Consider the following 144179-nt stretch of genomic DNA (forward strand, 5'->3'; position numbering starts at 1 on the left):
GTTCTACATGACCTACCGGTCTTTTTTAGAATACTCACACCAAAAAGGTTCTCAGTCAGGAGTGACATCATGTGGAGGATCAAAATCAGGAAGAGCAGAAATATACTGGGCTGCAGAAACAGAGAATATCCAGAATTCCTGTGCACAGAGTAGTAGAGTCCCGTCCTGTTCTCCTCAGTAGATTTCAGTCTTCTGACAAGATCACTCCCACAGAAAGTCACTTCTCTGATGAAGCCCCATGTTGGGCGCCATTTGAAGAACTGAAATCTTCATTCTCAGAGAATACTTACTAATAAAAAAGAACTTGGCACAGAAGCTGAAAATATGAAAAGACATCTTTATTAAAATTAATAAGTGAGGCCACGTCACACAGAAGCCGTAGCAACTGAATGAGGTAGTCTGAAGAATACAGAAAACAGAGGCCTTTTATATGCAAACTTCAGCATACAAGTAAGGGGCAGTCCTAGCTTTTGCAAGCATGCAAAATACCTAACATTCCTTCTTACACAAGCCAGGACAAACCCATAATAAAAGGACCACAACCCATATCATAAACAGACCATAAAAGAAGGAACAGAAAACAGATAAGAAGCAGTATAAGGGTGTGTGTGTGCATACCAAACTCTACAATGTCCTGTGCTTTGATCCTCAATCTTGATCAGCTAAAGGGCAGGAACTGGTTTAACAAGATCAGCGTCAGGCAACAGGGTCAGTTCACTCAGGTCAAACAGGAGTCAGCACAAACTCAAGCTAAGGTCTACATGTCCTTAAAAGACTAGTTTCAGCCACAATCATGGCCTATGTGAGGGCAACCACAAAATGGCTGCCATACAAAAAATGGAACCCATGGGTTCAGAATTCACAGAACCTCAACGCAAACAAGCAGAGCGATAAGAAAAGTAGCGCTAACCACAGTTAGCTCTACTTTCCTTACGCCTGCTTGTAATCTGATTTAGCCATATAATCCAATGGGAGGTGGATTACATGGCTAACACAACCCTGCCCTATCAGCAAGGTATCGCTGGTCGCAGTGCGGTTATCGCCGGATTTCCAGCGATAATCACACTGTTTTCCAGCCAACGCATGGATTCCTATAGCTTGGGATATAAGTGTTGCTGATAGAACGCTATCTCCGCTATAGAATCCAGCGTTAGCCTGCGATAATTATCCTCGCGCTACGAGTGTTTGCCTTTTTTCAGGATGTTGTTACATTTTCTTCAGGCAGCATATTACTCTTGCCTAGTGCATACTTCCAATTGAGTCGCAACCAGGTGTTTATAGTGGGGCACAATTGGGTTGTAGCTGAGCTGAGGGCAGTGTGAGTTTCTCTCAGTGGGGCAGTAACGTGTTCAGTGTGGGAGAGGATGTAGCACCATGGGCATAGCTGCCAAATTTGGAACTGGGGAACCAGGTTCAGCCTTCATGGCCAGTCCCCCAGACCACTCTCCTGATAGAGCCCATTCCCATGCTAGGCCTGAGAAGGGCTTCCTAGACCTTCGAAGCCCAGGTGTCTTGGCACCAGCAGGTGGATCCTAGCCCCTAGCGGTGGCAAGAGTGGGTTAACCTTGAAGGCCTGTCCACCACAATCCATACTGAATTTCACCTCCAGTCTTGCAGGCAGGCCTATGAAGCAGCACACCCTAGAGCAGCAATGACTCTGTCACTGAGGTCACATGACTATTGAGACCGGTCTGCCTGATCCTTTGGTACCTCCATTGGACTTGTTTCAGCAGTAATAGTGGAACTTACCAGGGATCGGCAATGCAGGATTTATACGCACACCAAACTAAGTTTGCAAACTTCACGGTCTCCCTGCTTCATGCACAAGCACTTTTACCTCCTTCACTGTAATTATGTAGCAATGGAGTTCAAAATTATGCTGCAGTGTTGACTAAATTATGCAGAAAAAAGGCTGCAGGATACTGCGGTATATTTTGATACTTTATTATTTTGACATTTCTACACATACTAACAGTTTATGCAAATATGTTGCCTTATTAGTACCAGTTTAATATACAAATGCAGCAGTGAGAAAGATGTCCAGTCAACCTTTGCCAAGGGCCGTCCTCTTCGCAGCTACATGTCACTTTTTTTGGAACTTTTGATCTGTTTGAGCTGCAAACAATGTATTGGTTAAAATCATCAGATTATGCAGTAAATGATGTATTATGTGGCAAATATGGCAGAGCAATAATTATGTGGAAAACATTTGCAAACTAGGATATTGTGCTATTCATGTTTGAACTGCTCTTGTGGTGAAAGGGAGAAGTGCTGATGACAGAAACTCCATGGCTCGGAGACAAATGGCTTGTGATTCCACTTTTAACCGTATTTGGGGCATTCTGTGATTGGAAACTTATCCCACTTTGTGAATGTATTTTATTGTCAATAACTCATATTAAACCATAAATAAACATGTGTATCCAATGGTTGAATTAAATAACGTAATAAGCTGTAACTGGTCAGTGAAGTGCCAAACAAATACTAAAAATTGGGATATTTTGCTCTTTCTGGTCACACCCCTGACTACACCTACTGACCCAGTCCTCGGGTTATTCCAGCCCTCTGATTCTCCGCCCACAGTTCCCCTACTTTCTTTACTCAACTTCGTCCACTGGTTTTGGGTGTCATTAATTGATGGTTTTATTTGAACTGTGGCGGAATGCTATGGCCTGGTGGATTTTGTTGATTTATGGAAAGTGTTAAATATTGCTGTGTAGATGGTGCTAATATCTGTGTTCTATCAATGGTTGAAAGTTGTTTTTTGGTTGATAGTTATAAATGGATTTTGATGACTGGTAGATGTTAACGGAGGCTGAATATTGCAGAATGTTGGCTGGGCCTTGCGAATTAGTGGACAGGTGTTAAATAATTGATGAATGTTGTTTAGTCAAAGGAACTTCTTAATAAACACGAGGTAATCATGAATTAATTGATCCAAGGTTGCCCGTCTGGATGACATCGGCGCCCTTTCTGTTCTGAAGGCAGCTGCACTACCTACGCTTTTGGTTGTGCCCACTTTGGCCTCAGCACTAAGTGCTTTCTTCTCTATGGGATTGGAGCCAAAGTGTTTGGAGTTTGACCAGGTGTCTGAAGCCTGTCTAGGCGCGGTGCGTCCATTGGGGCGTGGGGGCGTAGCCCCCCGCCCACAGCTCCCTCGGCGTCTTTGAACTGACGCTGAGGGAGAGAACTGACAATCATGCAGGGGCAGGCAAAAGCAACACAAGTGCGCATGAGTGGGGACGGAGGGCGAATTTTCGCACCGTGCCCACTCATGCGCACTTGTGTTTTCCCTTGTTTGCGCATGCCCATTAGGAGCCCCTCGGCCTCCTAATGGGCGTGCTGCGGGCGAAGATTAGCCAGTGCCCCTAAGCCACACCTGGCGCTGCTGGCAGTACCAGGATTGGCTGAGAGGGGCTGCCAGGGCCGTTCGTGAACAAGGTGCCAAGCAGAGCAGCAGAGGTGGAGTGGACCGGCTGAGGTAAGTTTTCCGTTTATTCCGTTTCATTCCCTGCCAAGCTGCCAACCCCCCCCCACGCGAACAACCCCCCCATATGCGGCTGGCGCCGAGGGTACTAGGGCGCTATACACGAGCGATGAATTAAATCCGATATATATATGTCATCCGTGAGAACATGGACTTCGGTTCAGAGTGACACTATTAGTTTAGCTTGAGAGCACTGGCAGTTTTCATGGGCAATCTTCTGTGATATTAATCAACTGGCAGGACAAGTGGTTCAGCGTGTGAGAGGATGCTTAAGTAATGGCTTAGCTATGTTTGTTCAACACACTCGCAAACACCTGTGTAACCCATAGGCACATCGGTCAAATATTCCAAGAGTTATATATACTGCTTTCCTATGCAAGATCCGACAAACACACAAGACATAGGCAAAAGGACTGCACGCGTACCCACCAAAAGTGACTGGTGGCACAGGTCTCGGGCACAGCATCTATGCATGCCTGGCTGATTTACAGGACAGGACATCCACGGGTGAGGGGGGTACCCAGCCTGAAGCACTCCACCGCCAGAGGTCACACTAATGCATCAACTGCAGGCTGCGTGGTGATTTATTGAGAGGCCTCACACTGACAGGGGAACAAACATGGCTCCTGTTGTTGTGGCACCATGTTTGTAAACTGCAGTGCAATGGTTTGTTAGTTATATAATGTTAAGTTACATAGTTTGTGCTGTTCTAGGGTATGCCGTGCTATGTTATTTAATGCAGTTTTAAGGTTTGGGATATGATATGCAGCTACATTATTTTATCACATCATGACGTGGTATGTTTTTACATGTTTATGTACTTTTGTAATGTTCTGTTTTACTGTGATTCTTACGTGACATGTGCAGCACCCTGCTTCGAATCGCTCAGCTTTGTAGTATAATGCATGGTTGGAAGTGTGGCCTGTGATGGGAGAGCTTGGTGCCAAGAGTGAGGTTCCAATATGTTGTTGGAGGGGGTGCTGAATTAAGTAAAAATCCCACCGGTGGACCCTCTTACACATACTATCATCCTGGCGGAGGAAGGTGTTTAACTTTTTTTGTTAAGCCAGTCTGGCATGCACTCCCATATTTGTTCAAATTTATTATGGGCCGGGCGGGTAGCTGCGTTCTTTCCATGTAGGTATATTTTATCTGTAAATGTGCTGAATACTAAATATGGATGTGGTAACTTAGGGCACATGGGCCTTTTTAAATAATATGTATTTGTGCTAGGGGGAAGGCATGAACAAAGGCATACAGCATTAATCTTTTTTTTTGCAACGGGTTTCAATTTTTTTTAATGTAATCTTCCTGGCCACTTTGTAAAATGTTAACACTAGATAATTGCAGTTTCTTAAATGATAAATAATTCAATCGTATTGCTTTTTTAACCTTCCTGCTTCCTCAAATTTCCTTGAAAATGCACCATTTGCCACTCTTTTGTCAAAAATTCCCCCTGTAGTTTGTTCGGGGTTGCTCGCTCGCCGCAGTGCAGTACGCCAATAATTTTACGCCTCACCACTTTCAAATGTCACCAGCCACCACTGAGCCTGTCACTCTCTCCAGTGGGCTCCCCATTTCACTGCAAATTGTATTTAAAGCTTTTTATCTCAATCATGCCTCTCCTACTCCACAGGCATTCTTACCTTCGAGATCGGTCTGTTTATGTCCTTGCTCCAGATCTAGGACTGGGTGGCCCAAACCCTTTCACAAGTGGCTGGTGTAGCTCCTTCAATGGGGTTTAGATATCTCCTATTTTCTGTTGACAATTCTTTCTTTGGTAATGATCTCTTGCTATTTTGTGTTGTTTAGGATCTGAGAAACCTTTGTTTGCATGTTGTACTTATACATATCTTCACTCACTCACTCTCTCTAAGGGTGTTCATTGGGGTATTGGGGTATTGGGGTAGTTAAAGATTATTCAGCAGTATCATGTGTCAGTACAGTGGTCACTAATGAATTAGCATTGTTGATTGGTTGATATATATGATTGAAATGTAAATCTTCATTAGTGAATATACCTTAATTATGAAAGGATCTTAATTGATTGATGAATGTTGTTCATAAATGGATGTGTTTGATGAGTGAATATTTTGGCAAATGAATATTGTTTATGAGTTGGGTTGATTTTGAATTCTTATTATGGTGCTATTACAGACTTTTTTCTGTCTATTCGTCGGTGGAAATATTTTATTGATTTATTGGATTGATGTTTTTGATGGATGAATGCATTTGAATATTAAAGAAATGTTATTTATTCAAAATATGTAATTAGTTGTCTAGACGTCTTTGATTGATGTATGTTATTGATTTGTGAATTTATTTTGCTGATTAATTGGGGTCTTAAGTGCTAGGATACATATTAATATTATACTGGTAAATTCAGGGCATGACCATTTTATTGACAAATAAATGTTATTAATGGATGTATGTTGTTGATTGGATGATAAGTATTATCTGTGGATATATTTTATTGATTAGTGCTGAGATAGAAATTATTGATGGATGAAAATTGTTGATTGGTGAATTGGTTTTATTAGTGTAAAGATGGAGTGTTGATTATTGGTGATGTCTGTCATTGGTGAGGTGATGTTACATAAGGATGGTTGTTGCTGACTGGGGAATCAGTATTGTCTATGGATGAATGATACTGATTGATATAGGAATGCTGTTGATGAATGATGTTTACTGGTGAATGGATTTTGCAGGAGGGATGTTAATTGGCTGGATGTTAACGTTCAATGTATGTTGTTGACATGTTGGATTGATTTGTTTATTGATGTCTGTAAGGGGCGGTGGATGGATGGTGGTTTTTTATGAATGAAGGTTGTTTTCTAGATCATGGTGTTATTGTTGAGGTTTTTGTTGGAGGGACGCTATTGTTTGGAGGATACCATTGATTGGTGGATAGATATTATCCATGGGTAGATTGTGTGGAATGGTGGAAAATGTTAAACATGGATGGATGTTTTTCGACAAATTATATTGATTCATGCATGACATTGACTTGGTTCAATGGTATTAGTCGGTGGATGTTAAGGTGGGTGTTTGTTGTTGGCTGGTTCCCTTAATTAAAGGATGTGATTGATTGGGTGATGGAATTCATTCAAGAATGAATTATTACTCTTGATGGTGTTTTTGATGAATGATTCTTTTTCATGATACATGTTATTTATGAGTGGCTATTGCTGACAGGACAAAGGATATCAGTCATAGATAGAACGATATTATTGATGGGTGATATTGATTGATGAATAATATTGGTTTGTGGATGGATATTATCAGTGGGCTGTTCTTACTGATTGGTCAATGGATGTTATGGATAAATTATGTTAACAATTGTGTATATATGACATTGATGGCTGATTGTTGTTGATTGGTAGAATGGTGTTGCTAGTGGATCAATATTATTCATGATTGGATTGTGTAAATTGAGGGATTTCATTGAGGGGTATACACTTTACATAGTTTTTAAAGATTTGTAGGTTGAATATTGTTTGGATTGTGATTTGTGACAAGACATGTCAATGGGAGTTTCATAGTTAAAATATTTTGTGTCTAGCTCTAGTTCCCCAAGTGCAACCTGTGGCAAAACAATGGAAGTCACAAAACACGGATCACTGAATCTTTGCTATCTTGACCAAAATGCAGTCTCTGATGTTATCCATTTAGATGCTGTTTTCCCTCAGTCATTAAATAAAACCAGGAAAGGATTAGCACTCAGTATTTTTCCATTTTGATGCTGTTTACCTCTCAAGCATCTATTTCTAACAGGAAGGGATTCATTTTTAGTCTTTTCTTCCTTTTGATGATGTTTTTCCCTCGCAGTCCTCAAATCGTCTGAGGAAGAGTCCTCCCAGGAATCGTGGGCTCTAGGATTGCCTTCCTGTTTCAGATCTACACTCACCCTTTTGGATTGCCAATTGAGGGGAGATAGGTGAATGTCCTGGAAGCCTGTGTACTCTGCCCTCATACCCGCCTGCCTTTATCACTCCCTCAGGTTCCTCATACCCCACTTGCGTGGCAGGAGAGTGGAGACCTTTGACTGTCCTGTAAGCCTTGCACTCCCTAAGTGATTTTCCTCTCTGTTCTCTAAAAGGGAATGAAGTGCCTTCTTAGTCACTCCCACTCTGACCCTCCCTCGATTAAGGGAGTAAGACCTTTGTCCACCCCTCTCTAACCCACCTTTGTCTGCCCATTGGATGTTCTGGTTCAATGGGCTCCCTCAATTTTAAATAGTCAATACCACTCTTCTTTCTGAAATATAATTGCCTTTGAATGATAGCATCCCAAGACCAGGGAATCTGTTGCTTTACCAGTCCAGCCACAAATCCCCAACTCAGCTACCATTTGTGGAACCTGGAGGATGGTGATTGTGTTTTTTGGCTTTTCTAGCTTGCTGGTAAGCCAATTATGTACCCCACCTAGAGTAATGTCTCATTTTAAAGCAAAACCGCCTAGCAAATACCTGAAATTGGCGCTTTTGGACGATCTATGGTTGTGGGGTGAGCAAAAAAGTCTAATCCTGATCAATGAACATTCCGAAGGAGTCACCATCCTACAATGCAGTGGTATTAATCATCGTTCTTCCTTCTGTTCTTCTACAAGTTGGTAGATGGACTAAATGATTATCATCATTAATTATAGTAGAGCCATAATAAGGAAGCCAATGCACTTTTGAGTTCTTCCAGCTTTCAGCTGGGTACTTCCAGCTTTCCCCTATGACCATTTAACCCAGGACTGAATCATAGGTCCAGCTTCACAATTAAAAGGTACACACGTTTGAGGGCTTGCAACTCCTACTTTGCCTTAATTTATTTCACAACTGAAGGTCTGTGGTTGGTGTGTATGGGCCTCCCTTCTGGATAAGGCCCTCATTTCAAGTGAGTTTAAAGCATACACAAATAGGATGTAACAACCAGAGGGTTTATGACAACCATAATAGTTGTAGGTATTTTCACATGTATTTGAGACTTAAATTTACAAGGAGTAAGATTGGAGATTCACATGTAAAAAATTGAATACCGTTATTCCTTGTGAATAAATAGCATTTTAATCCAAGAAAGGAGCATACGATCATCTTGTATTACAACTCCATCCCCTCACAGACCCCACCTTTTCAAAGGACCGTGATCGGAAATAAAGTGACAATCAAACCTGATACAATCCACAAATCAGCTCAGGTTAACTTAGTTGTAAACTCCCTGTCTGGAATACACATTGCATGAAGTCCATAGTAAAAGCCTGTCCTAAATGAGCTAAACACAAACCCTTATGAGGCAAGCTAGGACTACCTAAAATGAAACCAAAATAGAGATTCCATACTTAGGTTGACATTTATTGCCTGTGCCCCAATCAGCTATAACAAGTGTTTGCTCACTTGTACTTTGCGATTACGTATTTTACATTTTGATTCTCATCAATCATGTGTGTCTCACAATGACCTAACTTTCACCATTTGTCATGTGTGCTGCGATCTAGAAACTCACCGTCTAGCATGATTCATTCTTCGATGGCTGGGATCCTGGTATATAGACCCCCTGATACCCCATCCTGCCATCTGTTAGAGCTGTGCAACACCATCGAGGATCTGTCACTGAAGTACGCCAATTTTTACAGTCCTTGGCGACTTCAATGTCCACATGGAAATGGTAAATGTACTAAGGCCTCGCAGTTGGCAGATACCCTGGAGAGTTTAAACCTGACGTGAAGGGTGTTTGCCCCTACCCATATAGTGGGCCATATGCTGGATCTTATCTTTTCCAATGATTTCAACTTGAGAGTAGAGGCCCGCTACTACTGACCTGTTCTGAACATCTGTTAGTTCCTTTCAGCTTCATAGGCGAATCCGCAGGCTGTAGTTCCAGGGAAATCGACGATTAAAGGAGAAACTGGAGAAAGGTCTTCCCTGAAACTATGGGGCGCTTGCTACAAAATGCACCCCCTCAGCTGACAGGTGACCCAAGCAGTGATGGATCCAGTTTCAACTGCTGGGTCACCTCTGCCTTAGATAGAGTGGCACCTCTTATCCTGCTGCCTGGAAACAAGCCTACTTACTTCCAATTCTTAAGAAACCAGACGCTGACCCAGCAGAACACAAGACTTTTAGGCCTATTTCCCTTCTGCCAGCGCCAGCCAAAATTCTTGAGAAGGAAGTTCAGAAGCAAGTGTCTGATTTCCTTGAATCCAACAATAGTCTCCACGATTTTCAATCTGGTTTTAGATCAGGTTTCAGCACGGGACCACACTTTTGGAAGTTGCTGAAACAGTACGTGAAGCGGTAGACCAAGGCAGTTCTGCTGTTCGTGCTGTTGGATCTCTCCGCAGCATTCGACACAGTGTCTCATCAGATTCTTTTGGAGAGACTTAAACACTTGGGAGTGAGGGTAACCACGTTGTCTCAGTTCCAGTCGTTCTCAGGGAACTGCTCTCAACAGGTATTTCTCCGCCCCCACGTGTCTTCCCAGAAACCCCTTGTTTGTGGTGTTCCCCAGGGTTCGGCTCTGAGCCCTCTACTGTTCAGTGTTTATTTGACCCACCTCACGACTCTGATCAAGAAATGGGGAGTGAGAGTAGTCTCCTACGCTGATGACATTCATCTTGTGTTCTCTTTCAAAGAACACTCAGAGGATGCTTTCGCCAACTTTAAGCAATGCCTGAATAACATCTTGGCCTGGATGACTGAAAATTGCTTAAAATTAAACACCGAGAATACAGAGGTCCTATTCTTCAATCAATCATCACCCCCTTTGCCTGAGCTCTGGTGGCCCTCAGAGCTAAACCCCCGCCGATCCTGGTAGATTCAGACAGAAATCTGGTGTTTAAATTTGATATTGACCTCTCCTGTAAGGCCCAGATTCACCAGGTCTCCTCGTCATGCTTCTGGAAGCCTGAGAGCCCTATAGAGATTCCTTCATTTCATTACAATAGATTGCAGGAAGACAGTGGTCCATGCATTGGTCACGTCCAAGTTAGATTATTCCAATAGCCTTTATACTGGATTACCAGCCTACCTGGTCCACAGGCTGCAGCCAGACTTATTAGGAAAGTGCTGTTCTGCCACCACATTTCCCCTCATTTGCGGAGCCTCCTTTGGCTGCCCGTTAATAGGAGGATAGAGAATAAAACACCCACCCTCTCCTACAGAGCCACTCGAGATTGAGGCCTGGGTTACTTGAGAAATAGACTCCATTACTACCTTCAAGACCGAGTTCTGAGTTCTAATCACCTGAAACTGCTCAGGATTCCTCGATTTTCTATGCTAGGATAGGCGGCCGAGCATTCTCGGTGAGAGCGGCATCGCTTTGTAACTGCATACCTCTCCATCTTCATATGATTTAGTTAGAACCCGCATTTAGGAAAGCGATAAAAACCTGGCTCTTTTGCCTCCCGTAGTTCTCCCCTTTCTCCTACATCTTAGCACCGGGACACATCCGTTGGAGGTAGCCGTGCACTTTATAAATTTCATGTATTATTATTATTTGTAAGAAATTAACCCATTTCATAGTAGTTATCAGTACCTGCAATCTAATCTGTGTTCTGAATGATCATTTCTAGCCTTCAAAAGTCCCAGGCCTGAGGTTCTTTAATTTTGACTCCATCTTACATTTGTCATCAATTTGTGTTGCCTTTACACAGGCTGCTCTATTCATGAAGTGTCTCTGCCCTTTGGACTGCAACGTGTTGAAAACCCCCTCTGTCCTTGCTTTGAAATCAATCTCAGACACCAGCTGGCCTAACTGCATACAGACATGTCCTGCCATTACTGATTGACCTATAGGTGCTGTAATTAATTTACTTGTGGGTTGGGCAGAAACACGACGTAACGGGGACGTTCTGGTTATATGATGCTTTTTTTTTAATGTTCTCCTATTGGCTAATATTTTGCAGATCTTGTATGTCCATATTAGGTATTTTGCATGCTTGCAGAAGCTAGGACTGCCCCTTTCTTTTATGCTGAGTTTGTAACCCTAAGCATATAAAAGGCCTCTGTGTTTTGTACTCTTTAGACTGCCTCATTCAGTTGCGAAGGCTTCTGTGTGACGTAGTCTCACTGAATTAAGTTTAATAAAGATGTCTTTTCATATTTCAGTGTGCCAAGTTCTTTGTATTAGGGAGACCCCTGAGAATGAAGATTACAGTTCTTTAGGCCTACACGCCGTGTTTGAGGCGAAACATGTTGGCTGCAAAACTACAGGACTGTAACTTTAGGTTTAAAAAAAAAGACTTTCACAATACCAGATTGCATGACCGTATCATGTATGAAAAAAGCAGTTTATTCACAAGGTGTATCGGCATTCGATTTTCGTCACGTGAATCTCGAACCTTACACCTTGTAAATTTGAATCTCAAAACCATGTGACCATGCCTAACTCTTTTATAGTTGTTACTAACCCTCTGATAGCTGCATTCCATTGATACATTTCACAACAATATAGACCCCACCCAACCAAATGCAGGTGCTCCTTTTCATTTTCAGTCACAGGACCTCTCACAGTCCCTACTTGCATATGCTTTTCTTCCAGCAACGGGTTCACTGAAACCTTTGATCGACCACATGAAGAACATCTATAAATATTAGAACAACTTCTGCAGAATTCCTTCCTACCTTTTGTCTCTCTTATAATCTGTGTCCAATCAACAGCACTAAATATGTTCAGAAAAAGAAGTAGGACGCTACAGATGAACTGATCCTTAAAATCTTCTTTCAAACCATATCGAAAGAGAGTCATCATAGTTTTTTAAAACTAGGTAGTTTTAATTGCCATCTGATGAAAATGTGTCCCATAATATATCCATCCCTATCTATTGAATATTGCACAGAAGAATACTCCAAGTCAGGGCGTTTAAACATTTTTTTAAATGCTAATAAGAAACTTTCATAGGATTGAAAAAGAATCACCCAAGCCAATGCTGATCTACTAAGGCAATTATTCAGGCTACTCACTCAGATTTGATCTTGACTAAAATGTGTAGGGCAAAAAGTAAAATACAACATAAGAAAAAACAAAAATGCTCTCGAATTTACAGGATCTACAGAAAAAAAGAAGTTGTTTATAAATATGTTAAATTAATATGGCACTAAGATTTAGGTTAGCCTAAGACCAGAACGGTGGTATATTTTGGCCGATTTCACATAAGATTTTTTTTTGCTTGTTTAATATGGCACATACTTGACCCAAAGATAATGGAGCACTTTACATGAGCACCAATTACATTACACAAAGTCACATTATTTTTTCCCTTTTTGAAGGCATGTGGAGATTAATTGATTTGCCCAAAATCACAAGATGTTGAGCAGAGACTTGAACCTGGTTACCCAGTTCCAATGTCGTCAGCTCTGGAAGTAACACCACATCCTTTCCCCTTGAATGTTAACAATTTCATAATTTTCTACAAATGATCATGCAAGTGAGCTAGTTTATATACTAAATTGCTTGGTGTGCCCGTGTAGACTCATTTTAACTATGATTTGGACCCTGGCGAAATCTTTGGAGACCCAACACAGTGGGTCTGCCCACGAACAAGAGTTCAACTTGCTATTGGAGTTGACACTATTGCATTATGCATTGTGCAGCAGCCTTCATTAAAGCCTGTTTAATAGGAAGAAACAACATTCTTCTTCTTACAAAATTCGAGTTCCTTAAAGAGCCTCCATCCAAAGATATTACCTGGTGGATGAGTAGTAGAAAGCAATATATTGTATTTAGGATTTTTTCTCGAATACCTTTCATATATAGTCATACCTCTTGCGTCATTCCACTGACTGGGTATCTGTCTGATTCATAACAGTTTTAAATAGTATTATGAGTACCTGGGCCCACCAGAACTGGATTGCCTTTAGATGATTATAAGACTACTCCCCTCCACTCGATCGAGAACTTTAGAAAATATTAGCTTAAGATGATTTTAATGTTTTTCTGTCAAAGCCTCCATTTCCAGTTTTTCTTCATACTTCAAATTACATTTCTCATTATTTCCCATATGGTTATGTATGTAGATCGGCTATGGATGATGACCATGCTATATCTGTGATTGATTGAAGTTGATGGATGGATGTACTTGGCGAATGGATGTTGTTGATTTCTGGATGCTGTTGAATGATGAGTGGTATTGTCGTATGGAGGCCATGAATAGTGTATTTGATGGCCTGATATTATTGATGGATTTATTCTATTGTTCGGTATCTTTGGTAGATTAGGTTGGTAGATGGATGGATGCATTACATAGTGGTGGCGGTGGGGGGGGTTCAGCAGTAGTGAAATCGCAGGATGATTGTATTCAGTGGCAACTAAGTTTACATATTGAGGGAAATTATTGCTTCAGGAGGGCTTCCCCATGTTGTGCACATGGAAGGCAGAGGATAATAATTACCCCTCAATTAATTTTCCTTGGAAGAATAAGACTGGTAGCCTGGTGTTATTGTAATCACTAGTAATGAACGAATGCATACCATCTGGCCTTCTTTTGGTCACATAGAGAAGAATTAAAGGCCTAATGAGACTCTTTATTTCATCTTCCACTGAAAAGTGGAAGCTTTTATTACAAGCATCTTTCTCTAGAAAGGTAGCACCTGACTTGTTGTCAAGGGTTGCTTTAACTTTTGACCTTCGATTTGAATGGAAGTTCAGACACATTTGTTGTACTTAACAAACCAGAGCTCACCCCCAAAAGATAAGCTAATGCAGAAGCAAATGAACCCACAACATATTCAAGTGGTTACAAAATAATGACACAGCAATTTTGAAATCTTTTTCTAATTCTAAGTGAATTGCTGCAGAGGAGGAGATATGTGGGAGTAAAGAGCGTGAAATCGAGGATCCCAGGTGAAGACATAAGTAAAGGCAAGATGCAGCTGGGATCAACATTGGCATCCCTGCCCTTCCCAGGCTTCTTTCTGGTTGGTTAGGTGAAGGCTGTGTTTTGCAGTTGCTGCCTCAGTAGTGTGGGAAGCTCACACCACTGTAGTTTCATGCTACTGCATTCCAGTACAATGCTATATCATGGCTCTTTGCTGTGTAGCCATCCCACATGCAAAATAAAAAATGTAAAATGTAAATGTCGGAATTTGTAAAGCGCACAGCTACCTCCACCAGAGGTGTCCCGGCGCTGTCTGTATACCGCTTAGGAACCCTTCCTGGCTTTCCTGGGAAATGTCCACTCCTGGGCACCCCCCAGGTGCAGCCAGGCATCCCAGCGCTTTTGGGGCCGTTGTGGAGACTAAGCAAGCTATTGCCCAGAGTTGCAGCGTGGGACCCATGAAGAACAGGCACTGAGGCGAGAATATCCAGTCAGGGGAATTAATGAGCCGGAGACCCGCCGAGGCGGGAATCGAACCCTGGTCCCTGGCCAGAGCTCTGCATCAAGGTCTGCCTGCTCTAACCATTGAGTCACACTTCTCATTTTCACATTTGAAAATCAACTAATGTCCTTCAGTCGATTCCTTTTGTTGTGTTATATATCCATGAGCAGATTCCCAACCATCGGCTTGTAAATCTTGCTGGAGAAGAATGGTGTGCGGAAAAGAAGGACTTTTTCACACTTCACAGGTTCCCAACAGTGAAAACTGGTGCCGCACAAATACTTTACACATGTACAGCACCGAGCTCACTCATGTACTGAATTCTGAGTCTGCACCACGTAGGTGATTGCACACTGTGCCACTGCAGCCTGTTACACACAAGAGAAACGATTGTATGACTGATGCACACATGGCTAAATCATGCGTGCCTCAACAACGCGGTCCCAACAACGAATGCATCTTAACCACACATGCCTTTACCAAGCATGCCTTTACCAGGTATTTGTGTGGTAAAGGCATGATTGGTAAAGAGATGTGTGTGGTAAAGATCACCCTAAAAGTGAACCCAACTCCCCCGCCCTGAGCCTTAAAACTGCCCCAAGCTTGAAAACTGTTTCATCCCCCTCTGCCCTGAGCCCTAAATCTCGGCCCCCATGTCCTAAAAACTACCCCGACCCTAGCTCCCAGACCTATAAACTATCCTGATCCCAGCTACCCTGCCCTGAGCCCTATAAACTCCCCGCCATGAACCCTTACACCCAGCTCTTAAAGGTACCCCGACCCCCCACTGAGCCCTAAAACCGGCCCCAGCCCTAAAAGTTACTCCCATCCCCCAAAACCCAGCCTCAAAAACTAACCCCCACCCCCGAAAACCCAGCCCCAGCCCATTTACTAGAGCACATCCAGAGCTTCCTCTCCCGGTCCATCCTGTTCCTCTTTCTTTGCCCATCTGCACATATAGACCGTGCACTGCCTTAACCACGAATATGACTGGTTGAGGCATATACGTGGTTAGTGCAAGCGTGGTTCTACGTGCGGGAAAACGGAACGCATGGCTCAGCCCAATTAGTGACGCCGGTTTTTCAGGAGAAGCACATCCTGAATCCAAGACAATAGGCCATCCGCCTATAGTCTGAATGCTGAGTAGCTCTCCAGTGCTACAAAGCCTCAGGGTGAGTCAAGTAGGCAACTTGGGGGCAATTGCAGAACAGCTATTTGTGGCCAGAGATGGGACTGGGGAAGGAAGCAGACAGTCAGTGTAGCTCAAGTTGATGCCACACTCGCACCTTAACCTCAGATGAAATCCCAGAGTTAACCATTTATACCACTCCTAACGCCTTTGTGGTCTCCTATTTGCTCCTGATTTGCAGAGGACACAGGCTCTTTGGCAACTGTTTACTTTCTGATCCTGTCACTAGCTTAATGGCCCCTACAATAAGGTGGGTAGCAAGGGGCTAACAAGAGGTAGCAGCTCCTACCCCGAGCAACCCCCAATCGAGAAATAATCACAAGGGAAGTCCAAACCCATCTGAACCACACAAACCAAGACTATAATTCCCTCAGTAGATTCAGTCAGGCACTCGAATCATTCAAAGCTGGAATGCCGGGCCCCGGGGGAAGCAGAGTCGCAGACTAGTCTACCCCTTGGGTCATTCGCACAAGGGGTAGGACCAGGCTGGGGAAGGGGTGGAGTTAGGGGGTGGGTATAAGAGCGCAGGGGAGGAAGGGAACTTCCTTTGCTGCGCTCGGCACCATCGGGAGGGAAGTTTTGAAAGGCCACCCGCCCACCCTGCAGTTACTAGGGTTTGAGGGTAGGGTTGGCTTACCGTGCCAGTTTAGGCCGGGCTGTGTTTAGGCGATTCTTTGGAGGGGTAGGGGCGTCAAGAGCCGGTGCACCCATCCCTCGGGGGGGGAGATTGAATGAGGTGGGGAGCTGGAGGCATGACTGGAATGCCAGAGGATATCAGGGTAGGATGCTAGGTGACTTGTGGATATGGATGAGGTACGGAAGGGGCATGAAGTGGTTGGAGACATGAGTCAGAGTGGATGACGAGAGTGAAGCAAGGAAGAGTTGATATGGGGGTTTGCTGTTATTAATGTTGATGTTATTGGTTTATTGTTTAGTTGTGCAGCCTGGTCCTAATAAATGGCCCTTTACACTTTAACAGCTGCGTGGTCTGTTTATTGCACGAACATACTCTGTGAAACGGTTTCAAGCTCTCTCCTCGTGCTTCCTGTGACTTTGTAACATTATCCCGTGCTGGTGTGAGGTACGTCTATGACTCATGACACAAGCTGGCATTCTGTGAGAGGAGAGCTCTGTAATTGGTGACTTCCTTCAGGTCTGTTGTGAATGACATCTCTGGTACTGGGAGAAGGAGTCTCACAGCAAAAGCTCAGGCTGGCTCAGCCCAGGGACCAGCGGTGACACCAAGACGATTATTTCACAGGTTAGTGGCCGGCGATCAGCCTCCCGGATTGAAATACTTCTGAACAGCATTGACCCTAAAAGAATCCGGAAAGAGTGCTTCCAGGTCACACACCACCTGCAGCTAGGGAAGCGTCCTCAGCATGGCCAGCTCAAGCCTTCTCCCTGGTGTTTCGTAGGTATCTGCAAGGGTCTGTAAGAAGGCTTGGATTCTCCACGCGCCCTACACATCTCACCACGAACCTCGGCTCAGGAGCCCTTTAATCACGTGCGTCATCTCTGAACCTGAGGGTTTCCCTATGGAGAAAGACAACATAAGACGTGTTTAATGTCTTAATGCCTGTAAAGTGAGAAGCAGACACGACTGGGCGTCGACAGGGCACTGTAACTGAGATAGGCATGTATTCATTCATTCATCTGTTGTCTTATTAAGCAATAGTATCACCCGCTCAGATTTCAGCGAGATCTACAGAGAAGACGCGAAAGTAGAAAGTCAGCCATGCACTCGCTGTGGTAATGTAGTTGACATATTTTGGCAAAAAATGCAGCATTCACCATTGATATTTACAAAAATAAGGAACATTCTGATACGTAGACTGTCTGCATAAGTGAGGAAGAATAACAGGTCACTATCAACACATAGATTATACATTGAGGATCAGTACAAGTGGTTTTCAAAAGCAGCAACAAGGAAATACGATGTAAAAGAAGCAAATTGAACTGACAAAATATATAACATAACACTCAATTTTATCATGAGCACCATCGGGCCAACAAAGGTCTGGCTAAAACGGAGATTATTAAAACGGAAAATCCCATATTATTATGTTATTTAAAAAAATCCAACCAGCACTGTCATAGGGGTGATGACAGGAGTGACGAAGTTAGTGAGCAGAATAAGGAAATCAGGAATCATGACATTGGACTGCCAAGTGCTGGTGTTTTTCATGGATTGGCAAGTCCACTGTCCAACCACTATAACCAATGCCTTTGAGCCTTATTTAGAATTTGGCAGATGAGATACTCCGTCACAAACGTGGTATTGTGGTGCTGCATATCAGGACAAAGATGATTTGGCAGAACTGTGTTGGAGACCAGGGGCCTTATTTATGGGTTTTTGCCGTAGGGCCTTGCTGCAGGCCTTGCTGCGGTGCTGCCCGTCAGCAAAAGAAAAGGGCAGGAATGCACCGTATCTATTAGAGATGGCACATTCCTGCCCTTTTCCCTTGCACACAATAGACTGCCATGCGCCAACGCAGACACCTCTGCACCATGGTGCAAGGGTGCCTGCGTTGCTGGGATGATTATTTTTGTGCCAGAAGGGAAACCTTACTGCACAAAAACAATCACAAAAGCATTAATGCAGCACACATAGAAAGAGGAAAAGCGAGGAGATATAAAGATATTTCTCCTCGATTGTGCCTCCCTTACGCCTCCACTGGGGCGGCGTAAGTTTTTGCAGCTGCATCAGACTTACAATTTCCCATAAATCTGGGGCAGTGTCAAAAAGCCATGGATGTTGTGTTGCTGGGAACGCCCCCAGCAACGTCCATTGAACGCCCCTTTCACACAGTTTTCTGCGTGAAAGGGGCACATATTTATAAGACCATGAAAAGTCACATAAGGTGACTTTATGTGGCCTTATAAATATGCCAGTGGCACATTGTGCCACCGGAACGCCAAAAAAGTGACGTTCTGGCAGTGCAATAGTGCCAGTAGGGCCTCAAAAAGGAGGCCCCAGAAGAGTAAATGCTGTCAGTAAGGATTTGAGTTATTAGCCAAACAATATTTTACTTCTGCTGTGCCACTCAATGATAGTTCAAGTTGGACCGACGCTTAAATGTCAGAGAATCTATTTTAAAACTTTGAATGACTGAGAGCTATGATTGGGCTCTACTGACTGATCTGTGTGTGCGCTCTGTAGAGTGGGCACTGCCAGAAAAAGCATTGGTGCACTGGCTAAAGAGTGAGGGCCTCATTTAGAAGTGACACATCGCTGCGTGAAAGCAGCGATGCGTCACTTCTCAGTGCGCCCTCCTTGCGACATGATCGATGCTTCATATTTACTGTATGAGGCATCATGTTGCAAGGAGTTACAGATACCTCAGTATTTCTGACGTATATGTAGGCGCAAAAGTGACGCATTGCTGGAGTATGTCACAAAAGTGACGCAACTCCAGCAATGTGTCCTTTCACATGCCCATGTGAAAGGGCCTGTGTCAGTCTTACCCCTGCTGTGAGGCAGGCGTAAGATATTGACGCATTTGCACCCTAGAAGTGGCACAGTGAAATCTCGTAGATTTCACTGCATCACTTCTACGGGGCTTACTTAGGTGGGAACGGCCCCCCGCATACATTATACCTGATGCAGGTATAATGTAGCGCAGGGGTTTACAAAGTGACGCATCTGTTAGATGCGTCACTTTGTAAATAGGGCGCAACAGGAGGCATGTTTTACGCCTCCGATGCGTTGCAAAAAGTGATGCAACGGAAGCGCAAGACTGTTGCAAGGTCTCTTAAATAGGGCCCTGAGTGAAGGGGGCGGGGGTGCATATGGTAACAGCAGAGGGTGTTACTGCTCAGGACTGAGGTAACTTTTCAGGTGCAGATGGCCTTAGGTTGCTCTTTATTTTCTCTAACTGCAGAGGCCACCCCCGCTCATCTAGTGTACAACCCAGCAAAGAAAGACATTTCCCACTCTACAGCATACCTGGTAGACTACATCTCTCTGGGATACTTTGTCAAAATATCTAGTGACAAAAAATCTGCCATAATATTGTCTGCTAAATGTTGTCTACCTGACATCATGAACGTAATTATACATAGGCTGGTATAGATGTACTATTCTTAATTCCACATGCACCTACCAGGAAGATACATATACCATCAGGGTAGATTGATGTGGAATTAAGTATAGCAAATCTATACTTGCCTTCATGATATTTAAACATTAATACTGTAGTTTAATACTCTCTGGGATACCTACAGAAGATGTCAGCCTAGAAATCACAGTCTCTCTTATTTCTATGGCTTGGTGAACATTTCAGTTATATGTCTGTTGGTACAGGCAAAAGCACCTTTAATATACCACTGCATTAGATTATGGAATTGACCTGAATTGTATTTTGTTTTAAAGGATTTGCACACCCTCTGCTTCCTTCGAACTTGCCTTTACGTATTGTTCTACCAATTCATTCAGGTCTGACAAGTAGAACCTTGAATATTGACCACTACCATCTTGTACCACACAGCCACGTCTTTAAACCCCACACAAACTTGAAAACACGCAGAAGGATCCACAATAGACAAGGCAGGAGTATAGCAAATCGTGGCTTACCTCAACGAGTGACCCCTACAATTCTCAGACTCTGCAGAGAGAAGTTTGGAAACAGGATTATTTCAGGACCTTTCACAGATTCTCAATAAAATGGGATAGCACACTGCACTGACATTTGGTCAAATGCACTTATTGCTGGAGACACTAAGCACCGCACTGCTACAAACAACACATTCAGGTATGCATGCATCACCCATCAAACCATCAGGAAATACACCAACACTGTTATCTATTCATCAGTCAAAGTGATCATCTGTAGAAGATTGTTTATGCACATATATTTCTGTGCATCATTAGCAACATCCAGAATGCATTTTCACACTTGATGTCATATGCATATACTGATATAGTACAGTTCCTATTGAAATTAATTTTCTAAGATGTTCAGAGTGCATTTTTCTGATAGATGTTAACTAGGCCTCAGTTTAGAACACCATCTTTTCTAAGATGGTAGTTATCTCTTTGAATCATATTCTTTCTTCTCCAGTGCCCATTTCTCTCCTCAAACCCTCATAACTCTGTAGCACACAGTCCAGCTGAGATGTACTTGTTTATTTCCAATGTTATTGTTAGTCTGCTCTCATTGAACTTTCCCCAACTCAGTCACAGACCGCAACATTTGCAAGGTCCTTCCGTTGGTTCACTGCATCCTATTCATTAATGTAAAACATTATTTTCCATGTTTCCAGTTTTGTTCTAGCATCTCTTTAGCATAGAGTCTGCTGAATAATTTTTCATGTAGTGGGTTAGTGTTTAGGTATTAAGACAGTGTGATGTTTATTTTGTATATGCCTGGTTTGCTGAAGAAAGGCTACATTTGCTCACACCACAGTAAGTCTGACGGTCTTTTGATTTCATATGCAAAAATAATGTATAAAAACCCTTGATTATGGGGGTGAGACAGATGCCTTTCTTGTTCTACTAGAGATGCTGTTCGTTACTCTCCTGAATTTGCTGCACACTTGGGACTTGGAAGTATTTCAGATTTTGCATTATCTGTATAATTGTTATAGCAATACCATTTATGGCATTGCCATCTTTCTCCTATTTGTGAATTTGTAATAAAACCTTTTACATTTTATTTAATATAGAATCAGTTATTGAGTGGGCCCTTTCACTTAATAAATTGTATTTCTGACTTTAATACATTGGGAAGTATTTCTACTTGGGGACACATTGTCTTTTTAAATTGAGGTTAACACCGTCTGGATCCACTGAAAGTGGGCATTCTGATTAAGGTAGATTTTGGGGTTACTAGAATTTTGGGGTACCCCGCTCCCAACATCTACTCATCCATTGATCTAGCAAAGCACCCGCTGACTCACTGTTTAATACAACTTCTACACCCCCACTACTTACGAAGAAGGCCATAGCCACATTACCAGTACATTCGGCCATCTACCTGCCATGCTATAGAACTATCTCATTGGCAGGTAAATTACTCATCCAACTATGATCCGTACATTTGCCAACTGATATAGCCTCTCACCATCCTTCTAAAAAACACCTACCCATTCATCTTTCTGACAAACCTACCACTTTTTACATGTACTTGCTAGGCCACCCATCAATGCATGCATACATCTATTTACTTACATGTTTATCAGTACAACATCCCTCCATCTATCCATCTGCCAACTCACTCACCCATTTTCAGAATAGACATCCATCCCTTCTCTCAAATATTTCCTTCCAGTCCTTCGATTTAACCATGCATATACCATCTACCTGTCAACCATCAGTCTATTGAGTCACGTGTCATTCTTCTACGCACCCGCCCACTCACCTTCCAGCCATTCCTGCTATTCCTGCAGTTACCAAAATATCAACCAATTCATCATCATTGCACCATCTGTCAATGCATCAATATAATCCCATCTGCCCATTCCATGCCAATCCATTAATCTGGAGATCTATTAAGATACTAAATCAACCAACTGCACGCCCAGAGTCGCCTGTATTTTCTTCCAGCTGCTTTCTCCTTCAAATTCCTAATCATGCTGGTTTTGATGCTGATGCATGTAGTGACGTGCACATGTCAAGTTGTGCTGATAAACCTGCAGTTATATTTAAGATGTGGTTTGTGTCGCCACAAGGTTCTATGCCGAGTGTTTTCTGAATTCGATTGTAGATGGGCACTTATAGTTTTGCCTTGCGTCAAGAATGATATGTACAAAGGTGGATTTTGGTGCCAAGGTGTCCTAAGCACCCTTCATTTCCATTTCTTTTGTATTCATACGTCTAAGGATCCTTAGCTGGGTGCCTTGAAAATAACATCAAATAAAAAACTCTGAACCTATCTCCTCGTCTGGACTGACTCCCATTGAGTCTGACTACTCCTCACTTAAGTCTCTCCTCTATCAAAATGAATATGCCCATACCTTTCTGATGCATTATTTAATTCTTTTATAGGGTTTTTCGCCACCTGCATGTACATTCTTCTCATTTACACCCCTTTTCAAGATGGTTTCTGCCTCGTGTTACTCAATATCACTCAATGATGTCTAATGCCATTAACCCGGATCAATCACCCACAAATTCCTCTGCCAACCTAATAGCTGCCGGAAACGCAGAGCTGATCTCAGATGTTAAGATCATGACATCGTCCGCATACAGCGCGACCTTCTTCTCCCAATCTCTATATATAAAAGGCTTGATGTTGTTATCCTCTCGTAGTTTTTGAGCAAAAGGCTCAATATAGATGTCGAAAAGCAGGGGAGATAGAGGGCAACCCTGTCGAGTTCCTTTAGTAACAGCGAAAGGTTCGGACAAACCCCTATTAACAAGTTCACATGCAGTTGGACTGTGATATAGCAATTTCACAGCTCTACGAAAACCCTCACCCACACCGAACTTAGCCAAGGCCCTCGACAGATACAACCAGTTGACCCTGTCGAAAGCCTTGGTGGCGTCCAATGTTAGAATGGCCAACGGGGCAGCATCTGAGGTCGCCATATCAATGGCGCCTATTAAATCCTAGGTTAACTCAAAAAGTTGGCGACCCTTGACAAAACCCTTCTGGTTAGGATGTAAGATTTCAGGAACAACCAGGCCCAACCTCTTTGCCAATAGAGATGCGAAGATTTTATAATCGGCATTTAATATTGATATGGGGCGGTAGGAACCACAGTTGGAAGCAAGTTTATTCGGTTTTAATATAAGTGTAATGGATGCACTATTCCAAGAAGATGGTGGAAAGGCCCCCTCCCGTAATATCTGATTAAATAAGATTGTGAGGAAGGGAGATAATTCCTCTAACAAACTGTTATATATTTCTGCTGGCAGGCCATCTGGCCCTGCAGCTTTGCCCCCTTTACTGTCCCGTATGGCCATCTCTACCTCCTCCTTGGTAACCTCCCTTTCCAGAAGAACACTTTGTTCTTGAGATAGTCTTGGAAGGGAGATACCATCTAGCCATCTCTCTATGTCTTCAGGGTTGATGTTCTTATCTTCCTGATAGATGTTTTGAAAAAATTCTTTGAAGGAGGTTCTGATATCTATGTCTGAGGAGGGGATTCCTTGACTAGTTGTTACGGAGTCGATAATATTACTTGCCCGATCGGATTTTGACTTCCAGGCCAGTAACTTCCCGGCCCCTTCTCCATAATCGAAGTGAGCCAATTTGCTCGCTTCCCATTTTGTAAGATACGTTGATTTAACACGGAAGCCAGATTTTCTTTAAGGGCAAGCAGTTTAGATTGTAGTGTTAAAAGGTTGGTGTTAGAAACTAGGCAGCTGGCGTCGATTTCGGTTTGAGTTGCATGAAGTTCAGCTTCAATAGAAGCTACTTCCTGTGCATACTGTCTCCTCCTATGTACAACCTTACTCTTAATTATGCCTCGAAGACAGCACTTAAACGCATCCCATACTATGCTAGGTTCTGCAGAACCAATGTTTATTTGCATAAACTCAAGTGCTTCAGTTCTAATAGAAAGCACATCTTCCGTTGAAGAAAGAAGAGAGCGGTCAAAAGACCAAAATCTAGGGGATGGTCTAATTACTCCTGTGAGTTCCAGAAAAACAGAGGAGTGGTCTGACAGGTGGGAAGGTAGATAGTGAATGTCTTTAACTGAATCAACCAAGTCGCGACTTATTAAGATATAGTCGATTCTGGATTGGTGGTGATATTTGTGATTACGAAAAGAAAAACCAGATTGTTTGCCTGCTCTTGCCCGCCAGATATCGACATAGCCATATTGATTCATACAACTGAGCAGAAACGCTCTGTATTTAGACGGTATCCGCTGTCTGCTGCTCAGAGACTTGTCTAAAACGGGGTCTAGTACAATATTAAAGTCCCCAGCTATAATAATAGGCTCAGTAAAATGTATTGTGTCTTCCAACTTTTCTTTAGTAGCGAAAGAATGTCGAAAATTAATGGGAGCTTGGATGCATCTTCCCCTTTCCTTACTGGGCAGAGTAAATCTGGTGAAAATGTCCAACCTACCGAAGGTTTCTTTTTTATTTAATACAATCCCCCTTTGTTTTGACTCCTCCTTGTTAGCCAAGTTACAGGGTGAGATAACCTCATTTATCTGGAAAAACAAAAATCCAAGGATAGCTTGGAAAAAGATTAGACGCCGTAGGGAGAAGGGGGGTTTGGCCGGTCCAGACTTGCAGATCTACACGTGGGCACTCCAGCTATCCCATGCGCGTATGCTCCTAAAAACAGCTACAGGAGAGGACATTGGGAGTATGTTTGAAGCACTATTGAAGGGCGAAGGAATCGGCCAGTCAGGATTCTTGTTTAAGTTTGGCGACCCCAAATTCTTTAAAAAGGTGAAATTGAAGGTGCTACAGGGCTTGGCAGAAACTTGGGCTAAGATAAGATCTTCAACACAACTAGGGTATTACTCTAGTAGAGCACCAATTTGGGATTTTCCGGGGGCCCCAGATTGGGTGGGGGAAACCTTGGAAGTCCCACTTAGAGAAGCTGGGATAGTAGTTTGGGGAGATCTCTTTGTGGAAGGGAATCTGCTCCCTTGGGAAGATTTAGCTTGTAAAACTGGGCCCAACCTTTCAAGATTTAAATATCTACAAATATCTAGTTGGGCTCAAGCACCAACAACACAAGCTACACACTTTAATAAGTTTCCAATAGGGAGAGGTAGTTGTCTTGAATCTCTTCTAGTAGATCAACCACCTGTAAAAAAAGAGGTCTCTCTCTGGTATACACTAATAATGGATGAAATAGATGGGGAACTTTATCTCCCAAATCAATTGTGGGGCTCCTTGACCTCAGATCTTAATGCAAACGATCTCTGGTCTATGTCCTTCAAGATATTGTGGGACTTAGTTAAGCCAGCTTGGCTTCGTAGGAACCATCTGTTCACCCTATATAGGGCTTACTACTCTCCACAAAGGATTTCTAAATTCTCACCAGGGGCCCTGGTGGCTTGTGCACGTTGTGGTCTCTTAGAAGCCCCGGATACACATATGTTTTTTGAGTGCCCTCAGTTAACTTCTTTCTGGGATTCAATAAGCAGCAAGCTCTCGATTGCTATGGGATGCACAGTAGTGATAGATCTGCGTCTTGTAATTTTTGGAATAATGGACCTGACTCGCAGCACATTCGAAGAATCTCCTGTTCTATTCCATCCTGGTGGCCCGTAGAGAAATATGCAAACGATGGAAAGAGCCTTCTGCGCCTACATTTCATGATTGGTACACTGCGCTTCTACAGATCTCAAAATTGGATCTTGCCAGGGCAGGGAAACAAGATAAGAGAGTCTTTTGGCACCTACTAGACTGGTCTCATTGAAGGAACTGTTTTTTTTTTTTTTTTCCCCCCCCCCCCCCAGTTCCAATGATTATGTTGCCATGGTACAACCTCCCTGCTACTTCACCTGACCGCTCTCCCTCTTCCGCTCGGTACATGGTCTGTTGTTAGCAATCGAGGCAACCAGAGATTGGTCAACATCTGCCAACTGGACAATAGGGGTCAAACTAAGGGGAAGCCAGTCGTTGTTGTTCGGATCGGGCACCCACAATTCGTCCTCCCTACCAGTCTTGACTGAGGCAGCACGGCGGCAGTTGTCAGTAGTTTGGAACTATGGCGATAAATGAGGATAAAAAAAAAAAAAATTCAAAAAAACTGAAAAAAGGTAATTTAATATTGACCAACAAAAATCAGACTCACAGGAGATATCAGCACCCGATCAAAAATAAAATCACCAGTCATCTTCAATCATTAAGCATGTTGAAACAAATTCACATGGGGAATACTTGATTAATGGCCAATGAGAAGCTGGCTCAAAAGAGATAACTAAACATTAACCTGTGAAATATAGTTTTACCTGACAAATCAAATACGAGTAATTGGAAACAAACCCACCCAAGAGAGCAAAACATCAAGCCACTCTGCACCAAATCACCTGATAATTCAATTTCCTACTCACCTGAAGATTCATTATCCAGCATGTGCTTCTTTATCATGTATAGTTTAATGGCAATGAACGCCGCTGATAAGAGTGCCCCAATGCAAGCTCCAACAACAGCATACTTGACGTCTAGAAAGGGTGAATGCATCAAAGAAATATTAACGTGAGTGAAGAAACGAAGGTTAGAGAAAAGTAAACATGTGAGGATTTAATGGTAAAGTAAAATTTATGCAAGCAATGGTTATAGGGGGCTGAGCCAGTGTCTATCTCTGGCCCCAATTAGAAGTGCCCGGAATTGGCTGCGGTATTTACTACTTGTGTTAATACCAACATTTCGGGGTGAGATTTTTTCAGGGTGCAGCTTTCATACCTCCTACTTTGAGTTACCTTCAAGAAACTGGGGAATTGCATGCTTAACTCGTGCTTTTGAACCAAATTTCACAGGTATTGGAATTTACTGGTCCTCCCCCCCCTCAGATTTGACCTGACGAAATTTACTAGGAGAAAATACAGGGGATGAAATGATGATCGTAATACTCATAATTCTGGTACATGCAGTAACAGATATCACACATAATGGAATTTAACTCATAGTCAGGGCCTCTATGTATCATTTAAGTTCTTTTTAGATGAGCTCTACCACACAGCAAAACAATACAGGGTCTACTTGACAAAATAGTACAATGCCTCCAATCTTCACAGCAGTCTTTCTATCTAGAGCAAATAGCTATCAGAAGCATCAATGTTTAAGTCAGGAACTAAAAAGAGAGAAAATACAATCCACAATTTAGGTCTCAAAGCTTAAATCAGGGAATTCAAAATGATGCATTGTGCCAAAAGGGTCAAAAGGGTCACTGTAGGAAGGTAGGATCCCTCTTCATGGTTACCCCCACTTTTTGTGTAGTGCTGTTATGGGTTCTGACTAGCCTGACTGGGATCCTGCTAATCAGTACCTCAGCCTCTGTGCTTTCTCCCTCAAATTGATTATGGTGAATACTTAGGTACATCCCAGATTGGCTACTGGTGTACCCTTATAAGTCCCTAGTATATGGTACTGAGGTACCCAGGGCATAGGTACACCAGGGATCTCCCATGGGCTTCAGCATAAGAGACCACTCAAATTGTGACTACGGGCCTGCCATTGCAGCCCGTGCAAGCTGGTGATAGCACCGCTTACTACAGATATAAGTTTCTTATATCTGAGATCACTGCACTTAAAACCTATAAGTCACCCCTAAGGCAGGCCTTCAAATCCTGAAGGCAGGGTGCTATCATATAAGTGTGAGGGTGCACCGCAATGAAGCTGACCGGTCTTCTGATCCTGGGCTCCCACGGACTCTGAAAGGCTCAGCAACACAGGTGGTGATTCTTCACTTCCCTCGAGCTCTGCCATGTCCTCTCACGAGTTTGAGGCCAGTATCGCTCGTCAGAGCCGCAGGAACCGAACCCCTGTGCACTGCGTCGGCTTGCCATTGAAAAGTCTTGATGGCTCTCTTCCTCAGAGATCTTCAGGCTCCAAGTAGCCTCCACCTCAAGCATCTCCTGTGATCAAGATCTTTGTCCCAACCACATCTCTTGCCCCATGGGACTGCATCCTGGGTGAGCTACTTGAGGTTACCTCGCGACTCCAGTGTTCCCAGCCTGTGGGTCCTCTTGAGGGTCTTCTTTGCTTTCAGTGGGCTCCCCTGATTGCTCAGGGTCTGCTCTGACTACCCTGCTTGTGGCGAGTCACCTGTACCTTGCTGGTCCGGAAACTGCAACTTTTTCGCTTTCCATGTTCTTTGCAGTTGCCAAGGCTTGTTGGTGCTCTAGACGGACACCAACCCCTCAACTCTCGACATCTGACATGAGACAGCATGTGAACGGCTTCTGGTCTTCCACAGCATCGCCTGCTCCGCACAGCTGCAGCTTCAAGGTCACCGTCAACTCTCCTACAACACCCAACATCGGTGGGCATTCACCTTCGGTGCCCCTTGGTCACTCCCGAGTGGCATAAACTCTGTCTCCTCTGCTTGCAGGTACTTCTCATCTTGAATCCACTATTGAGTTCCACCAGACACTTTCCACTTCTTCGCCAGCGGCATCTTCCTGAAGTCCTCCATTGGGTTCGACGGCGGTTTCCGATGCCACTGCGCACCTATGCACCCAACTTCCCTGGTGTAGGTATCCTGGTTCCTAGGGTATTCGTGGGTGGGGTGGCTCTCCAACCTTCTGTCTTCCTCGTGGTTTTATCAGGGTCCACTGGGAAGGATCCTTTGTCTTTAAAATTGCAACTGCGAATTACTCATTGACTTGAATTGAGCCCACAGTCATGTTTCCACTCTGCACACGGCCTCCGTGGGGTTCCTGGTTACTTACCTCGGGTGGTTCCTTGGGTCCCCGGCATTTTTACATCTTCTGGGTACAGTCTTGACTTGGGTCGTGGTTCGCATCCTACTATTGTAGTGTATGGTTTGCCCCACCCCCCCGGTGACCACGGTGTACACGTGCTATTTACCTGTTTTCTTTGCAAAGTATTTTGTGCATTGCGTATATCTCAGGGTAGGAGAAATGTGTATGTGTTAGTGAGTGTCTTACAATAAATACACATTTTATAAATACACTGTGTAGGTTTTTTCACTTAATCTATACCAATAAGATTACGTTCTGGTAAACAAGCAGCTTTACACTCCTTCTGGACTAAGCCTGAAGTCTGTTCTCCACAGCTACCACTTAGAGAGTTTTCTAAGGTTGTCTAAGACCACTAAAATCACCATAAGGGTTGTCTGGATTAGTGCAGGGTGCTACATGTATATAGGTGCACACCATATACTAAGCCAGCCTCCTACAGCCAGCACAGACCACATACTCACTTCTTGTGTAAGAAAGGTCGCTTTATTGAGCACCGGTACACATCACATAAAATCCCTCTAAGCCTTAGCCTAACAAAACTAGACCTCATTATACAGTACTTCACCTGATTCCCCCTACCCCTAACCCCTAAATTCCCTGCCCCTTCTTAACATCCTTATCTTGCACCTGTAACTCCTAGCCTGGCATTTAACTGTCAACCTTTACATCGATAAACACTTTAACCTACATCTATTATCATCTAACTATCTAAGTATCCGACTCTTCATTGTTCCTTTGCTTCCTGCAGCTTTAACTTTTTTATCACCTCCCCCCCCATTTTTCTGCTTCCCCTCGGTTCACAACTATCATCTCAATGTATAACCATGGCAACTGAAACTGCCCACCACCACTCAGAAAAGGCCTACACCCAACTTCCACTTTTTTGACCCCCAACCTCCCTTTAGGAACTTCCCCTCTCTCCACTCCCTGTCAAAGCTCAAGTGCCTCTTTTATTTGCATCAATTAAAGCTCTGTCTGTACCTAGATAAATGGACCCTATCCCCTCTGACAAAATCTTGTGCATCGAATCTCAGCTCTGGATGTTCTACTCTTCCAAACCTTTCCTCCCTATAAAAAACCCTCATATCCCTGTTACTCTTTCACCGGGCTTTGTCAATGGCTTGGCCTCCCCTCTCCAGTGTTGCTGCAGAATAAATTCGGTCCAGATGACAAATGTCCCTTTCCACTGCCTCCTAATCTCCAGCATGTCCCTCTTCATCTCTTTTTGCAGGGCAATACCTTTACCACTCAATTGTTTTCACCTAGATGTAACTCAATAATGTCAGGACGCCTGTGCCTCCTGAGTAGCTTATTCAAGCATTGTAAAGGTTTTCGCCATCTCATACCACCTTTTCCATGCCACTTCACTGTAAAAAGCTTTTCATCCAGCCTAAGGTTACAGCCTCGACCCTTCCGGAGTTAATGCCTTTTGTCCTAATAAATAAAGAATCAATTGGTTCCAGCCTAGCTAGAACACATTGTGAGATATCAAATTGATGCCATTCATAAAACCCCTTCCTGTTCGCCGATCCATATCGTCGGAAGCAATCTGACGACCAACACCACAACTTCATAATCCTCTCTCTGCACCAGTCCCTCCGAGATGCCTCTGTGCAATCCCAATTCTAAAATAATGTGTTCAGAAGTCTCCCAGAGTTTCCTCAATACTATCTAATTGTTTTTCATGGCCCAAAGCATCTGATAAGCAGTCACACAAGCCCTGTCCACATTGCGAAAAACTTCCCTTCTTGATGCCTCGCTAACCGCCTGAAACTACGCTCACCACTGTACCGGACACACGTCCTTGGCTGGGAAAACTTCAAGCCGCACTCTCTTCCCCAGCGGCCTTTGATCTGTCTTGGATTGTGAAATGGACAGTTCTAACCCACCTTTCTCGCCTTCCACGTCTACCCATCCCAACCCCGGAATACCTTCTCTCTCCCCGGTAGTTCCGAAATCTGAAAGGCCCAAAAAACATCCAGGACATGAGAGTTGAAAAAAAGAACCAATTCTCCACTTTCCTCGCATATCTCCAGCAGTGCCGCAATCATTTTTCCTAGTAACTGCAATGATAAAGACCTTCTCAGCCAAGGTCGGCGAACCCTTTCCCTAGACCATCCCTCTAACATTCCCCTTCCCAGTTCCCTAGGCGAAGGCACATAGCCCATAAAAGCTTGCCTATGAAGGCAATTCCAAGCAGCTTTCCCGCTATCGTGACCCTCGATAGCCCTTTTCCAACTGTACTAAATCTTCTTCACTGTCCCACTCTGGTCTGGCTAGCACTTTGGTCCCCTGCTTGAAACTCTTTCCAGTTGGGAAAGGAAACAAGGGAACCCTACTCACTTGGAGCCTGGGTGAAAGTTTTTTACAAGAAACAGTGGCTCCTGTGGGTAGATAGGAACTAATTCTGAAAAAAATAACGCACAATGGCAATGAGGGTGATTAACTTAGATGTCAAAAAAGGGAAGCTGTATATACACAATGAGAATGTATTAGTCAATTCAAAACCATTTATGTAGATATGTATCAACATTTTATACAGAATATCCGTAACATTATAAACACACATATAATCAAAAAGGTGATGGCGTGTCCCAAGTGAATTTTACAAAAAAAGAACCTAAACTGCTAAGGTGAAACATAATAATGTGTAGACAACATAAGGTTTCAAGTTTACATTTCAGTTGGAAAGAGACGACCCAATTATGAATAAACAATCAAAGTACAGCAGTTGAAATGTATAAACAACTGTTGCGACAAGTCTGTCTCTTTATCTCTGTCGACGGCGTTTCGACCTGAATGGGGCATCAGGTCTCTTCAGGACTGTTCAATGAGGGGCACCTTTCAAGGGTTTGCGCTGCTTAGGGAGTGAGCAAGTGAGGCACCGTGAAGTAAAGGTGAAAATAAGGACTTACAGGGATCCCGTTCGGGACCCCTGTTGAGGGTTTGAGGCAAGCAGGCAAACGTGATAGAATGTCGGTCCGCAGATCCGTTTAATAAGCAGTATGGATGTGCTGGAGGAGAGGCACGGGACAGGATACACACGAGGGCGCTCCTGGTATTGATATGGCCGGCAATATGGGTAAAAAGTATTCTTCTCAGTGATTGTGGTGTGGCTCAGACGATGCTGGCTCTAAGTAATAGCGCGTGATGCACGGACGATCCCGGCGTTGTGTCCTCTCCTCTCGGTGTGATAATCACTCAGAAGAATTCTTTTGAGTGCCCACCCCTCCTTGCCTGTGCTGCCTTCTGACCGAAACCATGCCGGGCATAAGTCTGCACTGAAGGTTTCATCCCATACCTCTGCCCAGCCCCCCTACCATTCCCCCTGCTCCTCCTCTTCCCCCTGGCCCTCCTCACCACTCCACTCAAGAGCTGCAGCTATTATCACCGAAGCAGGTCCTTCAACATATTCCTGCCCCCCAGCATATCCACCAGGCTTTTTCCTTTCCCCTTAATTTGCCACCTTCGTGTTTTGCTGTCCCCACTCCCCTCTTTACTCCAGAAGCTCTGCGTGCCCTACCTAACCACCCTCCTGCAGATAATGACACTGTGGGCCATTTCACCGCTCCCCCGTCTGCCCCCTTTTGTCTCCCCACTTCTGCCTCACCTGACTGCTGGGGCCAGGCCTGACAGCTTACAACTCCCTGGTCTGCTGCCCTGTGGCAGACAGCTCATCCCATACAATTTTCCTTCCCTTGCGCCAGCAAATACTTTTCCACCTTCTCCCCAACTTCACTACATTTGTCTGTGGACCAGGATGCCGCTTTTGGAAGCGCCAAGTCAACTTCCTTGTACGCGGCCTTCCCTGCTGGCTGAGACTTGGCCCCACCCCCTTCCCCGCCCATGAATCCCAATGTGAGCCGCTGGCTTGGCCTTTCCCAGGGCTCGACCAACATGCACCTCTCCGCCATTCTCCTGGATGCCAAATGGCTCCTTATGCTTACCTGCGCACTGTTGTTTCCCAGCCGGCCACGACACGGGGCAAGCAAACGAGGACCACTGCTGCCACACTGCCCACAGCACACCTCACCGGGCGTGCCACGACATGGGCACCCAGGGTGAGAAGATCCATGCGTTCTACCTTTGCCAGGAGGGGCATGGCTTCTTGTACCCGAAAACCCTTCATAACCCATACACGCTACCTATAATATGGAGAAGGCAAAAAGGCTCCTAAGAACTGTCGGCCAACTTGTCACCTACCAAAATGATGACTCGCCTTATAAAATGCCTGGTTATATAATGGGGTTGAAAGTCAACGAAGCACAGCCCAAATGTAGCACAAAACAAGCCTGATGTAGTCCGGGCTGTACCATTGTCCCAAACTTCCCAGGGGGCACATCTCCCTATGGTCAGTTGCCCACCAAAGCCCATTATCTGTATTTGAGGAAAGAGGAAAAGCATAACTCTGAAGAAAAGCTAGTGCAGAAATTGTATCTGCACTCACACAGCCTTTGCAAACTGCTCGGCTGCACCCCCCCTCACCCCAGTGGGGATGGGGGGGGGCAGCTGAGCAGTTTGCCAGGGCCGGTTTTGGTTCCCAGTCTGGCCCTGGGTTTATCAGATGCAAGCTGGGTCCATAACAAAAGCCGAACTTAAGGTGCCATTAGGCCTATATTTATTGGAGTATCCTGACTGGGAGCTATGGGGAACCTCACACCTAGATGCAGTGGAAGGGAAACAAAATAACTTCACTGGTACTTAAGAATTAAATAAAAAAAAGATAAGTAGGCCCCCTAATTTGGTTTGTGGGACCAGGGGAGATAAGTAGAGAAACATAGAGTGTCCCAAAGTAACACTAATGTAATATCCTATCAACTGTTATCAGAGCTTAATACAACCCAGTGAGACTAGTTTGATCACACAAACATGAAATACCGATTATGAGAGAGGCAAGGTAGAACTAAACATATATTGTTACAAATTAGGTATAGTAATCATCTGCATCAGACCAACATGTTAGCTCTAGAAGTTAATAAACAGTCTATCAACAATGTAGTAAGAAATATTATGAGTATTTTTACATATAGCTGGTTGGAAACAGTTTGCAATTTGTGTTTAAAAACATATGTTAATCAGCAAAAATGAATCACAAAATTTAATAATCAATCACATATTACATAATTACATAGGACACATAAATGGTAAAAAAAGGATAAAAAAGAGAATCAGGAACAAACAAGTGTCGACGTGGCGTTTTGTTTTTTTTGTGAATAAAACACCTTCTTCAGGACAGATTCTTCATTGTTAAAAAAACACAAAATTACCAAACCGTACTTGGTCACAGAGATTACTCTTTCTTTTTTTAAGTGATAAAGAAACATAATACAATATGCCTAACCTAGTAAATAGTAGTTACGAAGGGCAATTTTCTTTTCTTGAATTATTACTACAGTTATGTTCCTTCTTGTTCTTTTACCATCAACATACATTTTGTTCAGTACCTTTTAATGCCTCTCTCTCTTTAACATCTACCCTCTACCCTTATACTAGAAACAAATTTAGATTTTCCGTCTGTTTGAACCACTGTTTATTCTAGTGTGTTCGCTATAATTCCAATATAATACGTACCTCAATGTTAAAAAAAAGTGGAAATGTATTGGGCTCAGTGATATACTGAAGCTGTTGCGCTCTTTCTTAATTCTTTATATAATGAGAACGGTCTGCTGGCATTTCCCATCGATTTTGGGGACTGCAAGGTATAAGAGTATTTTTGCAATCAATATTTTACTTAATATCGCTTATCATATTGCCAATTGTTACTTAAGTTCTTATCATTTTTACCTTTGATAGGTTGATGCTAGCTTTGAGCAGTCCGGGGGAGCCACCGATAATATGTGGAAGGATTTTTCTCAATTAAAAGTTTCTACAAAAAGGGGGAGATAGCGTCATAAATGGCCCTATTCCCTGAACCGAATTGTATAGACGGTTGGTATGAGGCAGCACTCACCTTTTGTATATAGTATGGCAATCGCTACAGCCGAAGACCTTCTTTTTGTTACGGCACTGCGGGCTTGGGGGTTGACCTCCCTGTGTTTAATTACTAACTCTGAAATAATAAGCTCTGTTTATTGTTGGCTGTCCTTATGCCAAGCTAAAAATATGATTACTGCTGGCACACAAAGATCTGTTCAGCAGGTGCCTTCCCCCCATAAGATATTTTAAAATTCAGACATTGCAACCAATTAAGCCGAACAAATTTACTGCCACAATTCTCCTTGTTGCCAATTTCTTTATAGCGGAGTTTGGAAAAAAAATGTATAAGTGGAGACCCAGATTTTGCATCTGGGTTGCGTCAATATTTTGGCACAACCTTAATGCAAAATCGAATTTGTTAAATATTATAATGCACTCCAATGTACTCATGATAGACCTGCTAAACATATGTGAAGTCTTAGGATCTGATGTCACTCCCTGTGAGGTTATGGGTTGTGAGGCCACTTCCTGTGGTGCCACATGCAATGTCATGTGCCGTGATGTCACTTCCTGTGATGTCAAGTGCAGTGATGTCACACCCATTCCGGCTAACCTAGTGAGTGCCCCCACTTCTTTTTTTACGACTTGAGCCCTGCATTTAAACAGGAAGAGACAGCTATAGTGTCTTCCAGACGCAATGGAGCCGATTCCCGGTACTTCTGCGTCAGGGCAGTCTGCTGATGAGAAAGTGTTTCCAGAGTCAATTTACAGACTATGATTAATGAGGATGTTTTCTCAGCTTTGGCTCAATCATTTCCTACAAAGCAAAAGGTGTTCCCTGATGATGAAGAAGATCCTGAAGTGGATCCCAGGGGCAGATACTTGTAAAGACTGCAATTTCAAGCCATGCTGAAACATGTAAGAGAAATGTTGGGTTTCCAGGAGAAACAACTAATGGACAATCGATTCCTTCCACAATACAAAATTCCAGCAGCTGATGATTTATCCATTCTTGAGGTTTTTGAAGGTGTTTACCTAAAGAAGTGTAAGGACATCGATAAAGCCATTGTCCCACGTTTTGTGGTGAAGAAATATGTTTTACAGTGTTTTGAGGCGACGTTTCCACGGCAGCCTAAAGTAAATACAATATTGGCAAGCATTATCTCACCATCCCCTTTGGCCTCTGAAGAGGCGTCTTTTGTCAGATGGCTAGATGTCACAAGTGATGGTCTTTGGACTGCTGCCTCAGAGTCTTAAGTTCATAAAATCACAAGGGAATGGGTATTTTGCAATTAAGAAATGTGTCCAATGGCTGCATAGCCTTTCAGGAGCCAGAAATTCTCTTTTTGCCCAGAAGAGATTCTGGCTTTCTCACCGAAGACTGAAATGAGAGACCTCGAAGCTAGAGGGTAAGTTGACTTAAAAATTATCTTATGTGTCCCCTTGAGTTCCAGAAGAGTACGTTTATGTTGTTTGTTTACTATAAACTTGAAGCAGGACAAGGTAAACCACCAATAAGTAGCATGTAGATTGGCGGGCTGGACTGTTGGCATTCGTGGAGGTGCCCTGGTTCTATGACTATTTGTCCTCCTAATCTCTTTTCACTCTCTGGGAGCTAGATCAGGGAGCAGTGACTTCTGGTGTTGAGCATTTTGGAGCCCCAGAGAATGGTTTGTCATCTGCCAGAGGGTACATACTGATAGACCTGAAGACCATAGTTTTATGTCAAGCCTTTCAACCATGGACATTTTCCAAGGGACATAAATAAACAACATGAAGTCCCCTACTGCCATTTAAAGAATGTCCAGCAATATAACCTGGAGAACTGCACCCAGCAACTGATCAGACCAGGAGTGGAAGGCTTCCTACTAATCTAAAATGCCTGGTTGTCTACACAGTAGTACTCTATAAGACAGACACATACATTATCCTTAATACTTGGAATACGATGTTATGGGCTTATAAAGTGGACTGCAACTTAAAAAGGACCCCTGGCATCTGCATGACATTACAAGTGAAAGTACCATGGGCCTCATTTATGAGCCCTTGCTTCACTTTTACGCCGCTGGTGCGTCACTTTTAGCGACGCACCAGTGGAGTAAAAAATGTGCCTTGTTGCACCACATTTACAAAGTGACGCATCTAAGCAGATGCGTCACTTTGTAAACCCCTGCGCTACATCATACCTGCATCAGGTATAATGTATGCAGAGGGGGCGTTCCACCGCAAAAAGCCTCGTAATAGTGAGATTTCACTGCGTCACTTTTAGGACGCTGTTGCGTCAAAATCTTGCGCCTGCCTCATAGCAGGCGTAACACTGACGCAAGCCCTTTCACATGGGGCTTTCCCCATGTGAAAGGACGCATTGCTGGAGTTGCGTCACTTTTGTGACACATTCCAGCAATGCGTGACTTTTGCGCTTACAGATACGTCAGAAATACTGACGTATCTGTAACTCCTTGCGACTTGATGCGTCATACTGTAAATATGACGCATCATTGGTGCCGCAAGGAGGGCGCAATGAAAGTGACGCATCGCTGTTTTCACGCAGCGATGCGGCAATTTTCATAAATGAGGCCCCATGACTACAGCCTAGGCATTGAAGAGGGAAGTCCTCATGGCTCAGTGAACGATCAAAAAAGTCCAACCTGCTGCTGAGGTCAGACATCTTGTTAGTAAAATAGAGGACCAATATTGGACAATTTTATTTTCAGAATTTGCAGCAGAAACAAACTAGTGAATCTTCAGCAACTAGAATGTTAGTATTTGCTGGGCTTGAGCAGAAGAATTTGCAGTCAACAGTTTGCTTATCTTATTGTAAAGGCAGCCTTTGACATGGAAGGTGAAGAGAGAAACACAAAGGCCTTTGTTACTATAGGCCAAAGTCCACTTCTGGTAATTCTTCACCTGGTTTTCGGAGTATCTGGAACACTAGGGTGTAGTATTACCAGGGGATTATAAATTAATATCCTACACCCAATATGTGACATCACATGGACGTTAGTGTACTGATTTCTGCAAGTGAACCCTTAATTTTAGGATTGACCTTGACACTTAATTGTAGCACTTTTTCTGGAGTCCTTCAGGATTGACCTTGAGAATTTAGCCCTAAAACAAATGTGCTTCTATTGCATGCACTATTACCGTAGGACTCATAATACTGTTTTGGAAGGGAACAAGGATTTTCAGATAATATAGTATTTAGACAAAACTCGTGATGTGGAACGAAGTGCCTTGACGGTATTCATGCGAATGTGAAAGTCACTTGAAAGATGTAAGTTGGTAAGACACCGAGATACAATATTTCAGTCCTACAAGCAACACAATAGTTACATTTTGTTCAATCTGAGTATATTTGGGAAATTCATATAAAGGGAAATTCTATAATCGAATGTAGAAGAAAAGGTGTCATCAATTAATGTGTCAAGCGGGAAAAGAGGCAACTTTTTACTGAGAATACAAATGGCAAAGAAGTAAGCAACTGTAATGGCACCAATTGTTGGTGCAAGGGAATGGCCACAGTAAAGCCTGAAAGCAAGGTTCTGGGAGAAGACAGCAAAACATGAAATGCTCCTAAAGAGGAGATCAGCAAACAAAGGTTCAAAAACAAAATGGTCCACCTAGGATCTTGATTATTGTTTTATCAGAGTTCAAGATTTGTGAATTTTGGCTTATTTATAGGGAAATTGCAGTCATATATTTCTAGCTCCCAGATCATCATTAGGCCAAAGGATAATTGGTGTGCTGTCGTTGTGTGTACAATTCAAATTGAGCCCCTGTGGGGCCCATTGAACTGCAACATATTTATTAAGGGCATAGGACGCAAGAAGAGTCCTCTCAGAGTAACATGGGTAGTCGGAAAAGATAAAACAAGCATTTACAATGCAATGGTTTCGCCTTTGGAAAAGTTGGAGCTATTGGCATTGTAAATGACAAAATTTGTATTTATGTGTTGTTTTTGGAAACAGATAAATAAATGGCATTGTCATTTACATTGCCATTAGCTTAATCTCTGCAGTCACTCTGCAGTCCCTAGCACTCCATAGCACTCCCTAGTCACTCTGCAGTCCCTAGCACTCCATAGCACTCCCTAGCATTCCCTAGTCACTCTGCACTCCCTAGCACTCCCTAGTCACTCTGCACTCCCTAGTCACTCTGCACTCCCTAGTCACTCTGCACTCCCTAGCACTCCCTTGCACTCCCTAGCACTCTGCACTCCCTAGCACTCTGCACTCCCTAGCACTCTGCACTCTGCACTCCCTAGCACTCCCTAGTCACTCTGCACTCCCTAGCACTCCCTAGTCACTCTGCACTCCCTAGCCACTCTGCACTCCCTAGTCACTCTGCACTCCCTTGCACTCTGCACTCCCTTGCACTCTGCACTCCCTTGCACTCTGCACTCCCTTGCACTCTGCACTCCCTAGCACTCTGCAGTCACTCTGCACTCCCTAGCACTCTCTAGTCACTCTGCAGTCCCTAGCACTCCCTAGTCACTCTGAGGCCATTAGTGTGCTCTGGACTCCTAAACAGAAGCCTGGGCGTCCCACACCAGTGGTGCTTGGTTGCTTTGAGTCTAAGGTTTGGACACTTGCCCCCAACTGCGATCTGGAGCCCTGGAACAACTCTACAAGTCTGCCAGGAGGGGCTGCACAGACCCTGCTTCAAGGGCAAGAGCTGACAGGCTGCTTATAAGAGGCATTGAAGGCACCCTTGTATGATGATTATGCTGTTCTGAATCAGAAGCGTGCTGCGATGGAGTCTTGGTATGGTGATTCAACACTGCCGCTGTGATATATGCCCAGACATGCACCACTAATTGCGAGTGAGATGCGCTGGTACTGAATTATTGCTATATCTTTGGCAATTGAACTGACATCTGAAGCGGTCTTGGAACTTCAGAGGGGGAGTTCTGCTTTGTTAACCAGGGTCTAGAGCTCTCCAAAGGCCTGGAGGATCACTGGCCCGAAACCGTGACCATTATTGCAAAGAAATTACCCAGATGTATCCTTTTTTCACTGGTGCTGAAGCTGTTGCAGCGTCCCTGAGGTTGCAGGCCAGGTGCTTGTAGAATAAAGCACAACGCCATCGGCTGGTCTAGAGCATAGACTACATCACCCTTTTTTTCGCAGTTATTTATATAGCGCAAACTTGACCCAAAGGTATTAGGTATCAGAGTTGCATTACACAAGGACACATTCATTTTTGTTAGGCATGGGGAGACAAAATGATTTGCCCAGAATCACAAGATGTTGCATCATTGTTGAGACTTGAACCCAGTTCCCCAGACTTGAGATAGACCGCCCTAGCCGTTACGCCACATCCTCTTCTCACCCTTACCAAGTGGACTGTGCTGAGCTCATACCACCAGGAGAGAATCTCCTCGTGCTAACAGTGCTTCCTTCTTGGGAGAATTTCACAAACTGAACACTAAAAGACAGTCATAAACAAATTGCATTACGTACAGTCTGAGTATTACTAAAATCTATATTTTGGAAACAATTTTATTATGTCCATATACTTTCTGTCGCAGACTGGGACTTTGTAGCACTAAACATACACAAATCACTATTAATTATTAACTAATAGAGGTTTCATAAAGAACAATAGAGCATTTCCAACAGATTAACATAACTTCCATTTAATTTTCATTTAAGGTGTGTGTTATTTTATATGTAGTTACCTGAGGGTGAAAGACGAGAAAAGTTACAGAATATCTTGTTTTTTGTAGCCGCGCCCTTGTGCAAGTCTCCATGGCCACTCACCATGCCCCCACTGCACGCAGCATCACAGGTCCCATACTTTTTTAATGCACTTCAGCCACTGGAAGACATTTAATTTGTATGCCAACAGTGCATTTCCTGTTTCAAGTTAGTGTGGTCGTACTTTCAAGGTAGGTCTATTTGGTTTAGCTAAACTTTCACCATGTTTTGGTATTATAGTAAATACATTGGGATGCTAAAAGGTAGTTTCTCAGTGCCCAAAGTAAAAACTGCCAGTACATCTAGTCAAAGAACATGAAACAAACTGGCAAACCACACAGAATAGCGAATTCCATACATTCATCCTGCTAATGCAAATAAGATGATGCATCAGAAAACCTCTACTGATGTTTAGAAGTGGAAGCATCTGGGGGCATGGTTTGGACATTGAGGATGGCGGACACGCCTGCTTGAGCTCCCGCAGCCCCGTAAACAATCTGACATGATCCGTGGGGGAAACGCAATTTGAAGCACATAATTTGAGCAAGGAGGGCCTGGTATGTTGTGACAGCGCCTTGGCTACGGCGGCTGAATGAAGGGGACCACAGAAGACTGATTGTGACGACCGGCCCTAGAAAGACTGCTCCACCAAGGCAGCAGCCAGCTGCAAGACCAGGTGGGAGAGAGTGCCCTGAGAAACCCAAAGCTGGTGAAGCCCCCGCAAAAGATGTTCGGTAGAAACGAAATGCACACTGGATGGACCCTCAATTGCGCGAGGGGTGCCGCTCTCTCTCTGCCCAGAGCGGAACGCACCCCAAGGGGAGAAACGGAGTCCAGGAACTCGGGCCACAGTGAAGGGACAGACTTCCGCTTAACCGGTGTAAATAGCGGCCGCATCGGGCCACGGGTAGGGGGAGATAAGATACCCGTAGGCTGGATCGCCGACTAACTCGTGGTGGTGAAGTGGGGATTAAACAGTGCTGCCATGGCCCACTCGCCAACTGAACAACAGCTGCAGCTACCACAAGGGCATCACAAAATGCACAGCATTTCAGAGAAACTGCGCGCTGCCTTTGTTGAACCTCCCATCAAATTGAACAGCGGGAGGGGGGGCAGGAACGGGCTCACGGACAGCGGGAGGGGGGGGCAGGAACGGGCTCACGGACAGCGGGGGGGCAGGAACGGGCTCACGGACACGGGAGGGGGGGGCGGGAACGGACAGAGGCACATCGCACAACCTACCCCTACAAACGACCCTTCCATAATGGCAAGAACAATGCTTTAAAAAAAAAAAAAAAACACCGCCCACCGCCTCATGACGATAGCAAGGGGGCGGGATGAGTAAAAATCGCGGGAACGCCCACGAATCTGCTCGGGGAATGAGTGACGCATCTCTGTTCCAATGGCTAGCCTCCATTTATGGAGCTAGCCAATGGGACAGAGAGGCGGAACGAAGCCCCATACTTGTAAACAAAAGTTTTTCGCTTGCGCAGCCTTTCGGCGAGGCGAAACCTAACTACAGAGGACATGGCCCGGGTGCCCTCCCTAGGAGGCTATGTGGTATGATGGTGTTGGCAACACTGCAATTCACTAAAGTATTCTATAGTGAAGAGTTAAAATATTTGCCTGATGGTGACATACTCTCCTAGTCAATCTACTACAGGGAGGATTTTCTCCAGTACAACTCTTTGTCTCTTCCTCTCAATTTTTAAATGAATCCAACATAATGAACTATGCATATTAAAATAATGTCATTTAGAATCGCAGTGATGAAGAATTAGTTTCAGAGGTAGCATGCTTAGGGATTAACATGATTTGCAGCATTTCCAAATGTTGCAAAATGATGAGAGACCAGTGCATATAAAAACTATCCCCCAGATTCATCAAAGTCCTGTTTTGCAAGTCCTTAATAGCGAATTTTAAGGATTCGCTATTAAAGACTCGCAAAACGGGATGCATGTAGAAATTTCAATATTTTGGCTCATAGGAATGATTGGGGAGTCATTCCTTATTTGCGATTCGCAATTAGCGAATCGCAAATAAGGAAGCAATTTCAAGGGTGCCAGGGTGTCCAAAGGACACCCTGTTGCACCCCTGAAATGGTGATGTACACTGGTGTTGCGCACACACATGTCCTAAGGGGTTTTAGGGTTTAGGGAAGGGTTGCAATAAGGGGCGTTAAAGGGGTGTTATGTACACGAAAGGGTATCACTGAGGTATAGCAAGAGGTTTTTAGGGTTCAAGGATGGCTAACATTTAGGGGTGGTTCTGGGATGGATTTTAAGGTTCAGGGATGGGTAACATAAAAAAGAAGTAAGGGTTTCTTAGGGTTCCAGGAATGGTAGAGCCAGCGGTAGTTGGGGTTGGCATGATTTAAGGATTGGTAGCATTAATGGTAGTTAAGGATTTTTATGCTTAGTGATTAGTAGCATTGAAAGATAATAAGGCACTTTTCGAGTTTAGGAAGAGTGGCATTAATAGGCATTAACAAGTAGTAAGGGGTATTTAGGGTTCAAAAAAATGTCCTGTTAAGTTTTTTTTTAAGGTTCAAGGAAGGTAACGTTAAGGGGGGTAGGGAGTTTTGAGGGTTCCGGAAAGGGTAATGTTAAGGGGTACTAAGGGGTTAGGAGGGTACAGGAATAGGTACTTTTGAGGAATAGTTAGGGCTTTTTAATATTCAGGGAATGGTAGCTTTATCTGTAGTAAGGGGTTGGTATGATTTAGGGATTGCAGCATTAGGGGTAGTCAAGTTTTTTTTTTAAAGCTTAGTGAACGGTAGTGTTAAGGGATAGCAAGGAACTTTTAGTGTTCAGGGCAATGTAGCATTAACAGGTAGTAAGGAGCATTTAGGGTTAAGGGGAATGTATCATTAAGACATAGTTTTTTTAGGGTTCAAAGAAGGGCAGCATCAAGGGGTAGTAAGGGTTTTCTAGGGTTCAGGAATGGGTAGTAAGGGGTTTTAGGGTTGAAGTTAGGCTTGTGTTTAGCGGTATTACGGGTGGGACAGTTTGGGTATTGATAGTGGCAAGGGGTAGTTATGGGCTTTTAGGTTTCAGGGAAGGGTATCAATAAGGGGTAGTAAGGGTCTTTAGGGTACAGAAACTGGTAGCACTAAGGGGTACTAAGAGGTCTCTAGGGCTCAGTGAAAGGTAGCGTTAAGGGGTAGTGCTGGATTTTTAGGGTTTAGGGAAGGGTGTGTAAAAGGCTACTAAGTGTTTTTAGGGCTCAAGGAAGGGTAGCATTAAGTGGTACTAAGGGTATGGTAAGTATGAGTGACTGGTAGTGTTAATGCATAGTCATGGATCTTTAGGGTTCATGAAAGGGTAGTGTTAAGGACTAAAAAGGGTTGGTAACAGGGCTGTACTGGGAACCCAAAGAAGCCATGGCAATTCGGTCAGACCAGCCCCTACACCCGCGTGCGGGGGTCAAGCGTGAAGCACTGCTGCTTAATAAAACCAGATCCCAGGACTGCTGCTTCTGTTACTGGGGGTTGATATTGCAAGCATGATGCTTGTTTCCGGTCCAGGGGTGACCTTGCTTGGTAGTTCAGGCTCGACTGTTCCCATAAGGAACAGGGTCAAGACTGATTTGCACATGGCTGGGTCTAAACTGGGGTGGCATGGTGAGCAAAAGAACGATGGATTTAAAACAGATCTCTTGACTGGGGATGGATGTATGATTTATTCAACATTCTGTCCATCATTTGTTTGGGTAGTATTACAGATGCGGGCACAGAGGCATAGAAGCTCTGAGAAGGTGCACTCAGCGCACTGATGGCAGCCCTGTGGAGGCAGTGAAGGTGGTCCCATGGACCCCCAGACATCCCCTTCCAGGAGGGTGCAGTCACAGACTCCACCCACCTGCAGGCCATCTCTAATCCACTTTAAAAGTGCAGGTGGGTTGCTGTCTGCACTGTGAAAACATGAAGCGGCTTTAAAGCAGCTGCTCTGTTTTACACATAAGGTGCTGCCCCGAGGGTAGCGCAAGGTCACAGCTGCCTGGCAGAAGTGCATTCACCATAATTCTGCGCATTTTCCTGGATTGCGCAGGGTGTACCTTTTGAAGGTGCACCCAGAGCAATCCCGGAAAATGCTCTGCATCTGTAAATGGCCCCAAAGGCAATGGAGGGTCCCTAAGGCTTGTGAAGCTAAATATCATTTAGGTAGGAAGGTTTAAAGCCAGACGAGCTGGTTAGTTTTGAATCCACTGCAGTTGGTAGACCAAACATTTGGTTGAAACCAAAATCAAGGGATTGCAGTAATCGAGACGACTGAAAATTGTTTGGTCTGAGCTTATTAACTTGCCCAGACAGAGTCAGATATTGGTCATGTTGAGAACCCAGTTCCTGAACCCCAGGGACAGCAGGGGAGTTAACCTCAGTTGTTCTGGCCAGACGTCACAAGGGGAAAATCTAGGAGAATATTTTCCCGATATTATCAGAGCTTCTGTTTTATCAGAGTTTCATTTAAGGGAGCTGATGTGCATCCAATCTATCTCTGCCAACATGCATTCCCTGATTACCAGGGTAGAGGTCAGGGCCGGGCTGGGAACTCAAAGCAGTCAAAGTAGTCCTGGCAATTTTCTCGGACCAGCCCCTGAGTAAGCACTGCCTGGACCCGGGAGGCTAGAAACACTTGCTTGCTGCTTTTGTCACTGGGGTCAATATTGCAGCACTTCTGCAAAACCTACCGACCCCCAGTAACAAAACCGGCCCCCACTCTTCCAGCTTCCTGGGGAAATGCCCGATGCCTGGTCCGGCTAGTCCGGCCTTGGTAGAGTTCGCCTGTTCCTAGTCAGCCGAAACCAGCAGTTGAGTGTCATCGGCGTAACATACAACCCTCAGACCAATGGTTCGAATTAGCCTGGTCAGAGGTTCCACATATAAATTAAAAAGTGTGGGGCTTAGGGCAGATCCCTCAGAGACCCTATAAAACACACCATTCAATCCTGTTAGGAACAGATGTTGTATTTTAGTGTAGTGTCCCTTAAAATTATCAAGTGTTGTGTATAAAAGTTTTAAAGGGCTCAGCACCTTAACAGGCACTAGTAATCATAAGAGGCTATATTTACTTTAAACGGCAAGCAAATGTGTTTTAAAATATTTTATTATTTATTGTAAACACATAGACGCAATCTACTATATGCAAAAGTCAGTTCTCAGATATTTGTGGGTTTAACAATGTGTAAACCTATGACTGAGACATACATGTTTTAAGCCTCTGCTCTGTGTTGAAGTAGCTGTAAGGAAACTGTAAGGGAGGCATTGAATTACATTCTGTCTGGTCAAATGCCCATCTTCCAATTCACCTCAAAGGGAATTTGAGAAAACTCCCGGATATTTTCTCCAGGGGTCCCAGAATTGGCACTCTTCAGAGATGGCCTGTCAGCGACAGTCGAATTGTATTCGTATTTGCTAGGTCTGTGGAAACATTTCGGAGAAGCACAATGAAGCCAGCAGGTGGCAGACGTTGCTACGTTTTCCACTGTTCAAACGTGGACACCGGGAACAGTACCATCCGTGCACAGCTGGGAGCGTCGTAGCAAGAATGGCGCTCAGGTGAACAAGAGGGGGAGAAAGTGGCCAATCAGGCTAGTTAGAGTGACGTCATAGGCGGAGGAATACACGTCAAAGTGAACTTGCGCAAAGCGAGGCAGGATGGTAAACGACATGCGACATAAGCGCTGTGAACGGAATACGATAGTTTCACAACCAAAGGGGAAACAGAATAGAAAAGTTCAAACTTCAAAAAAGGAAGTGATATCATTTCATGGTAAAATGATTGACTTGCAGAACGCGCACCTGAAGCAAATTGAGACTATTTCTGATTTAAAATTAAAATAGTGAAAGTAAGAAAAGTAAACTCAACTCTAAAGAAATCTCCCTTTGAAAATATATGCATTAATCATTTAATAAAACCACCAGAAACACAACGCAGACGCAAACATATATGGGGCTCTCTAAAGAGTGCCACTGAGTTGGGTAACAATAAACCTTTGGGGGCAGATTTATGAAGGCCTTGCGCCGCCGGTGCGGCACTTTTTCCCATGTTAAAAATGACGCACCGGGGGCGCAAGGCCTTCATAAATCTGCCCCTTGGTATTCAGCGCCAAGATACCCTTCTGGGCAGGGTTGGATTGGGATTAAAAATCGACCGGGCACGTTGAAAAAAGGTGGCCCACATTTGAATATTGTCTTTCCGCAAAACACTGCTTCAGCAAGGTTTTATTAAAAAGAGGGGGATGGGGCTAAAAAAAAAATGCACAGATTAGTTTACACTGGTGAAACACACCTGAAAACAAGTGAGGCCACTTTTACTCAGGCCCCCTGCCCCCGCTCAAAATGCATATATTTATGGGCCGGCCCAGCGACAGAAAAGTAGTGACACCTCTGAGTTGATAAAAGAGAGGTAACGGACGCCCATCTTCCTCCAGAAATGCCACTCCGGGCCCCACTCAGGCCCGGACTGGCCGTTGTGGGCACCGGGCAATCCCCCGGTCGGCCGCAAGGGTGGGGGCCTTTTTTGTTGCAGAGCCGTTTTTGCAGCATAGCTGCAAAATCGGCCCTGTAACAAAATCGGCTGAAAAGCGGCCCTGGCAAAGCGCTCGCCCTCCTCCTGCCCGGGGGCCGGGGGGGGCGGCCGAGCACTTTGCCAGGGCCGGTTTTGGTTCCCAGTCCGGCCCTGGCCCCACTGGGCCGCTGGCGGCATCGAACAACACGAAAAACGCCCAAATCAGCCCCCCAGGCTGCCCAAAAAAGCAGCCCATAGCTGGACTCTGATACCAGCCCCTCGGGCATTGCCCGAGTGCCCGCGTTACCAATCCGACGCTGCTTCTGGATGAACCTGCGATTTACACAAATACATGTTATGTCATTGTCTCACTAAAACCATGGCTCATTTTTCTAGCGCATTGCAGTGCTGTAATTACAAACAATTTGAGCCCATAAATTGGAGGTCCAGGAATGGCAAAGGAAAAAGGGTGGAATCACAACGTGCGGAGCGTGAAAAGCAGAGTATGACAGTCGACTTATACATGCATTTAAAAATATCTTACAGTGTTAATAGCTGCTGCAGAGATTTTTGTGTGCCCGTCATTTGTGAGGAGATTATAATATTGGTAAGGTATATCTGGTGTTTAATGCAGTTGTGGGAGAGTTCTATGTTTTGTTCAATCACAGTTTTGACTCAAAGTAGCATAGACGGTTAAAGGTCCTGCTGTAAACACATCCTGTAAGGTGCAGATAACAGATTTGTATTTTAAATAGCTAGGTAAGTGGGCTACTTACTACTTTTGACATAGAGATCATTTTGTTACTTCATGTTCTTAAATTGTAATCATTCTAACATAGCACAGTGATCCATTTACCAGCATCAAGGAGCTGCATGCTAACTGTAGGTCATGGTTTTAGATCCTTATTGCTTTTTTTCCCTCAAAGAAGGGTCCCACCGGGAAGTAATAAAGTCTTGTTAAACAGACAACACCAATCACTGTGTAACGTTTTATATCCTGACTGTGTTTTCTCCCGACTGTTCACGCTTAAAATATGTCTACAAGTATTGTCTCAAAAACATTTCCTGCACATTAATTTACACACTTGTGTGATTTATTATGTCGCTGTGTGTGTTGCATAGCACTCTGACACCCTAAACTGGGATGAGTAGCGCTATATAATGACTGAATTATGAGTAAATTAGTAGGTGCCATTTACCCTGATTTTTAGGCCTAATCCTGGTTCTAATCAGCCCTCCAGAGCCTTAGTAGCACAGTCTACAAAATCAATCCAGTCCTGAGTCTGTGTCTTCTGGGTATCCCTGAACAGCAACCTATACTGCTCAGTGGTTAAGCCAAACCCATCTGTCAGAGCACTCTTCAGGACTTTGTGGTTATCAGCATCCTTATCACTAACTGTAAGGAGCTTATCTCTGCCTTTATCAGAAAAGGAGAGCCATAGTATAGCTGCCCACTGACTCTGGGGAACCTGTTGTACTTTACAGGCCCTCTCCAAAGCAGTTATCCACTTGTGGATGTCATCCCCACTCTTGTAAGGTGGGACAATCTTACTTAGGTGTCTATGGTCATATGACCCTTCCCTACTTCTAGGGGTATTGCTGTCACCAGTGGACTCTAGTCCACACATTCTTTTCTCTCCTTCAAGAGCCAGGTTTTTTTTTTGCAAGGGCTATTTCCTGCCTCTTGATCCAAAGCTTGACTTCTTTCATCCTAGCTAGATGTTCTCTTCTCTCAGGGGAAGTCATTCTCCTGAGAGCAGAGGCATCTGACCCTATTGAGTCACCAGAGTGGTGAGATTCCCTGGAAAGGGATCTCCTTCTTCTGGGCTCAGAGTTAAGCCTGCTTGGGGGCCTGAATGGGGCTATGCCTCCTCCAGCCCCATGTAGGCTTAGGTTGATCTGGCTAAGTTCTACTACTTGAACCTGATCAGTGTCATTATTCTCATCATCATCCTCCCCTAGATTTTCATCAGGGGAATCTTCTGTTGAGGGATGGCCCTCCCCTATACCGCCTGAAGGACCTGGGTTAGATGCTTTATTAGCATCATACTCCTCTAGTATCTCTATCAGGTGCTTGAGGGTAGGGTTTGAGCCTTGGCTCAACTTTCTAGTTCTGCATAAGCGTGTCAGCTCATAGAAGGCAAATGTATCATATCTAGAAGGTGCCCTGGGAGCGTCAGCTTCTACTGGGCGAGATCCACTAGGTTCTGCTCTCAGAGACATGTTCTAGTGAGGTGTGGTGTGTGCACCTACCTACACTATGTGTTATCTACTAAACCTCTCTAGGAGTTGTAGTCAGGGTGTGCTAGGCCCTTTGCTCTACAACAACTAAGTTCAGTAGAACTTAAGTATTTAAGACTTGATTTATATGTGCCTCTAGGTACCTTAATGTGATCTTTAAAATGATTTCTCAAGATATTATGGTAAAACAGTCAGCAAGCTCTTATCCCAACCGCTGCACACCAATGTGAGAAGTTGGCCTGGTATATGATGTCCACTATTCTAGTGGGCACCTTGCACCAGTCCAAACAACCCTTATGGTGATGGTTGTAAAGTCAACCTTATAGACCAGCTATCCTAGTGGTAGCATGAACAAAGCAGTCTTAGGCTACAACTTCAGAGAGCATGTGAAGCCAGCTGTTTTACCAATAATAATCCCTTGAATATCAAATGAAAGGACACCACACAAGGTATATATAAAATATATATGTATTTATTACTAACACAACCCCTCTGGACTCTTTATGAGGTCAGAGTTTGAGATACAGCACAAGTTACTCAATAAGCATACTATAAGTTGCACAAATACAATTCTGCCCTAGGGGCCTCACGAACCATATACTAAGTAAATGGTATAAGAACCAATTCAGGAAAGGTGAGTAGGCCTAGGGCCTAGGAAATCGAGGGGCTACACTGAACAACCACGGGATTGGAAGTAGGAGGCCCACGGGAAGCGTGTGCAGTGTCTAAACACACACGCAGGTTTCCATAGAGTTTCAATGGGAATGTAAAAGTTACGAAGTAGTAGATTTCAGACACTTCCAGATGGACTACGGGAAAACCCTGTTAAACTAGGACACTTGGATAGTTATCACCCACGGAAGCACCGGAGTTCTCGAGTTACCTCATCCAGAGAAGCCGGGTGCATAGGTGTTCTTTCGTGTCGGGTTTCGTCCCTGTTTCCTACGGAGAACTGCAAGAAAGTGCTGCAGGCGACCAGGAGAAAAGTGTCTGGGTGGATCCATGGGTGGATCGAAGTAGTGAAGAACCTGAAAGCAGAGGGGACAGAGTCTGGGTCACTAGCCAGTGACCAGGAAGGAACCAGGCGATGTCGAGATGCAATCAGGTGAGGAGGTGAAGCTTGTCTCTGCAGCCACGAGGACCAGGAGGCGTCAACGACAACCAGAAGCTGGAGTCGAGCTGTCCCACTACGGATCTAGCTGTTGGCGGTATCGGTATCCGGATTGGACCCAACAAACCTTGGCAAATGCAATCCATGTAGGATAGGAAGATTGGCTTCAGTTCAGACCAGCAAGGTCTGAGGAGCTTTTCCTTCGCAGGGAAGCTGCAGCATGCCCGGAGCAACTAGGCAAGCAGTGTAGTTTTGCAAAGATGTCTTCAGAGGGGCCACTAGCCAACAGGCTAGCAACCCTGAAGACGCGTCGAGCTGAAATGCAGGTGCCAGCCCCACGCGGCACTCATGGAGTGTGGAGGGCTGAGTTTTGGTGCAAGTGCTGCTCGGGTCTGGGGCTTCTCAAACCCCAATGCACAACTTCGAGGGTACCTCAGGAGCTGCACAGGTAGCAAAAAGCAGGTAGTCCAGGATGTCCAGTCCAGTCCCACGTTTCTCGTGTCCGCCACGGGTCTCAGCTTTGCTGTGGATGTGGGTCGGAGTCAGTGAAGTCTGAAAGTCTAGTTCCTGCGTCGCTAAGTCTTCGGGTTCCGGCAGAGCGTCGACAAAGCAAACCAGCAAGTTACTGATGGTGCCTGTTTGCACAGGGTGGTCACTCTTTGACCACAAGGGAGATGTCTTCAGTCTTCCAGTCGAAATGGAACGTCGAAGGTCCAAGAGTTCGTTTCAGAGTTTCTTTCCAGGATAATCTAATGTCTCTAGACACATCTCCTATCTTTATACTAAACTAAGGGGCTGGATTACCTGCTAGGTCCCTCCTTTGGGTGAAACCTGAGAAGGGGGTGGTTACACCCCTTTCTCTTTGTCCAGTTTCGCTCCAGAGCTGGGGCTGGAGTGCCCCAGCAACTGGTTTGAACCGGGCTATGCATGGAGCACCTTGTGTGCCCCCGGCAGTGTCTGGAAAAGCATCTTTCCATTGAACCCACCCTGCCCCAATCCACTACAGGCTGTCTGGGGAGGTGCTAGCACCTCCCTCGACAGGAAACCTATTTTCCAAGCCTCCCTTGCTGGAGTTTCGTCCAGCTGCAGGAGGTCAGACTCGTGTCTGTGGCAGCAGCATCCATTTTGTGATGCTGAGGCTCTGTTTAACTTTAACCGGGTAAAGCAGTACTTACATGCCTTCTCCCTCTAGAAGGGTAGAATGCTACCCCGCCACCAGAACTGGTGGGGGGGGGGGTAGTATTCCAAAGAGTTTGACACCTTACACAACATCTTTTGATAAAGCCAAACCAAAGTTAGCATTAACCGCGAGGATTATAATGCACTTAAGAGTATATGGTATGGCTTTATCATAGAACAGCTATAAGGACATGGTTCTGAAAGCTGCAGACAGGCTCAGATCATGCTAGAGCACCATCTCACATAAAACCAAGCACCCTGCCTTCAGGTTTGTCACGGCCTGCCATAGGAGTGACTTATAGGTATATATGTGTCTATATGTAAGGGTAGATATAGGAATACTATATCTAAGCAAGGGGTGATTACACGACCTTGCCCAAGCTGAGTGATCAGCCTGTTGTGTCAGTTTGGATGGCCAGCCAGGGGTGGCATAATTCATGCTGCAGCCCCTGGTAGGCCTTGGATGCACCTATGCCTTGGGTACTATGGTACACTATACAGGGGCTCACAAGGTGACCCAATATCCAATTAGATATGTACCTAAAGTACATGGCGTCCATTTTACAGAGAGAGCAGATAGCCTGGGGCCCTGAATAGCAGGATGCCAGGCCAACTAAGTCAAAAACCAGCTAAACACTAGGCAAAAAGTTGGGGTAACCATATAGTCAGATATCCACCTTCCTACAGACTGTAGGGAGTTAGCAGGAGGAATCTGCAAGAAAAAAGCAATGTCAAAGTGATCAGTGTAAAGGTAATATCAAAAGAGGAGGATGGTATTAAGTGAAGGCGCATGGTTTGCAACTGTGATTTGCCAAGTAGCCACACAGATGCAGAGCCACAACATGTTACATCTGTTTTCAATGCCTCTATGCAGAAACGTTTGGAATACATGCATAGGCACAAGAAGCAAAAACACGATGGACTGGAATGTATCCTAGAGTAATTACCATTGGCTAAGGTGAATTTAAGAATCATACCCATACTTTGTTTAACTCAGTCAGTCAGCGGCACCAACAGCTGTGGCTATGCCCAAGCCTGGGTGACGCTTTAGCTCCATGGCATGACAAGTCCAAATTAGTATGGGATTGCGTGATTTGTGAAGGACTAAGCATGGTTTGCACATCGTTATACCTTGCCTGTAGTAGGTCAAATAAAAAAACAATTGACATGTTGGGACGGGAATGTCCCTTGCATAGTATACAGTTGTGCAACCATGCCCTGAGTCCCCCATGGAGTGTACTTGGAATCCTGTTTTATTTTCACCCCAACCGCACAGTAATCTCGTGTGTGTGCAGAGGCCAAGGCCTGTCTCTTGATGTGTGAGGTCCTGGACCTATCCTGTAACCTGGAGGGGTGACTGTCATTGTACCTACTACTAGATAACTGTCCATGTCATAGGGTTAGCACATAGAGTAGTGGTTGCAAAGTACTGCTGTGTCAATGAAATGGAGAACTGCTGGCCTACTTGTGTAAAGTTCGGCTTCCACAAGCTCACTGAAATCCTAGCTCCAACATTCCAAGTTTATGTGTGCGTGTTTTTTATATGTGGCCTGCATGAAACATGCTTGGAGTGTGAAATTGAGCTAGCACACTCTAGGATTAATATTAGGCCAGTGGTTTGTTTTCTCAGACAGTGGTAGTGTATTTCTGACATTTCTGAGGCATTCGAGAGGAGACCAAGAGAGTAGAGCAAGTGAAGAGGACAGAAGGCTCCTTTCTAAATTCAATTAACCCATTTGCTGAGCAAGGAGCTGCTGATTAGTCTTCCTGAAGCAGTTCCATTTGGTAGATGGGGGGGTGAAGGGTGGGTCTGCAGCCTCGGTTTTGCAAGGTGAGGGGGACCCTTAGATGAGACCCACTCTTTTGTCTTTCCCTAATCACTCTTCAGGTTGACTGATGAGAGCCTTCTGCAGAAACCTCACTCCTCTCTGTGCCTCTATTGTGGATGCACCAGGTTACAGACATCCTTCCTGTGCAAACGTCACTTTTATGCAAAGGTTGTGTCGGGATAGCAGCCTGAAAAGGGTACTTGAAAGAAGGACTATCTGAAATTATTTTTGAAAGTGCACAGTGCATGCACAAGTCTTGTCTATTTTTACTATATTAATGTTGGACCCACTGACACACTTGTTTCAAGCTCTCTATGACCAAGGAAGGCACTTCTCAGTCGAGTACTCAGAGGACCAGAACTGGGGCATGCCTGACAGGCAGCTTTCCAGAGGCGAAGGGACATCATCTGAGTCTAGCCCTTACTTTGAGAGCTGTTCATCTGTCTTGAAACACCTAGAAGCTAGCCAGCCTGATGTGAGGGGTATGGAGTCTTCAAACCCTGCATAAATAGTGACTGTCCTGGAAGAGTCAGCTGGAAGCAGTCTTTTCCTCTGCAGTTCATGTTGGAACCATGCAGCAGGATGAAAGATTTCCGGAGACCAGTCCGTGTTGTGGTCCTTGCCTGCAGGCCCTGAGCCACTGTACCAGAAGAGAAGCTGCGGCTTGAGCTGAGCTGCTGTGCCAAATAGAATGTGCAGTGTTACATGAGCCCAAAGGTATATGTATATATATATATATATATATATATATATATATATATATATATATATATATATATATATTCCACACTCCTCCGAATTCACGAAAGTAATGGGCGCACACGCGCTGCCTTTCCACAATTAAATTTATTAAATTATTCCAGCTTGGAAACAAACAAAAAGATCAACGCGTTTCAGTGCTCCTGGCACCTTGCTCACGATCACTTTTTTAAAAAAATTTCACAACTTTTAAAGTAACCAATGACATTGGATGTTACCTCACATCCTGTATTACTCTAGGCATTATGGTTTTTGTAGTTTTTTATAAAAAGAGTCTGTTTTGTGAAGTTAGGTCCGCTAGTTAAGTACTTATGCAGAGGTCAATGTTTTTGGTTATTCATTACATCATGAATAATTATTATTTTGGACCATATTGGCATTATTTACATCCCTCCAGTGGGAATACTTAACTGTCAACCAGTTTGTCAGAGATCCATTTAGTACCATTGTATGTTTTTATCCCTCCAGTGGGATTTATCATAGCTTGGTTTGCTCAGTCCTTCCATGCATGGTATCCCTCATGTCTCATTGTCCTTCACCAGCTCATTGTGATTTCTTAAACGAGGTGAATGTACAACTCCTCCGATTGGTTCAGGCCGTGTGGATGTAGAGTTCTGAAGTTTAAGATGTGGCGCGATTCTTTTTTGCGCATGATTTTCTCACGATCTCCTCCACGTATGCTCTTCTGTATCGTTTCTATGCCGAAGAATTTTAGTTTTTGCCAATCCGCATTGTGCTTCTGCTCCATGTGTTTTGCCACCGCATTCGCTCTGTCCTTGTGTGTCGTTGCTCTGGCATGTTCCATTATTCGTTTCTTTAGCTCTCCCTTGGTGCTTCCCACATACATCAGGGGGCATGGACATACAACGCCATAGATTGTAAATTCTGTCGTGCAGGAGATTAGTTGTTTTATCTGCCATTTTTTGTTGTCTGGTAGCGGTATTTCTTTGGTGGGTTTGGCAATTTGGCACATTTTGCAGTTATAGCATTTTACGAAGCCTGTGGATTTCAACCAGTCTTTCTTTTTGCTTATACTACAATGGCTGTGGATCAGTTGATCTTTCAGGTTTGGAGCTCTTCTGTAGGTTACCACCGGATGTGAGCCCACTATTTTTCCTACTGTGTCGTCCAGATGGAGTATTTTCCAGTTTTTTCTCATTATTTTAACCAATTCCTTGCTGTTTTCTTAGTAGTCCATGATGAGTCGAATTGGTTCTCGTGTGGTTTTTTCTTTTTCAATTGACTTTGTCAGACACTCCTGTCTTGTTTTTTCATTTGCCTTTTGCCAGCACTTTTCGATATTTCCCCAATTGTATTGACGATTTTTGAATCTTTGTTTTGCTTTGGTGCTGTGTTCCTGCCATTCGGAATCTTCACTACATATCCTTCTGATTCGGAGGAACTCTCCATATGGAATACTTGAAATGAGAGAAGCTTGGTGGCAACTGGTTGCTTCCAATGTTGCATTGGTAGCCGTTGCTTTTCTGTGAAGTGTCGTGTGAATATGGTTTTCCTTGATATAAATACGAGTATCCAGGAAGGTAATCTCAGTGTTGCTGATCTCATAGGTGAAAGTTAATCCGGCCGTACTGGCGTTGATGATGTTAAAGTACTCCTGGAATTCGTCTTTGGCTCCGTCCCAAATAATCAACAAATCGTCTATAAACCTTATCCAACACATGACCTTGCTTGTAAATTTGTCAAATTCTGGTGCCCAAGCTATTTCCTTTTCCCAGTACCCCATCGTGAGACAGGCGTAATTGGGACTGAATGAAAAGCCCATCGCAGTTCCACTGCATTGTCTGTATATTTCTTCCCCGAATAAAAAGATATTTTGTGATAGGCATAGTTCCATCATGTCTAACAGCATTTGGTTATGATTTTTATACCGGATGTCTCTCTGTTGTAGGAAGTAATTGCATGCTTTGAGGCCCAGGTTATTCTGTATGTTTGTATACAATGATACAACATCCATCGATATTAGCTGATAACTTTCTTGCCATGGGGTGTTTTCTAGTCGTCTCAACAAGTCGTTGGTATCCTGGATATATGAGCTGAGTTGTATTACGTGGGGTTTGAGAAAATGATCAATATAATTCGAGATTGGTTCCAGCAAAGAGCCCTTTGCAGATAATATTGGTCTGCCTGGTGGTTTGTTGCGATCTTTGTGCACCTTTGGTAGGAAGTATATTGTTGCTGTAATTGGGTGACTGGTTGTAAGGTATTTTTCTTCATCACTGTCAATGAGATTGTTTAATTTCCATTGTCTCAATTTTTCATCTAACTTGATCTTGATTTCTTGAGTTGGATTTGTTCTTAATCTTTCGTAATATTTAGTGTCTTTCAATTGACGGTGTGCCTCGATGATATATGAGCTTTTGTCCCAGATCACAATATTGCCACCCTTATCGGCCATTTTTATCTCAATTTGATCATCATTGCAGAGGTTTTCTAACCCTTTTCGTTCTTCTTGGGTTAGATTATCCTGATAATTGGTTCCCTTGATTTTATATAGGTCCTGAATTACTGCTTCCTGGAAGGTGTCCACCTTGTTGCCCGGTGGTAATTGGGGATAGAATTTCGATTTCGGTTTCAAATTGCTGATGCCTGCTCCCTTTTGTGTGATTACTTGGCTCACAGTTATTTCATCCTCATTCATAGTGTCAAGGTTCAGGAGGGTAGTAAAGGCTTCTGCCTCTCTTACCTGCAAGTCTGGGGTTTCCTGGCTTGCCATCTGTGTACTCTTGATGTTTTTGTATTTGTTTTCCTCAAAAAATATTTTTTGGCTAGTTTGATCTTTCTCACATAGAGGTATAAATCAATCCTTGCTTGAGCGATGTTCATTTTCTTTTTTGGGCAGAAGTTGATGCCTCGTTTGAGAAGCTTCGTTTCAGTTTCAGTGATTGTTCTTTTTGAGAGGTTTATAATTTGTAGCTCATCCATTATTTCCCCTTCTTCTGACGCATGCTCCTTGTTTCCGTGCCTATCTTCTCGGTTGATTGTTCTGTTCCGGTTGCCCCTTCTTGTCTTCTTCTGTTTGTTGTCCACCGTCGGCCTCTTCCTCTTCCTCTCTGTTGATTTTGTGCGCCTCGGCTCTGTTCCCATTGCCTTTGTTGCAGCACGAGGCGCATATCCCCTAAAAAAGGCATCCTTTCTGTATTTGCTGGTGCCCCTTGTTGTTCTTCATTTCCCTCTGTGGATATAAGTGAGCATGAGGATGAGGCACTGCTTGACAAGTTTTTGCTTCGTTTTTGTGGAGACATTTGTTTGAAAAAGTCATATTTCCTGGAGAAGGTAAAGATACAGCCTTCCTCATAGTCCACTGTGTCCCTTATGAATTTATTGTGTTTGCGCTCTCGCACAGTTTCCTCATGTTTTGTTATTTGACTATCCAGTTCCTCCTTGAACTTAGTCATTTCACTGTTCAATTTCAGTGAGGAGATTTCCTTTTCCATTTCCTTGAGTTCCTCCTGTATTTTGTTTAGACCGATTTCTATGTGTTTTACCAGAATTGCTACCAGTCCCAGGGAAGAGTGAAGGATGAACTCACCCCATTCCTCCAAAAGTTCGTTTGAAGTGTCCTGATGGCTAGGCATCAGCATTATCCTTAAGCCTCTTGGTATCATTTTTGCCTCCAAGTATTTCTGCAGTGCAATGAATTCCCAGGACTTGTTAATCTCTTTGCGGCTTAGTTTCTCCCACAATCTCAATTTGCTTTTCACATCTGATTTTTGTGTATCTGCTTTAGTTGGTTTATCACCTTTGTCTCTTTCGACATTGCCCTTTACAAACATCGTTGTCAACATTTCACCTCTTTTTGCTGCCCTTTGTTCCATTTTTGTTTCCAAAACCGCTGTGTAATTTTATATTATATTTTATCGTGGCACGTGGAAAAGCAGAGCCCGTCCTCTTATGCACTAAACGGGTAGGAAAGTTCATGCGCGCATCATTCTGTGATGATATCGTGCTCGCGCCCTTCAATTCCCAATGCACAGGCGGTCGGCACCAAGCTGACAGACTTCCCAGTTAGTACGTTTTATTAACCGCTCCGCTCTCCCTTAACACAGTCACACGCTTACCTCCTCTTCAAGCAGTGTGTGTGTCCCGAGCTGCGGTAACTTCTTCTCGTCAGCGTTCACTCCGGCTGGGTGAATTTCAATCTTCACACGCCGGTTCCTGTTTTCCCAGCCACTGCGAGCGCTCAATGTGGGTGCGTTTCCCTACGGCGGAACCTCGCCGTTCAATATTCCACACTCCTCCGAATTCACGAAAGTAATGGGCGCACACGCGCTGCCTTTCCACAATTAAATTTATTAAATTATTCCAGCTTGGAAACAAACAAAAAGATCAACGCGTTTCAGTGCTCCTGGCACCTTGCTCACGATCACTTTTTTTACATTTTTTCACAACTTTTAAAGTAACCAATGACATTGGATGTTACCTCACATCCTGTATTACTCTAGGCATTATGGTTTTTGTAGTTTTTTATAAAAGAGTCTGTTTTGTGAAGTTAGGTCCGCTAGCATTGTATACAATGGTACTAAATGGATCTCTGACAAACTGGTTGACAGTTAAGTATTCCCACTGGAGGGATGTAAATAATGCCAATATGGTCCAAAATAATAATTATTCATGATGTAATGAATAACCAAAAACATTGACCTCTGCATAAGTACTTAACTAGCGGACCTAACTTCACAAAACAGACTCTTTTTATAAAAAACTACAAAAACCATAATGCCTAGAGTAATACAGGATGTGAGGTAACATCCAATGTCATTGGTTACTTTAAAAGTTGTGAAAAAATGTAAAAAAAGTGATCGTGAGCAAGGTGCCAGGAGCACTGAAACGCGTTGATCTTTTTGTTTGTTTCCAAGCTGGAATAATTTAATAAATTTAATTGTGGAAAGGCAGCGCGTGTGCGCCCATTACTTTCGTGAATTCGGAGGAGTGTGGAATATTGAACGGCGAGGTTCCGCCGTAGGGAAACGCACCCACATTGAGCGCTCGCAGTGGCTGGGAAAACAGGAACCAGCGTGTGAAGATATATATATATATATATATATATATATATATATATATATATATATATATTACCTACTGGCGGTCGCCAGTAGGTAGTTATAGTTAGGACCTAGTTTCCATAGGAAATCGTCAACATTCTATTTGGATTAACTTTGGCCCTGGTGGATGAATCTTTGCGAATTTCTCAAAGAAGATGGCTCGGTCCGCTGCGCTCCTTCCCTGAAAATTTGGGGGGGGATTGGTGAAGTGGGGGCTGAGATAAAAGGGGGGTCCCAAAACGTGTTTTCTCCATGTTATTTTCCATAGGACGTTTAGACACGGCTACAGGTCGAACGGCTGAATGGATTTATAAGAAATTTGGCAAAACTGTAGAGTCCGGCTCGCAGATTACGCTTTTTGTGGAATGGTGTAAATCCGTTCAGTAGTTGCTGAGAAAATTAAAGTTAAAGTCAATTATATATCTATAAGCGCGGACGGGTGCGCGCACTCAAGCGGCTGCGCGCGAGCGGAATTTTTTTTTGCTGCGTGACGTCTGTTAACGTTCGATTCGAAGGAAATCAGGAAGTGTTGACCGCCATTTTGTCACTGCGAGTAAATATATTGTCATTTCAAAGCGTTGGAACATGGAAAGGGGAGAAGGTAGAGATTGTTTTGCTGCGTAGGTTTTCTCAGGGTGTGCAGTAAGGACCTTAAACGCGAAAATATATATATTTTTTTTTTCGAAAAAAGTTGCGGGGTGCGCGCGAGTAAATATATTCTCGTTTCAAAGCGTTAGAACATGGAAAGGGGAGAAGGTAGAGATTGTTTTGCTGCGTAGGTTCTCTCAGGGTGTGCAGTAAGGCCCTTAAAGGCGAAAATATATATATATTTTTTTTTTTTAAAGTTGCGGGGTGCGCGCGAGTAAATATATTCTCGTTTCAAAGCGTTGGAACATGGAAAGGGGAGAAGGTAGAGATTGTTTTGCTGCTTAGGTTTTCTCAGGGTGTGCAGTAAGGTCTTTAAAGGCGAAAATATATATTTTTTTTTTCGAGAAAAGTTGCGGGGTGCGCGCACTCGGGCGCACACAACTATTTACAAAAGTGTGAAAATGGAGATAAATCAGAAGTTTGAGTGCTTTGATATAAGGTGGCTCTGAAAAGAGCCCTTGTGTTAATTGAGTTGTTTCTGCATTTATAAGTAAGTACCGATGCAGAGTCTGATATAATATTGTTGGCAGCATTTTGAAAGGAAAGACAGGGGCCCATTTTCTGGTTAACAGGCGACCAGGCCAACTTTTCACGCCAGGCCCATTCCTGCAAAGTCGACCGCCATTTTTAGGAGATCTGCAACCACCGGCAGTCACTGGGTTGCAGGAGCAGATGGACTCAAGCCTGTCGGGCGAAGCATCGTTGCACCGCCACAGTGGACGAGACCCTGCTGGGTGAGTGGAGCGTCGCTGTACCGCAACAGTATGCGAACCCTTTGCTGGGCTCGTGGAGCGTCCCTATACCGCCACAGTATGCGAACCCTTTGCTGGGCTCGTGGAGCGTCCCTATATCGCCACAGTGGACGAACCCTTTGCCGGGTGCATGGATCGTTGGGGGTGCAGCTGAGGGGCCTCCACCTGGGGAGGCGGGAGAGGCTCGTCCGCGCCGCCTCTCCCTCCCAGTGCACCCCACGGCGTCTTGCTGACATTTGTTATGGCCGGACCAGGCGATGAAGAGAGGGGGGGGGTCGGAGGCATATGCAAGACATTCCCCCCTTGTGGCCTGCAAGGCACCGAAAAAAGAAGAGAATGGGAAGACAACTACATCTCGGGTAGGGCCCATGCCTTCTCTGGCCGATGGCGGCCGGCCGCTCTTTGCCACGGCCCCAGGAACGGATCCCTTGGTTCATCCTGGGGACAGGCCTTGGCGAGTGGTGTCGCCTCCGGACTATTCACGTAATGGTTCTCCACCCCAGGCCGTTGCCGACGGCTTTTGTAGACTTTCTGACGCTCAAAAACCCTACTAGAAAGCAGCCCAAAAGTAGCCCAACATTGCTACTTTGGGGAAGGAGGGACAGGGACGGCGTCAAGTAGACGGCGAAATGCATTGTGGGTTTGTTGCTGCGGCCGTTTTTTTTTGTTGCTGCGTGACGTCTGTTAACGTTCGATTCAAAGGAAATCAGGAAGTGTTGACCGCCATTTTGTCACTGCGAGTAAATATATTGTCATTTCAAAGCGTTGGAACATGGAAAGGGGAGAAGGTAGAGATTGTTTTGCTGCGTAGGTTTTCTCAGGGTGTGCAGTAAGGTCCTTAAAGGCGAAAATATATATATTTTGTTCTTCGAAAAAGTTGCGGGGTGCGCGCACACCTATTTACAAGAGTGTGAAAATGGAGATAAATCAGAAGTTTGAGTGCTTTGATATAAGGTGGCTCTGAAAAGAGCCCTTGTGTTAATTGAGTTGTTTCTGCATTTATAAGTAAGTACCGATGCAGAGTCTGATATAATATTGTTGGCAGCATTTTGAAAGGAAAGACAGGGGCCCATTTTCTGGTTAACAGGCGACCAGGCCAACTTTTCACGCCAGGCCCATTCCTGCAAAGTCGACCGCCATTTTTAGGAGATCTGCAACCACCGGCAGTCACTGGGTTGCAGGAGCAGATGGACTCAAGCCTGTCGGGCGAAGCATCGTTGCACCGCCACAGTGGACGAGACCCTGCTGGGTGAGTGGAGCGTCGCTGTACCGCAACAGTATGCGAACCCTTTGCTGGGCTCGTGGAGCGTCCCTATATCGCCACAGTGGACGAACCCTTTGCCGGGTGCGTGGATCGTTGGGGGTGCAGCTGAGGGGCCTCCACCTGGGGAGGCAGGAGAGGCTCGTCCGCGCCGCCTCTCCCTCCCAGTGCACCCCACGGCGTCTTGCTGACATTTGTTATGGCCGGACCAGGCGATGAAGAGAGGGGGGGGTCGGAGGCATATGCAAGACATTCCCCCCTTGTAGCCTGCAAGGCGCCGAAAAAAGAAGAGAATGGGAAAACAACTACATCTCGGGTAGGGCCCATGCCTTCTCTGGCCGATGGCGGCCGGCCGCTCTTTGCCACGGCCCCAGGAACGGATCCCTTGGTTCATCCTGGGGACAGGCCTTGGCGAGTGGTGTCGCCTCCGGACTATTCACGTAATGGTTCTCCACCCCAGGCCGTTGCCGACGGCTTTTGTAGACTTTCTGACGCTCAAAAACCCTACTAGAAAGCAGCCCAAAAGTAGCCCAACATTGCTACTTTGGGGAAGGAGGGACAGGGACGGCGTCAAGTAGACGGCGAAATGCATTGTGGGTTTGTTGCTGCGGCCGTTTGTCATGTAAATAGTTGTTTTAATATATTTTTGTTCAAGAATAAAAACGTTTTAACCTGTTATTTTGCTGTCGTGTGGTATATTTCTAATATTTGTCGCTCTGATGTCGTTTCCCCTCCCAAATGTAACATGTGATTGTAATCTACAGCCGGACATTCCGACAGGACATGAGAGCAAAAGGGGGGGGGTCAGGTCTGAAGTTGGGCAGGCGATAAGATCACGTTTTGCTATGTGGGGCTATCTATGTTCGTGATGGGGCCTAAAAGGGGGCAAGATGGCGGGGCCACTGTGCCGTGACTTTCGCTTTAACTCCAACAGTGGTGAGGGTGAACACAAATGAACGCCGCTTATGTACATATACATTTTCATTTTCTACACCACATGAAACCTGCGTCAGGTTTCATATAGGCGTTTTGTTGCAGGTGGGCATTCATTTGCATGAAAGCCCTGTAAAACTAACACAGTGAAATTTAGAAGATTTCACTGAGTCAGCTTTATAGCATTCCTGAATCAAATCCTTACGCCTGTTTGAAACAGGCATAAGGAGTGATGCACCATGCAATGTGTGGCTTGCTCCTGTGCATTGGAGTAGACATGTCGTGCTTACGACGTGATTCCTGCAATGTGCTGCTTTTGCGGCACAGGTGCGTGACGCATCTGTGTTGTTTTTGCTCAATGGTGCTCCACATTGTAAATGCGGCACACCATGGGTGGCAGAGCAGCGGTGCACATTAACTGGTGCATCTCTGGGGATGCGCCAGTTAACATAAATCTGCCCCTTTACATTTAAGTATGAGCAGGGGACACAGAGTTGGTGAGGCTTATCCAAGGTTAAAAAGAGATGAGTCCTGTTCACTGAAAACTTGGACATAGGACTCACCTCCTCAGCATCGCTGGACATGGCTAAATAATAGCTGCAAAATGTTACTCTTGTTAAAAAAAAATTACTATTATAGTCTCTGAGATTTGTCTCTTACTCTGCAACATCTCATTGTTGTTCTCTTTCTTTAAAGATAACGACAACATTAACCATGAGTGATAATAAGCAATCCGTTGATCTCGATCTTATCGTTGAACTTGTCATTGAAACGTCAGTGGAAGTGGATCCCTTAGATGAATTAAATCCTGAGGATGATGAAGAACATGATGAGGATGCCGATTTGTCAGAATTGTATGACATAGGGTGGGAAGCTGACGTGCTTCAGCATATGGAACTATAAACATTTATTTTTAAAATGTACTGGAAATAAAAAGTGAAAATGTAAACCGTTTCATTTAAAATTAAACATAACTTGAAAAACAGGTTATGTGTAGTGTTTTTAATAAAATAGTCAAATATGCTCATAAAAATATTTCTAAACCAATGAAAAGCTTTATTAACAAGTCATATGACCTGTTATGCTTACGTTACGCGCTCCGCGCCGCGCCGCGCCCCGGATTGTTGGTCATTCAAACTGAGGCTGGCGTCAGCATGAGAGCGCCAACGTCTCGTGGCTACGCCATTCAGAAAATATTGTTGGCAGCATTTTGAAAGGAAAGATCTGCAACCACCGGCAGTCACTGGGTTGCAGGAGCTGATGGACTCAAGCCTGTCGGGCGAAGCATCGTTGCACCGCCACAGTGGACGAGTCCTTTGCCGGGTGCATGGAGCGTCGCTGCACCGCAATAGTGGACGAGTCCTTTGACGGGTGCGTGGAGCGTCGCTGCACCGCAAGAGTGGACGAGTCCTTTGACGGGTGCGTGGAGCGTTGGGGGTGCAGCTGAGGGGCCTCCACGTGGGGAGGCGGGAGAGGCTCGTCCGCGCCGCCTCTCCCTCCCAGTGCACCCCACGGCGTCTTGCTGACATTTGTTATGGCCGGACCAGGCGATGAAGAGAGGGGGGGGTCGGAGGCATATGCAAGACATCCCCCCCTCGTGGCCTGCAAGGCGCCGAAAGAGGATCGTCCGCGCCGCCTCTCCCTCCCAGTGCACCCCACCGCGTCTTGCTGACATTTGTTATGGCCGGACCAGGCGATGAAGAGAGGGGGGGGGGTCGGAGGCATATGCAAGACATCCCCCCCTCGTGGCCTGCAAGGCGCCGAAAGAGGAAGAGAATGGGACCACAACTACCTCTCGGGTCGGGCCCATGCCTTCTCCGGCCGATGGCGGCCGGCTGCTCTTTGCCACGGCCCCAGGAACGGATCCCTTGGTTCATCCTGGGGACAGGCCTTGGCGCGTGGTGTCGCCTCCGGACTATTCGCGTAATGGTTCTCCATAGTTGTTTTAATATATTTTTGTTCAAGAATAAAAACGTTTTAACCTGTTATTTTGCTGTCGTGTGGTATATTTCTAATATTTGTCGCTCTGATGTCGTTTCCCCTCCCAAATGTAACATGTGATTGTAATCTACAGCCGGACATTCCGACAGGACATGAGAGCAAAAGGGGGGGGGGGGTCAGATCTGAAGTTGGGCAGGCGATAAGATCACGTTTTGCTATGTGGGGCTATCTATGTTCGTGATGGGGCCTAAAAGGGGGCAAGATGGCGTCGAGCTCGGTTTCTCTCACTAGTTTCATATTTCTCATGAGGGGTTGTTCCTAATGTTTCTATTTTAGCAAGGTCAAAAAGAGATCCTATCAGTGGCCTACTGATTTTGTTCGATTCCTTTTGTTTTCTGTAACGATTTTTAAGTTAAAGTTTGCTAGTACGATACAGCGGCTAGTCCGCATTTTATATATATGTCTTTTTTATTAGGGGTGTCCTCCGGTGGAGTCGGACGATCTACCTCTAATAAACGGTAAGTGTTCCTCTGAAGGAATGCGTCTTGAAAGTGGCTGACTGTAATGTATGATATTTCACTCAGTGACTTTCAGGCCCATGCTGTTTCAAAACTGTGCATGTGTTTGAAGCAGGCGTAGGTATTGACGCAGCATAGAAACTACTAGGAACCAATTGGAAGTGTTGTTTTCAAGTCACATGACTTCACATGCGCGTCTCAGGACGTGTACGCGGTGATAGTATCTGGTTGGAAGTAGCGGTCTAATTCAGGGAAGTTTCAAAACGTGAAAAGGAGTAAATCTAAACACATCCGGATTGAATATATCTTCTGAGTAGTATAAGTTCTATGATGGGTCTATGAAGAAATTTAATAAGTTACAATCGCGAAGTTTTCCCGAAATATATCGGCGGGTGCGCGCACACGGTCGCGCACGATCGAAAGCCAAAAACGGGGAGATAAACGCCCTTTATAATATGCTCCTGGAGCTGTTTTTGGTACAATGAGTTAGTTCTGAAAAGAACTTTTTTTTTTTTTTTTTAAACAACTGTTATGTTGTTTTTTAAATGAAATGAAGAAATTCATCTTTTCTCGGGGCATTTATGACTCTCAATTTTTAGTTTAGTAAGAATGAGGCTCTGCTCTCCGTACAGAAGAATTTCTCCACACTCGTTGCATTTCATGTGCACCTTTGCAAGATATGGTCTCAAGTCCATCACAGCACTCGATGGAGATACAGGTCGTCCACCAGAAGATGTGCTGGCCACCTCTGATGGTAATAGCGTGGCCAGGGCTCTTGTCGATGCCTTTGCAAATTCCACAGGGTGCACTTGTTTGACATGCCGCATCATGGTATGTATGGAAAAGGAATATTTTTTTCTTGGATTTCCTCTTGAGAGAACCGAATTGCATATCGTGCAGGTAACTTTTGGCGCATTTACTTTCTTTAATTCTTCAGGATAAGTAAAAAATTCCCAAATAAAAGATTCCTTTTTTTCTTTTTAAAGGTAGTCGCTCATTTCCTTCAGATTCGGAAGATGAATGCGGGGCGGCAGCCATTTCAGCAAAGTCTTCCGAAGGGTGTTGAACGTTGTTCTCTTTTGAGAGTACAAAAGATAGTGAGGGAAGTGGGTGGAGTCCTCCGTGTAAATTGCAGAATAGAAACTACTAAGAACCAATTGGAAGTGTTGTTTTCAAGTCACATGACTTCACATGCGCGTCTCAGGACGTGTACGCGGTGATAGTATCTAGTCACGTACGTCATTTGGAAGTAGCGGTCTAATTCAGCGAAGTTTCAAAACGTGAAAAGAAGTAAATTCAAACATATTCGGATTTAATATATCTTTTGAGCTCGATTCAAACATACAATTGTTAAAGTATAAAACCTTTTATATATTTTTTTAAAATACCAAGGTGTGTACATTCGGTCACACACGAAAGTTTAAAAAGACATTCGGCTCCATTTAATGAAAATTTTCATAATATTAAAAAAGAAGCCTAGGTTTAGTCTGTTTGACGTATTATAAGTTCTTTGATGGGTCTATGAAGAAATTCAATAAGTTCAGATTGCAAAGTTTTCACGAAATATATAGGTGGGTGTGCGCACACGGTCGCGCACGAAAGCCTGGAAATGTGCTATCCATGTTATTGAGAACTGTTGCCGAGAGTGCGCACACCGGGTCGCGCACGAAAGTTTAGAAAGGCTATTTTTATTTACAGACAAATTTTAATGCGTTGAAAAAAAGGCAAGGTTCAGACTTTCTAATTCTGTATCGCTTTACAAGGAGTCTCTATGCAACTTGAACAGTGAAGAAAACGGCTTGTTTCCGAAAAAAATATTGCCAGAACTTTATGGACAAAAGTATAGGTTGTATACACGAGATATTTTTGAATTAGCATTTTAAAAACCAATGAAATTCACTGAAAAAACCATAGGTTTTACACACGTTATAGTTAGGAAGTAGCATTTACAAAACCTATGAAATTCACTGAAAAAACCATAGGTTTGACACCAGTTATAGTTAGCTGGAAATTTTACTGATATAAAACCAATGAAATTCCACGTTATAGTTAGTTGGACTCACTATAACTTGCGCGTGTAATGCACTGCTGATGACGTCACATATTACATCACTCATGACATCACTGATAACACCATCCTTGTGACACAGTGACAGACCTCCTTTCACTGTAATCTAACCCTTGAAACGCATATTCAAAAATAGAAACTAAAATGTTCAAAAAAATGGAGATACTCATACCAGTTACAACAACCAATTCAATAATTCCACCATCTATATACACATGCACTAATTCACCAACAGTTCTATATAGTCACTCATACATATATTCACTAATCATATGTAGTGATACACCTACACATCCTGTTACACACCGACAGTCATCCAAAAGTTATTCACACACATACTCACACATGCAAATAAACTATTGAACATCCATTTATTTGCATAAACAGCTATACACACACTACCACTTTACTTCTAAGGAAACTTACACATACTTACTCTCTTAAAAATCACTTATAGAAACACATACTAATTTAAACAGGAACTCTTACAATACCTCACTCTCACATATAGTCACTTATATACATCAATATTCACATATACTACATTAAAACATATGTAGTTACTGATAAAGACACTAATAAGACAGTCATTCACTCACTAACACAGACATATGCACACTAATCCACCCATACAGTCCTGCACATATGCTGTCTTCAAAACACATACAAACAGAGACTCAGTCATTCTTGCATCTATGTACTAAGTAATACTCCCACCAAAGCATGCAAACACTCATACTGATACTAAGAAAAACATCTAATAACCTATATACATACACATGTATTTACTCATCAACCCATGCAGCCACTTATACACAAAGTGAAACACTAATACATATATTTAAATATTTAAGCATTACTCACTAATATATGTATTCACTAAGATATTCAATAATATATACATATATAACACATATTTATTTTTCAGAAAGACACACATTCACTGGATGGTGTCATCAGTGATGTCATGAGTGATGTAATATGTGACGTCATCAGCAGTGCATTACACGCGCAAGTTATAGTGAGTCCAACTAACTATAACGTGGAATTTCATTGGTTTTATATCAGTAAAATTTCCAGCTAACTATAACTGGTGTCAAACCTATTGTTTTTTCAGTGAATTTCCTAGGTTTTGTAAATGCTACTTCCTAACTATAGCGTGTGTAAAACCTATGGTTTTTTCAGTGAATATATATATATATATATACATATATATATATATACATATATATATATATATAGGATTGCAGCCATGCAGAAGCTGGTCTTGGAATTGTGCAGTCATGCACAGTCCTGACTGAGGTCATGGTGCTTTTGTCTTTGGAGGCAGGGGCTCAGTTCACATGACAACGTGGAAACGCTGGCATGCCGAGTCCTTTTCGCAGCCGTTGCACCCCTTCCTGACGCGTTTCGAATTTCTTCATCAGAGGCTGGTGGTGAAAGGGAAATGCGTCAGGAAGGGGTGCAACGGCTGCGAAAAGGACTCGGCATGCCAGCGTTTCCACCTTTGAGCAGGGTTGCAGCTTGAGGCCCGGGACTGTGCTCGAGAGCATCTCGCTAGTTTGGGACAAGCAGGAGCTACATATACAGGCGGCGCCCTGGCCGCCGAGATGCTCCACCCGCTAAGTTGGGGCCACGAAGTGGAGCATGATCCGTGGAAATAGGTTACGCTCGCATGCTGAAGCTCATTTCGGGCTTTTAATGTACCAGCAGAACATTTATGCACACAGTACAAGGGGATATCCACATCCCTCCATGACTACAGCCTCCAGAAAGCAACGCGCAGGCTCATCCCGAGCAGCCCATAGGGGGCGCGCGATCGTGTATTTCAGAAGCTGTTAGCACCGGACTGTGTGTCATTTCCCTTTCACCACCAGCCTCTGATGAAGAAATTCGAAACGCGTCAGGAAGGGGTGCAACGGCTGCGAAAAGGACTCGGCATGCCAGCGTTTCCACCTTTGAGCAGGGCTGCAGCTTGAGGCCCGGGACTGTGCTCGAGAGCATCTCGCTAGTTTGGGACAAGCAGGAGCTACATATACAGGCGGCGCCCTGGCCGCTGAGATGCTCCACCCGCTAAGTTGGGGCCACGAAGTGGAGCATGATCCGTGGAAACAGGTTACGCTCGCATGCTGAAGCTCATTTGCGGGCTTTTAATTTACCAGCAGAACATTTATGCACACAGTACAAGGGGATATCCACATCCCTCCATGACTACAGCCTCCAGAAAGCAACGCGCAGGCTCATCTCGAGCAGCCCATAGGGGGCGCGCGATCGTGTATTTCAGAAGCTGTTAGCACCGGACTGTGTGTCATTTCCCTTTAACCACCAGCCTCTGATGAAGAAATTCGAAACGCGTCAGGAAGGGGTGCAACGGCTGCGAAAAGGACTCGGCATAACAGCGTTTCCACCTTTGAGCAGGGCTGCAGCTTGAGGCCCGGGACTGTGCTCGAGAGCATCTCGCTAGTTTGGGACAAGCAGGAGCTACATATACAGGCGGCGCCCGGCCGCCGAGATGCTCCACCCGCTAAGTTGGGGCCACGAAGTGGAGCATGATCCGTGGAAATAGGTTACGCTCGCATGCTGAAGCTCATTTGCGGGCTTTTAATTTACCAGCAGAACATTTATGCACACAGTACAAGGGGATATCCACATCCCTCCATGACTACAGCCTCCAGAAAGCAACGCGCAGGCTCATCCCGAGCAGCCCATAGGGGGCGCGCGATCGTGTATTTCAGAAGCTGTTAGCACCGGACTGTGTGTCATTTCCCTTTCACCACCAGCCTCTGATGAAGAAATTCGAAACGCGTCAGGAAGGGGTGCAACGGCTGCGAAAAGGACTCGGCATGCCAGCGTTTCCACCTTTGAGCAGGGCTGCAGCTTGAGGCCCGGGACTGTGCTTGAGAGCATCTCGCTAGTTTGGGACAAGCAGGAGCTACATATACAGGCGGCGCCCTGGCCGCCGAGATGCTCCACCCGCTAAGTTGGGGCCACGAAGTGGAGCATGATCCGTGGAAATAGGTTACGCTCGCATGCTGAAGCTCATTTGCGGGCTTTTAATTTACCAGCAGAACATTTATGCACACAGTACAAGGGGATATCCACATCCCTCCATGACTACAGCCTCCAGAAAGCAATGCGCAGGCTCATCCCGAGCAGCCCATAGGGGGCGCGCGATTGTGTATTTCAGAAGCTGTTAGCACCGGACTGTGTGTCATTTCCCTTTCACCACCAGCCTCTGATGAAGAAATTCGAAACGCGCCAGGAAGGGGTGCAACGGCTGCGAAAAGGACTCGGCATGCCAGCGTTTCCACCTTTGAGCAGGGCTGCAGCTTGAGGCCCGGGACTGTGCTCGAGAGCATCTCGCTAGTTTGGGACAAGCAGGAGCTACATATACAGGCGGCGCCCTGGCCACCGAGATGCTCCACCCACTAAGTTGGGGCCACGAAGTGGAGCATGATCCATGGAAATAGGTTACGCTCGTATGCTGAAGCTCATTTGCGGGCTTTTAATTTACCAGCAGAACATTTATGCACACAGTACAAGGGGATATCCACATCCCTCCATGACTACAGCCTCCAGAAAGCAACGCGCAGGCTCATCCCGAGCAGCCCATAGGGGGCGCGCGATCGTGTATTTCAGAAGCTGTTAGCACCGGACTGTGTGTCATTTCCCTTTAACCACCAGCCTCTGATGAAGAAATTCGAAACGCGTCAGGAAGGGGTGCAACGGCTGCGAAAAGGACTCGGCATAACAGCGTTTCCACCTTTGAGCAGGGCTGCAGCTTGAGGCCCGGGACTGTGCTCGAGAGCATCTCGCTAGTTTGGGACAAGCAGGAGCTACATATACAGGCGGCGCCCGGCCGCCGAGATGCTCCACCCGCTAAGTTGGGGCCACGAAGTGGAGCATGATCCGTGGAAATAGGTTACGCTCGCATGCTGAAGCTCATTTGCGGGCTTTTAATTTACCAGCAGAACATTTATGCACACAGTACAAGGGGATATCCACATCCCTCCATGACTACAGCCTCCAGAAAGCAACGCGCAGGCTCATCCCGAGCAGCCCATAGGGGGCGCGCGATCGTGTATTTCAGAAGCTGTTAGCACCGGACTGTGTGTCATTTCCCTTTCACCACCAGCCTCTGATGAAGAAATTCGAAACGCGTCAGGAAGGGGTGCAACGGCTGCGAAAAGGACTCGGCATGCCAGCGTTTCCACCTTTGAGCAGGGCTGCAGCTTGAGGCCCGGGACTGTGCTTGAGAGCATCTCGCTAGTTTGGGACAAGCAGGAGCTACATATACAGGCGGCGCCCTGGCCGCCGAGATGCTCCACCCACTAAGTTGGGGCCACGAAGTGGAGCATGATCCGTGGAAATAGGTTACGCTCGCATGCTGAAGCTCATTTGCGGGCTTTTAATTTACCAGCAGAACATTTATGCACACAGTACAAGGGGATATCCACATCCCTCCATTACTACAGCCTCCAGAAAGCAACGCGCAGGCTCATCCCGAGCAGCCCATAGGGGGCGCGCGATCGTGTATTTCAGAAGCTGTTAGCACCGGACTGTGTGTCATTTCCCTTTCACCACCAGCCTCTGATGAAGAAATTCGAAACGTGTCAGGAAGGGGTGCAACGGCTGCGAAAAAGACTCGACATGCCAGCGTTTCCACCTTTGACCAGGGCTGCAGCTTGAGGCCCGGGACTGTGCTCGAGAGCATCTCGCTAGTTTGGGACAAGCAGGAGCTACATATACAGGCGGCGCCCTGGCCGCCGAGATGCTCCACCCGCTAAGTTGGGGCCACGAAGTGGAGCATGATCCGTGGAAACAGGTTACGCTCGCATGCTGAAGCTCATTTGCGGGCTTTTAATTTACCAGCAGAACATTTATGCACACAGTACAAGGGGATATCCACATCCCTCCATGACTACAGCCTCCAGAAAGCAACACGCAGGCTCATCCCGAGCAGCCCATAGGGGGCGCGCGATCGTGTATTTCAGAAGCTGTTAGCACCGGACTGTGTGTCATTTCCCTTTCACCACCAGCCTCTGATGAAGAAATCCGAAACGCGTCAGGAAGTGGTGCAACGGCTGCGAAAAGGACTCGGCATGCCAGCATTTCCACCTTTGAGCAGGGCTGCAGCTTGAGGCCCGGGACTGTGCTTGAGAGCATTTCGCTAGTTTGGGACAAGCAGGAGCTACATATACAGGCGGCGCCCTGGCCGCCGAGATGCTCCACCCGCTAAGTTGGGGCCATGAAGTGGAGCATGATCCGTGGAAATAGGTTATGCTTGCATGCTGAAGCTCATTTGCGGGCTTTTAATTCACCAGCAGAACATTTATGCACATAGTACAAGGGGATATCCACATCCCTCCATGACTACAGCCTCCAGAAAGCAACGCGCAGGCTCATCCCGAGCAGCCCATAGGGGGCGCGCGGTCGTGTATTTCAGAAGCTGTTAACACCGGACTGTGTGTCATTTCCCTTTCACCACCAGCCTCTGATGAAGAAATTCGAAACGCGTCAGGAAGGGGTGCAACGGCTGCGAAAAGGACTCGGCATGCCAGCGTTTCCACCTTTGAGCAGGGCTGCAGCTTGAGGCCCGGGACTGTGCTCGAGAGCATCTCGCTCGTTTGTGACAAGCAGGAGCTACATATACAGGCGGCGCCCTGGCCGCCGAGATGCTCCACCCGCTAAGTTGGGGCCACGAAGTGGAGCATGATCCGTGGAAATAGGTTACGCTCGCATGCTGAAGCTCATTTGGGGCTTTTAATTTACCAGCAGAACATTTATGCACACAGTACAAGGGGATATCCACATCCCTCCATGACTACAGCCTCCAGAAAGCAATGCGCAGGCTCATCCTGAGCAGCCCATAGGGGGCGCGCGATCGTGTATTTCAGAAGCTGTTAGCACCGGACTGTGTGTCATTTCCCTTTCACCACCAGCCTCTGATGAAGAAATTCGAAACGCGTCAGGAAGGGGTGCAACGGCTGCGAAAAGGACTCGGCATGCCAGCGTTTCCACCTTTGAGCAGGGCTGCAGCTTGAGGCCCGGGACTGTGCTCGAAAGCATCTCGCTAGTTTGGGACAAGCAGGAGCTACATATACAGGTGGCGCCCTGGCCGCTGAGATGCTCCACCCGCTAAGTTGGGGCCACGAAGTGGAGCATGATCCGTGGAAATAGGTTACGCTCGCATGCTGAAGCTCATTTGCGGGCTTTTAATTTACCAGCAGAACATTTATGCACACAGTACAAGGGGATATCCACATCCCTCCATGACTACAGCCTGCAGAAAGCAACGCGCAGGCTCATCCCGAGCAGCCCATAGGGGGCGCGCGATCGTGTATTTCAGAAGCTGTTAGCACCGGACTGTGTGTCATTTCCCTTTCACCACAAGCCTCTGATGAAGAAATTCGAAACGCGTCAGGAAGGGGTGCAACAGCTGCGAAAAGGAGTCGGCATGCCAGCGTTTCCACCTTTGAGCAGGGCTGCAGCTTGAGGCCCGGGACTGTGCTCGAGAGCATCTCGCTAGTTTGGGACAAGCAGGAGCTACTTATACAGGCGGCGCCCTGGCCGCCGAGATGCTCCACCCGCTAAGTTGGGGCCACGAAGTGGAGCATGATCCGTGAAAATAGGTTACGCTCACATGCTGAAGCTCATTTTCGGGCTTTTAATTTACCAGCAGAACATTTATGCACACAGTACAAGGGGATATCCACATCCCTCCATGACTACAGCCTCCAGAAAGCAACGCGCAGGCTCATCCCGAGCAGCCCATAGGGGGGCGCGCGATCGTGTATTTCAGAAGCTGTTAGCACCGGACTGTGTGTCATTTCCCTTTCACCACCAGCCTCTGATGAAGAAATTCGAAACGCGTCAGGAAGGGGTGCAACGGCTGCGAAAAGGACTCGGCATGCCAGCGTTTCCACCTTTGAGCAGGGCTGCAGCTTGAGGCCCGGGACTGTGCTCGAGAGCATCTTGCTAGTTTGGGACAAGCAGGAGCTACATATACAGGCGGCGCCCTGGCCGCCGAGATGCTCCACCCGCTAAGTTGGGGCCATGAAGTGGAGCATGATCCGTGGAAATAGGTTACGCTCGTATGCTGAAGCTCATTTGCGGGCTTTTAATTTACCAGCAGAACATTTATGCACACAGTACAAGGGGATATCCACATCCCTCCATGACTACAGCCTCCAGAAAGCAACGCGCAGGCTCATCCCGAGCAGCCCATAGGGGGCGCGCGATCGTGTATTTCAGAAGCTGTTAGCACCGGACTGTGTGTCATTTCCCTTTCACCACCAGCCACTGATGAAGAAATTCGAAACGCGTCAGGAAGGGGTGCAACGGCTGCGAAAAGGACTCGGCATGCCAGCGTTTCCACCTTTGAGCAGGGCTGCAGCTTGAGGCCCGGGACTGTGCTCGAGAGCATCTCGCTAGTTTGGGACAAGCAGGAGCTACATATACAGGCGGCGCCCTGGCCGCCGAGATGCTCCACCCGCTAAGTTGGGGCCACGAAGTGGAGCATGATCCGTGGAAATAGGTTACGCTCACATGCTGAAGCTCATTTGCGGGCTTTTAATTTACCAGCAAAACATTTATGCACACAGTACAAGGGGATATCCACATCCCTCCATGACTACAGCCTCCAGAAAGCAACGCGCAGGCTCATCCCGAGCAGCCCATAGGGGGGCGCGCGATCGTGTATTTCAGAAGCTGTTAGCACCGGACTGTGTGTCATTTCCCTTTCACCACCAGCCTCTGATGAAGAAATTCGAAACGCGTCAGGAAGGGGTGCAACGGCTGCGAAAAGGACTCGGCATGCCAGCGTTTCCACCTTTGAGCAGGGCTGCAGCTTGAGGCCCGGGACTGTGCTCGAGAGCATCTTGCTAGTTTGGGACAAGCAGGAGCTACAAATACAGGCGGCGCCCTGGCCGCCGAGATGCTCCACCCGCTAAGTTGGGGCCACGAAGTGGAGCATGATCCGTGGAAATAGGTTACGCTCGCATGCTGAAGCTCATTTGCGGGCTTTTAATTTACCAGCAGAACATTTATGCACACAGTACAAGGGGATATCCACATCCCTCCATGACTACAGCCTCCAGAAAGGAATGCGCAGGCTCATCCCGAGCAGCCCATAGGGGCGCGCGATCGTGTATTTCAGAAGCTGTTAGCTCCGGACTGCGTGTCATTTCCCTTTCACCACCAGCCTCTGATGAAGAAATTCGAAACGCGTCAGGAAGGGGTGCAATGGCTGCGAAAAGGACTCGGCATGCCAGCGTTTCCACCTTTGAGCAGGGCTGCAGCTTGAGGCCCGGTACTGTGCTCGAGAGCATCTCGCTAGTTTGGGACAAGCAGGAGCTACATATACAGGCGGCGCCCTGGCCGCCGAGATGCTCCACCCGCTAAGTTGGGGCCACGAAGTGGAGCATGATCCGTGGAAATAGGTTACGCTCGCATGCTGAAGCTCATTTGCGGGCTTTTAATTTACCAGCAGAACATTTATGCACACAGTACAAGGGGATATCCACATCCCTCCATGACTACAGCCTCCAGAAAGCAACGCGCAGGCTCATCCCGAGCAGCCCATAGGGGGCGCGCGATCGTGTATTTCAGAAGCTGTTAGCACCGGACTGTGTGTCATTTCCCTTTCACCACCAGCCTCTGATGAAGAAATTCGAAACGCGTCAGGAAGGGGTGCAACGGCTGCGAAAAGGACTCGGCATGCCAGCATTTCCACTTTGAGCAGGGCTGCAGCTTAAGGCCTGGGACTGTGCTCGAGAGCATCTCGCTAGTTTGGGACAAGCAGGAGCTACACATATACATATATACATATATATATATATATTCACTGGAAAAAAACATAGGTTTCAGACATGTTATAGTTAGGAATTAGCATTTAAAAAACCTTTGAAATTCACTGAAAAAACCATAGGTTTCAGACATGTTAAAGTTAGGAATTAGCATTTAAAAAACCATTGAAATTCCACTGTTACAGTTAGTTGTACTAACTATAACTCGCGCTGGAAACCGTGCACCAAAGGGGACCCTGCTGGGGCACCCAAACACGCTTTTTGACATGGCTTCCATGTCAGACAGGCCGGCATGGAAACCATGTTGTAAACTCAAAGGCGGAAAGGCCCGTGCTTGAGATTACTATCTGGCTTCCGACTGGCCGATGGGCTCTCCAAGCCCACTGGAAGCCAGCTGGAATGACCGGACAGTTTCCTTCCGACCGCCTCCATCATAATGAGGCGGTCGGAAAGTAAACTGCTGGTCCATTATGATGCCGCCCTGAAGGCTCTGGCCGCAGGTCGGAGCCTTTACGGGCTGCATTGTAATCAGACCCTGAGAGTCAAGTACTGAAGGCATGGACTCTGGAACATCAGAGGCAAACAACTTCATCCCCCATGGTTGAGATCGAGTGGCCTTAGCTTGCCCCATGTACACCCTCCCTCCACTCCTTTTGAACAGGCTCTGACATTGAACTGACCACTATTTCCATTAGCTGCCATTAATTCAAGCATTCCTCCAATCACATTTTTGATTTTTCTCAGTGGGTCCTCCTAAGTGATATGGGTGTGCCCAGACATAGGTACCATTGCTCACTGCACTGTACTTGGTACATACAGGAAGGACTCTTATACCCACTATGTGTAACCTGGGTCGATGAGTAGAGAACAGGCAGTGGTTCCATGGGTTACTCAAAGTTATGCAATAATCTATACGGTATGCAACGTTTACAACGAAATTTTTACAACGCACTACCATTACAACGCAGGTATTACCACGCATACCATTACAACGCATTGTGCTGGGGGGCGCTCTAGGGTAAGTAATACGTTTAATTTTCTATCCAACACCTTCCCTAGTGTCCACGGGGACTGGAGTTGGAATAGAAAATTATACTTACCACTATCCAGCACCTCTAAGCGCTATGCGTTGTAACGGTATTCGTTGTAAATACCGCGTTGTAAAGGTATGCGTGGTAAAAGTATGCGTTGTAACGTCATACATCCAATCTATACACTTTGTGTCCTCGCTCAGTACTAGGTGTAATAGTAAACCAATCAGTGTTCAAGCTAGTGCAGATGACCCAGTGTGATAAAGTGTTCACGGCATGAAATATATATATATATATATATATTACCTACTGGCGGTCGCCAGTAGGTATATATAGTTAGGATTTTTTCTCTATGGGTTTTTTGAAAATTCTATGTCTAATAACTTTGGCGTTTGTGGACGGAATTGGCTGAAATTTTCAGGAAAATGGCACATTTTGTTTCTGAGCAGCCCCTGAAAATTGGGGGGGGGGTTCGTCCAGGGGGGGTCGAGAAAAAAGGGGGGTCCCAAAACGTGTTTTTAACATTGAGTTTTCCATAGGGCGGTTGGCCTCACTTTTAGCCCGAACGGCTGAATGGATTTGCACGAAACTTGGCAAAATTGTAGGGACTGGTAGCCCGATGTGCCTTTTGTAGGTCTCAATATATGTGCTACAGTGGATTTTGAGAAATTAACGTTTAAAAAAAGATATATATCTGTAACAGCGGACCGGGCAGCGCTCCAGGACGCGTACTTTTCGCGCAACGGAGCTTTGTGAAGCGAAGCTGATTGGTTCTCCGGCGTCTGTCAACATTCCAAACAGTCCGTAGCGGCCGCCATCTTGTCTCTCGGTAGGATCGAGAGACAAGAGGAGGCCAAAGCGAAGGGGCAAATGACCATAAGGGGGAATAGTAGATCCTCGCTGACCCCCTAGGTTTGATGTGGAGGTTTTAAAAGGGCCCCGCGGGGCAAAAAGAAAAAATAATAATAATAATCGAACGGCTGAATGGATTTGCACGAAACTTGGCAAAATTGTAGGGACTGGTAGCCCGATGTGCCTTTGCTAGGTCTCAATATATGTGCTTCAGTGGATTTTGAGAAATTAACGTTCAAAAAAAGATATATATCTGTAACAGCGCACCGCTTCGCGTACTTTTCGCGTTACGGAGCTTTGCGAAGCGAAGCTGATTGGCTCTCCGGTGTCTGTAAACATTCCAAACAGTACGTAGCGGCCGCCATCTTGTCTCTCGGTAGGATCGAGAGACAAGAGGAGGCCAAAGCGAAGGGGCAAATGACCATAAGGGGGCATAGTAGATCCTCGCTGACCCCCTAGGTTTGATGTGGAGGTTTTAAAAGGGCCCCGCGGGGCAAAAAAAAAAAATAATAATAATAATCGAACGGCTGAATGGATTTGCACGAAACTTGGTAAAATATTAGGGACTGGTAGCCCGATGTGCCTTTGCTAGGTCTCAATATATGTGCTTCAGTGCATTTTGAGAAATTAACGTTCAAAAACAAGATATATATCTGTAACAGCGCTCCGCTTCGCGGAGATAAAATTATATCTGTATTACCTAGCTGTTGCTAACACCAGTTAGCGACGGCTAGTAGGAGATAGCGACCATCTTGGGCCCCACTTTGCATGTGAGTGATATTTATCACTAATGACATGCAAAGTGGGCATGCCAAGATGTTAGCGACTGGAAACAGTCGCTAACATCGCTATCTCCTATTATCAACTTTTGGAAATATTCGAGATAAGCGCGAATATCTCCAAAAAGTAACAGCTGCCCTGAGCAGTTCTTAGCCATGTTATCCAATGGGAGGTGGATAACATGGCTAAGAGCATTAGCTCGGTAATGCATGAATATCGCTGAGTTTTCAGCGATATTAATGCATTGCGGTCGTTTTTTATCGTATTTGCGATAAACCTTGATAATAGCAAGGTTTATCTGCGATAATTTCTGACGGTAAAAAAATCTTTGCAATGTATCGTTAGGGATAAATATCGCTTAACTTTGGTAATATGCCCCAACGTCTGTTAACGTTCGATTCGAAGGAAATCAGGAAGTGTTGAAAAACATTGTCTGCGCCATCTTGTCTTTTTTCAAATGCCACACTTTTGTCGTGCACGGCAGCCATTTTAGATGCCTTGACCAGACCCACTCTGTGCACGCTGTCGATCCTTAGCATGGCTCCCCACCCTCGCAAGCATCTCACCCAGGCAGTGGTCACCCCCGCTCTCTGTCTTATGCATGGGTAATAAACCTCCCCCCATCTGCGCTGCTCTTCCCTGAGAATCACACCCTGTGCCCGCCCGACACCTCCCTTTCGCCCTATTCACTACCGCACCCTCTGACACTTCTTTTCCTCTGTGTCCGATTGTCCAGGCCGGTGCTAGGCTATCAGCTAGCCCTGCAGATGTAGTTTATGGCCACAGCTGTAAAGAATCACCCCTCTTCAAAGGAGTTATAGTAGATCAAGGCCCACACTCGATGAGATCCGTCACAGCAGAAGCGTTGCTATTATCTGAAAACCATCCTGTATTGTGATTGGGGGGGGGACCGAGCGTGAAGCGGAAGATTCCAGGGATGACTCTTTGTACATCAAAGTTTTTACAATTATGTGTCACATTAAAAATATATAGCACTCCGACAAAGTAGTAAGATTATAAAACTTTAATAATTTATAAATATATACAAGAAAACAAAAATAGTAATAACATATAAACATTTTTAGGGAAAAACAACGAAGTAGCGGTCGGCTGTGCGAATAGTCCCAACGCAGCACAACGTCCAGATTTCCGGCGTGGGGCGTCGCGGGGGGTGGGTCATCAGTAGCAAACTGTTGTGCGAATAGTTCCAAGGCAGCAGAACGCGCCGAAATCTAGATGACACGAAAGTGATGTCTAGTAAGTTGCCACCCAGCAAATAACGGCGTGGGGCGTCGCGGGGGGTGGGTCATCAGTAGCAAACTGTTGTGCGAATAGTTCCAAGGCAGCAGAACGATGGCACCAAGGTGATGTCCAGTAAGTTGCCGCACTGGTTTTGGTATCCTACAATGCTGCTCCGAATAACGGCGTGGGGCGCCCCGGGGGAGGCGGCGTGAACGGGCCTCTCCAGGTGGAGTGTCATCTGTTGTAGTGGGGCGCCCCTTTACCGTTTCAGTTGCCATTCCGTCCGTTTTTGGTCCACTGTGTCAAAAGCCGCAATTCAGCTGAGTTGCGCCCACTCTTGCGGTGCAGCGATAGGCGGCTGTCACAGGACTCTCAAAATGGCGGCAGGCTCTTTCCTTTTTGGGCCTGGTCCACTGAAATGGCCCTGGGACACCTTGGAAATCGGACGCTTGTCTGCTAGGTCTTGGACCCCATTCTCGAAAGCGTCCCCTCCGCCTTGAGAATTCATCAAAAGTTTTGGGGGCCCCGACTCCTGCAGGCTTCTGGTGGGGAGCGGCTGCCATGATTGCTCGCGGAATGACCACGACGGAGCTACGAGATGGTGGTGCTCTCATGCTGACGCCAGTTTAGTCTGAAACATCCAGAAACAAGGTGGGGCTTTCATCGTTTGGGAAAAAAAAAAAAGTTTTCATCCAATGAAAAGTGTTGTTTTTAGGTCATATGATCAAGCCTTCCATCATTAGGAAACCAAAAGTAAAATGAACCAATGAAAAGTTTTATAAACAAGTCACATGACCTGTTATGCGGCATAGGGTATAAAATGCGTAGAAAATACGTTGGCACGTGAGGCGGCGTCAGTAGCGGACCGATGTGCGAATAGGCCGAAGGCAATACAACGCGCCAAGATCCGGATGGCACCGAGGTGGTGTCCAGCAAGTTGCAGCACTGGTGTGGCCATCCTACAATGCTGAAAGTCGGCGTGGGGCGCCCCGTTGGCCTGTGAGTTTGCGTCAGTAGCGGACCGATGTGCGAATAGGCCGAAGGCAGCACAACGCGCCAAGATCCGGATGGCACCGAGGTGGTGTCTAGTAAGTTGCCGCACTGGTGTGGCCATCCAACAATGCTGAAAGTCGGCGTGGGGCGCCCTGTTGGCCTGTGAGATGGCGTCAGTAGCGGACCGATGTGCGAATAGGCCGAAGGCAGCACAACGCGCCAAGATCCGGATGGCACCGAGGTGGTGTCTAGTAAGTTGTCGCACTTCTGTGGCCATCCTACAATGTTGAAAGTCGGCGTGGGGCGCCCCGTTGGCCTGTGAGATGGCGTCAGTAGCGGACCGATGTGCGAATGGGGCCAAAGGCAGCGCAACAATATTTTCTGACTGACACCACAAGGCGCTGAGATGCCAAGATCCGGATGGCACCGAGGTGATGTCTAAGTTGCGGACTGATGTGCGAATGGGGCCAAAGGCAGCGTAACAATATTTTTTGTATGGAAGATACCACTAGGCGTTGAGATGCCAAGATTCGGATGGCACCGAGGTGATGTCTAGCAAGTTGCTGTACTGGTGTGGTCATCCTACAATGCTGAAACTCGGCGTGGGTCGCCCCATTAGCCTGTGAGATGGCGTCAGTAGCGGACCGATGTGCGAATAGGCCGAAGGCAGCACAACGCGCCAAGATCCGGATGTCACCGTGGTGGTTTCATAGTTGAGAGGCACTTCATCTGCAGTGGGGCGCCGAGATCCGGATGGCACCGAGGTGATGTCTAGCAAGTTGCTGTACTGGTGTGGTCATTCTACAATGCTGAAAGTCGGCGTGGGGCGCCCCATTAGCCTGTGAGATGGCGTCAGTAGCGGACTGATGTGCGAATGGGGCCAAAGGCAGCGCAACAATATTTTCTGAAGAGAAGACACCAAAAGGTGCTGACATTCCAAGATCCGGATGGCACCGAGGTGGTGTCTAGCAAGCTATGCAGTTGAGTTGTGTGCGCACTTGCGGCGAATAGGTCGAAGGCAGCATAACAATGTTTTTTGAATAGAAGACACCACAAGGCGTTGAGATTCGGTTACCACCGAGGTGATGTCTAGCAAGTTGCCGCACTGGTGTGGCCATCCTACAATACTGCTCCGAATAACGGCGTGGGGTGCCCGAAGGGGGGGGGAGCCGGCGTGAATGGGCCTTCCTAGGTGGAGGCTCGTCTGCTGTAGTGGGGCGCCCCTTTACCGTTTCAGTTGCCATTCAGCTGAGTTTCGGCTGCTCTTGATGCTACAGCGACAGGCGGCTGCAAGAGGACTCTCAAAATGGCGGCCTGTTCTTTGGATTTGGGCCTGGTCCACTAAAATGGCCCTGGGACACCTTAGAACTGGGACGCTCGATTTTTTTTTCCTTTCCTGTACATGCAAAAAAAGGTAAATGCCTGGTACGTTACACGCTTCATCTGCCACGATGAACTCTCCAGAGGAACCGAAAAAAAATATAGTTGTGGTAACTATACCATGCATCGTCATATGGAGAGGTGGCACCAATTAATTATAGTGCTGCATAAAAGAGAGATTTGGAGGAGAACCCCTGACCTGCTAGTACATTCATCAAAGAAGTGGCACTGAGAGCTTCAGAGGCAAGGGAAACGGTCCCAAATATTTAGAAGAACTTTGGAAAGATTAAAATGACATGTTTAGATTGTGGCAAATTAATTTCATGTGGACAGATGAGTGTTACTCTAATAAATACAGCATATGAACATCATCATAGTCGATGGTTGGTAGAGACATTTTGACTATATCCTGGACCTGCCCGTCCTCGCCCAAAATGGCGCCGGAATAAATGGGACTCGTAACTCCTTGTTGTGTACTGGTTGCAGAACCTTGAAATCACGAGATACGTATGCAGTTTTGAAGCACATGGCGGGCGGGGACGAGAATTGATTGACTATTTCGACATCCCTATTGATATTAAGTTCTGATGTGTTATTGATTACTGTACTGTTGAAAGTTCGAATTAACGTCACCCATGGTACTTGCCCGCAAATGTATATCTAGATAATTTTATTGTAACTGGCCCTGTCGTATTTTAATTATAAAATGTACGTCCACCGATTCCGTAACTGTTAGACACCTTAGTTCTTGCAACCTAATGGCCCGCCCGTTACGTTCCTCTACAGTGTAAATGTCTATTCATCATATACGATTACAGTTTGCTCTGTGGCAGGCCCACGTGGTTATAGGCTCGTATTTGTATAATGACATTTTCACAATAAAGGTATTTAAAAGAAAACATGGTAGTAGTATATACATTGGTAAAGTTTTTAATAATAGTGACTGTTTTAGAATCATTAAAAGGCAAGTGAAATAAAGCAGACCAATTACATGAAGGGTAAAAGGTATAATACGAAGGAACGCAGTAAAGATAAATGGTCAAGGGCTGTTGTGTTTTCTATTCCTGCAACATAAAGTGATCGATAAGAATCTCATATTCAGGCGTATCGGCGACTAAGACAGCAGGTCGACCCTCTTTTGCTCAACGGCTCCGTCATGGGACGAAGAAACGCTCTTTTTCTTGAAAAAAGAATATATTTTACTTGCAGGACAGTTGTAAAATTTCCGGGAAAGTACATTAGCCTGGAACATTATAACATATATTTAAGAAAAAATAATGTTCGGAAGTAATGAAAAGCGTAATTTTTAGGTCATATGACCAAGCCTTTCATCATTACAATAAGAAAAGTAAAATGAACCAATGAAAAGTTTTATTAACAAGTCACATGACTTGTTATGCTTACGTTACGCGCTGCGCGCCCCGGATGACTTCCGGATGCGCTAACGCGGCGCGTCATATGACGCATTACGCGACAACGCAGGTACAGAATATAGTCAAAATGTCTCCACCAACCAGCGGTCGGAACACAACCCCTTTCAGCAGGCTAAATAGTTCTGTTAAATGGCAACAGATGGGACAGGCAACAAGAACCATCAGTCAAAGAGGGGAGGGCTAGTTCTTCTCTACCGGGTTACATTGGGGCGCTACCGGAACTGATCGAATTGGTAGTCTACAGTGTTTCTGGATGTTTCAGACTGAAGCTGGGGTTAGCATGAGAGCAGCACCATTTCGTAGCTCCGTCGTGGTCATTCCGCAACCAATCATGGCAGCCGTTCTTTATCATTATTTTGGGCGGGGTGGGTGGCGGAGCCGAGCTGTTTTGCAGCCATCATTGTGTGGAGTTCAGTTCATCTCACTAGTTTTGTATTTGTCATGAGGGGTTGTTCCTAATGTTTCTATTTTAGCGAGGTCAAAAAGAGATCCCATTAGTGGCCTACTGATTTTGCTCGATTCCTTTTCTTTTTTTTTACACGATTTTTCGTTATCTGCAAAGACTAAACAGAGTATTGCGACTCTGTGTTTGTTTGTAAATAGAGAATGAACCAAAGAGAACTATTTCTAAAACAGTAAATACTTGGATAACAATCAATCAAATGGAGAGAGAAGCAGGCACGACGGATTACAACGGGGGCAAACGCCTGCCTTAACTACCTTTCACTATCTGCAAAGAGAGAGTACTCCTAATAGAAATGAGGGGGGGGGGCACCATTCAAAGCAGATCAGTGTGCATAAACACGAAAATGTTTTCACTTACCACGTACTTGACATTCGACAGCTTATGATATTTGCTATTAAAAAACCATTGAAATTCACTGAAAAAACCATAGGTTATAGACCATATATAGTTAGGAATTAGCATTTACAAAACCTTGAAAATTCACTGAAAAAACCATAGGTTATAGACCATATATAGTTAGGAATTAGCATTTAAAAAACCTTATTTTACTCACACAAAACCATTGAAATTCCATATATAGTTAGTTGCACTAACTATATATCGCGCACCCGCAATCCACTGCTGATCATGTCACATATTACATCATTCATGACATGGTCAGTGACATCACTGATGACATCACTGATGACATCTCAAATGACATCACTGATGACATCACTGATGACATCTCATTTGACATCATTCTTGTGCTAATACGATAAACCTCTTCAGACTCTAATATAACCTTAGATACACTCAGTGTATACAGACACTCACACACTGCCACTCATCCATGGAGTTACTCACACACCCAGTCAGTCATGCAAAGAAACAATCTCACCTCCATTTCTTCAACTATACAGTTAAACACACCTTACTTTTTGAAACATATACTAACACATATTTACTCTCTTATACAATCCCTGATACAAGTTCACAATGATCGATACAACCACTCACTCATTCAGTGGCTCTCATGCACAGTTATTTATATATGCCAACTCTCACATGTACTGTGTTTTACATATGTACTTACTATGACATGTAGCATTGAGATATCCATTCACTCATCAATACACTCATGCACACAGTCAACTGCCCATGTAGCTGTTTCCACATGCACTCTTGAACTCATACACCTAGTGAATAAACTGCTCACACATCTATGCATAGAGTCACACACCTTCCAGCCACCCCCACACAAACTCAATCTCCCATAGAAATACTTGGGCAACCAATTAATAACACATATAGCCTCTCGTATAGCTAATGATCAACACATGCAGCAGTTTACAGAACAACAGACATAATGATGCACAAATTAAGACAGTTTAGTCACTAACCCATGCATTCAGTGAGACACATTTAATCACTCACTCATACAGTCAGTCACGCACCTACTAAATCCTTCATCCAGACACTTATACATCCACTCATTCTTCAATATGTAAGACATATTTTAACTTTACAGAAACATACAGTCACTGGATGTTGTCATCAGTGATGTCATTTGAGATGTCATCAGTGATGTCATCAGTGATGTCACTGACCATGTCATGAATGATGTAATATGTGACATGATCAGCAGTGGATTGCGGGTGCGCGATATATAGTTAGTGCAACTAACTATATATGGAATTTCAATGGTTTTGTGTGAGTAAAATAAGGTTTTTTAAATGCTAATTCCTAACTATATATGGTCTATAACCTATGGTTTTTTCAGTGAATTTTCAAGGTTTTGTAAATGCTAATTCCTAACTATATATGGTCTATAACCTATGGTTTTTTCAGTGAATATATATATACATATGTACCTAAAATAGGCAAAATAGCATGGAGGCCTTCCTACGATTCCCTTTTGAATAAACTTGGAGATCCAAGACTTGGAAGCTTTCCGATTGGACGTTGACAAGCTTGGTGCATAGGATGATCTCCTTTACCACAGTTGACTAGGCAGATGGTGTTGTCCTGATCAGACCCATGACTGTACTCTATAGGGTCGAAATGTCGATGCAGTCTCGGGTGTGTTACCTATAAACTTATATAAAAACTTTGATTCAAATACTTGATATTAAACTTGATTCCTTTTACATCGCTACAATACACCAAATGATATTTCATCTGTTTTGTGTATTTATTTATTTGTAAGTTTTATATAGCGCAAACATGACCCTCGCGGCTATCAGGGCACTTTACAAATGATAGATAGCAGAGACGTTATAACTCATGCACTGAGTACTTTATCAGACTGCGCCCTTTGCTGTGGTGACAGTTCATTCAGACTCTTAGAGTTCACTACAAGGCCTGCGGTGAACTCTAATTTTATCAAGTGCAGTAAAAGCAGCGTGGTGCACGTTAAGCCACCCTCCACCCTGATGGCCTTTACTCTACCCACCAACCACTAAATCAAGCCACGTGTCTCATAATTCCAGACTTCACTTCACTTGCCAGATAATCCTCGCAAAGAATCTCCCATAGGAGCCCAAAAATGTTAACATTCAATGTACAGCTCAGCCGCGGCCCATGCAGGTAAGAGAGGTGGGGCGGGCTGGTGGGGGATTTCAACGTAAAATGGCGAAGGAAAATTAAATAAATAATTCATTTTCCCTTGTCATCATCTGTCGAAATTCGCCCAGCTGGCCCTGCCGCTCTACCTGCACAGGCCACGCCTGGCACAGCTTGGTATGCATTCGAAAGGCAAAAGGGTTAGAACTACAAAACGTACATCTGCATTTTCGTTCATGCAGGTATTTACCACTTAATATACATATTCTGTAAAACACACATCAGTTCCAAGATGGCGCACTTTCAAGACCTCTACAAACAAGTGGTCATGTTTTAGCAGCCAATATTCTTTCCATTGTTAGCCTGGCAGGTAAGTTCTACTTTGACAGGTGAACAATATGGCGGGCTCATGTCCAGAAGCATGAAAGAATGCAGCTGGGGCTGGAGAGAGCTTCACTGCGCATGAGGGTTTGCCCGGCTTGAGACAGCCAGTCAAACCCTCATGTACAGTGAAGGGATCTACACTACCACTCCCCCACCAGCAGAGTCACACCCTGGACCCGCTCCCAAGATTCGTCAGCGTCCTGGGGATTAAAATTAAACGATACTAAAACTGGTTTAAAACACATTTTATCATCATTTTATTTGGTGGTGGTGGCAGTGGGAGCGGCGCACCGTTGCCTTAATGGAGAGGCCACCACCTCCCCCACCTTGCGCCATCCCTCACCACCACAGCTTCCGCTGTATTCTCTGCTCTCCATGGAGCAGAGAGCTAGTGCGGTGCTGACTGGCTCAGGGACAGACCTACCAGTGCAAATCTCAATTCCCTTTCAGCACGGGTTTGCATAGTCCCACGGCTGAAAGGGATTGTGGCAGTTGACCGCGGCAAAGTACTATCCTCAATTTTTCACCTCCCTTGGGTCTAATGGTGGGAGAAGAAAGAAAGGCGGGCTAGACCACCATTCCGCAGCATGACTCAGGACTCCGCAGACCTGGGCGGGGTGGGGGAACACAGGAAAAGCAATGGTTTGCTCTGGTGACCTAAGAACAGTGGCGAAACACTTTTGTTTCTCTCTGTTGTTACGTCACATCAGTGAATAATCGGATGTAATCCGGTTATTGAAGAAAGAGGCTTCCAATGGAAGCCATACATAACAAATATAATTATAGATGGGTAACAGTGAATAATAGACAGTTTTTATTAAGGATTTCCGAGTGACATTGAATAGACAACAAGAGTGAAGCTCAAGTCACCTATGCTGTCACTCCCAACCATGAGGTGAAAAACGTCCCAGTTATCCACGCTTAACTATCTTTAATCAAATGTTTGTGTGGACAGACATTTTATCTCCCAACGCTGTCAACAGGAGTACAGATGTCAAGAGGGAGTCATACAGAACATGTTCTCACCAGTACCAGCCATGCCCTGTATAGAACCAGGGGGCATATTACCAACAACTAGCGATAATTATCGCTCTGTTGGCTTAGCGGGAATATTTCTATTGCCACCCTTCACCTGTTTTTATCGCTGAGATACCTTGCTATTAGCAAGGTTTATCTCAGGAGCGATAAAAAACAGGCGAAATGCGTGAATATCGCTGTCAATACAGCGATATTCAGGCATTACCGTGACAATGCTCTTAGCCATGTTATCCACCTCTCATTGGATAACATGGCTAAGAATTGGTCAGGGCAGGTGTTAGCTTTTGGAGATATTTGCGCTTAGCGCGAATATTTCCAAAACTACACCTGTGTTGATCATAGGCGATAGCGATTGCAGCAACTGTTTTCAGTCGGTGACATTTTGGCACGCCCACTTTGCATGTCATTAGCGATAATTATCGCTGACATGCAAAGTGGGCCCCTAAATGCCCGCTATCGCCTACAAGCTGTCGCTAACTGGTGTTAGCGACAGCTTGGTAATAGGGCGATAACATTATCGCCGCATTAGCGGGAAAAAGTCCCGCTATAGTGGCGATAATGGCCCTCGGTAATATGCCCCCAGGTGTTCTACACCAGCCCAACTGGAGTACTGATACTCCTGTGCAGTAAACTCTCTGTAAGCCACTTTCTGCTTTACACATCCCTGGACCTCCCAAACCTGGTGTCCGGCCACCCATTCCCACCACCCTCTACATTCACCTTTAACTCTCTCAGTCAAATTATTTTTAAAAAATGGTTCTGCAGCTACCCACACCATCCTCACTCCAAATCCTCTCCCACAACCCCATATGCGATTAAAAATAACTTCCCATCCTGCCTCCCAAGCCTGCAGATGTCTGCATTTGCCCTCCCTTCTCCACCTAAATTTAAAACAACTGGTGCCCTAAAACCCACTTTTCCTCTCTTCAACCCACCCCCTCATGTGTCCAAAAATGTTAAAAGAAATACCTGATCTCCTGCTAATCACCCCTACGACCTTCTGTGCACCCCCCACTCCTGCTATCAACACAGAGGGTGATCAGTTTGTTGACAGACTCTCTGGAGCCCTATGAGCCTAGCCTGGAATTCATTTGTTGTAGTGAAAGAGGTACAAATGCTTCATGGAGCAGTGTGGGACCTCTCAGCAGTGTCAGTTTTACTGATTGACCCCCCCCCCCCATTTATGTTCACTATCCATGACATAAGCACCCAGATACACACTTCTTAGCTGCAAGCAATGAGCATATACATTAAAGTGCAGATTAAACACAAGACAGGCGGTACCTACCGATCACCTCTGCCATGTTCAGCGCGCCAGGGTCTGGATATCCAATGAGCACCTGCAAGAGAGAACACAGAGAATCTGCTGTTTGTGAGTTACCTGCCCCAAATCACAAGGTTAACATGGCAAGGAAGCAAACGGGGAAACACCAGCTACCTTTTCAATTATCCCGCCATTATTTTACCACTGACAATATCCACCATCACCGCCATCGAGAACTCAGAAAGCGCTGCATGGAGTTGTTCTCTCTCACATCTGCACCTCTTTACCTCACTTCACCAGAACCTTTCCACCCCTTCCCTTCCCATCTTTGAGCATTGCATTGAAACATTTATCACAATGTACTTTTGGCCCCTATCTGAAGACGTAGTATGCCCAGTGGAGCACCCGCCTGTGTTATGTTCCAGACCGGCCAAACTAGCTGCTGCACGCGCTATCCCCAATGAGTTTCACACACTGCACTGCATTATCAGCCACTTCAAGAGTTCCTCACGCGTTTTAAAGGGCTTCTTTTATTCCTTAACCTGATGTCATGTACCATTTACACCCCAGAGCGGAGTGATGCGCAAATAAACCCATGGGCAGCTGTTCACAACCAGCCCCGACATTACACCTTGCTTCTCCTACTCCCACTCAGGCACATCCTGCTTTGCTTTGTCGTTGCAGCAATTCCCTTGCCTACTCTAGGGTGAACCCTAAGCCTCTCTTTTTGTCCCCCCCATCTTGTGGTGCCCCACCTTGCTTGGTGACATAGTTCCGCAGTTGGTTCCTCTTCCCATTGCTTTGCTTTAGACACAAAGGGGCAGATTTATGAAGGCCCTGCGCCGCCGGTGCGTCACTTTTTCCCATGTTAAAAGTGACGCACCGGCGGCGCAAGGCCTTCATAAATCTGCCCCAAACTCTTTTTGTTACGTTCCTCACGTAGTCACTCCAATGACATGCAGGGCTGTCTTAACAGCATTATAGGCCCTCGGACAAAGCAGTGCACTGGACGCTGCCTACACAACCACTCACAGGAATAAAAATATTTAACATAAAATTAGTGTAAAATTCTGGTCTGCATGGGCCCCCTATGCTCCTGGGCCACCCGGGCAACTGCCTAGCTTGCCCAAGCTTTAAGATATGATATGTATGACTGAATGCTTCCCTGAATGACAGCACAGTCTCTCATACTCATGCTAAGTCACACATGACATTTTTACAGCCCTTTCACTGTAAAAAAAAACATCCGTTTCTTATAAACCAACTGCATTTTCCATTCAACCTCAAATCACAAGTCTGACGTCCATTTTGGGAGGCCCCTCCAGACAGAATGTTTGTCATGAGTGAGAATGTTAGATTTGGGACTCTCCTAGGCCATATGTGTGTCTCTAAGAAAGAGAAGCCTTCAAGACTTTGCTGGTCCTCCAACTGGCAGGCTTGTAATACCTCGACCTGGATGTCGGAATACCGTAACCCTTCGCAATAGCAGCTGGAGTACGGGTGGCGGTCAAAGTGTATTTCAGTGACAGTCTTTTTGTTCCTCAGGGCAGGAGTCCAAGGACTTAATCATTAGGTCACAGGTGTCTCAGTGTTTTTGATTGCTGTTTCTGATTGGTCAGGTATTTGTGTTGTGGGGCTGGTGTATTTTTTTAAGTGAGTGAGGCGGTTAGGAGTTGGAGCTGGAAGAATTGACATCACCCCTAATGTGTGCTCAGGAGAGGTCCTTCGCCTGGCGAGAACTCGTTTTCCAAGAACCTTACAATCTCCATCGGCATCCGGAAGTCGGGCATGTCAGCATTTGACAATCTGAAGCTAATGATAGAGAGTAGCTTGAGTAGAATCTGTCTTCAATCCATGTCCAAAAGCAGATTTTGATGTGAATCAGGAATTACAACTCAGATGGGAATACCACATTTGTGGTATTGTTCATAACCCCAGCCCTGAGACATTTTACCTGGAAAAAGATTGACAAATTTTGAAAGAGAAGTGGCACAAACATGGGGTATTACCACAGGAATTCTGTGTGCTAACTCTGATTTCAACAGTAATTTGCCATTTTGAAGGGAACCCTCAGCAGACAGAAACACTGATATCCCTGTAATTTCAGGAGCAGGAATAATGATTCAGTATTAGTATTCTTGACCACTTTGGAAGGGGCCCATGTTTTTTTGTGAGAACCATCTGGATTACTCCTATGTACCATTTGAGCCATGTACCATTTGATGTCATCTCTCCACTTCATTTAAATGGAACATACTCTAAAAATAAACACAAACACTCCTCCCCCATGGAAGACACCAGCAAAATACTCTTTCGGAAGGATTCCCAATAAGTGGTGCCATCACCTGTGAAAAAAACTACAGAAGATGAGATGAGCATGGCCATGGTGCTCAGTAGGCCTCGCAAACCGAATCAGGTAGACCTCAAATTGCTTGGTAGTTGAATGGGTTTCAACCCCCAAACCTTTTTTGCGAAACCTCATGTAGCAAATACATATTTTGTTAAATGCATTATCAGGAAATGAGACAGATATAGAGTTCAGACCACCTAGAAGTTAATTATATGCTAATATACATCATAAATTCCGAACATATTGAAGTTGTTGGACCACTAAGTAGATTGAGGTCCATTGAATTTCATCGAAAGGCTCATGTCCGGGACCCAGTACAAGTGAGTCAGCCCAGTAAGAGTTCATCTGTGTGCTACAGACCAAAGTGATCTTGAAAGCTGGTAACCACCTCAAGTGTTATATTTCTAATTCCTGCAGGATTACAACATGTTGTTATCTAGTTTTGTACAGAAAAAGTGACACATCTAATTGAATGCGTTTCAGTGGTTGTTGAAAATGCCAATTTTTTTTCAGTGCCACTGCTCCCGCATTAAACCATGGCAGATTGGGAGTGATCAATCAATCAATCATATAACTTGTAAAGCGCACTACATACTCGTGAGGGTTCCAAGGCTCTGGGGGTAGAGGGGGAGGGTGTTCCAGGTCCTGGCAGTGCGATGGGGAAAGGATCTGCCTCCGGAAGTAGTTCTCCAGATGCGTGGGACCGTGGCCAGGGCGTGGTCGGCAGAGCGGAGTTTCCTGTCGGGTACATAGAAGGAGAGTCGACTGTTGAGATAGGCTGGGCCGGTTTTGTGGAGTGCCTTGTGTGCGTGGATCAGGAGCTTGAAGGAGATTCTTTTGTCGATGGAGAGCCAGTGCAGGTTCCTCAGGTGGGGGGTGATGTTGTCGCGGCACGGGACATCGAGGATCAGGCGTGCAGAGGCATTCTGGATTCTCTGTAGTCTGCTGATGAGCTTGGACGAGCCTCCGGCGTAGAGGGCATATCCGTAGTCGAGTCTGCTGCTGAGTAGGGCCTGGGTGACTGTTTTCCTCGTGTTTGTTGGGATCCATCTGTAGATCTTGCGGAGCATGCGGAGGGTGTTGCAACAGGTGTAGGAGACCGCGTTGACTTGTTTGGTCATGGAGAGTTTCGAGTCGAGGATGACTCCCAGGTTGTGTGCATGGTCGGTGGGGGCTGGGGGGGACCCAGTGACGTGGGCCACCAAGAGACATCCCATACGGAGGGGTTGGACCCGAGGATAAGGATTTCCGTTTTGTCTGTGTTCAGTTGAGGCAGCTGTCCTCCATCCAGTCTGCGACAGCCTTCATTCCCTAGTGGAGGTTGGATTTGGTAGTGCGGGGGTCCTTGGTGAGGGAGAGGATCAGCTGAGTGTCGTCGGCGTAGGAGATTATGTTGAGGTCGTGCTGTCGGGCGATGCGTGCTAGTGGAGCCATGTAGACGTTGAACAGCGTCGGGCTGAGGGAGGATCCTTGAGGGACGCCGCAGATGATCTCGGAGGCATCGGATCGGAATGGGGGGAGGCGGACTCTCTGAGTTCTGTCGGAGAGGAAGGAGGTGGTCCAGTCCAGGACCTTGTCTCGGATCCCTGCGTCGTGGAGGCGTGTGCATAGTGTGTGATGGCAGACGGTGTCGAAGGCAGCGGAGAGGTCCAGGAGGATGAGGGCCGCCGTCTCGCCGTTGTCTAGTAGGATCCTGATGTTGTCTGTGGCGGCGATGAGGGCGGTCTCGGTGCTGTGGTTGCTAAGGAAACCTGATTGGGACAGGTCCAGGATGTTGTTGTCTTCGAGGTGACGGGTGAGCTGGGTGTTTACTATCTTCTCAATGACCTTTGCTGGGAACGGAAGCAGGGAGATGGGATGGAAGTTCTTGAGGTCGCTCGGATCCGCCTCGATTTTCTTCAGCAGGGCATTGATCTCTGCGTGCTTCCAGTTCTCAGGGAAGGTGGTGGTCTCAAAGGAGAGGTTGATGATTTTGTGCAGGTGGGGTGCGATGGAGTTGCTGGCTTTGTTGAAGATGTGGTGCGGGAGAGGGTCGGATGGGGAACCGAAGTGGATTGTTCCCATGGTCTTGATTGAGTCCTCAGTGCTCACCTTGGCCCAGGTTGTCAGGGTGTCGTGGGCGGTGGGATCAGTGCGGTGTGGTCGGCAGGGGTCGTCCGGGGTCTGAAGCTGTCATGGATGTTGGTGATCTTCCGATGAAAGAAGGTAGCGAGGGAGTCGCACAGGGCTTGCGATGGTGGGATGTCGTTGGCGTTGGAGCTGGGGTTGGAGAGTTCCTTCACGATGCTGAAGAGCTCCTTGCTGGTGTGTGCATTGTTGTCAAGGCGGTTTGTGAAGCAGATTCTTTTGGCGGTCATGATGAGGTGGTGGTGGTTGCGGACGGCGTCTTTGTGGGCAGTGCGGCTGTCTGGTGACTTGTCGCTGTGTCATATGTTTTCCAGTTTCCGGCAGGAGCGTTTTGAGTCAAGGAGTTCCGGGGTGAACCAGCTGACTCTTCTGCTGGTGTTTCTGCTGGTGGGGTTTTTCAGTGGGGCGACGGTGTTGGCGCAGTCGTTCATCCAGCATTCGAGGGTGAGTGCACCTTCATCTGGGTTGGTGGGGTTCGTCGGAGGGTTGAGTGCGAGGCTTGTCTGTAGTGTTTCTTCAGTGACTTTTCCCCAGCAGCGGCGGGGTGTCTGTAGGGTGCGGTGGTGTGTGAGGGGTTTTCGAAAGGAGAAGTGGATGCAGTGGTGGTCTGTCCAGGTGAGTTCGGAGGAGTTGCCAGAAGGTGACGTGGGTACTTAAGGAGAAGATGGCAACTAGCGTGTTGCAGGCCCTGTGGGTTCAGTTTCGTGACGAGCTGTTTCAGTCCGAGGTTGGTGAGATTGTTGATCAGGGTGGAGGAGTTGCTGTCGTTGTTGTTCTCCAGGTGAAAGTTCAGGTCTCCGAGGAGGATGTAGTCATTGGAGGTCAGCGCGTGCGTGCTGATGAGCTCGGCGATGGAGTCGCAGAATTGAGGCTGGGGTCCTGGTGGTCTGTAGACGAGGGTGACTCTTAGGGTGGTCTTGGGGACAAGTGGATCTGGAAGTGCATGTGTTCGGCAGTGCTGAGGGTGTCGTTGGTGTTTGTTGCTACCCTGATGGTGTTTTTGTGCATGATGGCGATTCCTCCTCCGGCCCTGTTGGTGCGGTCTCTGCGGGTGATCTTGTACCCGTCTGGGAAGGCTATGGCGATGTCTGGCGAGGAGGTTTCGTTCATCCATGTCTCGGTCAGGAAGGCGACGTCCGGTGATGTGGTGTCGAGTAGGTCCCAGAGTTCGACGGCGTGTTTGTGTGCGGAGCGGGTGTTGATCAGGATGCATCTAAGCAGGTTGGGTTCTGGCGTGGCCGGCGTTTTGGCGCTTTCGAGGCAGGAGAAGCTGCAGTTTCGGCAGGTGAAGGGGCCGTGGGTGCGCTTTGGGGTGGCCTTGCCGCAGGTGTGGGTTCTTCCTGGGTTGAGAGCGACGAGGGTGCTGGCGTCGTAACGGAGGCGGTCTTCGTGACTGATGCGGGGGCCAGGGGTTCTGGCGCTGGGCTGGGCACAGAAGAGAAAAGGGACAAAATCAAGGGACACAGAGGCACAAGTTAGAACAGGGGTACAAAGAACGGCGAGGGGTACAGAATTAAAGGGGGTACAGAATCAGAGCGGCGAGCGGGGGGCAGGCGGCATAGACAGTTACAAAGCAGGCACAAAACAACAGGCAGCAAGCGAAGCGTACCTAAGGCCACCACTGGCCACCAGGGATGAGGCGCAGGTGGAGCCTGCGGGTGGTGGAGGGCCTCGATACACCGGCGGCAGCAGGAGACAGCGGGATGACGGCGGACCTGCAGCGGGGGGGGGCGACCTACCAGGAAGGTCAAGGGTCGCTCTCCTCACCGCCCTGGGCCGCCATATATGGGGAGGTGGGGAGGGAGGAGCAGCTGAGAGGCGGGAGGCGCGGGACGGGTGAACGAATGGGCGCGGAGGGGGCGGGGCCATAGGGGGGGCAGCTGCGGGGACGGGGGGCAGGAGACCGGCGCGGGTCACAGAAGAGAAAAGGGACAAAATCAAGGGGCACCGAGGCACAAGTCAGCACAGGGGTACAAAGAACGGCGAGGGGTACAGAATAAAAGGGGGTACAGAATCAGAGCGGCGAGCGGGGGGCAGGGGGCACAGACAGTTACAAAGCAGGCACAAAGCAACAGGCAGCAAGCGAAGCGTACCTAAGGCCACCACTGGCCACCAGGGATGAGGCGCAGGTGGAGCCTGCGGGTGGTGGGGGCCTCGATACACCGGCGGCAGCAGGAGACAGCAGGGTGACGGTGGAGCTGCAGCGGGGGGGGAGCGATCTACCAGGATGGTCAAGGGTCGCTCATACCCCCTTTTTACAGCTCGATCTCCCATGATCCACATACCAGGGACCTTCTACCTACTGATCACTATAGCAAGCTGCGGTACCACCCAACTTCATTCTCCTGGTCCCTCTACACATATGTAATGTCCCTTATCCTGTTCTGCATCCCTTCCTTCCTTTTCTGCCACCAATTCAGCCAAAGCCTGGTTCTCCCTCAAGCCACATTAGGATCCTCCTGTATTTATTTTCCAGGCGGAGCAGTACTTATAATGTGACATAGATCAGACCTCCTGAACCTACCTTAGATGCCACTACTTAAGTAATGAATAAGTAATACACATATGAATGCATCCAAGGTCTTCTGTGGGAAGGACTGAACCTGGCGCTGGAAGGGGTTAAAAGCTAGAAGGCGGTAATGCAGGGGTCAGGAGTCAGGACCTGCCCTGATCTGTGCCCCCGGGGCCCCAGGAGAGCCCAGCTCTGGATCACTTTCATTCTCGTGAATTATTGACGTGTTCTCCGGGCCTCACAAGCCGCAGCTCTGTCCACCTCTCGAGCATTGACCGGACGCGCTTTTTCCTCTTCGAATTTCTAACACTTACCAGAGCGATTCCTCAGTGTCAGTAGGAGCCGGACACGTCACCGCCCCCTAACTGGCCCCAGGGCAAGCAGAGCTCTCCTGTTACCGCCACGGGCTTCCGCGAATCTCGTCAAACCCGCCTTTCGCGTGACAGGTCTCAATCGTCGGTATTTTCAATGAGGTCGGCGCGGGCACGGGTGAAGACTTCCCCTGTCTGAAACTACCTTGTTCTTTCACAAACAGCTGACACAATATGGGGTGTCTCCATGGTGCACGTCACACATGCCACTCTGAGGGAGCAGAGTCACGTCCATCAATTCCAATTTTGGTAGTTTCTTCCTGGATTGGATTGGGACACCCTAAAAAAACTTGATCCACATTTGCGCATTGCGCATTTTCGCAAAACACTGCTTCAATGTTTTAAGTATTATGAAAAGAACGGGGGGGGGGGGTTCTCTAAAAGATACCTTTTGTCTTAACTTTACTGAGATAAAGTGCAAATGTGGCCAGGACCCTTTGTTTAAATCTTAGTTCAGAATGGTGACCCACACCTGAATATGAGTGAGGCCACTTCTGCTCAGACCCCCTGCTCAATCTGCATACATTATTGGGCAGGCCCAACGAGAGACTGGGAATGTCACCTCCACCCTGTTGGTAAAAGGGGGGTAATAGAAGGCCATCTGCATCTGGAACGGCCACTCCGGCCATGGCAGCACCAGAACAGCAGAGACACAAACCAAATAGGCCTCCGAGCTCGACAAAAAAGTCGCCCTCAGTTGTAATTGAGATACAGGCCAATTTCCAGAGTGCCCACCTTACCAACCCGACCCTGGTTTCTGCCCAAGAAGCTTCCGTGGTTAAAGTGATGAGTGTCACTCGGCCTGCGGTCCACTACTCGGTCACCTGGCATGATGCCTACATTTGGAACTTTTGCTCTAAACTGTCTCTGACATTATAGCCATAAGAGGCGCCCTCCCTCACTGTCCCCTGTGGCTTGAAATAGTCCCAACTGTGTCAGTTAGAGGCTTACACACTTCAAAACCACACTAGACTCTTGGCTTCAACACCAAGCCTGGTTGAAGGTGTCATAGTATGGGTGAAAGAGCATACGGTGTACAAATAGACTTTCCATTGCTCCATTTGTAAAAATTTGCTTGTCTAACCCTGTTTATCCCCCAAGTGGGTTAACATTTTTAGACCAATGTTTACGTTTACACAGCTCTTCATACCCCTTTGTGGGAAGAAGAAGCACATTTTTGGACGGGTAACACGATACACCGTCGGTGAGCGCGTGGTTGGCCGAGAATTGTAGTTTTGTGATCCTATGTGGGAAGAGTTTGGTGTCCTGCATAATTTACCACAGAAGGTCTCTCATCTTGGAGCATGGCGCCTAGCACTGAGATGGATGATGAAGTGTAAGAGATAGGCATGGACATTCTAGTTTTAAAAGCATACAGACAGATACACAGCCCCGGGAGAGACAGAGAGGCCATGGGGGGTTGTGTGTGAACATCATTAAAAGAAGGCCCAGTAGCCCATATGGCAACACGAGCATTAATGGAGTAAATTGTTGCGATATGGGCAAGATTGGGAGCGATTAGTAGTCATGCACGCGTTTTAAAGGGAGGATGCTGTCTACTGCTGTGCAAATGCACCTTGGTAACAAGAAAAGGAGTGGAAGAGGAATGAAGCTTGGCCACATGAACAGAAACTACAGTCTTTAAAAGGCTCAGATTTTACCTACTCCTGCTAAGAGGAAAGATGGAAAAAATATTGAGCCATGGTCCTCATGCCAAGCCACACTGATGATCCAGAATGCTGTGAAAGGCGGACGAGCCCTAATCAGGTCATAGCTCAGACCATAGCCAGATCAGTACCCTAAACATGTGGGGATAAGAGATGAAGCGCCTGGTAGGTTGCTGTCCTGACAGCACAAGCAGGAACGCGCCCACTCTGTGGTAGCCCTCTGTCTTCTCCCATCCAGGCAAGCACAATACTTTTTGTGTGATTGCACCGACCCTCGCTATATCTCGTTTTACATGAGGAGGCATACTCCTGCCCTGCTAGAATTTCCCCCCATTAAAACTCCCACTTTCTTTATTAGTAGAGAATAACATTTGAGGGTAAAAAAGAGACAATGTGGTAAAATGAGACTTACCCCGCTTTAATGAGGCCAGTCCCATTAGGAGCCGTTTGCTCCCACTTTTCCAAATGGCCTTGAGGTCAGCAGAGGCATAAACCCACATTCTCTCACTGCTTTATCAGGAGCCAAGGAAGACCCTGACTACAGTTGAGAAGAGGTGACCAGGGCAAGAAGGAGCAGAAGAGACTCGGAGGTACAGTGGAGACTGGGGTTAGGGGTATGTGGTATGTGGGGGAAACCATAATAAGAAAAGCTTAAGGCCACCCGAGGGAGGAAAAACAATGCACATGCAAGAAGAGAAGAACAGACAGATGGAGCTGTACACCCTAAAAAGAGGCTTCCAACAGCCTTCACAATAGAGCACATGCCTTGGGGTCACCCGAGGCACAAAGGAAAGTCCCTCAGTGCAACCAGGAGCTCAGGAAAGGCCTGCAATGGAAGTAAGAAAATATGACGAGCAGGGATAAGTAACAAAGCGTGGGTGGTACCTTGGAACCTGGGGAGAAGGGAAGGTGGGGGTAGGGAGGAAACAGCAGCAGACAAGGAGAAAAGGCCCACCTGAGGGAGTAAAGGACATACATACCGAAACAAACATGCAGGAAGTCATTGCCAGATGATCTGCAGTGCCTGAAAGCGAGTGTCTATCAACGATAGCAACATCTAAGATGAGGAGCTTTCCACTGATGCTGTTCCAAAAAGAACTTGAGATTAGCAAAAGCACCAAGACCTGTTCTGTGGGTGCTGCCAGCTGATAAAAAAAGGTCCACACCGCAGGTGCGAAGGGTTGTCCAGGGCATAGAGAAGCAGCTGACATGAGGAGGTACTAGCAGCCTTTAGCAACAGATCCATTTTATTATTCTAGAATATATTGGTTTTGATGCTCCTGCTATGCATGTTAGGAGATTTACTACTCGAAATATGAACTGGTTTTATTTTATGGATTTTGTGCGTTCTGTATAATGTTTTTTTTCTCTGTACAATAAATTATAACTTCTGCCCAGTTGGTGGCCACCAAATATTATAAAATTCCATCATCACAGCCTATTCGGAGGCTACTACAAATCCCTCCAGGAGCCATGGCGGCGGATGAGGTTCAGAGTGGTGTCTTGTTTGTGCTGGCTCATGAGCCCCATTGTGCAAAGACTGACAAGCAGAAGCTACTGTTCACTCTGAAAAGATGACACTGTCAATGTAGTAAACATTGTAATTTAAAGTATTTTTTCAAGAAAGCGAGAAGAGCCCATAAAAAGTGAGCAGCCTGAAGGGTCCAGAGCTCCAACTTCCATCACCACCAGAACAGCAGTGGCACGAGCGCCCCACAAGCTAAACATCCAATAGTTCCTTTACAAAACCCTTACAACAGTGACTAGTATTGCTGCTCGTGACACGGAGTTGACGCACCACTATGGAGCCCTCTGGCTCCCAGGATGCTTGTAGAACCCTCTCATACCCCGCCCCTCGGAAAACACTTTTGCCAACTTCCAAGCAGTTGCAAAGCCCCTATTTCTGCCTACTTCACAGTGCAGACTTCTATCTAAAAAAAATGCTAGAGCAGGCATCTCTGCTTTTCCACCCCTAAGTGTCAGACCTGGCATCTTTGGTGTGTTTTTCCCTGTCTTTTTGCTACTGACCTGTTTTTTATGGCATCTTTGACTTCGTTTTTGCTGGCTTGTTGTCGCCGCGCACTTTAGTACTTCTGATCATTGCAAAAGTGCAAGTGCTCCCTCTGTAAATTGTGATTATGATTGGTTATCCATGATTGGCATATCCGATTTACTGATAAGTACCTAGAAAAGTGCACTATCTGTGCTCAGAGCTTGTAAATCGAATGCTACTAGTGGACCTGCAAACACAACAATGATGGACAGAATGTGGAACAATGTCACACATTCACCCCAGTCCAAAGATCTGGGCCCAAATCCATCGTTTTTCCACTCCACACCACCCTGGGTTAGACAATGGCGATATGCAAATCAGCGCTGACCCTGTGCCCCATGGGAACAGTCCAGTCCGAACTACAAAAGCCATGTCCTTCCCAGAACGGAAACAAGCATCCGAGGACCGGCCCGGTTTCGAGGTAACACCTCTCATCAGCCCGGCTAGCTTGATTCCAGTGGTGTGGAGTGCCTGGGACTCACGTCTGAGCATCCCCAGTACACTTAGAGCGGTACCTGCAAACACAACAATGATGGACAGAATGTGGAACAATGTCACACATTCACCCCAGTCCAAAGATCTGGGCCCAAATCCATCGTTTTTCCACTCCACACCACCCTGGGTTAGACAATGGCGATATGCAAATCAGCGCTGACCCTGTGCCCCATGGGAACAGTCCAGTCCGAACTACAAAAGCCATGTCCTTCCCAGAACGGAAACAAGCATCCGAGGACCGGCCCGGTTTCGAGGTAACACCTCTCATCAGCCCGGCTAGCTTGATTCCAGTGGTGTGGAGTGCCTGGGACTCACGTCTGAGCATCCCCAGTACACTTAGAGCGGTACCTGCAAACACAACAATGATGGACAGAATGTGGAACAATGTCACACATTCACCCCAGTCCAAAGATCTGGGCCCAAATCCATCGTTTTTCCACTCCACACCACCCTGGATTAGACAATGGCGATATGCAAATCAGCGCTGACCCTGTGCCCCATGGGAACAGTCCAGTCCGAACTACAAAAGCCATGTCCTTCCCAGAACGGAAACAAGCATCCGAGGACCGGCCCGGTTTCGAGGTAACACCTCTCATCAGCCCGGCTAGCTTGATTCCAGTGGTGTGGAGTGCCTGGGACTCACGTCTGAGCATCCCCAGTACACTTAGAGCGGTACCTGCAAACACAACAATGATGGACAGAATGTGGAACAATGTCACACATTCACCCCAGTCCAAAGATCTGGGCCCAAATCCATCGTTTTTCCACTCCACACCACCCTGGGTTAGACAATGGCGATATGCAAATCAGCGCTGACCCTGTGCCCCATGGGAACAGTCCAGTCCGAACTACAAAAGCCATGTCCTTCCCAGAACGGAAACAAGCATCCGAGGACCGGCCCGGTTTCGAGGTAACACCTCTCATCAGCCCGGCTAGCTTGATTCCAGTGGTGTGGAGTGCCTGGGACTCACGTCTGAGCATCCCCAGTACACTTAGAGCGGTACCTGCAAACACAACAATGATGGACAGAATGTGGAACAATGTCACACATTCACCCCAGTCCAAAGATCTGGGCCCAAATCCATCGTTTTTCCACTCCACACCACCCTGGGTTAGACAATGGCGATATGCAAATCAGCGCTGACCCTGTGCCCCATGGGAACAGTCCAGTCCGAACTACAAAAGCCATGTCCTTCCCAGAACGGAAACAAGCATCCGAAGACCGGCCCGGTTTCGAGGTAACACCTCTCATCAGCCCGGCTAGCTTGATTCCAGTGGTGTGGAGTGCCTGGGACTCACGTCTGAGCATCCCCAGTACACTTAGAGCGGTACCTGCAAACACAACAATGATGGACAGAATGTGGAACAATGTCACACATTCACCCCAGTCCAAAGATCTGGGCCCAAATCCATCGTTTTTCCACTCCACACCACCCTGGGTTAGACAATGGCGATATGCAAATCAGCGCTGACCCTGTGCCCCATGGGAACAGTCCAGTCCGAACTACAAAAGCCATGTCCTTCCCAGAACGGAAACAAGCATCCGAGGACCGGCCCGGTTTCGGGGCACAGGGTCAGCGCTGATTTGCATATCGCCATTGTCTAACCCAGGGTGGTGTGGAGTGGAAAAACGATGGATTTGGGCCCAGATCTTTGGACTGGGGTGAATGTGTGACATTGATCCACATTCTGTCCATCACTGTTGTGTTTGCAATTACCGCACTAGTGGACCTGCAGCACTGGTTGTGCTACCCACATGAGTAGACCTGCAAACATGTCTCAGGCCTGCCATTGCAGTGTCTGTGAGTGCAATTTTAACTGCTTTGTTGACTTGGCAAATACACCCACTTGCTAGGCCCTAACCTCCCCTTTTCTTACATGTAAGGCACCCCTAAGGTAGCCCAAGGTACCCCGATGGGCAGGGTGCAATGTGTGTGAAAGGTAGGACATGTACTGGTGTGTTTTACATGTCCTGATAGTGAAATGCTGCAAATTTCATTTTTCACTATTGAAAGGCTATCTCATCTCTCCCATAGGTTATCATTGGAGTTGCCTTGTATCATCTTACAAGGGTAAGTTTCAATTGGAAAGAGATAGAGCTTTGAAGTTTACCTGCCCTGAACTCACAGTTGAAAAATATATATTTTAGTGAAGGTGGTTTTTAAATTGTGTGTTTGAAAATGCCACTTTTCGAAGGTGGGGATTTTCTTGCTTTACCATTCTGTGTGCCTCTGTCTACTTGTGGAATCAGCATATGGTTTAGACTGACAGGGACTGTTTGTGCATTCATTCCAGCCATCCACACAAAGGGAGGTGAGGTGTGCCCTGCATATCCTGATGGGTCTTCCTGAGCTAGAGTGATGGAAGGAGTTGTCGCTGACACCTGAATAGGGCTGTGTCTACCTTTCACAATGCTGGCTCCACCCACTGTAGTGTGGCTGGACCAGGGATGACAGAACTGGTGCTAGTAAGCAAGAGAGACTTTCTTTGAACCTGCACACTTCAAAGGCTGAAAGTAGTATAAGTAGTGGGACCCTGACACCAGACTTTTGGAATACTTCTGGACTAAGAGGTCCCTGCCAAGAAGAACTGAAGAACTGCCAGGAGAAGTACTGCTCCTTTGCTGTGTGTTGCTTTGCTGGGTTGGCCTGTAGTTGCTGCTTCTTTCTATGGGTAGTGGAAAGGACTGGACCTTTACTTTGCTTTGGTATCCTGCTTAGGAAGATTCTCCAAGGGCTTGAAGTAGAGCTTGCCTCCTGTTAGGAAGTCTCAGAGACACAAAGACTTCACCTGCTGCATCGCTGAACTCATCTGCTGGGAGTTCTGACCTGCCTGGTAATCCCAACTTCAGTTCTGGGCCCTTGGAGGTTGTTTTACTGCTCCTGTTGCTGAAAATCCACGCACTGTTCTTCCAGTGCCGTTTTTCACACCGCAGCTGCAGTGCGCATCAGTGCTGCCGAAAATATAGACGCATCACATGTCAGTGGACAAAGAACCCGCCGCAGCACAAGTCTCAGAAGTCAGAAACTACCGCTCCGACTCCGACTTAGGCCCTGCTGTGCCCCTGGAAAATTCCACACATCACCTATCGTGGCTGCAGAAATCAAAGCAGCACCTGGATTGCTGCTCCATTGACCTGTAGCACATGGATTTTCTCATGGATCGCACTTGTGCGCCAAATCTACATCGGCGCTGGGCTTCCAGTAAGAAACCAACGCATCACCTCCCCTCGCAGTTAGAAACCAACGTATCACCTTCTCTCCAGTAAGGAACTGATGCATTAACTCCCCTGCGTGGCAGTAAACAACCGACACATCACCTTTCCTGTGAGTAAGGACAGACGCATCACCTTTCCTGCGCCTGTTTTCGTCCTGTAATTTTTTTGCAACCAAGGTACTTTATGCTAAAAGTGATGCCTCCATAGTTTTCTATCAACAGAACTGTTTTTACCTTTTAAAAGTAATATTTTGATCTCTGTATATTATATTTTTGTTGTTTTGGTCTTGGATTGGTTAGATAAAGATAATTTACTTTTCTAATCTAGTGTGGTGTCCAGTTAAAGTGTTTTCACTGTATTACTGTGGGTTATGTACAAATGCTTTACACATTGCCTCTGACATAAGCCTGACTGATCGTGCCAAGCTAGCAAGGGGTGGAACAGGGGTTATCTTAGGTGTGTATTCCCCTTATCCTGACTAGAAGGAAGGTTCCCTACTTGGACAGGGTGTATACCACTGCCAACTAGAGGCCCCCATTTCTAACACTAAGTAACGCACTGTTCAGGGTCCCTGCTGCTGCCCGTCAACTCATCCATGACACTCAGCCTCTCAAGGCCTCCACCCTTTGCCTGACATGCTCCACAATATAGGCTGTGCCTTCTAGCTACTCAGGGGCAACAGTGTGCCTAGAGTTCATATTTCCCAAGTCCATGCAAGATTAGCTCATCCCATCAATAACCTCCGTTTCCGCTCTGGGACTTGCGCTTATTTACATTCAAGAATAGAAAGTGGCTTCCAAAAGGTGCTATTGGCCCTAGTATACGCGAGGCAAAGAAAATGGGCCCTAGTGCCATTGTATCTGCTGCACCTATCCCCCCCAAAATAGCTCCAGCTGTGTGAATGGAGTCATCTGCATGGACGCGAGCCTTCCAATACAAAATGAAAGCACCCATCTGTTTTTTGCCTTGTGGACAGGACATCCTCTTATCGCTTCCTTACCAAACACCTGTAGCCCATCTGGGATAATTGGAGGGAATCCATTTTTTGTCTACCACACCAGAGCTCTTTTAGTGATTGAAGAACCAATCAGAACTGGTTTGGAAACCTGGACAGCATGACCAGCAGACATGCGCAGAAACAAGCTATCCTGCTTGGAATGTCAACACTCTATTCCCTCCAATCAGTGCTAAGTTTGTAAAAGGATAAGCTCCAATGCCCAAAGGTGTGCCCTCAAGCCAGTCATTGATGCAATGAAATGTCTTGGATGCAGAATACCAAGGCTGTGTAGTTTTGACCCCGCCTCATGCCTCAGTCACCCTCTACCATACACTCAGCCCCTTTAGCTCACTGTTTCAGGTTTTTTCCATCCCTGCTTGCTGTCTTCGTCACTGTCTTCTGTCTTTCTCTTCCTCCTCCTTTACCCCTTTTGTGTATTTCTCTCTCTTGCCCTGGGTCAAAATCTGATGAGCAAAAATAACTGCTGGTCCCCAAAAATGAGTTCTGGTGTGCCCCACCTGCATCCACCTTCTCAAATTAAAAACTACATCCATTAAACAATCCTTATTCCAAAGGCGGCATCCACCTTTTGCCCTGTCCTGATTGTCTGGAAACAGGAGAGACCTTACTCAGGAATTCTGACCTGCAACTCCTATTGTCCACATTCTTTCACTTTGATACTTGCTTTTTCTCTATCTTTGTGGAAATTCATTGGAAGATATGCTCTGCACAGATTGGCCAGAGAAGTGGATTTCTAACACGGCACAGCCTATGATTGGCTCTGACTTCTTGCAGGCGTGCCCGGTAGAGGTAAGAGTGGTGAGCGGGGCCTGCCACACTTACCGCATCACTGACTCGGCAATGCAGCGAGCTCAAGGTAAGTGATTTTATTTATTTATTTTCCGCATCCCATCATATGTCGATTTCCACCGGCATCACCCTCACCCCGCTCCACTGCCCCACCGCTCTTACCTGTACCGGCCACGCCTGACTTCCTGCTATGTAGTGGCAATCCGGGAACCTTATCCTCCCATGTCTGGGATCAAGTGTAGCCCTGCTACTACCAAAAGGGTGATTAGAGTTGTTCTGCCAGGAGGAAGAGAAGGACAAAATAACATTCACAGAGAGAGAAAGCAGGAACATGCAGGAGTGAGATAACTGGATAGAGAGTGTCTGGTGTTAGGATAAAGTAACCAGAGGGTGAATTCATCACCACGCAGCCTTGGTGTTCGGCATGCTGACATTTTATAGTGCAGGCAGCCAGGTTTTGAGCAGAGCTTTGGGCACCCCACTTATTTATTTCTTTACGCAGGCCAGATTAGAGAGGCGAGCAAGCACTTCTTCTGGTGCAGCAATCACTTTCATTCGTATGGTAGGACAGGGAAAAGGGGAGCAGCCAAACATGTAGACCGATTACCTGTATAATGGGCAAGAGTAACCAGTTTGTGTTGCTACCCCGCGAAGGCAAAGCGATGTCAATTGTATGTGTTGAAAATTTCTTAATAAAATACTTTGAAATCAAAAACAAATTAACCACGCTACTTGTGCGAGTATGTTTTCTCTACACATTCAAAATGTCTTTTCTACAAATGAAAATAGAGTTTAGCTCTTCCCAGAATCTGGATTCACGTATAAAAATATTTATTCCCACATACTTTTTCTTGTGAGTAAATCTTCGACGGGCAATGAATGTGTTTTCCAGGGGCGGTAATACCCTGGTAAGGTAGGAAACATTACAAACATCCTTGTTTATGGGTATTTACAAATGTTTCCAAGGCCCATCTGCACTCAAAACCATTTCACAGGTTAGACTAGGAAGGGAAATAACACACAATTCTGAGAGAAGCAAAGGAAGTGATTTCTCCACAGGGAAAAACAAATGTTCTGGTACACAACTTTTTTTCTCAACCTTTCATCTGGTTCCTTTTTTAGCGCTTGGACGCCTCAGGGCAGCAATCACGCTGTTATAAATCCATCTTCATTCATTCATTCAAAAACAAAATTTCCGTGGAGAAAAAAAAACGAGTTTGTAAGAGCAATAGTATTAATGTGAAACAGCTTTGCATTTAAAAATGGACAACTTCCACACTTAGGCATGCAGAAGTACACATATTTTACAATATTGCCTTTGCATACTCGAAAATTCTAATTTATAAAGGATTTCCAGGAGTAAGTTCACCCTATATTCTGATTTCATACAGTGTAATATCCCCAACTGTAAAGGTGCCTAGAGATCCCCTCGGGGATGATATGTGAGCCAAATAAATGAATAAATAAATAAAATAAATACATACGTTTGGGAACATGCAACTGCTTTCCAGGTGCATTGTTCAAAACATTTATAAATTTTAACAAAGCTGAAAATGTACTCCAAAAGTAGGATTGCACCAAACGATAGACTTTCTCTTTCAGTCAGGTTCATAACACATACTCATTTTCACAGTCCACACAAGGGCGTAGCTTGGTCAGTAAGATTGGGGTGGTGTGAGCATCAAATTTCCCAACAATCACTCTTGTACCATGTGGTAATATACATTATTTGTGAAGCAGAGCAAGATGGGGCCAAGGGGCAGTAGGAGGAAGGGGTAGAGGTGCGTATTGCTAGGGTTACTTAAAAGACAATGGGGGATATTTACAACAAAATGTTGGAGCTCTGTGTTATGGCAAAATTGGCAACTCCGCGCTCCAACATTTTTAAAACAAAGGGATGAGCGTATTTACAAAAATACGGTGCACCCATGTGCTTCCCCTAGCGCTGGCGCTAATAAAGCTGCCTAAGGCCAGCGCAGGCACTCTTGCGCTTTCAAGGGTGTCTGCACTGCAGGGGTGGTTGTTTATGTGCAGAAAGGGGCACCTTCCTGCTCATAAACAATCTTGAAAGGCCATTTGCTCTTTCCATGTGTGCTGCAGAATACAGCACACATGGAAAGAGCAAAAGATGAGGAGAAATTTATAATTTCTGCTCACATCGCCAGTCTAAGATCAGGTGTTCCCTGGTCTAGTTTTTTGGTGCTGCCTCAGCCTTTTAAATATGGGGCAGCGTCAAAAAGCAATCGGTGTTGTGGCAGAACACCCATTGCAACACCCATTGCACGCCCCTTTCACACTAAGCAAAGCATGAAAGGGGACCTTATTTACAAGGCAGTGTTAAGCCATGTTAAGTGGCTTGACGCTGCTTTGTAAATATGGAGAAGGGGTTATCGCCAACAGAACGTCGCTAAGAGTGATGTTTTGGTGGCGATATCCCCTTGTAAATACGCGCAATATGTTGTAAACAACCAACATTTTTAAGAACTACAAAACAGGGAGGAGAGAGTGGAAGTAACAGTGTATGGATTTGTCTTGTGTGTGCATGTAAAAAACCTAGGTGAAATCTGACAACTACCTCACCGTACCAGACTGGAAGCACCTGTACCCAACTATTTACTAGAGAATACATTTTTTACGGGTGTGTTACACCCGAAACGCCTCACTTGAAGCTACCCCTCTGTGTCCACACATCTTTAGTGGTTGAAAAAAAAACAGGCATTTAAAATAAAATTCTGATGCACCTGGGCGATATCAGCCTACTTGCATAGCGTTACTTTATTTTCTGGTGAAAGTGTTGGTTTTAGGTGACAAACCCTACTAATCTTGATTTTTTTATTCTCGATTTTTGTGGTTTTAGAACCTGAGAGTAATCTTAAAATATCTAGCAAGTGTGTGTGAGAATGGAAACTGAAAATAGTTATGATCTGCGGGTAAACAGAAATCAAACATGCAAGCATTTCCGGCAGCGTGCCTGCCTGCCTGCCTGCTCTAGATTCTGACAGATAATGACACGAGTAAGACACAGTCTCAGGAAATACTCGGGGCGTGTGCAGAAAAGGGTGTCAACATTAAGTGCAGAGCAGAGGAGACCCGAAAATTGACTCACATCACCATGGTGCTTTGAATGGCATTCTTGCAAAAAGTGCCTGGAATTGGAAAATAATCATTCCTGGCAACCCTCAAATAAGGAGGCTGCGGAGGCGGGATTAAAGAGGAAGGCCCATGGGAGCAGGGCAGCAAGTGGACGCAGCCAGATATGGCCGAGTCAGAAGGGGTGCATTCAGTGAAAGCCAGCCTGCCAACTTGAAGAACAATCTCAAGGTGTGAGGAGTGGGTGGGGCCTTGAAGGGGCGGGGCCTCATACCAAGAAGTACTTACTTTGGAATCTCACAAGCCCCCTCTTCCCCCAAAAAAACCAAAAGCTTGCTGAAGCTGGTGTCTATGTCCTTGAGTGTTTTCACAACCCTTAATAGATGTCGACAGTCCAAAGCCTCGGTAAAAGAACTGAAAACCCCCTATTTACAGCGGTTTTCAGCTCGTTTTACCTCCCACAGTGTGATATCGGATCCTCACAGGGAGAACGTGTGATGGGAGCCGATATCATGTGTCACACGGTGGCACCATGTGAGTTGGCAGGTATTCAAGTACATATGCATTTTTGTTATTATAAACTCTTCTTCAAATGACATTGCCAAGTATCAACCCAATATTAAAGTTATACTGTCATCTTTTTTTTTTCATATGGGCCCATTTTACAAACTGCACATTGTCCACGTTGCATCCACGTTGCAACCAAGGTGAACGAAAACCAGGGGTCAAATTTACAAAAGAATACATGCGCATCAACCACAGTTGTGCGGAAGGGAGAGAACAGAAGAGCGCCATATCTATTAAGATATGGCGTTGTTTCGCCTTTTCGCCTTCTCCCTTCACTGGCACTCTTTAGGCTTCTGTGGGCCACACACGCTCTTTCACTAGAATGCAAGGGTGTGTGTGTGTGTGATATCAAACATAAGTTTTGCACTTCAGTACAAGATAATATGCTTTGGCATAGTTCAACACTTTTATAACGTTGTATGTATGCTGTACAGTACTGCACACATGTACAGTTAGAAAAGTATTGAGAAAAGAAAACTTTTCTCTAACGTTACACCAGCTGCAATTATACCTAAACTCTAATCGGGATGATCTGCATTTTGCCTGCTCCAAAATTGACTATGGTACGGTAGATTTACACTGTTCAAAGAAAGGTTGAGGACCATTGTTTCCTGTACTAACTCCAGTTCAAGCATTCCCTCCATCATTTGTTCTTTTTGCATTTGTCACCCTAAGTGGGAAGGGTATGCCCAGAAGGGGGTCCCGTGCTCGCCAGTATTCCGTCCATCCTCTATTCTTTTTGCATTTGTCACCCTAAGTGGGAAGGGTATGCCCAGATGTGGGTCCCAGGCTCGCCAGCAATCAGTTCATCATCTGTTCTTTTTGCAATTCCAGATCAAGGGCAGCTATCAAAGAAGCTGATTGATGTTATCTTAAACCTTAGATCGGAGAAGGTCAGTATGGACATCATTATACAGGCAATTTTTATATGTGGCTAATGAGTGAACTACCTTCAAATGAGATAACGGAGGTGCAAGATGGCGATTAGCCAATTCCATCTCAGGATCCACTTGGGTGGCACAAAGAGGATAAGAGAGGACGGCACTTCAAGGAAATCTGGAACATCTTCACCTAAGAGCTCTAAATGGCCGAATACTCCCCGATAAACCACCCACCCTTGCATATTTAACAAGCATGGGGGCTTCCTTAGTTGACTTTACCTTTGTCAGGGTTCCATGTTTAAATTTTGATGTACAAAATATAGTTTACAAAAATATCGATGTAAAAATATCGATTACAAAAATATCGACAACCCATACTTAAACAGGTAAGTACAATAATATCGAATCAAAAATATAGATGTAAAAAATATTGGCTTAAAAATATATAACTTAAACAAAATATATTAAATAATATTAATATTTTGAACAAAATAAATTACATTTAACTCCTTAACCACGGCGCAAATTCCGCCGCAGTGCGGGAGTTCTGAAGAGTGGGCGGGGCCGCGTCATCAAAAGGACGTGCGCAGCACTAACCAGGTAATGCACGCGACGGCTGTTGGCCGAAGAGCGCAGTGAAGGGGTTAATATATATTTTAACTAAATATGACAAATAAACTTAATAAAAAAAAATATAAACACACAAAAAATGTACACATATACATATATTTACTTAAATACATTTTATTAACTATTATCTTAATTTAATTTATACATTTTTACATTATATAAAAATAAAATATATACATATATCAATAATTTAAAATAAAATGAAACATCCTATAATGAATTAACACAAAATAACCTATTTAAAAAAAACATACATTTTACAACACAATAATTACAATAGCAGGGAAAATGTTGGATAGCGGAAGGGTAAAAATTACTATTCCCACTCCAGTGAGTGCAACAGCAAGGGAAGTGCTGGATAGTGGAGGGGTAAAAATTACTATTCCCACTCCAGTGAGTGCAAAAACAGGTAAAGGGTTGGATAGCAGAGGGGTAAAAATTACTATTCCCGCTCCAGTGAGTGCAACAGTAGGGAAAGTGTTGGATAGCGGATGGGTACAAATTACTATTCCCACTCCAGTGAGTGCAACAGTAGGGAAAGTGTTGGATAGCGGAGGGGTAAAAATTACTATTCCCACTCCGGTGAGTGCAACAGTAGGGAAAGTGTTGGATAGTGGATGGGTAAAAATTAATATTCCCACTCCAGTGAGTGCAACAGTAGAGAAAGTGTTGGATAGCGGATGTATAAAAATTACTTTTCCCACTCCAGTGAGTGCAACAGTAGGGAAAGTATTGGATAGCGGAGGGGTAAAAATTATTATTCCCACTCCAGTGATTGTAACAGTAGGGAAAGTGTTAGATAGCGGAGGGGGAAAAATTACTATTCCCACTCCAGTGAGTGCAACAGTAGGGAAAGTGTTGGATAGCGAAGGGGTACAAATTACTATTCTCACTCCAGTGAGTGCACCAGTAGGGAAAGTGTTGGATAGCGGACGGGTAAAAATTACTATTCCCACTCCAGTGAGTGCAACAGTAGGGAAAGTGTTGGATAGCTGAGGGGTACAAATTACTATTTCCATTCCAGTGAGTACAACAGTATAGAAAGTGTTGGATAGCAGAGGGGTAAATATTACTATTCCCACTCCAGTGAGTGCAACAGTAGGGAAAGTGTTGGATAGCAGAGGGGGGAACTTACTATTCCCACTCTAGTGAGTGCAACAGTAGGGAAAGTGCTGGATACTACACCAATAAAAAAATAATCAACATGTTTATTACATTTAATTTCCATTATTAACATAAATAATATTTCAATTAAAATATATTATTAAAAAAGATAATAAACATTCATTAATTACACATTGTTCAACACTATAATTTCCACAACACACACCTACAATTAATTACACAATTACAATTAATAATTAATAATTAGTAATACAAATTCATTAACAAATAATTTATGCTTCATCAATAAAAAATGACTTCCCACCATTTACACCTATAAACACCACAACACACACCTACAATTAATTAAACAATTACCATAATTAATTAATAATTAATTATTTTAAATTAATTAACAACTAATTATCAAACAAAAATTAATAAATTAATGTACACATTTAACTCAGTACAAATATACAATTATGAATAAATATAAATTACTAAATAAATGTCAAATAATAAATTACTTCCCACCCTATTCCCCTACAAACCCACAACCCGCTACAGAACAAAAAGTGCAAAATTCAATAAAAAAATATTAACTACTATAAATAATAAAGAAAATCTATAAAATTAAATTACTTTCCACCCTATTCCCCTATGAACCCACAACTCCCTATGTAACTAAAAATGCTAAATTGTATTTAAAAAAAAAAGAGTAACTTCTTAAATTTTAACACATACTAAAATTACGAACAATTCTCATACAAAATACTAAATTACATAACATTAATAATAATTAGATATTTTTAACAACTGCATTTTGTAAACGATATTTAACACTTAGATATTTTTGCAATCGATATTACTTACCCAACAATCGATATTCTTGACCACGATATTTTTTCCATCGATATTTCGATCCCACGATATTTTTACCTCGATATTTCTGTACATCGATATTTATAAATCGATATTCTAGCTCTGTACCCTTTGTCAGTCAACCCCTTAATCAACAACATTCCTTCCTTTGGCTTTCGTGATAAAATGGACCACCGCTCTCAGGAGATCATGCTCAACATTGGACTAGACATGTATGAGGTTACGACATATCTAGGATTTGAAGGTCACACAATCAACCTCAAATGCATTAAGTGTACCTCTGACTCCCTTTCAATCCTGGTCTCAGAAGTCATGCTACTACTGGCCAACACTTACAAGTTAGAGGGGACTTCGTTTCTTGCTGGGCAAGGTTCACTAAAAAATTGACAAACCAGCACGCAGAGCCCGTACCAGGAACAATAATAAACATTGAGACACAAAAGTTGCATTTCACACAAGGAGGGAGAACCAATCTACTTATAAGGAGTGCCAAAAAAAAGATCAACCAGTTGTGGGGAAGCCTCAAAACGTAGTCAATGGACCCAAAAAGAATATGTAACTTAAGGGAGGCTAGAAGAAATCTAAAGGCAGTGAAAAGGAAAAATCGAAGGGAGATGTGGAACTCGTTCGGGCCTAAATTATTGTATGGCATCAGGTCAAACAACTCAGAATTTTTGGCGAACTGTAAATGGACTGGGTGGTACGCTTCCAAATGTGGCTTCCTCCACATCTCGGAGCCAACCTAGTATCATTTTGGTATGATCACTTTAACAAGCAGTTGCACCCTAATCAGTTGTTTACTCAGGGGGACGGTTTGGAGGCTTTCAAACCCCCAGAACATCATTCAAAGAGCTGTGACCAGGCTACTCCCTGGTGTTTCATCACTGATGCTCTAGTCTAGAAACAAATTGCCAAAGGCCTCAGAGATGGGACACCAGGTTACAGGAGGTATACCACCAGCTATTTACAAGGAGGATCCAATATTCTGGGCTGCCCAACTAGCTCCGCTTTTCTCTACCTTATTGCAGCAGAACTATGGGGCATATTATCAAGGGGGTTTATCTCCGCTTTTTTGGCTTTAAAAGCCAAGAAAGCGGAGATAAAATTATCTCCCTATTACCAAGCTGTCGCTAACACCAGTTAGTGACAGCTAATAGGAGATAGCGACCATCTTGGGCCCCGCTTTGCATGTCAGTGATATTTATCACTAATGACATGCAAAGTGGGCGTGCCAAGATGTTAGCGACTGGAAACAGTCGCTAACATCGCTATCTCCTATTACCAACTTTTGGAGATATTCGCGCTAAGCGCGAATATCTCCAAAAGCTAACACCTGCCCTGAGCTGTTCTTCACCATGTTATCCAATGGGAGGTGGATAACATGGCTAAGAGCATTTGCTCGATAATGCATGAATATCGCTGACTTTTCAGCGATATTCATGCATTCCGGCCGTTTTTTATCGCATTTGCGATAAACCTTGCTAATAGCAAGGTTTATCTGCGATAAAAATCGCCGATGTGCGGCGATAATTTTTGTCTCTAAACAAGTTAGAGACAAAAATTATCGCTAGTTGTTGGTAATATGCCCCTATATCCTCCCCTCAAGGGGTGGTTTGATACTTTCTCCTATTTTCAAGGGGGGGGCGGTGAAAGGATCCCCGGGAACTATCACTTGGTAGCTTTAATTGACAATGATGCTAAATATTTTGCTGGTGTGCTGTTAGACGCACTACAGTTATGGGCTGAGACAAACAAAATAATTCTGCTTAACCAAACTGGGTTCATGAAGCATACAGGGACATCCGTTAACCTTATTGCACTCTTCCTTCTATTTGATCAGGCGGAATCCAACAACCAGCCTGTCTACCTTGGTTTTATAGACTATCAATCTGCATTTGACAGGTTTGATAGGGGGAAGCTTTGGCAGAAACCCGCCAACCTTAACATCCCGGGCCTGCAATTGCTGCGTAATGAAACATAGGTCAAAATACAAGTTGGAGATGGATCATGCCTGTCTAGACCAAGAAACACCTCGCAAGGACTTAAGCAAGGTTGCAACTTTGCACCTACATTATTCAACCTGTTTTTATCTGGCCTGGCCCCAGCCCTGAACTCTGTTAACTCCCATCCGCCGAACTTGAGCGGTTTTTATCCGCAATGTGGGAGAATGTGGTGCAGCATGCCCCCTATGGGTGCTGCACCCTTTTGCCAGTATAGCTGACTCCATGTCAGTGTGCCGCTAGAAGGAAGGAGGTTGCCAGACATTGGGGGACCTCTATATAGATGGGAAATTTATCGCCTGGGAGAAAGCAAATGTCACCTTTCGTCTAAGACCGGGCAAATTCCTACAGTATGAAAATATTTCTGGTGTAGCCAGAGAGATCTGGCCAATGCTTCCAGATGAGCACCCCATCACCGATATATTGAAAGTAATGTTGTGTATGGCCAGGATAGACATTTGCTTTCCCATCTTTGTAGAGCATTGAGAGATGATCTATACAGCGAAGTGCTTAGTATTGAGCCAAAATGGGATGCACTTGTAGATGAACCCCTGAAAGAGGGTGAATGGAGGAAGGTCCACGAGGGGGTACAGAAGGTCAGCGCCAACGCACGTTTAAGCTACGCCAAGATATTGTAGTTCATCAGGTATACCTCACCCCACGCACACTACACATAATATACCCATCCCGCAAAGATGAATGTCCAAGATGTAATGAAAGTGCGGCGGATTTCCTCCACCTGATCTGGTCCTGCCCACTCCAGCTCTCCTACTGGGATGAAATACTCACATGATTACAAGGGGGCTACGGGATGGAGTATTCCTAGGGAGATAAGACAAGTCTTGCTGGGACTGTTGCCTGCGCCGAGACACAGGAAGCTGAGTAGATGGTTTGCTCTCCTAGGGCTCGTCTTGGCCAAGAGACGCGTTGTTATAGCATGGATGCGTCCTCAACCCCTACAGCCAGAGGAATGGATCAGAGATGTGTGTGAATGGGCAATTGCGGAATTGGTGCAAATTAAATTTGTGCGAAAGGATGATAAGGTGGAAGACGATCTCCTGGAATGGGCTTCTATGTTAGCGGAACTAAAAGATTAACAGAACCCGGGACCCACAGGACCCCGCAGGAGGGGTCCCCTCCAGGGGGGAACAAATGGGAATAGTGCCTAGACTAAACTTGGTAGCCTAGGGCTTATGTGCAGCGTTTGATCTCTTTATGTAACCATATAACCTGACTCAGACCAGAAAGGGAATTGGGGGTGGGGAGGGAGTTTGGGGAGTTATCTCAATGTGATTGTTTTTGTAATATGATATGTAGGACTGTTTGGGCCAGGACATTGTTAATATATGACGTTGAATGTAAGAAAAGCTAATATCCTGATGTAATGATTGCATTCTCAAACGTTAATAAAGAACTAAAAAACATTTTTTTTAAATCAGCACAAAACAGTTTTCACTAATAGAGGACAAGGCCTGCTTCTCTCTCCGTAAACATTGCCGGATCACATTGCACACCTATAAACATCTGAAACCACAGTGCTACTAATACTTTACAACAACTGGTCAAAGGCAACGTTTATGAAACTAAGTATGGGGTTAATTCCGATTTCAACTTATTATACAGCCTGGAAAAGGGGTGAAGAACAGGCAAAGGGTTGGCTCTGTAAACAGCAAAAAGAGGACATAATACATGTACTGTGCTTGTACCCCACCCTTTTGGAGGACAGGAGGGAACTGTTAAGAAGAGGGTGGGTTGCCAGGGGCATAAGGAACTGTAGGGATGCAATGCTGGCCTGCTTTGATCCTTCCAATATCATTCTAAACTGTGCTCTGGTTAAGTTAATTCATTGTTTTTCAAAAAAGGTTGAGGCCTCGGATTATGTAGCTGAAGGGCTGGGAGGTGATGAGGCTATTAACGTGCCTGGTACTGGGACCCTGAATGCACTTTTTGCTAAATACACATTTTTTCTGAATACACTTTTTTCTGAAATTGTTTTTAACAGGTGCCGGCTGATACCATATAGCCAGGGCGTTTAGACGTCTAGACATAGCACAAACCCTTGATGCAGTGATAAAGGCTATACTTTTAAATCATCTTAGTCATAGCACTTTACTGATACCTGCTTTTAATGATGGCAGCATAAGACTATTTTAAGTATTTTAGCCAAATATACTGCACTTTATAACTAATTTGGCCTGCTTCCTCGCTAAGGTGCTAATTGTTCGGCTTTTTTATGCATGTATTTCATAATGTGTTACTTTTTTCCAAATATATTACTTTGGATATAATGTTATTTAGTTAATTTGTAATACATTGTAATGGCTTTTAAAATCAAGCAATAATGTATTTATGTTATCTTTATCTTAGCATCAAAATCTGTGGGTGGTTGAATGGGAATGCACTTATACCACCCATGGAATGCCCCCTTGACGCAATGTAGTGCACAATTGCACAAAGCCCTATCTTGTGTTACTTTGGGGCTACTTTCCAGTGCAAATTATGTTTTGTGCTGGAAAGGAAATCTGAAAATCAAAATTTTGTATGGTTTTAGGTTACTTTCGTGACACAAATCCGGTGCAAAGTGTTGATAAATGTGGCTACAAATGTTGCACTGCATTCGGTTAGGTCTAATTCAACTTGAAGAATTCATATACAATGTATTTTTGGGTCAAGTGTCTAATCTGCAGTAGTAAAAACTCTGAAACAAAAATCTGATGGGTAATAAATTGGTTGGCTTAGTAGCTCATCCAGCATAAGAAGTGCTTTATAAATGCAACTGCACTACATAACGATGCTTAACGTAAAATCTTTTGTAATACCTTGACTACCATATAAGAAGCAAATTATTGGCTTCTGCACAGATGGTTACTGTTGTAGTTACCAATGTGATTACACATGCACACAATAGACTTTCATGCAGGACACACATCCACGTCAACACAGACTCAAACAACGAAAAGTAAAACAAGCTTTGGCAAAGCCAATAGGTCTCACCTACGAGAGCTAATGGCTTTGGCAATGTTTTGTAGCCATGCTGTACAGCACTATGGATATTTTGCAGTGTGGCTAAAACTGATTTTTTTAAAATGCTATGATGCCGCCATGGTAATGGGATTTTGTTTTTCTAGAAGTGATGGATGCATCATAGTACTTTTTATAAAACTTTTAGCTATGCTGCACAGCAGTCACACTGCTATGCAGTATGGCTACAAATCATTGCCAATGTCTGCAATGCCCATGCTGTAAAGCATGAACAAAAGACAATAGCAGAGCCAATTGTCCCAAAGCCGAGACCTACTGACTTTCCCAATGCTTGTTAGGTTTCTGCACAACGCCCCTGTGATTCTGTGCAAATCAGTTAATCACCCTATGCATGAAAAAGAATCTGACATTTGGCAAAGAAATCCGATCACATAGGGAAAGCTATTGCACTCATGTCCATGCCTTTGTGAAAATAAATTTTCAAGCAGATAACATCTGTTGTCACAATAAAAGCAGATACCATCTGTTGCCACAATAAAATCCATTTTCAAAGGAGAAAAGAGCTTCTTTGATGTGTGTGAGGCATACTAAAACAGAGCTACAACTGGCAAGAGGTCCAACAAGAACGGCATGGAAGAAGAAAAAATTAAAGTAGTGCCTCAAACACAGTATGATCAGCGGAATGACAGCAAACAAGCTTACACAAGCATGGCTCTTTACCCGAATCGTGCCCAGAAGTTTTAGAGGCTGAACAGTACCAGCTAATATTATATCCCTTCGGAAGTTAGTCTTCATCGCTGGGAGGTGTTTCCACCACCTTGGAGTTCCGTCATCAAGACGAGTACCTACCTTCCAGCATAAGTGTGAACTCTTACCAGCGTAGCCGCCACATATAGTGGTTTATAGCCAGCGCTTACCCTTACCGGCACTGGTGCTACATCTAATGCTGAATTACACACTATTGGGGTATTCCTCAAATTCTGCGCCGGAACATCATTTCAAGATTTCAACTTCACTCTATACATTAGAGTTCTTGGGCCAAGTTAAGCCAATTTTGACACTCGCGAAAGATATTTATGTGACGGCTTCCTGATGAAGGTATTTATGCCGAAACGCGCGTAGTAACTACATCTTCAAGCCTTCCATAATATGATTTGTTCAACAGTCAACGGTTATTTATGAACTCTTATCTTTAGATATATATATAAAAAATATCAAAGTTCATTTGAGATTATGCTTTCTCCCACGTGTTTATGCTAAACTGCCTGATTATATGTATTCTTGTTACTTAATCATGTATGAACAATTGTTAAGAAAACTCTTGAAAATTGCCAAAGCAGTCGTCAAATGACATTCATTTTTTTTTTTAAACATGATTAAATTGATAAAATATTTTTTGCTATTTTGAATATATAACACATTGGTTTGGTGTATATTTCCAATTTATTTTCATTGCACAAGTTTATTATCTATAGGCCTGCAATATAAATGTAAATCTTCTTGCCTAAGTACTTTTTCAAAATAGCAAACAAGCTGAAGGATACAGCAGCAGCGGCTCCTCCGCTAAGATGGAGGAGCCTCACCCCGCTGCTCCCTGAGCAGTGTGAAAAATGAAAAAAGAAATGATAACAGCACAACATTACTATCAATTTATTTTTAGTATGGGTTACGTGGCCAGGTTAGGGCAGGGCTGGGGGCAGGAGGAGTGGTTGGTGCACCATAAGTGCGCATGACAGTTTTGCCAGCCATCTTGGGCCTGCCAAACAGACATGCGCACTTAGCATTTTCCCACCTGGCTGAGTTGCACAGCCGGGTGGAGAACTGTCCCAGGCTGCAGTCATGCTGGTGACACCAGCGTCATGATTGGCTTATGGGAGTCTGTGTGCTTTCGTGCTGCCAGGAGTCAGGAAGAGAAGAGGACGGCAGAGATGCGGCAGCCGTTCACAGGTACGTGATCTTTTTTCTTTTCATCTCACCCGCCCTACCACCCCCGTTCCGTATCAGCCACCACTGACAATCAGTACTTGGTCCAAGCTGAAAGAAGAGGAGGAAGAGGAAGAGGTAATGAAGCCAGCGCACACTTGCTGGCCAATAAGAAGGCAGCAAATAAGAGTGACAATAGAGTCAACAAAAGTTAAGCAATGGGTGGGCTACAACTACAAGCCCCTCGTTGTATACAATATATCTTGCAAGCAAGAGCACATGCGCTGTCGCAGACGAGAAGTAGAAAAATAAACACAAAACACACTCTATCAGTTCATACATTTGTGGCATATCTGATAAGATGCTCCTCCATTTGGAGACGGGGTGTGACATTAATTATGTTAGCATTGCAGCTGATGCACTGGACATGGAGGAACAGTGACTCACCATATGGGACATTAGAAAGAACCTAGGTACGAATGAGGGGAGGGGAGGTCAGGAGGGAGGGGTGTCAGGGGGGCTGCATTTAAGTGTTGACAGACAGAGGGAGCTGCTACACAAACATCCCAGCAGGAACGGACATCACTTTCATGTAGACACGTAAATACTTTGCCCAACCCCAACTCCAAAAACTGTGTGCTTTTAGCTTCTAGCCCACTACTGAACCATACTGGGTTTTCCTTTCGCAAACGAATTTTGCAATACTAGCCAAAAACCTCGGCCAAAATTAAACGCAGTTCACTTGCCAGAGAGAGGCGTGGGTGGTCAGCAGCCTGACAGGAGAGACCTAGGTGCCGTGTTCCCCAAGAGGTGTTCCAGTGCCACTAGAGGGCGCATTTGTTGCAGTGATGCTCAAGGTAGAGGGCAATAAAGCCCACTAGTGTCATGTCACATATCTCCATTTCCACTCTGACAGGTGCAAGAGTGCTGCCATCACTGCACAGGAGCATGGTGGTTTATTGTATGAAAATACACTCCAAAACGGGAATGCAACGCACTGCGAAGGGTGTCATTGACGCAGGTTGGTCTGTAGGTATAGGTCAGAAGGCACCTTTTATTTTTTTACAAAAAATATGATAAACACCGGGGGGGGGGGGGCAGATTTACAGCCACATGCGCCGCCGGTGCATCACGTTGTGTGACGCACGGGCGGCGTAGCCTGCTAAGGGATATTTACAAGCACAGATAAAGTCACCCTGAGTGACTTAACCTGTGCTTGCAAATATCGCCCCTGTTCACGCAGCACTTTGCTTGTTAGGGGTGGGACATGGGTGTTGCTGTGGGCAGGGCCGGACTGGCTACCGGGCAGTTGTGTGTGCTGCCGAGCTGGGGGCTAATTTCGTTGATGGGGACCTGCGTGTGCAAAACAAAATTCGTTCTGCTTTTTTTATTTCAAATCGCACGCAGGTCCCCATCAACGAAATAAGCCCCCACCACAGAGAAATTAGCCCCTAGCTCGGCAGCAGACACAACTGCCCGGTAGCCAGTCCGGCCCTGGCTGTGGGTGTTCCCACCCAACACCCATGTCCACTGATGCATTTCCAGATTTACGAGAAATCGTAAACCTGGAAATGCGTCAGTGTGCTGCGCCACCATAGGGGTGGCGTAGCCAAGCGAAACGAGGAGAAATGTTTTCATTTCTCCTCGTTTTTTAATGCGTGCTGCATTCTACAGCACGCATTGAAAGAGGAAAATGCCTGCAGTCATTGCTTTTGTGCAGGAAGGGGCCCCTTCCTTCACAAAAGCAATCTCCCCATGGCGCAGGCATCCTTGCACAATGGCGCAAAGGTGCCTGTGCCGGCGCATGGCAGCTGTTTCTGCACCAGTGCTGGGGAGAGCACAGGAATGCGTCATATCATTGTGCTCTGAAAGTGCCGCAGCGTGGCGCAGCCAAAGGGCTTGCGGTGCCGCGCTGCGGCACTTTCTTGTAGATCTGCCTCCGGGTGAGACTAGGGGTGAGCAAAATTGCATATTTTTTCTACAACAAAAAAAAACATAACTCGTGTGATAATTATACATATTATGCAAAATACACTTTGGAAGTTGTTTGGATGTGACTTAAGCCCTTGTGTACAACAGTAACTAAGAAAAAATTTCATTCTGTATACATACATACAGTTTCTAAAGTCATGTAGCAACCGTCATACTGCTGGTCATGTGACCGCAGTACACAAGCAGCATCACAAACACCACTGGACATTTTATAGTCAAACAAGTATCCAGGAGTGAAAAGTGTAGGCTTCAGAATAAAAAATTAAGTGAAATACTAAAATAATGACGCACTAAATATTACTTTTGCACAAAAACACGCCCTGTCCTACAAGAAACCATTCCCTTTGCGTGAAAGATGCACCACTTGCGACCCTGAAGGCGACCCCACAGCACAGGTGCTGTACCTGCACGTTCTGAGATTTACACACTACAATCAACACTGCCTCCTTTGGTGAAATGGTCACTTAGTCAGAAAGACCCTCCTGAGGTCTGGAATCTGACATTGAAACATCTCCACCTGCTGTTACATCAGTGCCAGGAGCATGCTGGGGGGGGGGGGGGGGGGGGGGGGGGGGAGGAATGTGGCTTAACGGCCAGAGCTGCCAACTTTGGAATTGGGGAACCAGATTCTAGTCCCGGCGTCAGCTCAATATCCTGTGATTCTGGGCAAATCACTTAATGTCCCCTTACCTACCAACAATACATGTGTCCTTGTGTAATGTAACTGGTGCTCATTTAAATCACCCCAATACCTACGGCTCAAATTCCTGCTATATAAAAACTGAGAAAAATAAAATAAAATATGTCAGCCTCTACATAGCAGATCCGGGTCACAAAGGGCCTGGTAGCACACTTTGATTTGTCAGGCCCTGTATTTGCTGTGCCTTTTAAATGTGAAGGGAGCTTGCCCTGCTGCTGTGTATGCATTTCTTACCTTTCTATGAGAGCTTTGTGCACTCCTAGCACCGGGCTGTATCTGCTTGGCGAGAGGTGCACTTGCACTGTTGTGCTCTGTCCTGTTTGAAGGAGTCTGCATTGCCCCTGCACATGTTGGTCATATTCTGTGTGCTTCTGTGTGAAGGAAATGTGCACTGCTGCTACCAGCCTGTCCTTGATCTATGCGTGAGAGACATTACAGGTCATTAGGGCACAGCATCCCTATAATGTGTGAGGAAACCAGACTTCTTTTCTGACCTATACACGTCCTGATGTTAATTATGTAAAAGGCTTCCAGGTTTCCGTTTTTACTGATTTTGACAGACAAAATTGAATCTTTTCATTTCTTTTTAACCCCTTCGCCGCAGGGCTGATTTCCCCGTGGCGCTGGGGGGGGGGGGGGGGGGGGGGAGCGCGCGCAGCGACACGGTGCTTGTGACGAGCTCGGCTCATCACGCTGCATGGTTTTGCTGTGCTCATGACGAGCTGAGCTCGTAATGACCACGCCCGTTTCTCAGAACGCTCAGCACAGCGGGGGAATTAGCCCCATGGGTAAGCGCCGCGTGTGTCTTGAAGAGCTCAGCTCGTCGTGAGCACAGCACCACCGTTCCTCATGCTCGTCATGAGCACGGAAGGAGTTAAGTACAACAACAAAAAAAAGAAAATAGGACTTCTTTTTAATGATTCTCAGCAATGTCTATCATGACTGCCAGATTAACAGGTAGGACAGGTAGAAAGAAAAAGTTTCATATTCAAGATAAAACGGCTTCAGGTGGACATCTATGAAAACTGTTCTGCAATTCCAATGTTATCAGATGAGTGTATTACGTTGTATATGACTAGTTATAGTGCTAAAACCAGTTAGTCGAGAGTAAGGTAGTTATATTTTTTGACTAAATAAATGTTGAAATATAATTGTAACAGCTTTACTGTTACACTAAAGCACAAAAAAGTATCTATATTTATGGATAAATAGAGGAAAAAATCAGTACCGATAAATATAGACAGAAAAGTGAGAAAAAAACACGAGGGCCGTCAGCTTTCCATCAACAGAACCCTCATTGGCTCTGCCAACAAAAATCTCCATCTGATGGCCAGGCAGATTTAGAGCAGATGGTCTGATTGGTTGTTTTCTAGCTGTCACTGCCAGAAAACACCTAGGGTGCAATTCCAATCTTGTTCGGAAAGCATACCGACTGAATCAGTCCCCTAATGCTTTCCGTACGACTCGGATTGGGGAGGCTGACCAACAGAGTACGATGTATCCGTATGCATCCGGATACAATTCGGTCGGACTCCCATTGACTTCAATGCGAGCCTGTGCTCCGAACGTGAACACAGGCTCCCATTGAAGAAAGGGGTGGTTGTGGAAAATCGTGCACTCTGTGGCGGGCATCCCATGGTGCCTGCCACGGTGTGCATGGTTGGGAATAGGGGATTCATGGGTACTCCCACGGCCTGATTCAGAGGGCCCCAAGTGAAGGGGGGGCTGCTACGGGCCCCTAAAGACCAATTCCGACAGCCCTTTAATTCCGGCAAACTGAATCAGAAAGGCTGTCCGAATCGGTCATTATACTCACTCGCTCAGAAACCGAGTCCATAGAGCTGTATTAATCGGCTCCGAAAGGCTCGACCTGTCCGAATGCCTTTCGGAACCGATTGGGTCAGCCCTAACGGTTTCTAGGCATCGTACTTGGTTGTTCGGAAGTGTGTCCGAATCGTTTGGAAACAAGGGCTCCGAATCGGATTCGGCAAACCCGAATCCAATCGGGAGCCGCCCGACCGACACTGGAATTGACTCCTTAGTGGTGAGGGACAGAAAAAAATGACCCCAACATTCTGGCGCCACAGAGTATGGGAGATTCACTAGGTTTTGTTACTTTTTTTAGCGTACTCTCCTTTTGGGAGTTTAGGTTTGAAAAACAAATAATGTTTAAAGTTTGGTGGACCCCGATTAAAGTGCACAGCAGCTGTCCACCAACATTTTTGTACCTTGAAGGGATCCACCCTGACAGTATTCTTTTCAATGTATAGCATTTGCCGCAGGGCCTGTGGTTATCTCTAAATAGGTTGGACTACTGTCTGTCAGGGTGGCAGCCATTAAGTCCTCCGGCCCCCACAACAATGGCACTCCATCCTCAGGGACTAAATTAGCCTCTATGTCTGTTAATGTGAATGGACCTTAAAACAGAAGCCAGTGTCAGGCTTTCATAAAGCTATTTTATGAGGCTAAAGCTATTGTAAATATACTGCTGGTATGGGTGGGTAGAGTAGCATAGAATAGAGTTGTGTATAATGGAGGATGTCATGTCCTGATAGGGTGGGCGACCGACAGTAGGGCGTTAGGACCCTGTGGGTCCTAAGGGAGAGTGACCAGGTCGTCACCGGACACCAGTTCCGGTGACGGGACAGGAAGAGGACAGACAATGACCAGGACAGAGACGAGGACGGATGTACTGACGAGCTGCTGTACAATATAACAATAAATGAAGTACCCGACTAACCTGTGTCCTGTGCTTGGTATGCCGCCCAGTGAATAGCTACAACACGACACTGGCGACGAAGGAAAGAAACGGATCGACGTGTGTCCAGCACGTGCACCATCGTGGAAAAACCAGGTGCTCACCCTGGATGTGCCGCAAGTGAGATGGAAGACGGGAAGAGCGACGCGGGAGCCCACCAGACAGCGACTGTAGAAAGATGCAGCAGATCGCGGTAAGTGCTAAGAACAAGCGCGGGCCTTTGAAAGCAAGGCGCGAGGTCTCGCGAGAGCTTAGGAGTCTCGGCGGCCATCACTAAGTCAGGCGGCTGAGCCAATGAAAGTGGGAAACAAATGAGGAGGCCATCATGAGGTCAGGAAAAGCGAGATTTCGATCGCGAAATCTCGCGAGATAACGGCGGCCATTTTAAATGGGACATTGGAGAAACAGGCCATAAGAAACAGCGGGGCTGCCATTTCAAGGCCAGGCGAAGAAGAAAATAAGTGAAACAACATTGAAAAAGAGACAATTAAAGAACACGAAAAGAGAAACAAAGGTAAACAGAGGTAGAAAGGGACTAAAGATCCCCACAACAAAACAACAAAGAAGAAAATAAGGGGCAAAAGAAGATAAAAGAGAAGAGAATAAGTACAAACACAATTAAGGTGCCAGAGAAAAAGATAAAGGATAAAGAAAAAGGAGCACAACATAGCATACCAAAAGAAACAGAGACTCAAGAAATGATCAAAGGAAAGAACAGAGCAGCCATTTCAAAGCCAGGCAAAGGGCAAAGAAGAAGAAGAACATAAGACAAGGTGAATAAAGGAAAACGCGAGCAAGAAGAAAAGACAGGAAGAAAAAGAAGATAAAGAAGAAAAGAAAGATAAGCACGGAAAAGGTCTGAAAAGGGAGACAAAGGAGATAAATGTCTTGATTGAAGAATAAAGGATAAATAACGGGCAAAAGAGCGCACAAGTGGAAAAAGAAAGAAGACAGTGCAATAAGAAAAGAGAAAAGAAAAGAATAATAAGTGAAATAAAAAGAGAAAGAAAGAGAAAGAAGAAAAGAAAAGAGTTAAGAAAGGAGCAAAAGAGAGTGAAAGAAAGAGAGTGGAAGAAGCCAGAGAAGGCTGAACAAAAGACAGAAAAGAGAAATAACAAAGAAAAAAGGGACAAAGAGGACTTAGAGAAGGAGAAAGAAGGAAAGAATACATACATATATAAGAAAGAAGAACAAGAGAGTGGAAGAAGCCAGAGAAGGCTAAATAAAAGACAGAAAAGAGACACAACAAAGAAAAGAAAAGAAAACAAAAGGAAAGAAAGCAGAACAACAAAGAGAAATAAAAGGACAAAGATTGCGCAAGGACAAAGAAAGAGCAAAAGAGAAGTTACAAGGCAATAAAGAAAAGAAGAAAGAAGAACGAGGAGCAAAATAACGAGGAAAGAAGGGACCAAAGAAACAGGAAAGAAAAAAGGAGAACACAAAAGAAAAAGAGAGAAAAAGGAGACACAAAGACAACAAAAGAGACACAAAAAAAAGGGCAAGGAGAGCCTAGAAAAGGCTAAAAGGAAAGGAGGATAACAGAAGAAGAAGAAGGAAAAAGGACACAAAAGATACACAAGAGAAAGGACAAGGAGAGCCTAGAAAAGGCTAAAAGGACAAGGAGAATAACAGAAGAAGAAGAAGAAAAAAGGACACAAAAGGGACACAAGAGAAAAGGACAAGGATAGCCTAGAAAAGGCTAAAAGGACAAGGAGAGCCTAGAAAAGGCTAAAAGGACAAGGAGAATAACAGAAGAAGAAGAAGAAAAAAGGACACAAAAGGGACACAAGAGAAAAGGACAAGGAGAGCCTAGAAAAGGCTAAAAGGACATAGGAGAGCCTAGAAAAAAAAAGGGGTAAAAGGGAGCAACACGGAAAGACATACCACAGGAGAAAGAGCAGCAAAAAGAAAGGACAAAGACATGCAATGAGCAGAGCGGACAAGCGCCACCAAGGAAATAAAGGAAAGAGGCACCGCAGGGCCAGGACTGTGGAAAAGTCAGCCCATAATACACCTGATGCCCAGGCTGCTGGCGCAGGACGCCTCTTAGTTCCCATCTTGAACGATTACCAAATAAAGAGACGGGCGCTGGAAGCAGGAATACAAGAATAGAGTTTTATTTCTCATGAGGAGAGCCTGTCATTTCGGACACTCGCATAGTGTCTTCAGGAGGTGCTCTAATAAGTTCTCTGAGGCTTCGTCTTTTATACATATGTTTATGGCACACAAATATTCCTTATTACAATAAGACGATTCAAAGTAGGGGAAAGGCATGCTTGGAATCCCAGCTTCAGGCCTATTCCCATATCAGTCGCTCAGATGTCATCCTCCCCTCCTAAATGTGACAAGAGATTGTGATCTCTCAGCTGGACATTCCTACAGGACACGAGGGCAGGAGGGGATGATCAGGTCAAAGGTTGGTCAGGTGGTAAGGTCGGACACTTCGATTGGTGTATCACGGGTTTTGTTATGCTGGGCAGAGAAAAAGGGGGATGTATATCCACGAGGCTTGGTCTTAGGACTTGGGACCGGGTCGATAGGTCAAGTGCAGCCGGGGGGGGTTTGTCAGCTGAGGGGAAGGGTGTTCTTTGGGAGGAAATGGGGGGTGTGGGTCAAGCAGGTGTGCTACTTTTAGAGAAGGATCACGCAGAGGGAGAGGGTCTTGTGGTCGATGCATGAGCAGTGCACGCGGGGAGGGGTGTCGGGGGGTTAGCAAACGGTCAGAGAGGCCATGGTGCCTAAAATAGCTGTCGTGTACATGTGTGCATGGGTCTTATGCTGGCGGGATAACACAGTCAGTGTTTCGTAATTATTTGTTCTGCTTACAACAAGGGGTACAGTGAACACAAATGAACGCCGCTTATGTACACATACATTGCTAATTTCAACAGTCGCCGCTTTTTTTACATAAGCAAGTTCAATTTCTATATAGCCAATGCGATAGACAGAATGCAATACATGTTAATTTACATTTGTTGTTGGGTTCTTCATACAAGTCTAGAGATCGGCATAATATTTAGTCGGAGTCAACCAAGAAAAGTGGTTCCGAAACATTATAGAATCAAGTTCAGACTTTCTCTCTGGTGACATCAACATACAGTAAGAGTACTCTGATACCTTCGGGTCTTATCAGTGCTATAAGAAACTTTTGGAAAACTAGATACATGGGTGACCGATGAAACATTTTAGAAAGCAATAAAAATTGGCTGAGGGAGGAGTTCAAGTTGATACAAGCAATTTGGTCAAGGGGGTGAGTAGAAAGTTCAGGAAGGGGGTTTTCGTCACAATGTCTTTTTAACGGAGTCCGCCTTCTTTTGTTGGCGCTGTTGAGCACCGGCGGTGGAGCTATAGGTCCAGCTCGGATTCATCCTTACACGTTGCAGGGTGCGATCAGTCCTCTGCTGTTAGATCACAGTCCTGTTTCTTAACTCATTTTCTTAGGGGTGCCTCATGCTGGGCACCTGCGTGTCTTTCTTTTTCCGTGGCAAAACCTCATTCCATAGTCAAATGTTATGCGAAAAGGGTGATGTTGTTGAATAATCAAGGGAAGAGAGGGCGAAGTGGGATCAGATCTTTGAGCACATCAAGGGACCAAAAGGAGCAAAGGATAACGAGCAGGCAGGCCCATCGGTCGGGCTCAAAAAGGACGGGGACTTCAGGCACGAGTGGGGCAGCAAATCGAGGGCTTCAAGGCAGCCCTTTATTCCTTAATCTGCCGAGTTTGAGAGTGGTGCCTCGTCCCGCGTCTCGTTGCTCGGTGGCTCCACCTTTGGTCGTGGTCACACGTGCTTCATGATCTGTGGCCAGGCTGTGCGTCACATCCAGCTCCTCTCCTCCGGTGATTGTATCTTTGAATGGGTAGAAAATACGTTTTAGAAAAAACTGGCAGGAGAAGACATTTATACATCTCAATTCCATCCCCAATCCTATGTAGGTGGGGGATAAGTTCATCGGTCACAGTCAGAAGTCATCACTTATGGAGTATGTAGGAGGGCATTACCATTGAATTCATAAACCTGTTTGGCGTTCATTCGTGACGTATGTGGAGAGAAATTGGACCTTTATACACAGTGTATTATATCAAACTCAAAATCGAGTCCTTATGTAGAGACTCGCCCTTCCCTTTAACCCAAGTATCGACAATCTTACATTTCCCTTCGGGGTCGGCTAACTCTTGTAAGCAGGGGCGTTACCGTCATGAAGAAGGGGGAGGGGGCAGATGTAAAACATGCTTTTCTTGGGGAGTGGCCGTTTAATCAAGGTCATCAATTTCGCTTTCGAGGGTAGATGACATGAAGCTGGGGTTAATCGGGGGAAACGGGGACGCTTTGGACAGGGAGCTGGGGTCAATCGGGAGAAGTGGGGTACTCTATGACATCCGCACTTAAGTGCAGAGGAGCGAAGTAATCTGTGCATTGGGAATTGCATTTTTAGTGAACCAAAAAAGAGAAGGCCATTGACGTTATAGTCCCCCCATAAAAGGCCAGATTAGGGGACATCCGTCGTCTTACCTGTCCTTTCCTTCATTACCAACTCGGGTTCTATCGTTTTGCGGAAAAGGAGAGGTAGTAATATGGCAAGTCACAATCGTTTTAGTTCCCGTCAATTTTTCCAAACACCTTTGTGTTCGAGGAGACCCAATTAGGTGTCGTGTCGGGGGGCACAACGTTACCATACAAAGAAGGAGGGAACAGGGGGGACTTTAGAGAGTGAGAGAGAGGGAGAGAGGGAGAGAGAGAGAGAGAGAGAGAGAGAGAGAGAGAGAGAGAGAGAGAGAGAGAGAGAGAGAGAGAGAGAGAGATGGAGAGAGCGCACTCTAAATGGTCCATTCGGTACACGTATGACATGGAGAGAGAAAGAGAGAGAGAGAGAGAGAGAGACGTGTACAATAATGGACCATTCAGCGTACGCACAACACAGAACAACAGGGATTAAGTACTAGGGAAACACAGGCAGAGGGATGACGTAGATCCACACATTACGTACAGTACAGGTATTATATACAAAAATCCAAGACAAGACATATAACCGTTATTGGCCATAATGATCTCTTCCTGTATGCTGCGTATCCTTAGCATCCTAAGCTCTTTTTACCCTTTTCTTTCCTTTTATTGTCGGCCGCCTTTACTGGTCTTTGTTGTTTTACACACTTACGCCTTTGGCAACCGGTCAAGAACTAACCTGGTCGGGCTAAATGCGTTTCCAGGCGGAGGCAACAGTGGGTGTCAGTTGGGAGAACAATAGGGCAGCTCTGAGTTTCCGGTCCATGAGGGTGTGGAAAGGATGTAGTAATCTCTATACACTGACAACATTCCTAGTCCTTCGAACGGAGGGTACCAGAGTAAACCTCACCTCAGAATATTCTTTAAAACCTTTCCCCATTTAGTTAAGTGTAGAATGCTTAATCATGAGTGCACATTATTTTTGGTTGTATTATTCGGGGTGCGTAGGCACCATAATCGAACGCCTTTTTCCCGTCTCTTCGTCCGTTAGATCACCATTTTCTTTTTCGTATTTTTAATCGATGTTCCAAAGTGACCTGCAGAAAGAGGGAAAAAGAAGGGGGCGGGGGCAGCATTTAAAAACACATCAGCGCGCATAAACCCGAAAAGGCTTTTACTTACTACATACTCGGTCTATCTCCACGGAACGCAGTTCTTGCCAACTCGGCATTTAAGCCCAGATGAACCTTTTAGGGTGGGAGAGATGATTATCGGAAGCCGGTGGATAGCAGAGGTCACCCAAGTGTGGTATTATGGACCGTATGTAGGGAGGCCAGGTGGCATTCCTTCGGGGCGACTTAGGGGCATTTTTAGCACAGTTTTCCTGATACAGGTAGCATACAAAGTATAGGCTGGATTCCAGGGTCTTTTAGCGGTTGCTTTAGGCCGCACAAAAATGTGCAAAGTACATACAACAAAAACCTAGACCATTCATATTTGCAGTATTTCTGCGTATTATACTTTTTAACCCTTAACTAATCGAGCTGAGCCATTTCACCTGTAATTCAGTTATATCGGGAACAGTGGTCATTTATTCGAAACGCACCAATTTACACGTGACAACTACGTACGTTTTTTCCCAAAAATCTTTAATAAGAATGTCGGTGCATAAATACGGGTCTACAACCCTGTGGGCCGGCCAGAACTGTACATGTGGGGATACTTATTAGTGGAAACCCTAATGGAGTCGGTGATCGTTGATTTCATAATGAAAGTGCGACAAGTGCAATAAAATCATATCGAAATTTCAGTGTGAGCGAGTATCATAAGTGTTGAAATTCGAACTTTCAATAATCATGATGCGCCAAACTTAACAACAATTCATTGTCTGAATGTTCAATCAGCACCCATCTCACTTCAATTCATTGTCCGAACACATAATCAGTACCCATCCCATATCAATTCATTGTTTTTTTTTTTTAAAACTGTATGCATTTTTCATGACACCAAAGTTGAGCAATCGGGGTACGACAAGGAGTTGAAAGTTTCATTTGTACCGGCGCCATTTTGGGTGCAGCCAGGCAGATCCAGGCATAGTCAAAATTTCCACCAGCTCGTGGCTGGCCCAGAACCTCTTTCGGCAGTCCAAAAAGTTCCGTTAAAGGGCAATAGAAAGGGATCGGCAGTATGAACCATCAGTCAAAAAGGGGGGGGGGGGCAACAATGTTCCCTACCGGGTCATACTGGGTTTTTCACCGGAACTGTTCCGAACTGTAGTCTGCAGGATTTTAGTCATTCAAATCGAGGCTGGCGTCAGCATGGGAGCGCCGACGTCCTGCGGCTACATTTCCATAGTTCCGTGGGCAATCATGGCAGTCATTCCCCATCGGGGGTATCTGCGGGAGTCGGGGACTCCCGCGGCTCCTCTAGAATCTTCAAGGTCGAGGAGAACTTTTATGATGGTGGGATCAACAAGCGACCGGGCCATTCCTTCATGCTGGGCCCGCTCTTGCAAGGTCGACCGCCATTTTGAGAGTTCGGCAGCTACCGGCAATCGCGGGGTCAAATGAGCAGACGGGCTCCAACCTGCCGGGTAGAGGTGTCGCAGCATCGCCACAGTGGATGAACCCTTTGCCGGGTGCGTGGAGCGTCGCTGCACCGTAAGAGTGGACGAACCCTTTGCCGGGTGCGAGGAGCGTTGAGGGTGCAGCTGGGGAGCCTTCACCTGGGGAGGTGGGAGAGGCTCGTTCGCGCCGCCTCTCCCTCCCGGTGCACCCCACGACGTCTTGCTTGACATTTGTTATGGCCGGACCAGGCGATGAGGACGAGGGGGGGGTCGGAGGCATGTGCAAGACACCCCCCCCAGTGTTGTCGCAGCCATTATAGAAGAAGTGGCGCCTAGTATGTTTCGGGCCGGGCCTCCGGTTGATGGCGGCCGGACGCTCTTCGCCACGGCCCCAGGAACGGGTCCCTTGGTTCATCCGGGGGACAGGCCTTGGCACGTGGCGCCGCCTTAGGGCTATTCGCGTAGTGGTCCTTCCACCCCACCGCCCCTGACGGTTTTTGTAGACTTTAAAACGCCCAAAAACTACTAGAAAGTAGCCCAAAGTAGCCCAACATTGCTACTTTGGGGAAGAAAGGACTGGAATGGCGTCAGGCAGACGGCGGAATGCATTGTGGGTTTTTCGTTTGCCGTTGCAGCCGTTTGTCATGTAAATAGTTGCTTAAATGTTCTTTTTGTTTGTTAAAAATAAAACGTTTTCACCTGTTACTTCGCTATAGTGTTTGTATATTTTCTATTATTCGCCTAAGGTTTGTCGTTAATTGGGCGGGGTGGGTGGTGAAGCCAAGCTGTCTCGAAGTTATAGCGTTAAGTTCGGCTTTCCTCACCAGTTTCATATTTCCTGAGGGGTTGTTCCCTATGTTTCCATTTCATCAGCGGCCTACTGATTTCACTCCATTCCTTTTCTTTTCCCTAACGATTTTTATATATATTTTTTTCTTTTATTTGCTAGCACGATACAGCGGTTAATCCGTATTTTTATATTTGTCCTTTTGTATTAGGGGTACCCTCCTGGTCGAGCCAGATGACCTACCTCCAATAAATGGTCCGGGTGGAACTGGTTTATCAATCAGTGGGGAGTAGATAGGCATGACAGATTACAACGGGGGACAAAGGTCCGCATTACCTACCCTTCCTTACTTGCAAAGACTAGACAGAACATTTCTATTCCACGTTATTTGCAAACAGAGAATGCCTCAAAAGAACTATTCCTTGAACAATAAATGTCCAGACAATCAATCAATCAGTGGGGAGAAAAAAACAGGCATGACGGATTACAACGGGGACAAAAGTCTGCATTACCTATCCTTCACTATCTGCAAAGGGAGGCAGAATATTCCTATTCTTCCCCGTTTGCAGACAGCGAATGTCTCAAAGAGCAACAGAGCAACCAATCAATCAGTGGGGAGAAAAATAGGCATGACGGATTACAACGGGGGACAAAAGTCCGCATTACCTATCCTTCCCTATTTGCAAAGAGAGAGGAACGTTCCTATTCGTCGCTGTTTGCAAACAGAGAATGTCTCCAAGAGAACCAATACTTCAAGTAGCAACCGAGGCTAAATGAACCAATCAATGAACAATACCAGTATCTAAATACCGTTTCCAATATCAACAATCAATCAATCAATCAGATGGATAAAGCCATCCTACCAATCAGACGTAAAGACGTCCTACTTAACCTTACCCGGACCGGACCATGTGGGCAATTCTTCGTCTTCCCTCCTCCAGCGCCTCATTTCTCCATGTTTTCATCGCAGCATTCTTGTGGGATTCCAGTCAGGACAGTAGGTCACTTGAGAGAGGTCCGTTCAGAATCGGTGAAGTTCATTCAATCGGCAGCCGGACGAGGGCCCTCTCAAGGCAGGTATACTCCAATCATTTAGATGTTCACCCCATCGTCTGGACCTCTCTTACCGGACCTTATGTCGCTGATGGACCCCGCGTTAGGGCGCCAATTGTGGAAAAGTCAGCCCATAACACACCTGATGCCCAGGCTGCTGGCGCAGGACGCCTCTTAGTTCCCATCTTGAACGATTACCAAATAAAGAGACGGGCGCTGGAAGCAGGAATACAAGAATAGAGTTTTATTTCTCATGAGGAGAGCCTGTCATTTCGGACACTCGCATAGTGTCTTCAGGAGGTGCTCTAACAAGTTCTCTGAGGCTTCGTCTTTTATACATATGTTTATGGCACACAAATATTCCTTATTACAATAAGACGCTTCAAAGTAGGGGAAAGGCATGCTTGGAATCCCAGCTTCAGGCCTATTCCCATATCAGTCGCTCAGATGTCATCCTCCCCTCCTAAATGTGACAAGAGATTGTGATCTCTCAGCTGGACATTCCTACAGGACACGAGGGCAGGAGGGGATGATCAGGTCAAAGGTTGGTCAGGTGGTAAGGTCGGACACTTCGGTTGGTGTATCACGGGTTTTGTTATGCTGGGCAGAGAAAAAGGGGGATGTATATCCACGAGGCTTGGTCTTAGGACTTGGGACCGGGTCGATAGGTCAAGTGCAGCCGGGGGGGGGGGGTTTGTCAGCTGAGGGGAAGGGTGTTCTTTGGGAGGAAATGGGGGGTGTGGGTCAAGCAGGAGTGCTACTTTTAGAGAAGGATCACGCAGAGGGAGAGGGTCTTGTGGTCGATGCATGAGCAGTGCGCGCGGGGAGGGGTGTCGGGGGTTTAGCAAACGGTCAGAGAGGCCATGGTGCCTAAAATAGCTGTCGTGTACATGTGTGCATGGGTCTTATGCTGGTGGGATAACACAGTCAGTGTTTCGTAATTATTTGTTCTGCTTACAACAAGGGGTACAGTGAACACAAATGAACGCCGCTTATGTACACATACATTGCTAATTTCAACAGGACCAAAGGTGTTGAGACAGAAATAATATAGATGATAAGACAACAAGCTCTCCAAAGAGTCACTGGCGGTGACGAAAGTGAAAGGATGGATGATAACGGCTGTCTACGACAAACAACGAATAACAAGAAAGAGATAGCATTTCAAGGACAAAGAAGGCGGAGAAAGAAGAAATGGCAGCGACAACTGCAGCCATATGGAAGGTAGAAGATACAGGACAAGGAAGCGATGGAGAAACTAGAATAACGAAGGGCATGCAGTAAACAACAGAGACTCATTGAAGAAATGTAGAATGACAAGTGCTCTCTCCCTCTCTCTCTCTCTCTCTCTCTCTCTTTTTTTGTTTTTCCCCTTCATCAATGTAACTGTGAATGAGGACTGTCAATGGTGGGCGACAGTGGTTATGATAAATGTGTCATGAACATTTGTTTGCAACAAGGGGGGAGATGTCATGTCCTGATAGGGTGGGCGACCGACAGTAGGGCGTTAGGACCCTGTGGGTCCTAAGGGAGAGTGACCAGGTCGTCACCGGACACCAGTTCCGGTGACGGGACAGGAAGAGGACAGACAATGACCAGGACAGAGACGAGGACGGATGTACTGACGAGCTGCTGTACAATATGACAATAAATGAAGTACCCGACTAACCTGTGTCCTGTGCTTGGTATGCCGCCCAGCGAATAGCTACAACACGACACTGAGGGACAGTAAGTGGAAAAGAGTGTTGTAGAGTGTCATAAAGTGAGAAGTCGTAGAGGGAAAGTTCATAGAGTGCAGGGGCATTGAGTGGCATAGAGTGTCATGGAGTGGAGTGTCGTCGAGTGGACAGCATATAATGGAGAGGCAAAGAGTAAAGGGTTGTAGACAGGGGTAGTGTGGAGTGTATAGAGTGGAGTAAAGTAGCATAGAGTGGAGTGGTGCAGAGTGGAGTGTTGTAGATTGGGGTGTTGCTCAATGGTTTAGAGTAGTATCAAATAACGGAGTGGTGTGGCATAGAGTGGAGTGGCGTGTAGTGGAGTGGAGTAGTGTGACCTTGAGTGAAGTGACACAGAGTGTCGTATGTTGGAATGACATGTAGTGTTATAAACTGGAATGGCATAGAGTGGAGTGAAGTGTCATAGTGCTGAATGACGTAGATTAGGCTTCAACCCCAAACGACTCCTGAAATAGAAGATCACACGAAGACACTGAATGGTTCAACCAGACGGAGACACTGCACAGCTCATGGAAAGACAGTGCACAACTCAGTGCAAGTCAGACCTAAGAAAAAATTGGCCCGCTCACAGTGGCGGCTCCTCCGCTGACGCAGAGATGTGCCGCCCAACTGCTCAGCGAGCAGTGCAAAAAAAAAAAGAAGATAATACCATGAGGTATTATCATTTTATTTTTCTTTGCGGGACTCAAAGCTAGGTCCGGTGGGACGGGGCTGGGCTTGTCCCCCCAGAGCAGAGTGAAGAGTGGTAAGCACTCGCTAAGTGCTCCTGACCATTTAGCTGGGCCTTTTGGGCCAGCCAAACTGTCATGTGCACTTAGCATGTTCTCCACCGGGCAGCCTGTTTGCCGCTCAGACCAATCACGACGCTGATTGGCTGGGAGAGGCAGGGAGCCTGGGAGAGGCAGGGAGCCTGGGTGCTTCCAGGTCTGTGGACGGAGGAGAGGTGATGGCGGCTGCTACAGTAAGTTTATTTTTTATTAATTTATCATCTCCCGCCCCACGACGCAACACCCGCCGCTCTGAGGCAGCCGCCATGGCCAGCTTATGGAAAGGCACGGGCGTACGATAACTCGCCACAGAGAGGCGCAGCACTGCACGTGCACTGCGGCTCCTGTCAGTGAAGTCTCGAGGCCGAGAGTGCGAATAAATCCAGGCCACGGCTGACTTGATGTCACAGCTCATTAGGGAGCGGGGATCGTGGCGCACTCTATTGACTTGCTGTTGAGCACGGCTACAAATAAAATGAGAAAATAATTGCTTCCTTTATTAGGTGAAGACAATTACCCTTTTAAAATAAGTAGTTAATTATTGTTCAATAATTGACCTAAATTTAGTGCACGTGATTGTTGAATACAACAGACATGGCTTTATGCCTTTGCTCGGGGTCCACTCTCCACCGGCTTCTGTTCAGGAGGCTTTCCTCTGACGCCGCATGTGTTTCCCAGATTGTGCTCTGCCTAACATTGAATGCATTATGCAGGGGGTTGTTTTGTAAATGGTTTTGCATTGTTTTTGAGGGCAACTTCTTCCGTGCTGGTGTACTTCCTGGGTGCAACGTCCGAGGGGAAGGGCTGTGTGCACTGTTTATGTGTGGCTATGGGGAAAGCCTGTGTGCAGAGCCGGTGCGGTAAGGAAAGGGTTAAATGGAGTGACAAATAGACCTATGCCTATGTGCAATGTCAGAGAGCGGAAGTGCTGCAGAGCCGAGGTCTCTGAGGTGAAACAATCTATTCAAGAAAGAGGAGGAGGGAAGCGTGCAGAGTTTGCGCTAGGGAGAGCAGTGCACTGTGCCCGTGAGGGAAAGAGTTCTGTGCACTGTGCATAAAGAGAGGGGGGACTGCTTGCAGTGTGAGTGACGGGAAGAGTCGGTGCTCAGCTCACCGCTAATGTAGAGGAACTTGTTTGTGGCCTCTTAAGGCGGAAGGCTGTGTGCAATGTCCGAGAGAAGATGAACTGAGGACATTATGTGGACAAGAAGGAACCCTCATTGCCCTTTTTTTTGTTGCAGTTTTATGTTATGTTATGTTCTGTTAGGAAAAATTTATCAAGCGCGCTTACACCATAGGCTTCTAGGCGCTGTTCGTACACTAGCAGCTGCGGGGGTCCGATTTATCAAGATTGCCCAAAAAGCCAGGTTTTCAGTGCCTTTCTGAAGCCCAGGAGAATATCACAGTTCCTGACTGAAAGTGGGAATGAATTCCAGAGCCTAGGGGCTAAGTAGGCAAATCTAAGCCCACCTTGTCGTTTTAATTTAATTGATGGAGTGGACAGAAGATAAAGATGGGCGGAACGGATGCCCACTCAAAGGTATTGGAGCGCTTTACACTAGCACCAGTTACATTACACAAGGTCAGATTCATGTCTTTTGAGCACTGGGTGATTAAATGAATTGCCTGAAACCACAGAATGTTAGGCTGCATCCGAGACTCAAACCTGGTGTCCAAATTCCAAAGGTGGAAGATATGGCCGTAACGCCACCGCCCCTTCCTTGAAGCGTTTTACGAAAATAGCTGTGTGCTAGTGTGACCAGCTTTTCATCATCACTTCACCTGGCACTTTGTGCACGTGTAGACACCTTCTGTGCAAGGAGACATTATGGGACACATTTACAAAGGGTTTGCATTACTTTTATGATGAAGACCCTATGCAAAATCCTTTTCATGACTTACGGACCCACGCAAATTGGTATTTGCTTTGGTTTGTGAAAAAAAGTAACCCAAACCAGCGCAAAATGCTGCTTTGCATTACTCTGCATCGAGGGGGCGTTCATTGGGTGGTACATGGGCATTACTGCATAACCAACCATGGATTTTGAGACCAAACCCTATCTGCTAACAATATAATACAGGGTTTTGGACAATTTATTAATAATATCATTTGAAAGAAGGCGTTAAAAAGAGAAATGGTAAACTTTCTACTAACTTATCCCACTTTGCATGGATGCTGCACTTTACAGAACACATATAAAGTAGGACACGTTTTAAAGATAGTCTAAGCATAGGAGTTTGTACTGGAAGGGTATCCTTCTAGTACAAAACCTATACTAGACTCACACAGACACTGGTGCAATTGTTTGTGCATGGCGCTTTGTAGCTTGATTGGGCTCTGGTACCAGGGAGAGAGGAGGGGAGTGCCATATCTCTGTAGATATGGCAGTTTCCTGCTCTCATCCTGTCACACAATATAGTGCAACAACTTTGGGTGTGGTGCTGCGTTGGGTGACATGTTCGCAAATCTGTCTTCACATGTGGAGACACTTTGCACACATGGACACATTAGATGATGTGGGGAGCAGAATGATTATGAGTTACAAGTGCATTTTCTGTTCAATTCATAAACCACGCCTTTAAATCCGGCCCTTTTAATAGATAGCACTTGAACAATAAACACCTTTTTGAGGCTGGTTACTGAATACTATTCTGTATGAGTTCCTACCCCTTTACCAACTCCTAGAGTAAGCTTTGCCTTCTCCCTTTTGGCTCCTTTGGGGAGACACACTTACAAAATGAATATCTCTACCAGCAAATGGAATGAAATCGTCTTAAGACACGAAACACCAATGTTAAATAACAGGATCTTCCATGGACACATCTCAGTAACCACCTACTACCCCGAGGACTAAAAAAACAGGTCTCACAATGTACTTCTGCTTTTTTCATATTTATATGAAAATATTGGTGGGGCTTCGAAATAGGCAAAATAAAGGTAGTAGGTGCTGTTAAGACCACCTTCACCCATTGAAGGATGGACAATTCAATGCAGTGGGAAGACCCCATCTCTACATATAAGATGCTGGAAAGAATAATTGAATTATAAATTTAGACAGGGCTCACCACACAGAAAAAAATACCTTCGAAGGTAGCCTCTTGGCATTTCAATCAGAATCATTGCCAACCCAGTTTTGGTCTAGTAGGCTATATTTGCTATAAACTGTGAAATCAGGAGAAATGGTGTTTAATCCCGCCTCCTGGATTGGCTAAATGGGGTATTCTTGGGCAATTCTCTTTTAAGCTTGCTCGTCCGCCCCCATTTTTGTCCAAGATTAGGAGCATTTAGAATAATATTAAAGCTGCCCATTTGTGATAACATTTAAAAACCTACACTTGATAGTTTTCTCAATGGTTGCAGGGGTGATAAATAAGGCCCACTGTCATGATTTATTCACCAAAATGTGATATGGCGGTAAAGTAATAGCCTTTGGAACGAGCAGTGCTGCCTTAAAGTCTCAGCTCTTTAACTTTAGCAAATTGTTTGATCATGGGCAAATCCTATTCTCCCCTGACCTGACAATTTATGTGAACTTTGAACAATGCATATTGGAAAAAATTAACCAACACCAAATTCCTAGCATATGCCCCAGCATGGATTTCATTCAAATTTACAGGGTTGTTTAGCTGAAGGTCTCCACATTTCCTAGGAGCTCTAAAGTTGACTGTGTCCCTGTAGCTGCATTGTGCAGGATCCCTCCTCTTCTGCCGCGCCTCTCCATGCCACATAGACGCCTCTTTCACTTTCTAGAAATGCATTAGGTGATTCATCATTGCTATACCTAGTGCGATGGTGGCTCATCCTTATGTGGATAAGGGAGCCACCCTCTTTGTTTACTGCCCCTTTTCATTATACCAATAGTAAATACATTATTCACTCATCATATAATACAAATAGTGAATATGAAGAGTGAGCCAGAGTGAATGACAGTAAGTGTGCCATATTAAGTAAAATTGTGAGAGACAAAGAGTGAGTGAGTGGCAATGACTAAGTGTGTCTGCATGTGAGTGTGAGTGACGGTGAGTGAGACAGAATGAGCATGAGGCTACATGAGGGAGCAAGGGTGAGGCACTGATCAAGAGCGAGTGTGAACGAGAATGAATGGGAGTGAGTCAATGTAAAAGTGGGGACTTTGATTAGATCCTGTGGATTTTGCTGCATGACATATGCAGATGATACTCAGATAGCTGTTTCAATCTTCAACAATCTGGAAGAAGTGAAGGGTCAATTCGCCTCCTGTATGTTGATCTTTTTGAACGGAAGACTAAATGTTTTCTGAAGCTTATTACTGAAAAATTGAGATTTTATTTTTCAATGTCAACAGTCCTAATTGGTGGCTCAAGTGGTGGCAAAAAGAATTTGGGCCTGTACCATCTCCCACTTTCTTTGCAAGGTATCTATGGGTGGCATGTTACACTGATCTTTAAATCAGACCCCATATTGCTTCATTCGTTGCCAATAGTTTTGTGATGGTTCAAACTATTCATAAAAAGTTGCCATATTTGCCTCCTTCTGCTTAGAAAACAACAGCCCATGCCATTAACCTAGGTCTGCCAGTCTACCTTTTAGCTCAGTGCCAGGACCCCCTTGTCTAGGTAACTGTGCACATTAGACATATCTTTCAAATTCAAAGTCAAATGTAAGTGAGAATGAGTGAGTTTGTGTTTGTGAGCCTGTTATCCTTGGGAGTGTGATGTTGGTCCTGGCAGACTTGAGGTAATTCTTGGCATATGAGGAACAAATGGCAAAATGGTGACATGTTGGAGGTGAGTCTTGGCTTAATTGTACCCATGGTAGCATCTTGGCTCTAGCACACCAGAGGTAATTCTTGGCATATGGGACACACCTGTATAGATTCTTGTGCTGGAATGCTGTACATAGTTATACTCATGTGGGATACCCATTGCAAAATGATTGGTGTGGCATATTTGAGACATTTTTGGCATGAATGCATCTCTGGCAAAATTCTGGCACTGATATACTAGAGGTAATTCTTGGCATGTGGCACACCAGTGAAAAATGTTGGCATTGGAATACTGGACACAATGTTTGGCATAAGTGTGACCCTTGGCAAAAGGCTGATGCTGTCCTATTGGAGGTAATTCATGGTATAATTGCGCCCATGGCAAACTGTTGGCTCTGGCCCACCAGAGATAATTCTTTGCATATGGGACGCCCCTAAATAAATGCTGGTGCCAGCGCACTGCACAGCATTCTTGGCATATGGGATACCCATAGTAAATTGATTTCTCTAGGGTATTTGAGGCAGTTCTTGGCAAAAATGATCATGATGGCAAAATGCTGGCATTCCAAAATGAATCCCTTCCAAATGAGAGACCAGTGGAAAAATGCGACCACTTGTATAATCGATTTAATTATTCTTGGAATTAGGGAAGACAACCAAGGCATATAAAGCCGAGGTCTGACAACCATCGCAAAATGCTGGCCCAGTTATACAGAAAGTAATTTTTGACACAGCAGTCGCCAAAGGTATATGGATGGAGTTGCAAAATTCAGGTGCTAGCATATTGTATGTACATTTTTCTACAGGTTGACACCCTTTTCATATGGGGCACTGGCACAAAAAAATGAACTATTTGATATTTTGGGAGCGCCCCCACTCCTGGGGATTCAGAAAAGGGGGTGGTGATGGACAGAGCATCTGAGTTAAACAGAACACTCATACCCAGTCAAAAGATCAGGGCTTGATCCATCACCGTCCCTTGCTCACTGCACCATCAGGATTCAAGCAAGCCGGGCCGAAGATGGCTGCAATGCCAGAAACCGGTCCCCTGAAGCTTGTTTCCTTTCCAGTAAAGAATTGGCTTCGTAGTTTGGTCTGCCCTGTTCCCATGATGCACTGGGCCAGGGACAGACTAATTTGCATGTAGCCAGGTTCTGAACTGGGATGGTGCAGTGAGCTAAAAAACGGTGACGGATCAAGCCCTGATCTTTTGACTGGGTATGAGTGTTCTGTTTAACTCAGATGCTCTGTCCATCACCACCCCCTTTCTGAATCGTTTTGGCCACTATAGGAGTGGCAGGGTATGCTCAGACATGAGTCCCTTGCTCACTGCACCATCAGGATTCAAGCAAGCCGGGCCGAAGACGGCTGCAATGCCAGAAACCGGTCCCCGGAAGCTTGTTTCCTTTCCAGTAAAGAATTGGCTTGGTAGTTTGGTCTGCCCTGTTCCCATGATGCACTGGGCCAGGGACAGACTAATTTGCATGTAGCCAGGTTCTGAACTGGGATGGTGCAGTGAGCTAAAAAACGGTAACGAATCAAGCCCTGATCTTTTGACTGGGTATGAGTGTTCTGTTTAACTCAGATGCTCTGTCCATCACCACCCCCTTTTCTGAATCCCACTCCTGGGGAGCATCATGCTTCATTGACTTGTCACAGCGTATATCTTCTTGAATATTTAACGAGTGGCCTTTCAGAATCTATAGCTTTTCAGATGATATATGTCAAAATCGTGCCCAAAAATGCATTCTTTGAACCTTTAAAAAAATATTTCTCACAGGAGAATTCCCGCCCTCCCAAGCTCTGCTTAGCTCAAGACATTTTGGGGCAAGTATTGTGCCCTACCACTTTGAAAGATCACCAACCACCAGTGAAGAAGGGAAAACTACTATACCTATGAGAGCAGGCATAGATGAATGGGATAACAGCACTGGGTATAAATTACCCTCACAGTCGGCTATCATGGTGTTCCCAGGATCACTTACCACCTAGACATGACAAACATAAAC

The 144179-nt window shown here is 45.5% G+C and overlaps 1 long non-coding RNA gene across 1 annotated transcript; it reads right to left on the bottom strand.

Annotated features, from left to right (window-relative positions):
• Positions 1 to 15672: 15672 nt before the first annotated feature.
• Positions 15673 to 90016, bottom strand: LOC144753212 (uncharacterized). The gene is made up of 3 exons (XR_013594246.1): positions 89991 to 90016; positions 20555 to 20585; positions 15673 to 17514 (listed from the first exon to the last, which is right to left on the bottom strand). It is a non-coding gene; the product is annotated as an uncharacterized LOC144753212 (long non-coding RNA).
• Between the last annotated feature and the right edge of the window lie 54163 nt (positions 90017 to 144179).

This window comes from Lissotriton helveticus, chromosome 5_1 (genome assembly GCF_964261635.1).
Source record: "Lissotriton helveticus chromosome 5_1, aLisHel1.1, whole genome shotgun sequence".
Taxonomy (NCBI): Eukaryota; Metazoa; Chordata; class Amphibia; order Caudata; family Salamandridae; genus Lissotriton; species Lissotriton helveticus.